The sequence below is a fragment of the Onychomys torridus genome, chromosome X (assembly GCF_903995425.1).
Source record: "Onychomys torridus chromosome X, mOncTor1.1, whole genome shotgun sequence".
Lineage (NCBI taxonomy): Eukaryota > Metazoa > Chordata > Mammalia > Rodentia > Cricetidae > Onychomys > Onychomys torridus.
The window spans coordinates 100,005,143-100,149,321 of record NC_050466.1 but is presented as its reverse complement, the minus strand read 5'-3'; the positions used below and the strand labels follow the sequence as shown (position 1 = coordinate 100,149,321).

The 144,179-nt window shown below is 38.3% G+C and overlaps 1 protein-coding gene across 2 annotated transcripts; it reads right to left on the bottom strand.

Moving 5' to 3' along the window:
- Window positions 1-54,960: 54,960 nt before the first annotated feature.
- Window positions 54,961-120,099, bottom strand: LOC118573724. 2 transcript variants are annotated; one of them, XM_036174054.1, is made up of 7 exons: window positions 120,027-120,099; window positions 116,547-116,652; window positions 104,342-104,533; window positions 101,765-101,886; window positions 58,574-58,658; window positions 55,846-55,981; window positions 54,961-55,083 (listed from the first exon to the last, which is right to left on the bottom strand). In XM_036174054.1, exons 1-7 carry the CDS (start codon window positions 120,097-120,099, stop codon window positions 54,961-54,963), a joined length of 837 nt encoding a protein of 278 aa, XP_036029947.1. The 2 variants fall into 2 exon arrangements, with proteins under 2 accessions (XP_036029947.1, XP_036029948.1); XM_036174055.1 differs by having other exon boundaries at window positions 58,574-58,656; window positions 101,793-101,886.
- Between the last annotated feature and the right edge of the window lie 24,080 nt (window positions 120,100-144,179).

The window sequence follows — 144,179 nt, the reverse complement described above, 5'->3', positions numbered from 1 at the left end:
TCTTAGAAGCCCAACATTCTCTCGGGAACAAATTGGTGCTGCCAGGAGCAATTGTGTCTCATGTCAACAGAATTCTAAGTTATTTAAATGCCATGTTCTCTAGGTCCATGAAGTGTTTGAAGATTACCTGTCCATCTGACCTATGTATTTATTAATCTGGATGACCTAACTAACATAATTATAGAGATGACAAGCATAGGTGACAATAACTATGTAAGTCTTGTCTACCTAAACAACCTAAGGACTAAGCTTCCTATAAATAAGGCAAACAGTCTGTAAGCAAATGCACAGTAAAAGGACAATGACTTTAAATTGTGACAATACACAAAATATCTTTAACAGAGGTAGGAATGTATAGTGCAATATGCAATATGATAATAATCCTAAATATATATCAGTATACAGAATATCTTAAACAGAAGTAGAACATACATACAGTATGACAGATATAAATTCACATTTGTATCAATATACAAATATTTCACATAAGAGTAAAAATATATGTACAATATAACAAACATCGTTCTGTATTTGTATCAATATACAAATTATCTTAAATAGGAATGTAAAAAGTTTATATTTGTATCAACATATAAGAATTCATAACAGTGCAAAGGCTGGTATATTACTAAATTTGTTTACTAATGTATATGACAGTCTACCATAATATCTTATACCTATCCATTCCATTTCTTCTTTTCCCTTTTTTTTTTTTGAGACATATTTTCTTTCCTTAAGGAGAGTACTGAGTTTAACAGTTTCTTCCACCCCCAACCCTAGAACCATTATCCATAACCCTGAGAAATATGAAACCTTAGGGAGAAGGGGCGTCGTTTTCTTAGAATTGCTTCCTGCTGTTTAGGAAGCAATGGTATCTCTGTTGGGTATTATGAGAAAGCTCAGATAGTTAAATCTCAGTTAGACTAACTGTAGATTCTGCAGCAACTCTCAGAGTAATGGGTAAGATTGTCTGAAATTTTGGCAAGAAGTGTAATATGATGATGATTACCATGGCATCATTCTGGATTGGGTAGAGTTGTTGTTGTTGGGGCCCCATCTTCCTTCTGGAGACTTCAGAGATTGCTATTGGAAAAAACTTATTTTTTTATCAGAATGGAAGGTTTGGATTTAAAGATGTCATGACATGTAAGAAAGGATTCCAAGAATCAAGAGTAAGCATGGAGAGAATTAGAATCTTGAAGATAATGGTCCCTTATAATTGGTTTCCTTCTGTCTCACACCAGAGGGCTCTTCTAATATGGGACTGAAGAATCTCTCAACCTTTTCTTTTATCAATATGCTTGGGTTTAGAGAAGGAGTGAGCCAGTTCCATCTCCAAATCCAGCTTGGTTTATAATTAAATTGGAACCACAACTATTCTAGATTGATAGAGATATAGATGTTAGACAGTGATATCTTACCCTGTGTAGATTGGTACCAATAGATTCTTTCTTTCTGCTGTAAACATCTGGATATCCAAGGCCTTATGATTTCTGGAAGATGGGTATTTCCATTATCCTGGAAAGACAAAAACAGAACCCTACCCCAACCTTTGATTGTTAAATTTTTCTTACAACCTGAAGAGATGTCACATTGGTGGATGATCTTTTACTTCTCCTCATCAAGGGGTTTCTCCTGTTTGAATCGACTTTTTATTAATTTTGTTGGTATCCATAGCTTTTCTTCTCCTGTGGAAACAAAAGCAAAACCCCTTCCCCAACGTAGGACATATCCAGGTTTCCATTCTGAGGTCAACACATCTTTGAAATAAACCGGTTGGTTTAGCTCAGGAGTTTTGTCTGTCGTCCAATGTCTCTCCGCAGCTGTTGTTCCTTTCTCATCAGCATTGAGAAAATTCAAGGTTAATAAAGCACTATGCAATCTATTTCTAGGAGTCATTGTTACCTGTTGCTGTTTATTTAGCATATCCTTTAAAGTTCTATTGGATCTTTCTATGACTGCTTGGCCTGTGGGATTGTGTGGTATACCTGTAACATGCTTTATATTGTAATAAGGAAAGAACTGTCTCATTTTATTGGAGACATATGCTGGGGCATTGTCTGTCTTAATTTGTACAGGTATTCCCATGATGGCCATAACTTCTAATAGGTGTGTAATCACAGAATCAGCCTTTTCAGAACTCATAGGAGTTGCCCACTGAAATCCTGAATAGGTGTCAATGGTATGGTGTACATACTTTAATCTTCCAAATTCTGCAAAATGAAACACATCCATCTGCCAAATTTCATTTCTTTGTATACCCTTTGGATTGCTTCCTGCAGGTAATGGAGTTTGGTTATAGAAGGAACAAGTAGGACATTTTTTCACAATATCCTTAGCTTGTTGCCAAGTAATGGAGAAATCCTTCTTCAAACCTTTGCTATTTACATGGTGTTTCTTATGAAATTCTGAGGCTTCTAGCACATTACCTATTAGTAACTGATCAATCTCATCATTACCTTGTGCTAGAGGTCCTGGCAGACCTGTATGGGATCTGATATGTGTTATATATATAGGATGTTCCCTTTTTCTGATGATTTCCTGCAATTGTCTGAATAATGAAGTTAATTCTGTATTATCAGGAATAAATTCAGCAGTTTCAATGTGTAAAACAACTCTCTCTGCATATTGAGAGTCAGTGACTATATTGAGGGGTTCTGTGAAGTCCATCAGTACCATAAGAACGGCATACAGTTCTGCCTTTTGTACAGAGCTGTATGGACTTTGTACTACTTTACTTAAGTCTCCTGATTTGTATCCTGCTTTCCCTGATTTATTTGCATCTGTATAGAATGTGAGGACTCCAGAAATTGGCTTGTGTTGTACAATGTGAGGAAGGAACCATTCAGTCTTCTTTATGAATTCTATTCTCTTGATTTTGGGATAATGGTTGTTAATCTCTCCCAAAAAGTTACTGCAGGCTCTCTGCCAGTATTCATTATCTTTCCATAGTGACGAAATTTCCTCATTAGTTAAAGGTACTACAATTTCTGCTGGGTCCATTCCTGTCAACTGATGAAGTCTTAATTTACCTTTCTGAATCAATTCAGAGATCTTTTCTATATAAGTCTTTAATTTCTTATTTGGTTTACGTGGTAGGAATATCCATTCCAATATAATATCTTCCCTCTGCATCAAAATACCTGTGGGGGAATGTCTGGAGGGGAATATGACAAGAATACATTTAAGTTGTGGATCCACACGATCCACATGTGCTTCTCGAATTGTCTTTTCTACTAGAGCCAATTCCTTCTCAGCTTCGGCTGATAATTCTCTTGGACTATTTAATTCTTTGTCCCCTTCTAGAGTATTAGCCAAATTTTGTAGTCCATCTTTGGGTATTCCCATGATACCCAATAAGTTGGAAATGCTTCCTAACAACTTTTGAAAATCATTAAGAGTCTTTAATCGATCTCTCCTCAGTTGTACCTTTTGGGGTCTAATTTTTTGTAACTCTATCTTATATCCTAAGTAATTAATAGAATCTCCTCTTTGTATTTTTTCAGGAGCAATTTGCAGTCCCCAGCGAGGCAAATCTTTTTTTACTTCTTCAAACATGCTTTCTAATGTGTCTAACTTTGGATCTGCTAATAGGATATCATCCATATAGTGATAAATTATGGATTGTGGAAACTCTACACGAATTAACTCCAATGGTTTTTGCACAAAGTATTGGCATAAGGTAGGGCTATTTAACATTCCCTGTGGGAGGACCTTCCATTGATATCTCTTGACTGGCTGAGAATTGTTATAATTAGGAACTGTGAAGGCAAATTTTTCTCTATCATTTTCTTGTAAGGGTATGGTAAAGAAACAGTCTTTTAAGTCAATAACTATTATAGGCCATTCTTTGGGTAGCAGAGAGGGCAAGGGCATCCCAGTCTGTAGGGAGCCCATTGGCTGAATTACTTTATTAATAGCTCTCAGATCTGTCAGCATTCTCCAATTACCAGACTTTTTTTTAATAACAAATACAGGAGAATTCCAAGGGCTGGTAGATTCTTCAATGTGTTGAGCATTTAACTGCTCTTGAACCAGCTGTTCTAAAGCTTGTAGCTTCTCTTTTGTCAAAGGCCACTGTCCAACCCAGACAGGTTTATTAGTTAGCCATTTTAAAGGTAAGGCAGTTGGTACTTCTGAGAGTTCAACAGCAGTTGTGCTCTGTTTGTGTACAGCCTGAATGGTTGGTGACTGTTTTTTATAGCATTTTATGAGATTATTCCTAGAAACATGCATTGGCCTGTATTCCTTTTCTGAGAGTGTAGGAATTTTAATCTGGGTATTCCACTGTTGTAACAGATCTCGGCCCCATAGATTTACTGCTACATTTGCTACATATGGCTTCAGCCTTCCTCTCTGTCCTTCTGGCCCTATGCATTCAACCCATCTCGAACTCTGTTTTATCTGAGATAGGGTGCCAATTCCTAAAAGTTGGACATCTACCTCTTGAAGAGGCCAATTTGGATGCCATGATTTTGGTGTAATTACAGTCACATCCGCACCTGTGTCTACCAGGCCCTCCAGAACCAAGCCATTAATTCGAATTCTAAGCTTTGGCCTTTGTTCATTTATGGAAGTCTGCCAAAATATTTGTTTTATTGTGTTCTTTGTAAACTGTGATTCATCTATCAGAGCTGTTTTATCATCCATTGCAGTATCAGTTTTTACATTAGACATTGGTTTATTCAGTTGTCCTGGAGAGGAATGTCTTCCACAGTGGCTGGGAATGTTCTTACCACATTTGATTTGGGGGCCTGCAAGAGGCCCCCTGAGGCGTTTCCCGCTACTAAAGGGTTGCCTCGTATATCTATTTTTGATCTGCACTCACTGGTCCAATGTCGGCCTTTGCCACATCTTCTACATAATCCAGGAGGTGGTTGGGGTCTTCTGTTTAGGCTATTCCTAGAAGGAGTATTACTTCTAGGATTACCCCATGTACAGTTTTTACTTATATGACCTGGTGTACCACATTTAAAACATTTGGTACCACGGGGCCTTCTTACACCTCTGGGATTTGTCTCTCCTATCCAAGCCTCATTACTGTAGTTAAGAGATTCAACACTATTAGTATACTGAATCCATTCTTCCAAAGGAGCTGATCTGATCTTTAATGGTGTAAGTATTCTTTTGCATTCTGCATTAGCATTGTCGAATGCCAAGGACTCAGTTAATACTTTTCTTAATTCTTTATCTGATACAGCTTTTGTTATAGCTGTGTTCAGCCTTTGTAAAAAATCAGTGAAGGGTTCATGTGGTCCCTGAAATATCTTTGTGTATACCTCAGTTGCTTTTCCAGGTTCTGGAATTTTTTCCCAAGCATTTAGAGCTGCTGTACGGCATAGGGATATTGTATGCTCATCATAAATGGCTTGTACATTCCTGTCAGCGAAACATCCCTCACCAAGTATTTGATCTTGGGAGATCTCAAAACCTCTGAGTTTACCTTGTTGTTCTAAATTTCTTGCCTCTTCTCTCAACCAGCTTTTCCACTGTAACTGCTGGCTATATTCTAGAACAGCTGAAATTAACTGATGCCAGTCATCTGGAATGATTCTATGTGAGGTAGACCACGAATTTAACATCTGTTTTACATATGTGGAGTGTATCCCATATGTAACTACTGCTTCCTTTATATTTTTAAAGTCCCTTGTTGAAATTGGTTGTAATGTATATGTCGTTTATGGCTCGGGGTGTGTGTCATCTGCTGGCTTCTCATGGATGATAACAGGATAAGCCATTGTATGAGAGCCATTTGGAGATGTTACAACCTGTATGGTCTTGCCCTTCTGCTTATTAGGTCCCTTGTCATGTTTATTTAGAGTTTCCTCCAGGGCTTGTAAACGAGCACCTAGGGTCTGTTCCAGGGAGTAAACCTCTTCTCTTGTAAGGGATTCCAGATTTTTCATAGAATCATGGAAGTTTTTATGTTCTTCTGAAACACATGATTCCATGGACCTTATCTTATCAAGTAATGATAATTTTTCTTCCTTATATATTGTCTGAGTAGCTACAACTTCACTCTGGAGAGTTAGTGTTCTATCCATTAAATACTCATATTTATTATCAATAAAAGCAATTTTGGGTACAAGCTTGTTTTGTAAATTCTGGTTAGCAGATTCCAGAGAGAGAATCTTTTTATGTAAGTCCTGGCCAGCAGATTCCAGAGAAAGAATCTTTTTCTGTAATCCTTCATTGCTATCTTTTAAAACCTGTAATTCCTGGTTAGCAGATTCCAGAAAGAGAATCTTTTTATGTAAGTCCTGGTCAGCAGATTCCATAGACAGAATCTTTTTCTGTAAGCCTTCATTGCTAACTTTTAAAGCCTGTAAATCCTGGTTAGCAGATTCCAGAAAGAGAATCTTTTTCTGTAAGCCTTCATTGCTATCTTTTAAAACCTGTAATTCCTGGTTAGCAGATTCCAGAAAGAGAATCTTTTTATGTAAGTCCTGGTCAGCAGATTCCATAGACAGAATCTTTTTCTGTAAGCTTTCATTGCTAACTTTTAAAGCCTGTATCAGTCCCAATAATGACTCATCTTTGTTCTTATTATTAAACCAGTGTTTGAACACTGTGTGAATTATTACAATGAATGTCAAAATGGTACAGGCCAGATATGTCTTAGGGAGGTCGTATATTTCCAGGAAAATGTCATTCAGCATACAGGCAAAAAGGTTATTAAATTCTTGTGAGGTAATGTTGTCAGCCATATTACAAGAATTACTCAAAATTTGTTAGTCAGTTTTAAGGTGTAAAATTATCAAGTACTTTTACTTGAAAGAAGCTTACCTTTCCGTGGTTTTGGGGGGTGCAATAGCACTTTTCAGCCAGCAGGAGGTGTTGGTATAGCTCCAAAGCAGGGCCTGCTGGCAACCTTGGCTGGCGGCAGCTGAAGGCAGGAGCCAAGATGGCGGGGAAACGGCACTCGGAGGAGTGGGAAGATCTCACTCACAGCGGTTTTCGCTGGTCTGGGGGATAAGCTAGGGAACTGAGACTGGGCTAGCTGCTCCCTTTTTCGGGAATGGAACCATGTAGGTGTCCCCTGGTTAAATGGAACTTTGCAGGCGGTTTTAGGTACCCGCCAGCCGGGGAGGAGGCTGAGGGAGGGAGCCGCCTAGGCCTTTGGAATTTGCCCCACGTGAGCACCAAATATTGGTTAAATTATTAAGGCCACTCCACGTAGTTGAAAGGGAGGTTTATTTTGTGGGGTAACTTACAAATGAAGGGGTAGGTTACCGGGTTTGGCAAGGGTATAGCGCAGTCCGGCGGTGTTCTCTGGAGAACTCTGCTCGGTCTACCTCCAGCGTCCAGAGTCCAGGAACCAAGAGACAGAGCTCTTCCCGATCCTTTGTCTTCCGCTTCCTCCTCTGCCCCGCCTTGTGGGCGTGACCATTACCGAAGCCTCAGTGGGGGTTGGAACTTCCAGGCCAATGCTGGGATGGCTACCCACTACACCCCTCTTTTGAGGGATTCTCTGAGCTCCACCTAATGTTTGGCTGTGAGTCTCTGCATCTGCTCCCATCAGTTGCCAGAGGAAGCCTCTTTGAGGACAATTGGGCTAGGCACTGATCTATGAGTATAGTAGAATAATGTTAGGAATCATTTCATTGATTTTTTAAAAAAAAATATCTGGTCAATCTGGTCATGTTTGCTTCTACCCTTAGTCTCTGGGCTATACAATTTTCAGTTCCTGTCCATCCAGTAAGTGTTCAGCCTAGGCTACCTCTTGTGGCTTTAGCCTCAAGTTAAACCAGTCATTCACTGGTCACTTCCACAAGTTCTGAACCACTATCCCAGCACATCTTGTGGGTAGGACAGGTGTGGGTTGAAGGTTTGTGGTTGAGTTGATGCCCCAGCCCCACTGCTAGAAGCCTTTCCTGGTTACAGAAGATGGCTAGTTCAGGCTTTGTACCCCCATTACTAGGAGTCCTTACTGGGTCACCCCCATAGATTCCAGGAAATTTCCACTATACTAGGTTTCCATATCAACTACCAATTCGAGTCATCTTTTCCTCCCCATACTCTTTCCCTCCACCCCATACCTGATCATTACTGTTCCCATTTCCCTGACCATCACCCCAGTCCACTGGCAAAATCTGTTCTATTTTCCATTCCCAGGGAGATCCATGCATCATCCCTCCCCCCAGCCCTCCTTGTTCCTTAGCCTCTCTGAGTGTGTGGATTGTAGCATGATTATCATTTACTTAAAAGCTAATTTCCACTTATAAATGAGTACATCCCATATTTTTCTTTCTAGGTCTGAGTTACCTCATTCAGGATTATGTTTTCCTAGTTCCATCCATTTTCCTACACATTTCATGATGTCGATGCTTTTAGCAGCTGAGTGATACTCCATTGTGTAAATGTACCACATTTTGTTTATCCACTCTTTAGCTGAGGGACATCTAGGTTGTTTCCAGTTTCTGGCTACTATGCCACTACAAGCATAGTTGAGGAAGTGTCTTTGTGCTAGGATGGAGCAGCCTTTGGGTTTATGTCCAGGAATGGTAAAGCTGGGACTTGAAGTAGATCAATTCTCAATTTTCTGAGGAGCCACTATATTGATTTCTACAGTGTCTGTACAAGTTTGCATTCCCACCAGCAATGGAGGAGTGTTCCCCTTTCTCCACAACCTCACCAGCATGAGCTATTACTTGTATTATTGATCTTAGCCATTTTGACAGCTGTAAGATGGAATCTCAAAGTTGTTTTGATTTGTACAGCTAAGGATGTTGAACATTTCTTTAAGTGTTTCTCAACCATTTGGGACTCCTTTATTGAGAATTTTCTGCTTAGATCTGTACCTCATTTTTAATTGGAGTATTTGATTTATTGATGTCTAGTTTCTTGATTTCTTTATATAGTTTGGACAGTAGCCCTCTGTCAGATGTGGAGTTGATGAAAATCTTTTCCCATTCTGTAGGTTGCTGTTTTGTACTATTGATGGTCTCCTTTGCCTTACAGAACCTTTTCAATTTCATGAGATCAAATTAATTAATCTTTTATTTTAGTGCTTTCAATATAGGTGTTCTGTTTACCAAGTTGTCTCCTTTGCCAATGTATTCAAGGTTTTTCCTACATTCTCTCTTTGGTGGCTTTAATAGGTAAGGCCCCCATAGACTAGTGTTTGCAAGCCCGTAGGGAGAAGCACTATTAGGAGGTGTGGCCTTGTTAGAGGAATTGTGTCACTATTAGAGAAGGCTTTGAAGTCTGATATGCTCGAGTTATGCCTAATGTGGAACACACAGTTGCTTCTGCTGCTTGTGGATCAGGATATAGAATTCTTAGCTACTTCTTCAGCACCATGACAGCCTGCACACCATGTCCCACCATGAAAATAATGAACTAACCCTCTGAAACTGTAAACCAGCTCCCATTAAATGCTTTCCTTTATAAGAACGGCCATGGTCATGGTATCTCTTCACTACAATAGAAACCCTAACTAAGACTTTCTTCTATCAGGTTCAGTGTGTCTGGTTTTGTGTTGAGATCTTTGATCTACTTGGACTTGAGTTTTGTGCAGAGTGATAAATATGGATCTACATGCATTCTTCTACATGCAGATATCCAATTAGACCAGCACCACTTGTTAAAGATGATTTCTATTTTCCATTGTGTCTTTCTGCATTCCTTATCAAAAATCAGGTGCCCATAAGTGTGTGGATTTATGTCTAGGTCTTCAATACTTTTGACTCTTTGTTTTTCTATTTCTTTGCACATTCTGGATATTAAACCTCTATCAGAATTATAACTTGCAAAGATTCTCTCCCATTATGCAGGCTTCCTCTCTACCATGTTGATTGCTTCATTAGTTGTGCAGAAGCATTTTAGTTTTATAAAGTCCAATTGTAAGTTGTTGGCCTTAATTTGGGCAAATGGAGTCCTATTCAGGAAGTCATTTTCTATATCTATTCATGTTGGGTGCTGCCTATGTTTTCTTCTAACATTTCAGTGTTTCAGGTTTCACATTTAGGTATTTGACCCATTTGGAGTTAGTATTTGTGCAAGGTGATAGATAGGAGCCTAATTTCACTCTTTTGCATGTAGACATCCAATTTTCTTACCACCATTTGTTGATGGCAGCTTTCTTTTCTCCAGTGTATTTTTGTGGGATTTTTGTTTGTTTATCAAATATTAAATGACTACATGTCATTTTTGGATCTTCATTTTTATTCCATTGGTCTACATGTCTTTTTTGTGATTGTACCTTATTGTTTTGATGTCTATGATTCTATAATTTATCTTGTCATCTGGAATTGTAATTCCTCCATCACTGTTCTTTGTCCTCAAGATTGCTTTGGCTATCTGGGGTCTTTTGAGGTTCCATATTAATTTTAGGATTTTTTTCTATTTCTGTGGAGATTTATATTTTTATTTTATTGAATCTGCAAATTGCTTTTAGTCAAATGGTCATTTTCACTTTAGTTCTACAAATCCATGGGCATGAGATGTCTTTCCATTTTTACTGTTTATATTTTTATCTTTCTTCAGAAATTTATACTTTTCATTATATCCTTCCTAAGTTTTCTCACAGACCAAATAGCTGAAATGAAAAGTGGCTGCAAGAAGCAGGTGGGTAGTCCCCCCTTTAGTTTCACTAGAATTAACAAATGTTCTGAGCTCAATTGATGGCAGGTGAGAGAAAAGAAAGGAGTATTGTCATATATCTGAGACCTGTTCAGTTGTCCTTATCTCTAGTTCTCTAAACTCTGAAGATCCTAAGAGTCCCATTTCCAGCCCAAAGGGTCCAATAAATGATAATTCTTTATACTTAACCAGTAGTCAATATTCCTGTATTGTGTTTGAAAAATAAATGTTTAAATTGGGATCCAAAGTCCATATGTTGCAATTGCTTAATGTATTCCCTGAGTCACTTTTTTGTTTGTTCTTTGTTTTTGGAGATAGGATCTTACTACATAACTCTAGCTGGGCTGGAACATGTTAAGCTATCCAGGCTGACCTGGAATTTGTTGTGATTCCTATGCCTCTACATTCCAAGTTCTGGGATTACAGGCATGCACCACCTAACCTGACTTGGGTCACTTTTGATTCCATTTACTATTAGAACTTACTAATTGCATTTACTTTATACAACCTGTTGTTGAAAACAAACTAATTTTCCAGTACAGTGTCTCTCTTTCACATTTTCCTTGTCCAGATTGCATCTCTCTCTATCCCTTTGTCTCTCTGTCTCTCTCCCTCTGTGTGTGTGTGTGTGTGTGTGTGTGTGTGTGTGTGTGTGTGTGTGCATGTGCGTGCGTGCTGAGGATTGAAAACTACAGCCTCATAATGTTAGGCAAGTACTCTACCCTGGAGCTATATCCATAGTCTTGTTGATTGATCCTTCATGGTGACATTTATTTATTTAAGAAATTTTCTATTCACTTTAAATACCAACCACAGATCCCCCCCTCTGCCCACCTCCAAACCTCCACCCTCAACCCATCCCCCATCCCTACCTCCCCCAACTCAATGTCTCTGCATGGAGAGTCAGCAGAGCCGAGCACACCCAGCTGAGGCAGGTCCAACCCCTCCCCACTGAATTATGGTGACTTTTAAAGTGTTCTTTCCTCTGTTGTTCTTCATCAGATACTTGATGATATATAGTGCTATAATTGAGTTATACTCCCCAAATTTCATGTATTACATGTATTATATAAATAATTCCAAAGGCAACTGTATAGTGACTAGATTATGAAGCCTCTGTCCTTATTAGTGTATTAATGTCTTGAATGTGGGAGTGGATTAGTTATCATAGGAATATTGAGTTTGAGTTCATCTTGCTGGCTTGCTGTTTAAAGCTCTCACCCTTTTATGCATCTTTTAGAATTCCATACAACACATTTAGAGCATATTCATCCCCTTCCACCAGTTCTTGCCAGATCAACCACCCCTCCCCTACCTACTCAACTTTGTGTCTTGTATTTATAATCTTTCAAGACCAATTTGTGCTGCTCAAAAACCCATGGATATGTGGTCCTCTACTGAAGAGTGATCAACTTCCTGGGATCTACAGCATAGACTCTACACTCTCAGAGAAAACTGCCTCTTCCTTTCCCAGCAGCTACCCATCACCTCTTTAAAGCTCTTCTGCCATCTGTCTTAGTATATCCCAACAAGACTGCCTGATGCTAATATGTTGACAATGTGTTTCCAGCCTCTAGAACCTGAAATTTAAAATTTTACTTTTTATAAATTATGTAAGTGTATATGATGGTTAACTTTTACTTTAAATTTGACATAGTCTAAAATCATGTGTGAAGAGAGTACCAAAGAGGGATTGGTCTGTGGGCATATTTTCTGGGATAGTCTTGATTAATTGATGCCAAAACACCTGGACCATTATAAGCAACACCATTTTGTGTAGGGGATTTTAAACTATATAAGAGTGGAGAAATTGAGCTGAACAAGCAAGAAAGAATGTATGCATTCATTTCTCTCTACTCTTGACTGTGTGTGTAATGTGACTAGCTCTTTGACATTCCTGCTTTGACTTTCCCACAATGGTGAACCATAACCTGGAATTGTAAGTTGAAATTAACCCTTTCTCCTTTAAGTTGTTTTTTGCCAAAATATTTTTCAATAAAAGAAATAAAACTACATAACTTTGACCTTCTTTTATATAAAACAAAACAGATTAACATATCAGAATTCAAATTTTTGAATATAGTGTTATGTATTTCCATCAGGAGGCACACAATGCCTATTTTGGGGAGGCTATAGATACTGAGGATATTTCTTAGATCTATTAATTTGTTGGGGTTTCATAACTATGCATTACTATAGCAATAAAAGAGAACTATATAAGATTATAGTAGTGTACAACTTGAAGTTTTCTTTGTGTTTGTAAGTTAGGTAGTAAAATAATCAGCTGAAGTGATTGCAGAGAAGGTACAGTGGAGATATGAGGAAGAAAAGACATGAAATTTCTACCAAAGAGAATGGGAACATGACTGGACTAGAGAAACTTAGAGTGATTTTGGGATAAGAATAAAAGGACACAGATAAGATTCATGCCCAACAATTTATAATAAGGCCAATAAATGCAGTTATATAGTTTTCATGAACCATTTTAACTTCCTTTGATTTGGATAAATGGAGGTAAGGAATTGGATTTAACCTGAACTGCATTTTGATTGGTGAAATCAAGGAAGAAAGATGTAAGCATATTGAGAGCATATGTGAGAGAGTGATAATAATGATGTACCATGGTATTCACATTAAGAAAAAATAAATCGAAGACTTGAGAGTTATGAGGAAATGTTACAATTTGATGGCGTATAAAGAGTAATTGTCCTGTACAGTTTTAAAAAGACTAAAGGCCCAGGTGCTAAAAGGAGTAGATAGTAGTGTGTTTGGAATTGAGGATATGAAGAGAGTAATAAATAGGCCTACAGAATAACTGTGTGAATAAGTGCTGAGGAGAAATAGTGTATAGAATCTCTTGTTCTTGACAAAGATGTAACTACCCTGTAACATTTTTACTATCTTTTCTCATGCCCATCTCTTTTCCATTTACTTCAAAATTTGACACTTACTTTTGATCATAGAATTAAGCCTTCAGACATTTTGGAAACTATTTTGAGTGACCCCAAGCAGGAGGCATGTAGATATTGTTTGGCAAATGTCTTAACTTTTCTAGGTTTTGGTATTCTTATCACTGAACTAATGATAATATAAAACATCTACCATAGTGCCTGGACAGTTTGTTCTTAATAGCTGTGCTGGCTAGTTTTTATGTCAACTTGACACAGGCTAGAGTTATTTTGGAAGAGGAAACCTCAGTTGAGAAAACCTCCCCACCATATTGGGCTTTAGACAAATCTGTAGTACATTTTCTTTATTATTTATTGATGTGGGAAGGTCAAGCCCATTGGGAGTGGTGCCACCCTTGGAGTGGTGGTCCTTGATGCTACAAAAAACAGACTCAGAAAGCCAGGTAGAACAAGCCAGTAAGCAGCACTCCTCTATGGCCTTCTGTTTATGCCTTCATGTTCCTTCCCTCATTGAATTCCTGCCCTGATGCAGATCTGTAAAGTGAAATATACCCTTTACTCCCCAAGATGCTTTGGTCATGGTGTTTTATCACAGCATAGAAAGCTAACAAAGACAATAGGTTTAATATTCCTTGTTATTAAGGAAGGAAAAATTGCAAAAACAAAACACTTGTATGGGTATACAGTGGTACACAATCTCTTTCTCTCTCCTTCACCATGTTCCTTTTTTCCTTTTCTCCCTCCACCTCCCTCATCTTTTTCTATCTCCTAGTGTCATTCATTTATTAAAGAAGACTTTGTTTTTATATTTTTAGGTTGTGAGCCTTGCCTTTAATGACTGAGCTATCCCTTAGCCAGAAGTTGGAACAACCTAGGTGTCCCTCAACAGAAGAACAAATTAAGAGAATGTGGTTTATTTACACAATTTACTCAGCCATTTAAAAATGACATCATGAAATTTGCAGGCAAATGGATGGATGTAGCATGAATCTTAAAGAGTCTTATTAATAAAATCAAACCTGAGGCCAGTTATTGGGGTGCATGCTGGAAGATCAGAGAAGCAGAACAAGCCACAGCTACCTCACCTCGCTAGTTCCTCAGCTGATCCTGTTTCCTCAGACTGGAAGCCTCTGAGTCCTCATCCAGAATGAATCTCAGCTGAACTGTGCTCAAAAGCCTAAAAGCTTAACCAGCTAAATGCTTCTAGTTCCTGGTTTTCACGCCTTATATACCTTTCTGCTTTCTGACATCACTTCCTGGGATTAAAGGCATGAGTCACCATGCCTGGCTGTTTCCAATGTGTCCTTAAACTCACAGAGATCCAGAGGGATTTCTGCCTCTGGAATGCTAGGATTAAAGTTGTGAGTGCCACCATTTTCTGACCTCTATGTCTATGTAGTAGCTGTTCTGTCCTCTGACCCCAGATAAGTTTATTAGAGTGCACAATATTTTGGGGGAACACAATAACACCACAGATGGAACTAGAAAAATCATCCTGAGTGAGGTATGCCAGACCCTGAAAGACAAATGTGGTATGTATTCACTTATATGTGGATCTTAGCTATTAAAACAATGATAACCAAACTACAATCCATAGAACCACAGAGGTTAGGTACAGAGCAAGGGACTAGAGGCAACAGATAGATCTCATTTTGCTAGGAAAGGGAAATAGAATAGATAATTATGGATAGATGAAGGGACCTGGAACAGGAGGATCAAGTGGGGATGGGGAGGGGAGAGGGAATTGAGAAAAGGAATATGCAGAGACACAGCTAAAATTAAGAAGCATTTAAGGGCTAGTATAAAAATCTATAGTAGAAGCTTCCTAAAATATATACATACATTGAAGGTGCTCTAAATGAAATTGCCAAAAATGGGGGAGACAGAGTCCAAACTGGACATATCTTGTTACCAAATGCAGCTTCTAGTACCAGGATTGGGTTACATTTAATTGACTTGTTGGCCAAAGGTGTCACATGGGAATGCCCAAACAACTCAGGCTGTTGCCAAGACTATAGATTGCCCATCACAAAGTGGTAGCAAGGCCCTATTGCTTAAGACAACACTTATACAGCTCATTGAACTTGGAGAAGTGGAGCTGGTGCCTACATAGAGCCTTTACCCTTACGTTATAGTATCTTTATTATAGTAATGAAGGTACTCTGCTTGCTACCAAAAGAGAAATGTAAACACCAAGCCAGTCACAAGCCCTTTGATCGACAATGTTGTCCTGCCTACAAGACTTGGTAGGGAATTGTGGCACAAAGCTTACGGCAGTAACCAACCAATATATTATTTGACTTAGGGACCACTCTATGAGATGAAACCTATACCTGACACTGCTTAGATGACCAAGAACCAGAGACTGTGTAGACCAGGGGCCTACAGTAAAACCAAATACTACTGATCAAAAATGAAACAAACAAAAAACGTGATGAAATAACACCTAACATTATTCTACTATATTCATAGATCAATGCCTTGCTCAGTCCTCATCAGTGAAGCTTCCTTTTGCAGCAGATGAGAACAAATACAGAGACTCACAACCAGACATTCATAGAATTACAGACTTTGGAACACTGAGCTCTAAATGGGATGTATCAACAAATCCCTGCCCTCAGGGCTCAGGGAACTCAGCTAAAGAGGAAGCCACTGAGGGAGGACACCAAGAAAACAAAGACTTCTAAATCAATGTGATCAAACACATGTGCACTCACGGGGACTGAAGCAGCATGCACAGAGCCTGCACGGATCTGCACCAGATCCTCTGTGGATACGTTATGACTCCCAGTTTAGTGTTTTGGATTCCTGAGTGTGCAAATGAGTGGGTTTGTGATTCTTCTGCCATCTCTTGGACCCTTTTCCTTCTATTGATTTGTTTTGTTCAACTCTGACATAATACTTTCTGTTTTATCTTATTGTATTTTATTTTGTTATATTTTATTAATATCACTTAGAAGTCTGTTCTTTCTAATGAAAGACAAAAAGCAAGTGGATCTAATTGGGAAGGGAGATGGGAAGGAACTTGGTGGAATAGAGGAAGGGGAAACCATAATCAGGATATATAATGTGGGAAAAGAGTCAATTTTCAATAAAAGGAGAAAAAAGTAGACTTCATTTTTATTTTATATGTGAAAGCAATAGGCAATATACACCCAACTATGACTTGTGCTGACTTGTATTGAACCTTTATTTCCATAGTTATAGTAAGTACACAAAGGCTTCTTCATTTCTGTATTTAAGAACATATTCTTTCCCTCTAAGTCTGAGTAGATGATTTCTTCAATATTTATGGGAAAAATATAATGTCAATGCAGTGATAAATCTAATTATAACTGTAAATATAACACTTTGGGCATTGAAATACTAGCTTGCTATAGTTATCAAGGGAATTCCTCAGTATCAATAATGAGTTCACCAATGAGTAGTGTTTCTCAAGGAGCCCCAGGACACAATAGTAATTTAATACATAGTAAAATACATTGTAATAATGAAGTTTTACAATGGTAATATGCATGAGTTACAGCTTATTATACACACAAACACACACAGGGGGAGGGGGAGAGGGGGAGAAAGAGGGGGGGCTCTTAAAGTATGGAATTCCAATGAGAAACCATAATGCATTTACCAGTTTTGTGTTTGAAAATTTATATGTTATTGTCAACTGTGACCTTTCAGAAATAGAAAACAATTTTGTAGAATGCAGGCTTCTGGCATAGAAGTCCGGTCTTTCATTTTGGAGACAAATGAACCTTTTTCTGTTTAGCCTAGTAAAATTATCAGGACTAAAGATTTTCAAGAACTTTTTGAAAAGATAAAACATTCTGATTTCATTACAAATGCTAAAAGTTGCACATTTTCTCAACTGCTTTCTGATTGGATTTGAAGGTTTGTTCCATTGGAGGGAATACATGCCTGGTACTGTAAACCTGTTCAAAAGCCAGTGGATGGGGAGGTCACACTCCCAGGTGGGGGCAAGCATCTAGTACTGTTCTTTAGTTGAATGGACATGTGATCAAACTGGCTTCTAAATATGTGGGTTTATACATACAAATTTGTACTGATCTCAGCATTGGTTAGAAAAACTTATTTGTAGAGAAGGACTGATGAGTATTTAACTATAAACTATACATCTATATAACGCCCCCACCTTAGAAGGGTAAAAGGAGCTGGGCAGTGGTGGCACACAACATTAATCCCAGCACTTGGGAGACAGAGCCAGGCAAATTTCTATGAGTTCAAGGCCAGCCTGATCTACAGAGCGAGTCCAGGACAGACACTAAAACTACATGGAGAAACCGTGTCTCAAAAAAAAAAAAAAAAAAAAAAAAACAAAAGGAGACTCAGAGACCAGCCCCCAGCACCCATCCACCCTGAAACTCCCACCTGGACCAGAGGTGAGTGCCTGGGGTTATAGTCAAAGAGGCAACCGCCCCTGGGTCCCACCCCTGGGCACCATACTGGGAGGACTTGCCCAACTTTGCCCCAGTTTCCAGCCAATCTTCAGGCCCTGGGGGAAGGCTCCCCTTTTCCAAGACTGCAGGCATACCCTGCATCTCCACACCCTGCCCCCACACCCATTTGCCCTAGACCCCAGCCACTTCCTGAGACTCAGAGACCAGCCCCCAGTTCCAATCCACCCTGGAACTCCCATCTGGAAAAGAGAGACCCTCCAGTGGACACTACAACTTCAATGCCTTGCCCCCACACTACTAGAGACCCCAGGCACATCCAGACACTTAGAAACCAGTGTCCAGCATTCCATCCCCAGAACTCCCATCTGGACCAGAGAGCCCCCAGCTCCCATCCACCCCTGAACTCCCATCTGGACCATAGCTTCCATCCTGTCCCTGAACTCCCATCTGGACAAGAGGAGCTCCCATCTGGACAAGATAAGGAGACCCCAGGGACTTTCTGAGACTCAAAGTCCAGCCCCCCAGCTTCTATCCAGCTAGCAATCACATCTGGACCAGAGCTCCCATCTGGCCCAGAGCGTCCATCTGGACCAGAGAGAGGCTCCCTAAATCTGTCAGCTCTGTCTGGACCAAGTGCACTGATAAGGCCAAGAACGAACCCACAAGGAGATGGACAGACATCAAAGCAGAAGTACATAAACAAAACAAAGATCAATACAGCATCACCAGAACCTAGCCCTTCTCCAACAGCTAGACGTGAAAATCACGGAATGGAAGAAGAAGAAGAAAACAACCTTATAAGTAACATCATGAAGAGGCTAGAGCCTTATATAGAAGAAATCAAAAATAAAGTGGAAGAACAGACAAACAAAAAATGGGAAGAATGCTATAAAAAAAATAAAGGAAAGGACAAATAAAGCAGAAGAAAACAATAAGTCCTTGAAAGAAAATCATGAAAAAGCAATGAAACAGATGAGGGAAACAGTCCAAGACCTGAAGAGGGAAGTAGAAAAAATGAAGAAGACATGAGCAGAAGGAATGCTGGAAATAGAAAATCTGAGTAAACAAACAGGAACTTCAGATGCAAGTATAACCAACAGAATGCAAGAGATAGAAGAGAGGATCTCTGGTGTTGAATACGGTAGAAGAAATAGATTCATCAGTCAAAGAAAACACTAAAACCAACAAAGTCATGACCCAAAATGTCCAAGAAATTTGGGACACCATGAAAAGACCAAACCTACGAATAATAGGGATAGAGGAAGGAGAAGAATACCAACTCAAAGGCACAGAAAATATATTTAACAAGATCATAGAAGAAAACTTTCCCAACTTAAAGAACGAAATGCCCATGAAGATACAAGAAGCCTATAGAACACCAAACAGACTAGACCCCCCAAAAAAGTCCACTTGCCACATAATAATTAAACAACTAAACGTACAGAATAAAGAAAGAATATTAAGGGCAGCAAAGAAAAAATGCCAAGTGACTTATAAAGGCAAACCCATCAGAATAACACCCAATTTCTCAATGGAGACTTTGAAAGCCAGAAGGACCTGGACAGATATAATGCAGACACTAAGAGACCATAGATGCCAGCCTAGACTAATGTACCCAGCAAAACGTTCAATCATCATAGATGGAGTGAACAAGACCTTCCAAGACAAAACCAGATTTAAACAATACTTATCCACAAACCCAGCCATACAGAAAGCACTAGAAGGAAAATTCCAACCTAAGGAAGTCAGATACACCCTCGAAAACACAGGCAATAGATAACACCACAGCAGTAAACCTCAAAGAAGAGAAGTACACACACACTACCACCAAAAAATAAAAATAATAACAGGAACGAAAAATCACTGGTCATTAATATCCCTTAATATCAATGGACTTAATTCACCTATAAAAAGATACAAACTAACAGAATGGATATAAAAAGAGGACCCATCTTTCTGCTGCATACAAGAAACACCCCTCAAATTCAAAGACAGACACCTCCTAAGAACAAAAAAGCTGGGAAAAGACATTCCAAGCAAATGGTCTTAAGAAGCAAGCTGGTGTAGCCAACCTAATATCCAGCAAAATAGACTTCAAACTAAAATGAATCAAAAGAGATGATGAAGGACATTACATACTCATCACAGGAAAGATCCACTAACATGAAGTCTCAATTCTGAACATTTATGCCCCAAACACAAGGGCACCCACATATGTAAAAGAAACATTACTAAAGCTTAAATCACATATAAAACTTCACACATTAATAGTGGGAGACTTCAACACCCCACTTTCACCTCTGGACAGATCGGCCAAATTGAAACTTAACAGAGACATAATGTTCTCAACTGATGTTATGACTCAAATGGACTTAATCGATATCTATAGAAAATTCCACCCAAACAAAAAAGAATATACCTTCTTCTCAGCACCCCATGGAACCTTCTCTAAAATCGACCACATACTTGGTCACAAAACAAATCTCAACAGATACAAAACAATTGGAATAACCTCCTGTGTTCTATCAGACCACCATGGTTTAAAGTTAGATTTCAACAACAGAAAAAACTACAGAATTCCGACAATCTCATGGAAACTTAATAATGCTCAACTGAATCACCAATGGGTTAAGGAAGAAATAAAAAAGAAATTAAAGACGTCCCAGAGATCAATGAAAATGAATACACCACATACCCAAACTTATGGGACACTATGAAAGCAGTGCTAAGAGGGAAATTCATAGCACTGAATGCCCACATAAAGAAGCTGGAGAAATCTCACGCTAGTGACTTGACAGCACACCTGACAGCCCTTGAACTGGAAGAGGCATTCTCCCAGGAGGAACAGACGCCAGGAAATTATCAAATTGAGAGCTGAAATCAATATGATAGAAACAGAGAAAACAATACAAAGGATTAATGAAACAAAGAATTGGTTCTTTGAGAAAATCAACAAGATAGACAAGCCCTTATCCAAAGTAACCAAAAGACACAGAGAGAGCATCCAAATTAACAAAATCAGAAATGAAAAGCGGGACATAACAACAGACAATGAGGAAATCCAGAGAATCATCAGGTCATACTTCAAAAACCTCTACTCCACAAAACTGGAAAATCTAAAAGAAATGGATAATTTTCTGGATAGGTACCACATACCTAAGTTAAATCAAGACCAGATAAACCATTTAAGTAGTCCAATAATGCCTAAGCAAATAGAATCAGTCATTAAAAGTCTCCCAACCAAAAAAAAGCCCAGGACCAGATGGTTTCACTGCAGAATTCTACCAGATCTTCAAAGAAGACTTAATATCAATACTTCTTAAATTTTTCCACACAATAGAAGCAGAAGGAATATTACCAAACTCCTTCTATGAGGCTACAATTACCCTGATTCCTAAACCAAACAAAGATGAAACAAAGAAAGAGAATTACAGACCGATCTCCCTCATGAACATTGATGCAAAAATACTCATTAAAATACTGACAAACAGACTCCAAGAACACATCAAAACAATTATCCACCATGATCAAGTAGGCTTCATCCCAGGGATGCAAGGGTGGTTTAACATACAAAAGCCTGTCAATATAATACAACATATAAACAAACTCAAAGAAAAAACCCACATGATCATCTCACTAGATGCATAAAAGGCATTTGACAAAATCCAACACCCCTTCATGATAAAGGTCTTGGAGTAATCAGGAATACAGGGAACATACCTATACATAATAAAGGCAATCTACAGCAAGCCAACGGCCAACATCAAATTAAATGGAGAGAAACTCAAAGCAATACCACTAAAATCAGGAACAAGGCAAGGCTGTCCCCTCTCCCCATACTTATTCAATATAGTACTTGAAGTTCTAGCCAGAGCTATAACACAACATAAGGAGATTAAGGGGATACAAATTGGAAAGGAAGAAGTCAAGCTTTCCCTATGTGCTGATGACATGATAGTATACATGAGTGACCCCAAAAATTCAACCAATGAACTGATACAGCTAATAAAAACCTTCTGCAACATAGCAGGATACAAGATCAACTAAAAAAAAAAAATCAGTAGCCCTCCTATATACAATAGACAAACAGGCTAAGAAGGAAATCAGAGATACATCATCCTTTACAATAGCCACAAATTATATAAAATACCTTGGGGTTACTCTAACTAAGCAAGTGAAGGACCTATATGACAAGAACTGTAAGTCCCTGAAAAAAGAAATTGAAGAAGATGTCAGAAAATGGAAAGACCTCCCATGTTCATGGATAGGCAGGATTAACATAGTAAAAATGTCAATCTTACCAAAAGCAATCTACAGATTCAATACAATCCCCATCAAATTACCAACACAATTCTTCACAGATCTGGAAAGAATAATATTCAACTTCATATGGAAAAACAAAAAACCCAGGATAGCCAAAAGAATCCTGTACAATAAAACAACCTTTGGAGGCATCACAATCCCCGACCTCAAGCTCTACTATACAGCTACTGTAATAAAAACAGCTTGGTACTGGCATAAAAACCAACATGTGGACCAATGGAATTGAATTGAAGACCCTGACATTAACCCGCACACCTATGAACATATACTTTTTGACAAAGATGCCAAAACTGTACAATGGAAAAAAGAAAGCATCTTCAACAAATGGTGCTGGCATAACTGGATGTCAATGAGTAGAAGGCTGCAAATAGATCCATATCTGTCACCATGCACAAAACTTAAGTCCAAGTGGATCAAAGGCCTCAACATAAATCCAGTTACTCTGAACCTGATAGAAGAGAAAGTAGGAAGTAGTCTTGAATGCATTGGTACTGGAGATCACTTTCTAAATATAACGCCAGTAGCACAGACACTGAGAGAAACAATCAATCAATGGAACCTGTTGAAACTGAGAAGCTTTTGTAGAGCAAAGGACAGGGTCAACAAGACAAAGTGACAGCCTACAGAATGGGAAAAGGTCTTCACCAACCCCACATCTGACAGAGGACTGATAACAAGACTATATAATGAACTCAAGAAATTAGACATCAAAATGCCCAACAGTCCAATTAAGAAATGGGCTATAGAACTAAACAGAGAATTCTCCACCAGGGAAGATTAAATGGCTGAAAGACTTTGAAGGAATTGCTCAACACCCCTAATTATCTGGGAAATGCAAATCAAAACAACTCTGAGATACCACCTTACACCTGTCAGAATGGCTAAGTTCAAAAACACAGAAGACAGCTTATGCTGAAGAGGATGTGGAGCAAGGGGAACTGTCCTCCACTGCTGGTGGGAATGCAAGCTTGTACAGCCACTTTGGAAATCAATATGGCGCTTCCTTAGAAAATTGGGAATCCAACTCCCCCAAGACCCAGCTGTAGCACTCTTGGGCATATACCCAAGGAATGCTCAATCATACCACAAGGGCATTTGCTCAGCTATGTTCATATCAGCATTGTTTGTAATAGCCAGAACCTGGAAACAACCTAGATGCCCTTCAACTGAAGAATGGATAAAGAAAATATGGTACATATACTCAATGGAGTACTACTCAGCAGAGAGAAACAATGACATCATGAGGTTTGCAGGCAAATGGATGGATCTAGAAAAAATCATCTTGAGTGAGGTAACCCAGACTCAGAAGGACAAACATGGTATGTACTCACTCACAGGAGGATACTAGATGTAAAACAAAGATGACTAGACTGCTACACAACTCCAGGGAAGCTACCTAGAAAACAGGACCCTAGGAAAAGACCCAGGGATCACCCAATGACTGAGAAATGAATGGGATCTACATGAACAACCTGGACAACAGTGTGAGTAATGAAGGGCAAGGTTTGAGGGAAAGAAAGCTTAGGGGAGCAGGAGATCCCAGCTGGATCAAGAACAGAAAGGGAGAACAAGGAATAACATACCATGGTAAATGAAGACCACATGAGAACAGGAATAGGCAGAGTGCTGGAGAGGTCCGCTGAAATCCACAGTGATACATCCTCTGTAGACTGCTGGCAATGGTCGAGAGAAAGCCTGATCTGACCTAGTCTGGTGATCAGATGGCCAAACACCCTAACTGTTGTGCTGGAACTCTCATCCAATAACTGATGGAAGTAGATGCAGAGATCCTCGACCAGGCCCCAGGTGGAGTTCCAGGTGTCCAGTTGTTGAGAAAGAGGAGGGACTGTAAGAGGGTGAATTGTTGAGCCCATGATTGGAAAAAGCACAGGGACAACTAGCCAAACGAATGGAAGCACATGAATTATGAACCAAAGGCTGTAGAGCCCCCAACTGGATCAGGTCCTCTGGATAAGTGAGACTATTGAATAGCTTGAACTCTTTGGGAGGCATCCAGGCTGTGGGACCAGGATCTGTCCTTAGTGCATGAGCTGGCTGTTTGAAACCTTGGGCTTACACAGGGACACTTTGCTCAGTCTGGAAGGAGGGGACTGGACCTGCCTGTACTGAATCCACCAGGTTTAAATGAATCCCCAGGGGTGTCTTGATCCTGGAGGACATGGAAATGGAGGGGAGGGGCTGGGGGGAAGGTGGGGGGGGGGGCGGGAGGGGGCAGGACAGGGGAACCCATGGCTGATGTATAAAATTTAAAACTCATAATAATAAAGAAAAAAATTTTAAAAAGCAATACAGAAATTGGTTAGATAAATATAAATGTTTATTCTAATATAATAAAAGGTAGGAACCTGATATTTCTTCATTTAACTAACTTCTAACATGTTAAAAGTAGAAAACTAAAATATATCCTGACCCCTCACAGTTTTTATTAGAGTAACTTTAATCATTTTCTTTGTATTGCTGTAAAAATGACCATAACAAAAACAATTCAAAGAAAGAATTTATTTGTCTTATATGTTCTTAATCACAGCTAGTCTTAGAGAGAATTCGGGGTAGAAGCAGAATCAGGAAACTAGAGGCAAATATAGATGCTGTATTCTGCTTACTGGAGGGGCTGGGGGGGAGGTGGGGGGGGGGGTTGGGGAGGACAGGGGAACCCATGGCTGATGTGTAAAATTAAAACACAAATACAATAATAAAAAAAAAAAAAACAAAAACAAGACAAAAAACACAAAAAGAGAAGAAGAGTGAAAGGAGTTCTGCAGATAAGGAGCAGAAAGAATATGAGTCTGCACTTATGTTGGAGAGGATGTGGAGCAAGGGGTTCATTCCTACATTGTTGGTGGGAATGCAAACTTGCCCAGCCACTTTGGAAATTAATATGGCGCTTCCTTAAAAAATTGGGAATCCATCTCCCTCAAGATCTAGCTATACCACTCTTGGGCATATACCCAAGGAATGATCAATCATACCACAAGGACACATGCTCAACTATGTACATAGCAGCATTATTACTAATAGCCAGAACATGAAAACAACCTAGATGCCCCTCAACTGAAGAATGGATAAAGAAAATATGGTACATATACACACAATGGAGTACTACTCAGCAGAGAAAAACAATGACAGCATGAGGTTTAGCAGGCAAATGGATGGAACTAGAAAATATCATCCTGAGTGAGGTAACCCAGACTCAGAAGGACAAACATGGTATGTACTCACTCATAAGTGGATACTAGATATAAAGCAAAGGATAACCAGACTACAACCCACAGCTCCAGGGAGGCTAGCTACTAAAGAGGACTCTAGGAAAGACACATGGATCACCCAGTGACAGAGAAATGAGATCTACATGAGTAAACTGAGTGTGAGGTGGGTAATGGAGGGCAAGGATCAGGGGAAAGGGAGCTTAGGGGAGCAGGAGATCGTAGCTGGATCAGGAACAAAGTGGGAGAATAAGGAAAGAGATACCATAATAAATGAAGACACCATGGGAATAGGAAGATCAGAGTGCTGGAGAGGTCTCCAGGAATCCACAAAGATGCCTCCACTATAGACTACTGGTAATAGTAGAGAGGGTGCCTGAGCTGACCTACTCTGGTGATCGGATGGCTGAACACCCTAACTGTCATGATAGAACCCTCATCCAGTGACTGATGGAAGCAGATGCAGAGATCCATGGCTAAGTCCCAGGCAGAGCTCCAGGAGTCCAATCTTCGAGAGAGTGGAGGGATTATATGAGCAAGAGATATCAAGAGCATGATTGGAAAAATAGTACAGAGACAACTAGCCAAACTAGTGGAAATGCATGAACTGTGAACCAATAGCTGAGGAGCCCCGTGGGACTGGAATAGGCCCTCTGGATAAGTGAGACAGTTGTTTAGCTTGAACTGTTTAGGGGCCCCCCTCAGGCAGTGAGACTGGGACCTGTCCCTAGTGCATGTGCCAGCTTTTTGTAACCTAGTGCCTAGGCTGAGACACTTTGCACAGCCTTGGTGCAGGGAGGAGGGGCTTGTACCTGCCTCAATGGAATGTACCAGGCTCTGCTGAATCCTTATGGGAGACCTTGCCTTGGAGGAGGTGGGAATGGGGGGGGGGTGGGGGGGAAGGCTGAGGATGGGTGGAAGGAGGACAGGGGAATCCGTGGTTGATATGTAAAATGAATAGAAAATCTCTTAATTAAAAAAAAGAAATACAACATAAAAAAGAATTTGAATCTGAAAATGAAGGGTGATATAAAATGCTATCCTTTGGATGTGATATGACTATTGTAGTCATGAACACAAAGTAGCTGTGGGTGTCTAACCAAGTCTTACACAAAAGTGGCTCCTCAACATCCCTTCATGGACATATGAGGGGCTCATGAGGCCTCAACTTACCTAAATATTTTTATAGTTAATAGCTGCTGGGAAGGGGGGAGTCATTTTTTTTATTTCATCATGTAGCCTGGTATGTTGCTCAAGATTTGGTAAACAAACTACCACCCATTCTCATGAGAGCAACTTTAATTAAACTCAGTGAGTCACATACAAAAAGAAGACATGAAACCAGGATGGGAGTTAGTTGGAGAAAGAAAAGGCATCAGAAGCAATGGGAAGAGGATTAAGAGAGAGCAATTGGGATCAAATATGATTACAAAAATAGTGTATACATGTATAAACTTGTCAAAAATTAAAAGTGAAAATGAGGGGAAAATCTAGACAACTGGAATACGGGGAATTTAGGGTACAATGTAGAAACGTAATGTATTGGGGACTCCAAGGAATCTCTGAAAGTGACACTAGTGAGGACTCCTAGTGATGGGGGATACAAAACCTGAACTGGCCATCTTCTGTTACCAGGAAAGGTTGCCAGTGATGGGACTAGAACACCAACCCAACCACAAAACCTTCAACCCACACCTGTCCTACCTGCAAGATGGGCTGTGGTAATGGTGCAAAACTTTTAGGAGTGACCAACCAATGACTGGTCTAACTCGAGGCCAAAATCACAAGAGTCAACCTAGGGTGAACAATGCCTGGATAGCCAGGAACTGAAAATGACATGGCCTAGAGACCTAGGGAAGAAGCAAGTATGACCAGAATTTAAAAAAAAATACAATGAAATGATTCCTAATAATGTTCTGCTACAGTCATAGATCAGTGCCTAGCACAATTGTCCTCAGAGAGGCTTCCTCTGGCAACTGATGGGAGCAGATGCAGAGACTTACAGCCAAAGATTAGGTGGAACTCAGGGAATGACTCAAAAGAAAAAAAGGGAGGATTGTAGGAGCCAGAGGGATCCAGGACACCAGAACATGGTCCACAGAATCAAATAATCAGGGCTCACAAGAGCTCACAGAAACTGAAGCAGCAATCATTGAGATGGCACGGGTCTGCATTAGGTTCTCTGTATAAATGTTGTGGGGGTTTTGTGGGACTCCTATCAGTTGGAGTGGGGTTGTCTCTGACTCTTTTGCCTGCTCTTGGGACCCTTTCCATCCTCCTGACCTGTCTCTTTCAGTGTTAATATGGGGGTTTGTGTCTAGTCTTATTGCATTCTTGTTATGTGTGTTCAGTTGACATCATTATAGGAATGCTCTCTTCTGAGGGGATATGGAGGAGCAGTGGATGGGTGAGTGTGGGTGGGGAACTGGGAGGAGATGAGGGAGGGAATGCTGTGGTTTGGATGTGTTGTATGGGAGAAGAGTAAATGAAAAGAAAAAAAGAAGAAAAGTCAAGGAAAAATTCTACTGTTCTTTATTAGTTCTCTGATAATTCCATACAATGTATTTTGATTATATTCTCCCTTGCCTCAATTCTCCCAAGGTACACTCCCATTTCCTTCTCACTCAACTTTGTTTCCTTTTTATCACCTGTCAAGTCCAAATTGTGCAGCCTATATATGCTTGGATGTGTGATCTTTCACTGCAGCATGGTAGACTTACTAGAGAAAATAGTCTTAACCTTCTCAACAGTTATTAAGGCCAATAGCTCCTTGGCTATGATCAGGGTTTCATGCCCACCTCCCATCTCCTTGCTGGAATTTGTTCTGGCTTGAGTTCACACAGGCCTTGTGCATGCTGTCATGATCTCTGGCACTTTATATGTACAGATGCCCTATTGTGTTTCCATTCTCTGGTTCTTATTGCTTTTCCACCTCTCTCTTCCAAAATGATCTCTGAGCCCTGAGAGGGAAAATGTGCAAGATATGTTCCCTTTAGGGATTTACATTTCGATCTCTTATTCTGTGAACCTACCTTGAAAGTTGTGGATTTCTATATTAATCACCATCTACTGATAAAAGAAACTTCTCTGATGATTACTGGGAGATGCATTAATATTAAGGTATAAAGACATGTCATTAGAAGTCATTTTATTGCTATGTTCAGGTAGCAGAATAACCGTAACTGGTATTTCCTAGGGTCCATGTCTTATCTAGTCTCAGGTTCTTGGTCTCATTAATAGTTTCAGATATGCATTCCAACTCATTAAGCAGACCTTAAGCCCAATTAAGAAATGGTTCTTTACTTCCATTAACATTTGTACTATTATTGCAGCAGCAGATACATCTTGCAGGCATGTTACTATATATTATTATGGTTAGCAGAGTTCGTAGCTGGGTGAGATTGATGATTACTTTTCTGTTCTTGCAATGTGTCGTATGGTATAGAAGAAGATCCAGCTATACAACTCTTTGGCATATATCCAAAGGACTCTACTTACTACTACAGAGACACTTGCTCATCCATGTTCATCACTGACTATACATAATTGCCAGAAATAGCTAGACATTCACCATTTAATGAATGGATAATGAAACTTCAGTACATTTACACAATGTAATACTATTCAGCTATTAAGAAAAATTGAAATTATAAAAATGATTGTAAATGAATGGAACAACAATCTTGGCTAAAGTAACCCAGACAAAAAGACAAACACCTCATATTTTTCCTCATATATAGATGTTAGCTTTAAGCTTTAGATATGTAAATTTCATTTAGAATACCCACAGAGGTTTGGTAACTAGTGAAATGCTGTGGAGAGGAGCAGATCTTTTGAGGAAGGGGAAATAGAATGTAGTCTTCTAAAGAGATAAAGCAGAAATAAGAATAGAAGGATTACATGGTGATGGGAATGGGAGGGCAGGGTAGAAGATGGAATATGGGTAGAGATAACTAACACAAAAAGTCTTTTGAAAGGCTACTTTAGTAGAAGATTTGTGTGTGTGTGTGTGTGTGTGTGTGTGTGTGTGTGTGTGTGTGAGAGAGAGAGAGAGAGAGAGAGAGAGAGAGAGAGAGAGAGAGAGAGAGAGAGAGAGAGAGAGAGAGGGAATAATTTAAATATAATTACCATATAATGGAGGAGACATTGCCCTAGACACCATATGCTATGAAATAAAACTCTCAGTACCAGGAATAGGTTACATCTTTTTGAGCTGTAGACCAAAACATTACAGGCTACTGCCAATGCTACTGTTGACCCTCCACAACCTGGTAACATCCTATTTTCAAAGACACCAATTATTTATGTCAGTGAACATAGAAAAATCAAGCTGTCATTCAACTAGAAGCTACATTCCTTCTGACTGCTTCTAAGTAAGTTTCCATATGATTTTTTTCAAAATGTCTTTAGTATTTCTTATCTCTCCCCATATTCCCTCATCTATATCTCTCCTATCCCTTACCCCAATTTAATACTTCCTGTTTTTAAATTATCTTTAAGCCTTCATACTACTGTTTTCTCACTCCCCTTCCTTGAAGGCTGTTCCTGCTATGGTCTTGAGCAAACTGGGGGTGAGGAGGGGCGAATGAGGGGAGGAGACAGGGAATGAGAACATAAGGGAACAGGATGGTTGAGCTGTGACAGGGACAGAGTGGGAGAGCAATGAAATAGATATCATGATAGATGGAGATATCATGGGGATATGGAGAAACCTGGTGCCAGGGAAGTTTCTAACTCTGGTAGCCATGACTCGTGATTCCTTCTCTCATGACTCTTCTGCCACCAGCCAAATCGCCGCTGCTGCAGTAACCAGTGCTAGCCAAATCATCACCACATACCCTTTCACACAGCTGAGCACTAAGCCGAGCTCCAGGAGTCCAGTCAAAGAAAAGGAAGAGTGATTTTATGGGCAAGGGGCATCAAGATCATGATGGGGAGACCTACAGAGACAACCGAACTAAGCTAGTGGGATCTGTGGTAGGTATGTAAAGTGAATAAAAGATTTCTTAATAAAGAAAAAAACAAAAAAAAATTCCTAACCTCTATGGGCATTCAAAATGAAACACATTTCTCTGAACATCCAAAGCTAAAATCCACAAATGAAAGAAAACTTGCCACCTTTGTCTTTCTGGATCTGTGTTACCTCACTCAGAATAGTCATTTCCAGCTTTATCTATTTACCTGCAAATTTGAGATCTCATTTTTTCTTAACAGTTGGATAATATTAGATAGTATAAATATACCACATTTTTCATTATCCATTTATCAACTGATGGTTATCTGTGTTGTTTCAATTTCCTAACTATTATGATTAGAGCAGCAATGCAATGAACATTGATAAGCGGGTACATGTCCAAGAGTGGCATAGGTGGACCATGTGGTATATATGTTTTTAGATTTTTGAAAAGATCTCACTGATTTTCATAGTACCTGTATCAGTCTGCATTCCTACTAGCAATGAATAAGTGTTCTCTCACACCACGCCAGCATTTGTCACCATTTTGTTTTAATATTAACATTTCTGTATGGGGTGAGATCAAAATCTCAAAGTAGTTTAGTTGCATTTCCTCTATGGCTAATAATCAATCCTGAACAATTTATCAACGTTTTGCAGACATTTATATTATATCTTTTGATAACTCTGCCCCATTTTTTATTGGATTGCTTGTTTCCTTGATGTTTAGGGTTTTTTTTCTTAATTTCTTAGTATATACTAGCCCTATGTCAGGTGTATAGTTGACAAAAACATTTTTCCCATTTTCTAGACTGCTTCTTCACTTGAATGATTGTGTCCTTTGCTGTACAGAAGCTTTTTTAGTTTCATGAGTTCTCATTTATTAATTGTTGGTCTTAATGCCTGAATTATTAGGGTCTTGTTCAGAAACTTCTGTGACAATGAGTTTAAGTGTTTTTCCAACTTGATTCTATCAGACTGGGAGAGTCAAGTCTTATGTTGAGGTCCTTCATACATTTGAAGTTGAGTTTTTTGCAGAGTAAAAGATAAGGATTGACAAATAGGATAGGAATAAGTAAAAACATCCTTATTTGCATATGATATGGTTCTATGTATAAAGTACCCTAAAGATACTACAGGAAAATATAACTGACAAATACATTCAACAAGGTAGCAGGATGCTGTGGGATGTTCAGTATGCTGAAAATGTATTGCTCTGATTGGATGATAAATAAAACGCTGATTGGCCAGTAGCCAGGCAGGAAGTACAGGCAGAATAAGCAGACAAGGAGAATTCTGGGAAGGAAAAACAGGCTGAGTCAGGAGATGCCAGCCTGCCGTCCAGGGAGCAGGCACACAGGTAAAGCAATGGAAAATATGGAGACATTTAGATTAGCAGAAATGGGCTGAGTTTAAGTGTAAGAGCTAGTCAGTAGTAAGCCTGAGGTAATGGTCAAATAGTTTTAATTAATATAAGCTTCTGTGTGTTTACTTGGGGGATGCAAATAGGAGACATTTGTCCTGACCACCGGCCAGCTGGAACACATGAAATGTTCCAGCTACAGCAGGATATAAAATGAACCAAAAGATCAGTAGCTTTTCTATATACAGATGACAAATATGTAGAGAAGGAAATCAGGGAAATAATACCACTCATGATAGCTTCAAAAGTATCAAGATCTTTATCTAACTAAGGAAATGAAAGATTTATGAAACTGTAAAGAGAAATTGAAGATGATATCAGAAGATGTAAAGATCTCCTATGCTTATGAATTGGTAGGATTAATATTGTGAAACTGGCCATCTTACCAAAAACAAATTCAATGTAATTGTCATGAAAATTACAGTATGAATCTTCATTGAAATTGAAAATAACAATCTTAAATTTCATATAGAAGCACTAGTGATCCAGACTAACCAAAATATTCTTGAACAATAAAAACAGTTTTGGAGGTATCACCATCCTAGATTTCAAGTTATGCTACAGAACTATATAATTAAAAAATAGGGCATAAAAACTCTAGATCATGGAATGGGATTGAAGAACTGAACATAAACCCAACTCGTACAGCCACCTAATTTTTAATAGAGAGGCTAACGACATACATTAGAGAAAAGACAGCATCTTCAACAAATGGTACTGAACAAACTAGATGCTAACATATTAAAAAATGAAGCTCACTCCTTCTCTTTCATCCAGCACACACACACACACACACACACACACACACACACACACACACACACTGACCCATCCTGTTCTCCCTCCAGTCTGCTGCTTACCCCCAGATACTATCTGAGTGGAATGAAAAAGCGAACCAAAACAACAGCATACATCCAGGTACCATTGGAAACATACAAACAGTAAGAAAAACCAATACAACACACACACACACACACACACACACACACACACACACACACACACACCAGCTCTACATTAAAGAACTCTTTTTTACAAATGACATACAGTTTTGTTAAAAGGACATGAAAATGCAGCATCTTTTAATATTTCAATAGCAGATCAATATTGCTAGATGTGGAAGTGTAAGCCTGTAATCCTCAAATGTTAAGACTGAGGAAGGAGAAACCTCATGATTTGAGGACAGCCTTAGCTAATTAGCAAGATTTTGTCCCAATAAACCAAAAAAAAAAAAATTAATGAAAAGGAATTTCCTTTCCAACTATGCTGGCTGGTTTTATGTCAACTTGACACAAGCTAGTGTCATCTGAGAGGAGAGAACCTCAATTGGAAGTTGCCTCTTTAAGATTGGGCTGTAGGCAAGCCTCTAGGGCATTTTCTTAATTAGTGATTGTTTGGGGAGAGCCCAGCCCATGCTGGGTGCTGCCATTCTTGGGCACTAGGTGGTCCCAGGTTCTATAAGAGAGCAAGTTGAGCAAAACCATAAAGAACAAGCCAGTAAGCAGCACCCCTCCATGGCTTCTGCATCATATCCTGCCTCAAGGTTTCTGCCTTCCTTGAGTTTCTGTCCTGGGTTCCCCCTGTGGTTGATTGTTACCTAGAAGTGTAATCAAGTTTTTCCCTCTCCAAGTTGCTTTTGGTAATAGTATTTCATCATACCTCCCTTTCACTGAGAGATTCCTCTAGCCACACTGCTTCTTCATGTAGCCCATCATGGACTAGGAAAGGCAAACCATACCCAGGTTCCAGTAATTTTTCCCTTTCCCTGGAGGCCTCCTACAGCCAAACTTCATCATTATATGAAACCAGGCCTGGTGAGTACCTAGAAAGGTGGTCCACCTTGGACCTCCTGGGATCTCTCCCTTGCTCCAGTGTCTTTCCCAGACGAATGGCCAAATATAGGCCTGGCACGGATCTATAAGGCAGCCCCATCCTCAAATTGGAGCTCTGTCTAACTCACTTACCACAAGCAGCCTGTTAAAGCAGCCCTTTGTCCCTGACCCACCCTGTTCTCCCTCCAATCTTCCTAAGCCTCCTAGTCTGCTGCTTACCCCCACATACTAGCCGAGTGGAATGAAAAAGCAAAACAAAAACAACAGCAGGCATCCAGGTGCCATTGGAAACACACAAACAGTAAGAAAAACCAAGACAACATGTCTGAAAACAAAAACAAAAACCAAACAACCCCATAGCAATGATCTCCAAGGAGAATAACTTAGGTGCATTCAAGACATGGAATTCAAAAACAATTATAAACATGTGCAAAGGTTTCAAAGAATTTGAAGGAGGAATTGTTGTGTAGCAGTTTCCTCTGAGATTAAAATCTTCCATCTTAGAGCCAAGTTCTTTGACACCCAAGATATGTACAGAAAGGTGAATACTCAGATGTTCTGAGGGAAGGTAAAACAGACCATAATGCGGGGAAGCTCCTTAAGATAGGCAGTTGAGAGGACTGGGTGGCCAAACCAGAGCCATAACAGGCGCCTCTGGGAGCCCTGACATGGACCAGGCCTTTGTTTAGGTTCACTAGAACGGGCTGGAGCTGAGCAAGCAATTCTCAGAAAAATGACAATTTAGGGGCAAGCAATCAACAGGTGCCCCCTAGCCTCATGCCAGCTCAGCAGGCACCCCAAAGCCCCTTCTGCTGGCTCAGCAGATGCCACTCCAGACTTCTGCTAGCTAAAGATAGACACTAGACCCCACCACCACCTATGGGCCCCTGACTACTACAGCCTCCCACAAATAAGCTCCTAGACTAATCTTTCATCTACCAATCAGCACCAGATTAATCCTTCCTCTCTGTAATTCCCCTAACTCTGCTTAAAAGGAGCTTGCAACCCTCCTTGGGGGTTGCTATTTGCCACCCTATCATGCTGGAAATAAATGCTCTTGCTAAATTGCATACGTGACTGATGGTCCTTCTTGGTGGCTTCTCTCGGACCCTAACAGAAGTAAAAGACTCAAAGTAGCTTCAGGAAATCCCTGAAAGTTACCAGATTTACTAGCTACTGTTCTGTCACCCCAAGAGTATACATATGCAGTAAAGACTGCTGAGAGTCACTCTCAGACAAGTTGAGCTTCATAGACAATGCAGAGATAGTCAAACAGTCTGAAAGTTGCAGAGACCAGTTGTGCAGCCTGAAACAAGTGGAGACCAGCCATGCAGCCTGAACAAGCAAAGAGCTTCTGAACTGCCTAGAAGATACAAAACCAAACCAAGCTGCCTAGAAGAAGCTCATATCAACTGAGCTACCGAGAAATGATACTCTCCAACCTGTTGAGTTGCCTTTTTTTTTCTTTTTTTTTCTTTTTTTTTTCCAGTGTGCTCCAGTTCTCCAGTTTTCATGAGCTGTCATCCTTTCTAGGATGGGCTTTGGTGATACAGCTGTCTTGGTGTTATTTCTGCTCCTGTAAGTAACCACGTACTCATAGTCTTATATGACTTATATGCAACTCTAATAAAACTCACTGGTTCACTAAGTTGAGCTCTGGTGGTATCCATACCCTAATCTTTCATCAGTTCCCTACCCAGAATGAGTAGACGTGTGCTCACATCTCTCCAGGAATAATTCCATACAATAGGCATTAATAAACATCTGGAAGAGCTGATAAAAGTCAAGAAGCCCAAGTTATTTGAAGCCCAAGAAAACACAAGAATAAATAAGACAATCTAGTATATGAAAATTGAATTCAATAACAAGAAATACTGAAAGAAACTCAAACTTCAAAGAAGCTAGAAATGAATCAAACAAGATGGTCATTGTAAGGCTTTTCCAACAGAATTTATCAAGTGTAAGACAAAACATAACGGATTGAAGACAGTGTGAAGGAATTGTATTATTCACTCAAGAAAAATTACACTAAAAACAATCACATGAACAGATCATGCAAGATCTTTGGGACACCCTGAAAAGAACCAACCCCATAAATTATGAGTATAGAATTCAAATAATTTCAAATTAAAAGCATAGACAATATTATATCATACTGTGAACACTGCAAACTTCAGCAATTACTGGTCTGATATGACATGTCCAGTGGGTGCAATAGTGGCATGAACATCATTTATTGGATATAAATCCTACTTCACAAAATGAAACCCATGTTTGGCACCATTACCTGGCAACTAGCCTATTGCATCACAGGCCTTGGAGAACTTAATACCATTATTCTACTAAATGGACATAGTATTAGACCAACCCATAGTAACTTATAGATAGTCCATCTCTCAATAGTCATCTGTAAAGCTTCTATTTATAGTAGATGATGATTAACACAGAGATCTGTTACTGGCCAAAGTGCAGAGATTTAGAGCATGAAGAATGCTTGTACCTTTAGGAAGCATATATACCATCCTCCAGGCTCAGAGAACATTGTGGAAGAAGGAGCAGAAAGCATTTAAGAGTGAGAAGTGGTAGATGAAAACCAACAAACATCTTTTTGACACAGCAAGGCAACTTCACATATGAATTCACTGTAGTTGTGACAGCATGCACAAGACCTGTTCAAGCCCAAGCCAGACAAAATTTCAGCATGGAGAGAAGAGATGGAGTTCTAGTTATGGTTACTATTGCTGGGAGGAAATACCATGACCAAAGCAACTTGAGGAGGAAAGGGTTTATTCAGCTTACACTTCTATATCACAGTTTATCATCAAAGGAAGTGAGAACAGGAACTCAAGCAGGGAAGGAACCTGGAGGTAGGAACTGATGCAGAGGCAATGGAGGCATGCTGCTGACCAGCTTGTTCCTCATAGCTTGCTCTTTCTTCTTTCTTATAGAATGCAGGAGTATCAGCCTAGGGGTGGTCTCATCCACAGTGGGCTGGGTCCTCCCCCATTATTCACTAATTTAGAAAATGTTGTAGAGGTTTGTCCATAGCTTGATCTTATAGAGATATTTTCTCAACTGAGGCATCCTTCTTTCTGATGACTCTAGCTTATGTCAAGTAGATACAAAACTAGCCAACACAGCCAAATAAATAATACCACCAGGGGTCATAGACTCTATGTCATAGAGGGATTGACAACTGTTAGGAGAGAAGGAAACAGTTTGTTTCTAAGAATGTGGCCCCTGGTAAATTGACCATATTCCAGTGGAAGATCACACATCCAAGAATATTTGGGCATCACAAACTGGTTTTGAAGGTTTAAAAGAAAGAAGACACAAAGTTGGGTGAGCAGGGAAGAGAAGGTGGATCTTGGAAGAGTTATGTGGAGGGGTGAATATAATCAAAACACATAAGAAACTTAAACCTCAAAGAATTAATAAAGTATTTTTAAATAGAAAAGACGTTCAATAAAAACATTAAGGAAAATTTCCCAAACTTTGGGAAAGAGTTGCTCATAGAGCAACAAGAGACCTACAGAACACAAAATGGACAGGACCAGAAAATAAACTCCCCATATTATATTTAAATATACTATATTTAACATAGTATTCTTAAAACACTAAAACCACGGACAAAAGAAAGAATATTGAAAACCTCAAGAGAAAGGAGTGAATTTACATATAAGCACAGCTATACTGGAATACCAGCTGATTACTTTGTAGAAAATTAACTTAGTTTTTATTTTACGAGTATGGAGATTTGTTGGTGTACCATATGTGGTTCCCCACCCTCCTCACCTGGGCCATAAGAGGTGATTAGATGTACTGGGACTGGAGTTATAGACAGTTGTGAGCCACCATGTGGGTGCTGAGAATTGAACTTTGATCTTCCAGATGAATAGCCTGGTAGAAACTTAAATCCACAAGATCGGAAAAATGTATTCCAAGTTCTGAAAGACTATAACTTCTTACTGAGGATACTATACACAACAAAACAATCTCTTAGAAATAAATGAAAAATTGAAAAAAAAAACTATTTTATGATAAAAAAAAACAACCTAAAGGAATTTATGATAACTAAACCAGCACTAGAGAGAATCCTGGAAGGTGTACTTCAGAAAAACAGGAGGATAACCAGACCCAAGAGGTCACAGGGAAAAGTACAAAATTCAAGCACAATTAGTAAAATTATGTGTGAGGAAATAAAAACAGAAAATCACCAAAATGACAGAAATTAATGCAACATTTTTCAAAAATAAATCTGTGTATTAATAGCCTTAACTTCCTTATAAAAAGACACAAACTGGAAGACTGGATTAGAAAATAGGACTCATCATTTTGTTACCTGCAAGAAATACACCTCAGCATCAAGGACAGGTTACACTTTAGGGTAAAGAATGAGGAATGATATTCTATGCAAATACAACTAAGAAACAAGCAAGTGTAGCTATTTGAAAAATATACTATAGATCAAAATGAGCCAGAAGCAGTATATTTCTACTTAATACTCATCAAAGGAAAAAAAAAATCTTCCAGTAGGAAAAGAGATTTGTAATGAAGCCTGTGCCGAAGTCCTACATGAAAGGGAAAAGAAATGTAGCATCTGGGGAGTAACCAGAAAGCATTATGTACATGTATGAAATGTGAAAGAACAAAACTTATTAATAAAAAGAAAGAATTATTTTCCTTTTGGAAATAAGACTAGATCATTTTGCAGTCCTTGCATCACCCAGAGCATAATTTTTTAGGTAATAGGTTTTCTTTTTCCAAACTCATCTTCATTCCTTGACAAAAATAAATGCCCTGATGATCATTATCTATAATTATCTTCATCCTTTAATCCATTTTCTTGTTGTTGTTGTTGTCGTTAATGTTGTTTATACAGAGTCTCTTTATGTAGCCCTGGCTTTCCTGGAACTCCTTTTGTAGAGCAAGCTGACATCTAACTCACAAGGATCTGACTGCCTCTGCCTTCCTGTTTTTGGGATTAAAGATGTGTGCACTATACCTAGTCACTTAATCTATTATTTTTAAGTCATTAATTTTTTATTATAGAGTCAAGCCTGCCAACAAATGGAAAATTGTTCTGTTTCTATTTTAAACTCTAGGTACTATACACGTAGGATATTTCTCCCCCAAATAATATTGGCCCAGGATCTAGTTAATTTCTTATTGCTGATGACCTGTGCTTGTAACTCTGGCCTGATAATTTGATAACAACCTTTTGCGACCTTGTTTTTCTCTTAGGGATTTTGTTCCCCAGTTCAGAAGCATGGGTTCTTCTAATTGTTCTTCTAGATATAAGCTACTTTCTAGACCATTGTCCAAAATATTTCATACACATTAACCTCATTTTTACAATATACTGTTTCACATATGTTTCGCTGCCTACTTTTTTTCTGGGTTGTTTTAAGTAATTTGCATGTCTTATCTCATTTAATCATCTTGACTACTGTATGAAATACATAGACTCCTTATCTTGGGTCATTCTTCAGGGTTTGGAAGATGCAAGCACCATATTATTTGTGATGAAACTAGAAGTTTAACACATTTATTTAATGGAGAAGGAAATTAAGAACTCGATGTCTTCTTCACTGGCCCTATGATATTTTTCTGAGACTCTTGATCTTATCTGAGATTTCTTATATTTTATTTACTGCCTCACTTGTAATACCCTTCTTCTAGTCTAAAAACATTTCCATCTAGGTACTTAATAAGTCCTCCCAATTTTTTAGATTATAAGTAACACACATTTTGTGAATATATGGATAAGGTATCTCAAACAAATGATATAAAAGCAAATACCTTAAACATTCAAAATACCTACTTAAAAGCATAACAGTAGAAAATGGAGGAACTCCTACAAAATTATTAAAAACTCCACATGGATAACTACCCCCTCAGAGATGGGCATGAACAATTTTGTATATAAAGTCGATACTTTTTAATGATACTGCTAAAAGAACTATTGTATTCTAACTTTAAATAATCTTAACTATAGAATTATGATTATAAAAGTAATGTAAAGTGGAGTATTCCATTCTCTTTTTTAATGTATATTTTATAATTTTTTTTATTTTATGATTAATTTAATTTTGCATATCGGGCACAGATTCCCCTGTCCTCCCTCCTCCCACTCCCCAGCCTTCTCCCCCAATCCACCCCCCATTCCCACCTCCTCCAAGACAAGGTCTCCCCTGGGGATTCAGACCAGCCTGGTAGATTTCATTCTTTAAGGATTCAGTAAGAGCTGCAACTGTGGCTTATAGGTAAAGTGCTTACCTGGCATATGTGGAATCTTAGGTTTCATCTGTTGCACAAAAATTTTTTTAAAAAATTCAGTGCAACTTCTGGTTTATTTTCTTAGAGTACTTACTCTATTAGCATATAGTTTTGTTTGACATATTTGGTCTCTCTCCTATATTCAGGAGGAACAAATGTCACAAAGACTTGTAATTGCACTTGATAGTATCAGAAAAGCAGACTAAACTCACTTCTCTATCCAACAACAAGCAGTTGAAAATTAAACCTTCTCACTATTGCATAGATGTAAGAATCAACAAACAAGCCTGATGTCATAACTACACAATCAAATTAGGCAGTCCAAGAGGCATATGTCAAAAGAATAATCATATTTGGAAAGCGGAGAGAGAGAGAGAGAGAGAGAGAGAGAGAGAGAGAGAGAGAGAGAGAAGTGGGTAGGGGGTATGGAAAAGTCAGGTGAGGTAGATATTTTTTTTTAAAAAATGGGATTTGTTTACATTAGCCCAAGTGCCATAATTGGCAGAGAAGAGAATAGCTATGATTAACTGACAATTTAGTATTTCCTGAACACTCTCTTAAATGTCTTTGTATGTTTTATCTTATTTCATACAAAAACCCTGGGAAATACAAAATTACTGTGATTGTTGTAATGGCATGAAATGGTAACATAATAGTTGTTAGTTTCCCAATATTGCACAGCTGAGTAAGTGTAAAAGGTAGGATTTTAATGCAACAGAACAACCACAGACTTGTGCAGTCTATTAATCATATTGCAAAATAACTTCTATATCTAGACTATGGCTTTGGTTATCCTGGGTCTATTCCCACATTGACGTGGGTACTCACAGGTGAAGACTCAGATAGTTCAAACAGATAGGGAACAACCACCCAGATTCTATTCTTAGGCCAGGCTTAGCAGTGACACCAATGCACTAAACATCCAAAGTATAATACTGCTTAGGCCTAAAGGTGCAACAAAGAGGCTGATTAAATACCTACAGATGTCATATTACCCAGGTCTGGTCCCACATATCTCTCAGAATGAATCACAGAAATTGTTAGCAATCAGTCTGTTCTTATTCTGGACCTCATGACTTTTACAGGAAACATTTCACCACCCAGTAGCCCTTTCAGGGCAGACCCAGTTTACATACATTCCTAAGATTGCCACATCTTCCACAGAAGAAATAACTGAATGTAAAATTTTTTTATCAACTTATCTAAAAAGCTATAATGTGTATGAAGACCCTCCACCACAAAAAGAAAATTTAAATACAGTAGGACTGGAGCAAGAAGTGTGAACAAGAGTGGTTTGTAAAGAAAATACACATTGCAATAGTTGCAGATGTTGGAGTCAGGGTAATTGTCGGAATAATTTTGGCTTTTACACTTTGTATAGTCTTGGGTAACTTATGAAATAATTTAAAAATGTCAGTTTCTCATTGGTATCTGGGGGAAATACTAGCACTCATACCACATAGGAGCTATAAGAATGTCATAAGTAAATTAATACAAAGCAATTTGCATTTTCTTGTGGGAAATATTCCATAAATGTTATTCTCTAATATGTATAAATACACATGGTAGATATCAGTGTAAACAGAGATGAGAAGAAGCAGAAAAATATAGACAGAGACTCATGCTTTGGAGTCTTAGAAGGTCTAACATTTAAAGGAAACTGAAGGTTTTACTCTAGAGTAAGTTGGAGATATTAAAGGATTTAAGGATAGATGTAATGAATTTAGATTTGTATGCTAAAACATTCTAAATGTAACATGGCAATGTGAATGCATGGAGACAAGTGTGGCTATGGGAAAACCAAATGGCATTCTGTTAAAATTGTCTAAGCAATAGAGGGTAGTGTGTAGTGTCTTAGACAAAAGTAGTGACAGAATGGAGAGTGATAAAGATGTAAAAGGGACATATTTGAGACATATTTGAGACATAGAAAGGGCCAATTATATCACAATTGAACTGGCAGCTGATTTTTCTATCTCATTTTCTATCTTCATCCTCCCAAGGGGGATGAAGGAAAGATTGAAGAATAACATCATGTTAGTTTAAGTATGTATGATACTTTGTAGTGCATCTTAGATCCTGGAGAAAGGTCCTATTCTTTTACTAGAATCTGGCTAATATGCCAGTATACCAGCTTTGTTGAAGAAATTTATTTTATTTTATATGCTTTAAGATAAAACTAGATCTAGACCCTGCAATCTCCACACCCTGCCCCCACCCATCTGCCTGAGACCCCAGCCACTTCCTGATACTCAGAGACCAGTCCCCAGCTCCCATCTGCCCTGAAACTCCCATCTGGACCATAGGTGAGTGCCTGGGGTCACACCCAGAGAGACCCACACCTAGGTCCCAGCCCTGGGCACCATCCATTCCAGAGAAGACCTGCTCAAATTGGCCCCAGGTTCTGGCCATAGGGCAGGACCCCCCAAACCCCACCGGGAAGGTTCCCCCTCTCCAAGACCCTACGGTGGAACCTAAAACCTCCATGCCCTACCACCACACCCATCTGCCCAGAGAACCCAGCCACTTCCTGAGACTTAGAAACCAGCCCCCAGCTTCCATCCTGCCCTGGAACTCCCATCTGGACCAGAGGTGAGTGCCTGGGGTTGTAGTCAGAGAGGCACTGGCCTCTAGGTCCCACCCCTAGGCACCAGCCATCCCGGGAAGACCTGACAAATTGGCCCCAGTTTCTGGCCATTCCAAGGGACCTGAGGGAGGGCTCCCCTTTTCTAAGACTGCAGGCAGACCCTGCCATCTCCACACCCTGCCCCCACACCCATCTGCCTGAGACCCCAGCCACTTCCTGAGACTCAGAGACCAGCACCCAGCTCCCATCCGCCCTGGAACTCCCATCTGGACAGGAGAGACCTCAGCCAATTCCTGAGAATCAGAGACCAGCCCCCAGCTTCCATCCTGCCCTGGAACAACAACCTGGACCAGAGGTGAGTGCCTGGGTTCACAACCAGAGAGGCCTGCACCTGGGTCACAGCCCAGAGCACCAGCCACTCCAGGGAAGACCTGCCCAATTGGGCCCAGGTTCTGGCCATATGGCTGGACCCCCCCCCATGCCCACCTGGAAGGTTCCCCCTCTCCAAGACCCTCTGGTGAACCCTACAACCTCCACGCCCTACCTCCACACCCATCTGCCCAAGACCCCAGCCACTTCCTGAGACTTCGAAACCAGCCCCCAGCTTCCATCCTGCCCGGGAACTCCCATCTGGACCAGAGATACCAGCTACCATCCGCCCCTGAACTCCCATCTGGACCAAAGCTTCCATCCTGTCCCAGAATTCGCATCTAGACAAGAGGATCTCCAATCGGGACAAGATAAGGAGACCCCAGGGACTTCCTGAGACTCAGAGTCCAGCCCCCAGCTCCCATCCTGCCAGCACTCTCATCTGGACCAGAGCTCCCATCCAGCCCAGAGCTTTCATCTGGACCACAGAGAGGCACCCTAAATCTGTCAGCTCTGTCTGGACCAAGTGCACTGATAAGACCAAGAACAAATCCACAAGGAGATGGACAGACGTCAAAGCAGAAGAACATAAACAAAACAAAGATCAATACAGCATCACTAGAACCTAGCCCTTCTCCAACAGCTAGATGTGAAAATCATGGAATGGAAGAAGCAGAAAAAAACAACCTTATAAGTAACATCATGAAAAGGCTAGAGCCTTATATAGAAGAAATCAAAAGTAAAGTAGAGGAACAGATAAACAAAAAATGGGAAGAACGCTATAAAAACTAGAGGAAAGGACAATTAAAGCAGAAGAAAACAATAAGTCCTTGAAAGAAAATCATGAAAAAGCAATGAAACAGATGAGGGAAACAGTCCGAGACCTGAAGAGGGAAATAGTAAAAAAAATGAAGAAGACATGAGCAGAAGGATGTTGGAAATAGAAAATCTGAGTAAACAAACAGGAACTTCAAATGCAAGTATAACCAACAGAATGCAAGAGATGGAAGAGAGGATCTCTGGTGTTGAATACGGTAGAAGAAATAGATTCATCAGTCAAAGAAAACACTAAAACCAACAAAGTCATGACCCAAAATATCTAAGAAATTTGGGACACCATGAAAAGACCAAACCTATGAATAATAGGGATAGAGGAAGGAGAAGAATACCAACTCAAAGGCACAGAAAATATATTTAACAAGATCATAGAGGAAAACTTTCCCAACTTAAAGAAGGAAATGCCTATGAAGATACAAGAAGCCTATATAACACCAAACAGACTACACCCCCCAAAAAAGTCCCCTCGCCACATAATTATTAAACAACTAAATGTACAGAATAAAGAAAGAATATTAAGGGCAGCAAAGGAAAAAGGCCAAGTGACTTAAAAAGGCAAACCCATCAGGATAACACCCGATTTCTCAATGGAGAATTTGAAAGCCAGAAGGACCTGAACAGATATAATGCCTAGACTAATATGCCCAGCAAAACTTTCAATCATCATAGATGGAGTGACCAAGACATTCCAAGACAAAGCCAGATTTAAACAATACTTATCCACAAACCCAGCCATACAGAAAGCACTAGAAGGAAAATTCCAACCTAAGGAAGTCAGATACACCCTCAAAAACACAGGCAATAGATAACACCACAGCAGTAAACCTCAAAGAAGAGAAATACACACACACTACCACCAAAAAATAAAAATAATAACAGGAACGAACAATCACTGGTCAATAATATCCTTTAATATCAATGGACTTAATTCACCTATAAACAGACATAGACTAACAGAATGGATATGAAAACAGGACCCATATTACTGCTGCATACAAGAAACACGCCTCAAATTCAAAGACAGACACCTCCAAGGAATAAAAGACTGGGAAAAGACTTTCCAATCAAATGGTCTTAAGAAGAAAGCTGGTGTAGCCAACCTAATATCCAGCAAAATAGACTTCAAACTAAAATCAATCAAAAGAGATGATGAAGGACATTACATACTCACCACAGGAAAGATCCACCAAGATGAAGTTTCAATTCTGAACATTTATGCCCCAAACACAAGGGCACCCACATATGTAAAAGAAACATTACTAAAGCTTAAATCACATATAAAACCTCACACATTAATAGTGGGAGACTTCAACACCCCACTTTCACCTCTGGACAGATTGGCGAAATTGAAACTTAACAGAGACATAATGGTCTTAACTGATGTTATGACTCAAATGGACTTAATTGATATCTATAGAACATACCACCTGAACAACAAAGAATATACCTTCTTCTCAGCACCCCATAGAACCCTCTCTAAAATCGACCACATACTTGGCCACAAAGCAAATCTCAACAGATACAAAACAATTGGAATAACCTCCTGTGTTCTATCAGACCACCATGGCTTAAAGTTAGATTTCAACAACAACAAAAACTACAGAAAACGTACAATCTCATAGAAACTGAATAATGCTTAACACCAATGGGTTAAGGAAGAAATAAAGAAAGAAACTAAAGACTTCCTAGAGATCAATGAAAATGAATACACCACATACCCAAACTTAAGGGACACTGTGAAAGCAGTGCTAAGAGGGAAATCATAGTACTAAATGCCCACAAAAAGAAGTTGGAGAAATCACACTAGTGACTTAACACCCCAATTGAAAGCTCTAGAACAAGAAGAAGCAAACTCAGCCAGGAGGAACAGACGCCAAGAAATTATCAAATTGAGAGCTGAAATCAATAAAATAGAAATAAAGAGAACAATACAAAGGACTAATGAAACAAAGAGTTGGTTCTTTGAGAAGATCAACAAAATAGACAAGACCTTATCCAAACTAACCAAAAGACACAGAGAGAGCATCCAAATTAACAAAATCAGAAATGAAAAGGGGGACATAACAACAGACAATGAGGAAATCCAGAGAATCATCAAGTCATACTCCAAAAAACTCTACTCCACTAAACTGGAAAATCTAAAAGAAATGGATAATTTTCTGGATAGGTACCACATACCTAAGTTAAATCAAGACCAGATAAACCATTTAAGTAGTCCAATAACGCCTAAGGAAATAGAATCAGTCATTAAAAGTCTCCCAACCAAAAAAAGCCCAGGATCAGGTGGTTTCACTGCAGAATTCTACCAGATCTTAAAAGAAGACTTTATACCAATACTCCTTAAATTTTTCCACACAATAGAAGCAGAAGGAAAATTACCAAACTCCTTCTATGAGGCTACAATTACCCTGATTCCTAAACCATACAAAGATGCAACAAAGAAAGAGAATTACAGACAGATCTCCCTCATGAACATTGATGCAAAAGTACTCAATAAAATACTGGCAAACAGACTCCAAAAACACATCAAAACAATTATGTACCATGATCAAGTAGGCTTCATCCCAGGGATGCAAGGGTGGTTTAACATACAAAAGTCTGTCAATATAATACACCATATAAACAAACTCAAAGAAAAAAACCCACATAATCATCTCACTAGATGCAGAAAAGGCATTTGACAAAACCCAACACCCCTTCATGATAAAGGTCTTGGAGTAATCAGGAATATAGGGAACATACCTAAACATAATAAATGCAATCTACAGCAAGCCAACGGCCAACATCAAATTAAATGAAGAGAAACTCAAAGCAATACCACTAAAATTAGGAACAAGGCAAGGCTGTCCCCTCTCCCCATACTTATTCAATATAGTACTTGAAGGTCTAGCCAGAGCTATAAGACAACATAAGGAGATTAAGGGGATACAAATTGGAAAGGAAGAAGTCAAGCTTTCCCTATTTGCAGATAACATGATAGTATACATGAGTGACCCCAAAAATTCAACCAATGAACTGATACAGCTAATAAAAACCTTCAGCAACATTACAGGATACAAGATCAACTCAAAAAAAATCAGTAGCCCTCCTATATACAATAGACAAACAGGCTGAGAAGGAAATCAGAGATACACCACCCTTTACAATAGCCACAAATGATATTAAATACCTTGGGGTATCTCTAACTAAGCAAGTGAAGGAACTATTATGACAAGAACTTTAAGTCCCTGGCAAAAAGAAATTGAAGATATCAGAAAATGGAAAGTTCTCCCATGTTCATGGATAGGCAGGATTAACATAGTAAAAATGGCAATCTTACCAAAAGCAGTCTACAGATTCAATGCAATCCCCATCAAATTACCAACACTATTCTTCACTGACCTGGAAAGAATAATACTCAACTTCATATGGAAAAACAAAAAACCCAGGATAGCTAAAAGTATCTTGTACAATAAAGCAACCTCTCAATTTTTGACAAAGAAGCCAAAACTGTACAATGGAAAAAAGAAATCATCTTCAACAAATGGTGCTGGCATAACTGGATGTCAATGTGTAGAAGGCTGCAAATAGATCCATATCTGTCACTGTGCACAAAACATAAGTCCAAGTGGATCAAAGACCTCAACATAAATCTAGTTACTCTGAACCTGATAGAGGAGAAAGTAGGAAGTAGTCTTGAATGCATTGGTACTGGAGGTTACTTTCTAAATATAATACCAGTAGCACAGACACTGAGAGAAACAATCAATCAATGGGACCTGTTGAAACTGAGAAGCTTTTGTAGAGCAAAGGACAGGGTCAACAAGACAAAGCAACAGCCTACAGAATGGGAAAAGGTCTTCACCAACCCCATATCTGACAGAGGGCTGATATCCAGAATATATGAAGAACTCAAGAAATTAGACATCAAAATGCCCAACAGTCCAATTAAGAAATGGGCTATAGAACTAAACAGAGAATTCTCAACAGAGGAAGCTCAAATGGCTGAAAGACATTTAAGGAATTGCTCAACACCCCTAATTATCTGGGAAATGCAAATCAAAACGACTCTGAGATAATACCTTACACCTGTCAGAATGGCTAAGATCAAAAACACAGAAGACAGCTTATGCTGCAGTGGATGTGGAGCAAGGGGAACTCTCCTCCACTGCCGGTGAGAATGCAAGCTTGTACAGTCACTTTGGAAATCAATATGACACTTCCTTAGAAAATTGTGAATCCATCTCCCCCAAGACCCAGCTGTAGCACTCTTGGGCATATACCCAAGGAATGCTCAATCATACCACAAGGGCATTTGCTCAGCTATGTTCATATCAGGATTGTTTGTAATAGCCAGAACCTGGAAACAACCTAGATGCCCTTCAACTGAAGAATGAATAAAGAAAATATGGTACATATACACAATGGAGTACTACTCAGCAGAGAGAAACAATGACATCATGAGGTTTGCAGGCAAATGGATAGATCTAGAAAAAAATCATCCTGAGTGAGGTAACCCAGACTCAGAAGGACAAACATGGTATGTACTCATTCATAATAGGATACTAGATATAAAACAAAGATGACTAGATTGCTACACAACTCCAGGGAGGCTACCTAGCAAACAGGACCCTTGGAAAGACACAGGGATCGCCCAGTGACAGAGAAATGGATGAGATCTACTCATCAACCTCAACAACAGTGTGAGTAATGAAGGGCAAGTTTTGAGGGAAAGAAAGCTTAGGGGAGCAGGAGATCCCAGATGGATCAAGAACAGAAAGGGAGAACAAGGAATAACAGACCATGGTAAATGAAGACCACATGAGAACAGGAAGAAGCAAAGTGCTAGAGAGGTCCCCAGAAATCCACAATGATACATCCTCTGTAGACTGCTGGCAATGGTCGAGAGAAAGCCTGATCTGACCTAGTCTGGAGATCAGAAAGTCAAACACCTTAATGGTCGTGCTGGAACTCTGATCCAATAACTGATGGAAGTGGATGCAGAGATCCTCAGCCAGGCCCCAGGTAGAGCTCCAGGAGTCCAATTGTTGAGAAAGAGGAGGGACTGTATGAGTGTGAATTGTTGAGACCAAGATTTGAAAAGCACAGGGACAAATACCCAAACCAGTGGAAACACATGAATTATGAACCAAAAGCTGTGGAGCCCCCAACAGGATCAGGCCTCTGGATAAATGAGACAATTGAATAGCTTGAACTGTTTGGGAGGCGCCCAGGCTGTGGGACCCAGACCTATCCTTAGTGCATGAGCTGGCTGTTTGGAACCTTGGGCTTACACAGGGACACATGCTCAGCCTGGAAGGAAGGGACTGGACCTGCCTGGACTGAATCCATCAGGTTTAAATGAATCCCCAGGGGTGTCTTGGCCCTGTAGGAGAAGGGAATGGAGGGGAGGGGCTGGGGGGAAGGTGGGCGCGGTTGCAGGAGGGGTAGAGGGAGGATAGAGGAACCCATGGCTGATGTGTAAAATTAAAACACAAATATAATAAATAAAAAAGGAGAAAAAAGAAGGAAAAACTATATTTATAGTATGCCATTAGAAAACCTCTAATTTTTCACTCTCTCTTGTACCCATTGTATCTGAAGAGATGCTACCTTCAAACAGTGAAGGTCATGAACTTTGAAAAACTGAACAGAGTCAAGATTTTGTCTCTCCTATATAGGTTCTCTTCTTGATATACAATGGTCTAGGAAGTTAGCTAGAAGTAGGGAGAGTAAAAAGAGAAAAGAGATGAAGCAATAGAAGAACATAAGGAGAGAAACTGATTAGGGAATAAGGGAGGTTCACAAATTTAAGAAATAGCTGCTATATGTTCCCCTCACCTCCAAAATGTAAGCAAAAATAAATGTTATGTGGGACAGAAATATTATGCTGAGTTCATTCTCCCTCAACTTTGAAATTAATATATTTGTTATTTTAATAAAGAATTGTTAAGGCCAGGTATGGCAGTACATACCTGTAACCATAGTATTGAGAAGGATGAGACAAGATGACTTTGAGTTTAAGGCCAGTCTGGACTACATAGTGAGATCTATTTCAATATATAGAGGAAGGGAGAAAGACAACCAACCCATTGTTGTAGGCTTTGAAGATGGAAGGAAGGACCAAAAGTCAAGGAATATAGGCAGCCGCTAATATCTGGAGAAACTTGGGAAAAGATTGCTTCACATGAAATATAGCCACGCCTATATCTAGTTTTTAGTTCAGTGAGACACATTATCAGATTTCTGATCTGTAGAATTGTAAGAGACTAAATCTGGAATGAAAACCAAATAAATTTATGATAATTTGTTATAATACCATAGGACACTGACACAAATAACTAGTTAATTAGAAGAACTCATTTTTTGGAATCATTGAACTTTAATACTTTTAGGTATCCCACATAGGTAAAGAAGATATGCAAAATGCAGATTTAAAACTGGGAGTTAGTAGTGATGACAAAAATGGAATTGGGCCTGGAGAGGCGGCTCAGCTGTTAAGAGCAGGTATTGCTCTTAGGAAAAAGACTGGAGTTCAGAGCTCAACACTCAGCAACCTGCGTAAGTACTCTACCAGGCAATCCACAGCCACCACATTCTCCTAAGATCCAAATAATGGAACACCTACCCAACATAAACAGTACCAGATATCAACACCTAGAATCACCTTAATTATCCTAATTCCAGATACCTAGACACCAACATAAAAACACAAATATTAGCAGCAAAGGCCTATGTCCCAAAGAATTCAGTAACCTTACTACAGTAGACCCTAAGAAATGTAATATGACTGAAGCACAAGACAGGAACTTCAAAATAGCAGTTATGAATATGTTCAAGGACAATAAAGAGGATATAAATTTAACCCTTAGTGAAGTGTATGAAAACACAAAGAAACAGTGGAAGAAATATTGAAAACAGTTCAAGACATGAGAGTAGAAATACAGTCACTAAAGAAAACTCAAACTGAGATAATATTGGAGATGAAAAAAAAAGCAATTCAAATGGGAACCTCCAAGGCAATCCTTCCCAACAGAATATAAAAGGTGAAAGAGAGAATTTCCAGAATTGAAGATAAAAAAGAAGAAATGGATACCTTGGACCAAAAGAAAAACAAACCTAAAAATCTACAAATACTAGTAATAAAGGAGGAAGAAATAACCTAGATCAAAGACACAGTAAGTATTTTCAACACAATCATAGTAGAAAATTTCCCTAACCTAAAGGACCAGAATGATTTAGCTTTATAAGATCTTCAGAGAAGAATTTATGTCAACTCCTCAAATTATTCTGCAGAATAGAAACTGAAGGAACATTGGCTAATTCTTTTTATAAAGCCACAATTACCCTGATACTTTAACCATACAAATCCCCAACAAAGATCAATTTTCCTTATGATCATAGATGCAAAAAATTCTTTTTATAGTATTTTTATAATTAACTTAATTTCACATACCAGCCATGGATTCCCCCATACTCCTTCCTCCCACTCCCCAGCCCTCTCCCCCAATCCACCTCCCACTCCCACCTCCTCCAAGGCAAGGTCTCCCCTCGGGAGTCAGCCCAGCCTGGCAGACTCAGCCAAGGCAGATCCAGTCCTCTCCTCCCTTCACCCAGGCTGAGCAAAGTGTTTCAGCTTAGGCCCCAGGCTCCAAACAGTGAGCCCATGTGCCAAGGACAGGTCCTGCCTCCACTGCCTGGAGGCCTCCGGAACAGTTCAAGCTAATCAACTGTCTCACTTATCCAGAGGGCCTGGTCCAGTTCCATGGGGGCTCCTCTGCCATTGGTTCACAGTTCATGCACTTCCACTAGTTTGGGTATTTGTCCCTGTGCTTCCTCCAACCATGGTTTCAACATCTCTCACTCATACAATCCCTCCTTTCTCTCGCCAATTGGACTCACAGAGCTCCACCTGGGGCTCCGCCATGAATCTCTGCATGCGCTTCCATCAGACACTGGATATACAGTACTTGCAAACTACTACCAAGAGCACATCTAAAAAGAGTATTCACCACAATCAAGTAGGCTTTATTCCAGAGATGTAGGGATGGCTCAATATACATAAATCAACAAATGCAATCCACCAAACAAACAAACTGAAAGGAAAAAAAAATCCATATGACCATCTCATTAGGTGTAGAAAAGGCTTTTGACAAAATCCAACATCCTTTCATGACAAAAGACTAGGGATATGAGGGACATACCTCAATATAATAAGGGCAATTTCCAGTAAGTCCACAGCCAACATCAACCTACATGAAGAGAGACTCAAAACATTTCCACTAAAATCATGATGCCCACTCTTCATATCTATGCAGTAGAGTACTCAAAATCTTAGCTAAGCTGGAGCAATAAGACAACTGAAGGAGATCAAGGGGACACAAATGAGAAAGGAAGACATAAACGCACTTTTATTTGCAGATAATATGATTTTACACATAAAAGATCCTAAAAACTCCACCAGGATACCTCTACAGCTGACAAACTTTTTCAGCCAATAGCAGTATACAAAATTAATACATAAAAAACAAAAGCCTACCTATACACAAATGACAGAAGGAGAAAGAAATCAGGGAAACAATACTCAAAAATACCTTGTGTTATTTCCAATCAAGCAAATGAAATATTTGTGTAATAAAACTTATTTGTAAAATAAAACTTGCATAAGGCACTGAAGAAAGAAATTGAAGACACCAGAATAAACTGTTTATCCCCGCAAGATATAAATACTAACACAAAAAACTAGTGTGAAGAGTGTAACAATCTCTGCTATAAACCTGACCATGTGTCTCTTAGGGCTTTAGGACTTGAGGGAGAAATATAGAAGTGATTGGAATGTTGTGCTACAAAAAAACCTTGAATGGTACAACCAGAGCTTAATGTACCATTCTAGCGAGAGCTTACAAAACAAGAAGCCAAGAGAAACTCAAACAATAGGATCCAGGGAACAAGAATTACCCCATCAGGATCTGGGCTAAGGGCCACTTATGTAATAGTCTGTCAAATAATCCAGCTATATTATATCCATGTTCTAAGGTCTCGAGTGAGATTGAATTTAAACTTTATGGACAAATCGGATTAGTGGAGAAAATTTGGAGACAAGGTACCTTTTAGAGAATGGCATGGCTAGTGTTTACTGCTATCACTCAGGTCAAGTGTGCATGTGAGCAAACCATAAGGCTGTAATATAGTGGAAATATAAATTTTGGTGAGGAAAAGAGTGTGAACAAATTCAACCATACAGACAAGGTAGGTTTGAAAGTTTCTGTAACTGCTAAGGAGATTAAAAGGAAAACCATTAAGGAAAAATTTGACATATTGTACTAAGAGGAAAAAGTGTCCTGAAGGCAATGCACCACCTATTAAAGGCTACACTCTGCAAAAAATGTTTGTTTATTTGAAAGGAAAATACTTAAGCTGAAATAAAAAATTCTACTGTAGGCAAATTCTTCTGGAAAGAACTTTCCTAACTAAACAAATGTTTCCCCATGGTCATCTCACAGAATCTGACACAACTGTGGACTAAAGGGAACAAGATCCATTGTGAGATGCCAGTAGAAGTTGGCAGCAGCATCCATGTGGTGCTACAGGAATTTAAAAAAAAAGCAAAATTGATGGTATAATGAAGTCACAAAACAGTTACAGAAAGACACTAAGGTCAGGCAGCATGCAGCAATATTGGATTCTCTAAGAGGAGTCCTTGGGAGACAAAGGCATGAACCTGTGAAGGTGATCTAAGTTGTACTGGAGACCTCGGGATGTTGGAGATGCCACAACCATGGGAGGTCCACAGAGAAATGCTAATGAAATAGAATAAAGCCAGGTAAAGAGAGAGTCCATGTGTGCTTTAGGAAGTAAAGCTGGAGGGACTGAACTACCTAAGCCCTTTGGAGCTCAGAAGATTCCATCAGGAGCCTGAGATGACATGGACATAGAGTTATAGGATTTAGCATTTTCTCTCATTTTCAATCTTGCTTTGCTCTGGCTTCATTCTTTTCTTTTGGAATAGCAATGGTTAGTTTGTACAATTGTGTGTTAGAAGTTTGTGGTGTTATAGGGCTGTCAGTTAGAAATCATGTTGAGTGTCAGATAGGAAATGGATTTTTAAAAACAATTAATTTTTTTAATTTTTTGAAATTATAATTACATCATTTCTCCCTTTCCTTTCCATCATCCAAATGTTCCCATATACACTCTTTGCTCTCTTTCAAGTCCATGGCCTCTTTCTCATTTTTTATATATGTATCACATGTATGTGTAAATGTGATCTATTTATAATTTAATCAATATATAAATATATTTAGGAATATAATATATTATATGTATCATATATAAGTGTATTATTATACATAATGTATTGTATCATATAATTATATGTTTAATACATATCATTAACATAATCTATATTACATATTATGTATAATACAATACAGTATTATATGTAATATATAGCACATTATATATAATATAGAGCTGTGCTCGATATTTTTATTATATATGTTATATATAACATCATATTATGTATCAGTCTGTATACTGTTACTTGTATAAGCCTTGATAATTTTAAATGTTGAATAGAAATGAAATTGTTAAAGACTATGAGAACAAGGGGTAGAAGTGGATGACTTTTAAAAGAAGTGATATGTTTAGCTGTCAAGTTGACAAGAGGTGGAATTTTAATGTTAAATCTTCACTGACATTGTGATTGGTTTTAAAGTCACCTAGGTGACACACCTGTCATTATTCTTGGGAGGGTATTTCTGGGAGAGTTAGCTGGGGGAAAAGGAAATATAGGAAAGAGGAACCCAGATTTGGGCATTCTTCTTTTGGACTACTAGGGTTACAGAAACCATATGGCAATTGTGAGTTTATTTTCAGAATTTAATTCATGCTAAAATTTTATACTTCAAATAGTTATTTAATTTAATATGATATTTCACTGCAACTTTTTTATCATATCACTATAAAATGCTCATTTTTTTAAAATTTGAGTAACTTATTAAATTTGTTTTGTGACCAAAAAATATATATATTATTCTTATTACTGCTGCACCCAACCTTCTCTAAACTTACCAAGTACATTTGCCATACCCTACTTCCTGCAGGTCCTTTTATCCCATTTATATCTTTTATTACACTCATTTTTATTTATTAGATATGCTATCTAACATTAGAATGCTATCAAAATGATCATGTAATCATACACACACAGATTTGCATAAACATTTATTTTTCCATTTGGAAATCAATAGTTGGAATTCATGTGAGCCCAAGCTATTTTGTAAGGCATTTCTTGTTTTTCATAAGCCGAATATTTCTTTTCTTTTGGAGTATAGGCTGGTCTTGGGGGCCCAGATGTGGAAAAATCCTGCAAGGAAGTTAAAAATATTAAAGTAATTGCATGACATTTCATAAAATATCTAAGCTTGCTTAGACATGCTAATGTATCAGAAAATTGAGCATATATTATGTGTCATTTTAGAAAACTGTTTAGTTGCTATTACAAGTTCACAATTATTTTAAAAATAAAATATTTATTTTAATTGATGTTAGCTTCTTTTAAATAGCCACTAAGTCCATGTACTGTCACTCTTCTGAGCTGGTTTAGCTACTGTGCAATCCAGAATCTCTTCACTACAATAAGAAACAAACATTGCTGGATGGTATGTATGTAAGAAAAACAAGTAGTTTTGTGATATTTTAGTCCCAAAATTCATTTTGTTACTGCATAAGATGGATGTTAGTACATCCCTGAGTAAGTCTCCTAGCATTTAATCAGTTCTCACTGGTTTCAAATCTCCTTTCTAATGATTGCAAATTTAAATATTATATATAAATTATAATATACAAATTAATAAAATTAATAAAAACTCATTACATTTATTTATATATACATGAGTACCTATTTTATTTTATGTATTCTATATCTTTGACTCTCATTTCCTAATCCCATTATACAAACTTAAGTAGTAGGTATATTGATTCATATAAAGTCAATTTTCCAAACCTATATCTGAACTAATTTTGTTTTATTATTTTAGCATAATGAATGCCAATGTTCACTATGTCATCTTCACTGGAATTATGATGATTATGACCATAAATAGAAATTGAAATGTTTTCTACATACGAAGATTGGTTTCATGTGTGTGGTTGACAAGTTGTTCCCATAGTTTACTGCAGGTTTAGTTGGTCCTGGAGAGTCATCCCAATTACGTGCTGGATGGTTGTAAAAAGTACCTTCTTTGAGTTCTTGAGCCATATAGCTATTTTAAGAATAAAAATTAGAATATTTCAAAATATAACATGTATATATTGCTAAAGAATTATAGTGCAAAGATTACTATGACTGTATTCTATATGAAATGAATGAAGTCATTAGATTGAAATAAGAGGCATAATGAAATAATGGTGTATTCATAAGATAGAAAGTACTAAACAATTTTTCTTTTAATTATATTGCAAAAACTAGAGGCTTGATATGGAATAGTACCGATGTTCTTTCTCAGAATTCCCACAAAATTGTGATACTTAGATAAATGGGAAACACAGAATTTAAAGTTCTACAGTTTAATTTTCCTTTGCTCTTTAGCATATTTCCCAAATAAAATATCATTATATAAATATCCACAGTTAGAAACAGTGTTATCTACACCACACACACACACCACACACACACACACATACCACACACACACACCACACACATACCACACACACACACACCACACACACACACCACACACACACACACCACACACACACCACTCACCACACACACACATCACACACACACAAACCACACACACACACACCACACATATACACCACACACACACACCACACACACACCACACACACACACACCACACACACACCGCACACACAAACACCACACACACACCACACACACACACACAAACCACACACTCACCACACACACACAAACCACACACACACACACACCACACACACACCACACACACACACACACAACACACACACACACCACACACACACCACACACACACACACACACCACACACACACACACCACACACACACACCACACACACACACCACACACACACCACACACACACCACACACACACAAACCACACACACACATACACACCACACACCACACACCACACAGACACACACCACACACACATACACACCACACACCACACACACACCACACACACACAAAAACACCACACATATACCACACACACCCACACACATCACACACACACACCACACACACACCACACACACACCACACACACACAAACCACACACACACATACACACCACACACCACACACCACACAGACACACACCACACACACATACACACCACACACCACACACACACCACACACACACAAAAACACCACACATATACCACACACACCCACACACATCACACAAACACAAAACACACACACACACCACACACATACCACACACCACACACACATACACACCACACACACACAAACCACACACACACCACACACACACCACACACACACCACACACACACACACACCACACACACACACCACACACACACAAACCACACACACACATACACACCACACACCACACACACACACACCATACACACATACACACCACACACACACAAACCACACACACACCACACACACACACCACACACACACCACACAAACACCACACACACACACCACACACACACCACACACACACACACCACACACACACACCACACAACACACCACACACACACCACACAACACATACACACACACCACACACACCACACACACACAAACACACCATACACACCACACACACACCACTCACCATACACACACACCACACACACACAAACCACACACACACACACCACACATACATACCACACACACACACCACACACACACACCACACACACACAACACACAACACACCACACACACACACACACACCACACACACACACCACACACATACAACACATACACACAAACACACCACACACCACACACACACACCACACACACACCACACAACACACCACACACACACACACCACACACACACACCACACACATACAACACATACACACACACAAACACACCACACACCACACACACACACACACCACGCACACATACACACCACACACACACCACACACACACACCACACACACACACCACACACACACCACACACCACACACACCACACACACACCACACACACACACACACACACACACACACACACACCACACACACACACACACCACACACACACACCACACACACACACACACACCACACACACACCACACACACACACCACACACACACACCACACAACACACCACACACACACACACCACACACATACAACACATACACACACACAAACACACCACACACACACAACACATACACACACCACACACACACCACACACACACACACCACACACACACCACACACACACACCACACACACACACACCACACACACACACACACCACACACACACACACCACACACACACACCACACACACACCACACACACACCACACACATACCACACACACACCACACACACACACACCACACACACACCACACACATACCACACACACACTACACACACACACACCATACACACACACACCACACACATACCATACACACACTACACACACTACACACACACACACACACACACACACACACAAGTTTAAACTGCTCAAAGCAATTATTTCCAAGTGAGATACTCTTTTCTTCTTTTTCAGTATTTGTACTTTCAACTTCCCTTTTATAGGATAGATAACTTACTTGGAATTTATTCTGGATAATGTTGATGATGGAGAAAAAGAATTTCCAGAAAAGGCTCCTTGGTGGGATAGGCTCCAGAGACTCTACACAGAGATTTTTATAAGAGGAAAAACAATGGTTAGTCATGATTTGAAGGAAATGTAAAATACAGTGTATAACTGCTCACACTGCATCTCCATGCTAATACATAAGTACTATGATAGTTCTAAGCCATTTCCTACAATATGACAAGTGAACAAAAGTAAGTAAAGACACTAGGAACTTTGCAAGCATCTATTAATCTAGCTACCTGCTATAATCTGCCTGTCACCCATCTAGTGACAGAGATAAGAAAGAGATTAAGTATCCACCTGAAAAGGCCTACTGACAAAGACTCATGAGACTGACCTTGTATTTTTCTTTTACTGCTTAAAATTGTCTCTTCTGTCTCTGGGCCTTTTCTTCTTCTTGGATTTGAAAAACCTCTTCAGGAGGAAATACAAAGCAATAATAAAACACAGTAGAAAAGCCATAAATCTAGGAAGACACCAGGTGAAGCTGGTTCAGGAAAGTGAGCTTGTATCTGTAACCTCCTCACTCAGTCTCTGACATCACAATGGGCTGAATCATGATGTCAGAGTATTACAGGTCTCAGGTCTTAAAGGGGCCACGTTTCTTTTCATGGTGGATGTAATTTCTTTGGTTGATGCCTTTTCCTCTCTCAGGCAAGAGGGAAGAGTGCATTTCTTGTGGTAAAAGTTTGGACTCGTGATTATGAATAAAGAATTTTTAGATTGAGTAACATGGATGCTTTGAGGGAAAGGATCCTCAAACAAACTGCAAAGATACCTAAAGATGTAGAATTTTGTACTCTTATACACTTTGACTTATCCATTTGGGGCCTATCTTTTATTCTTTAATATTTATGTGTATTAATGATTTTGCCTGTATGTAAGTCTGTGCACCACATGTGTGTAGAGTCTGTGAAGGACAGAAAGAGTATCAGACGCCCTGGAACTGGAGGTACAAATGGTTGTAAGCTGTCACATGGATACTGGAAGTGCAACCAGTGCTCTTAACCACTGAGTCATCACTCCAGCCATGAGCTGAATTTAAACTCATTAGTCTACACTTAGCCTTATTCCAAGTAAGCAGAGACAGCAAAGTACTTTAGACAAAACATGAAAGCATATAGAATAATTAAGGCCAGAGAGAAACTGAAATGGTGAGATTGCATTTTTTTAAAACTCAGATCATCAGCAAGTTAGTAAAGACACGTTTGTTTGTTTGTTTCAGAATTAGTAACTATCAGTCAGTACCAACTATTTCTAACCAAAAAACCTGTGGGAATGACAAAGCTATTAATAATTCTAGGAAAATAACAAGCAGACATAAGTAATGTAGTCATTCTGCTTTGAAGTCTAACAGTAGTTGAACCCAAAGCTGAACCTCTTCACATACTCCAGAAGCATGAAAAATGTGGGTTTTACTTTCTCCATGAAAAACATTTATTTTATATCATATTTCAGAAAAAAATTGAAACACCATAATCAGCATTAGGGATTGATTGTTTTCCATCCATGTTGATGCAGAGAGAGTAGGGGTTGGATTTGCCCAATACACCATGAAACAAGCCATGGCCTACCTCATCAATTTTAAATAAGAAAAAGCCATGTGGAGGAACCCATTAGGGTACAAGAGTACAGGAGTCACCAGATTAAACATTTAAATAAATAGTCAAAGAGTGTAAACACCATCTGTGTGTCACAAAAATGAAAGAAATTAAAAAGTGAAATTCATGGTAGTATTATGAAGAACTAAATAATCACGCACTTGAAGATGTGGAAGTACATCTAATCAAACTAGAACAGTCTGACTAGAAGCCTAGCTAGTGAAAATCACAGGCAAAGAAGCTGGCCTGTTTTTTCTCCTCTTCAATGTCAATGATGTTTTTACAAATTTTAAATAATACAGGCCATCTCTATGATAGTAATAGCTGGAACCAGAAGAACACTGTATCATGGAGAGGACAAGAGAAGTTCATCTTTTAAAATTCGTGATTTATGTATAGTGTTCTGCCTGCATGTACACCTGCACACCAGGCCCCAGGTGGAGCTCCAGGAGTCCAATTGGCGAGAAAGAGGAAGGATTGTATGAGTGAGAATTGTTGAGACCAAGATTGGAAAAAGCACAGGGACAAATAGCCAAACTAATGGAAACACATGAATTATGAACCAAAGGCTGTGGAGCCCCCAGCTGGATCAGGGCCTCTGGATAAGTGAGACAATTGAACTGTTTGGGGGGCACCCAGGCAGTGGGACTCGGACCTGCCCTTAGTGCATGAGCTGACTGCTTGGAACCTGGGGCTTATGCAGGGATACTTTGCTCAGCCTGGAAGGAAGGGACTGGTCCTGCCTGGACTGAATCTACCAGGTTAATCTGAATCCCCAAGGGAGTCTTTGCTCTGGAGGAGATAGGAATGGGGGGTGGGCTGGGGGGAAGGTTGAGGCAGGGCGGGAGGGGGAGAACAGGGGAACCCATGGCTGATATGTAAAATTAAAATTATATAATTATAAAATAAAAAATAAAATAAAATAAAATTCGTGATTTAAAAAAAATCTTCAGACGTCCTGAAGCAATATTCAGCCTATCCTACAATTGCCTTATTTTTTTATACTCTCCTCAAGTTTCCAAATCCTTCTCCATGATATTTACTCTCAACTGATAACCTTACTTCATAAAGAGCATATTGAGTGAGGTAACCCAGACTCAGGAAGATAAGCAACACGTATTCTGTGTTTACTGTTCCTAGTCCCACGTCTTCAGGTGTTGACTATATAACATGGATCAACCACAGAAACCACAAATGGAAATTTCGGAACCATGTGGGAATAAACAGGATGCAGGTGATAGAGAGTAGAAAATTGTGCTTGCTTCGGCAGCACATATACTAAAATTGGAATGACACAGAGAAAGTAGAAAATAAAAAATGGGGATGTAGCCTCCAAATGGGATGGGGAAGGGAGGTCAATACAGAAGGAGAAGGAGGGGAAGGAATAAATACCAAGGTTGTTTGAAAAAACTTCAAGAAATCATTATTTTATAGTTACCAAAAATTATACATATAAGTGTATGCATATATATGTATATATCTTAAAATATTTTAAGAGCTAGAGCTGTCAATGTCCCCCTCAAGAACTGTAGACTGACAGAAACTTCAGTACTAGGCACAAAAACAAATTCCTTTAAAATGATTGTTAAAGGTAATACATAGGTAGTACAAGACTCACTAAACAATACTGACTATGGTTGTTGCCTTTGGTTGCCTCTCAGATGTCGAAGAAAAGCTCCTATTGCTGAAGATAATTCATATTTAGCACACACAACCCAGATTATATGACCTGATTCTAATCTGAAAGCCTCCATTTTGTGGTCTAGCTTCCATAGTACCAGAAAATACTGTATAAGCTGCCAAGAAGGGAAGCAATTAATAGTCTTTCCTATCTAGCTGTGACACCTATAAACCACAACAATGACCAGCATGGCAAGATACCCATAAAGATGCAATAAGAAATAGTTGTTTATTTGAACTTATGGCCCACTCAACAAGAGGGAAATCATGGCTGGTATTAGAAACCTAACCTGGGACTAATGAAGTCCTGTATCTAAAAGAGATCTGCCACTTTTCTAGACCAAAATTAGTTCCTGTCTACAATCTGAATCTTGTCCTTTTACCCACAAATGGTGTGTAGATCACCTCTGATTAAAAAAAAAAAAAAAGCTTTTCTTTCCAGCAAATGGAGACCATCACAGAAAACCACAGCTGGAAACAAAACAGAAATCAACCAGGTCACAGGAGACCAACCACAGTGGATACATCTGCTGTGGATGATTGATTGATCAATAAAACTGTTGATTGGCTAGGAGCCTGGCAGGAAGTAGTTTTGAAAGCATTGTCATAGGAGACCACTTCCTAAATATAACACCAGTAGCACAGACACTGAGAGCAACAATTAATAAATGGACCTCTTGAAACTGACAAACTTTTGTAGGACAAAGGACAAGGTCAGTAAGACAAAACAGCAGCCCACAGAATGGGAAAAAATCTTCACCAACCCCACATCTGACAAAGGGCTGATCTCCAGAATATATAAAAAAAAAACCTCAAGAAACTAGACATCAAAATAAAAAATGGGCTACAGAGCTAAACAGATAATTCTCAACAGAAGAATCTCAAGTGGCCTAAAGACATTTAAGGAATTGCTCAACATCCTTAGTCATCAGGGAAATGTATGTCAAAATGACTCTGAGATACCATCTTATACCTGTCAGATTGGCTAAGATCAAAAACACTGAAGACAGCTTATATTGAAGAGGATATAGAGCAAGGGGAATACTCCTCCACTGTTGGTTGGAATGCAAACTTGTACAGCCACTTTGGAAATCAGTATGCCAATTTCTCAGAACATTGGGAATCAATCTTCCTCAAGACCCAGCTCTACTGCTCTTGGGCATGTACCGAAGGAATGCTTAATCATACCACAAGGGCACATGCTCAACTATGTTCATAGCAGCATTATTCATAATAGCCAGAACATGAAAACAACCTAGATGCCCCTCAACTGAAGAATGGATAAAGAAAATGTGGTACATATACACAATGGAATACTACTCAGCAGAGAAAAAACAATGACAGCATGAAATTTGCATGCAAATTGATGCAACTAGAAACTATCATCCTGAGCGAGGTAACCCAGACTTGGAAGGACAAACATGGTATATACTTACTCACAAGTACTCACAAGTAGATACTAGATATAAAGCAAAGGATAACCAGACTGCAACCCACAGCTCCAGGGAGGCTAGCTAGTAAGGAGGACCCTAGGAAGGGCACATGGATCGGCCAGTGATGGAGAAATGGATGAGATCTATGTAATTAAACTGGGGGTGAGGTCAGGTAATGGAGGGCAAGGGACGGGGGATGAGAGCTTTGAGGAGCGGGAGGTTCAAGCTGGAACGGGAACAGAATTGAAGAGTAAGGAAAGAGAAACCATGATAAATAAAGACATCATGGGAATAGGGAGAAGCAGAGTGCTAGGGAGGTTCCCAGGAATCAACAAGGATGACTCCATCATTGAGTACTGGCAATGGTCGAGAGGGTGCCTGAACTGGCCTTCTCTGGTGATCAGATGGCTTAATACCCTAACTGTCATCATAGAACCCTCATCTACTGACTGATGGAAGGAGACGCAGAGATCCATGGCCCGGTCCTAGGCAGAGCTCCAGCAGTCCAATCAATGAGAGAGAGGAGTGATTCCATGAGCGAGGGATGTTGAGTCCACGACTAGAAAAACTACAGAGACAACTAGCCAAACTAGTGGAAATGCATGAACTGTGGACCAATAGCTGTGGAGCCCCCACGGTATGAGCCTAGGCCCTCTGGATAAGTGAGACAGTTGTTGAGCTTGAACTGTATAAGGGGCCCCAGGCAGTGGGACTGGAACCTGTGCCTAGTGCATGAGCCAGCTTTTGGGAGCCTAGTGCCTATGGTGAGAGGCTTTGCACAGCCTAGTTCATGGAGGAGGTGCTTGGACCTGCCTCATCTGAATGTACCAGGCTCTGCTGACTCCCCATGGGAGACCTTGCCTTGGAGGAAGTGGGAATGGGTGGTAGGTTGGGGGGCAGAAGGCTGGGGGGCTGAAGGAGGGAGGACAGGGGCATTTGTGGTTGGTATGTAAAATGAATAGAAAATTTTTTAATAAAAAAGAAAAAATGGGATAGGACTTGCAATATAAAAGTAAAAGGTTCTTGGTCATTTAAAATAATTTTTCTAAAAATAGTTTTATTAAGATATTATTTATATAGTATAGAATACATCAGTTAAAGTAAACAATTCATTGTTTTCAATATAGCCATAGATTTGTCAGTATAATTTTCATCATCTCCAAAACAAAACAAAGCTCTGTACTCATAAGCCATCATCCATCATTCTTATCAGATCTTACTCCATTCCTTTCCCTAGAAAGCTAGCAATCTACTTTCTGACTATGTGAAACTTTTGGAAATTTTATATAAATGGAATCATGAAATATATAATCCTCTAAGACTTATTGGCATTTTCTCTCCCCACCCCGACCCCCGAAGCTGAGAACCGAACCCAGGGCCTCGCGCTTGCTATGCAAGCGCTCTACCACTGAGCTAACTCCCCAACCTGTTTTCTCATACTGAAATGATTTCAAGGTTCATCTACACTGTAACAAATATCAGGATTTCTACTTTTTATTACCAAATGATATTTCATTACACAGATATGCTATATTTTGTATTCATTGATAGATATTTTAGTTCTTTATTTTGTTTATCTTGAGTTTGCTATAAACATTCCTGAATAACATACTATTTGATTTTTTTTCCTATTCTCCTGGTTATATACCTAGAAATAGAATTGCAGGTCCTATGGTAACACTGTGTTTAACATTTTAAGCAAGTGCCAAACTGTTTTTCTAAAGTAGCTGTGTTATTGTACATTCCCAATAGCAGTGGAAAAAAATTCCAATTTGAGAATGTCCTCACTGAGCTGGTCACTGGGTGGTGCACACCTTTAGTCCCAGAACTGGGGAGGCAGAGACACGCTAATCTCTGTGAGTTCAAGGCCAGCCTGAGCTACAGAGAGGGTTTCAGGACAGGCTCCAAAGCTACACAGAGAAACTTTGTCTCAAAAAAACAAAAAAAATCAAAACAAACAAACAAAAAAGCAAACCCCGGGGCGGTGGTGGCACACGCCTTTAATCCCAGCACTTGGGAGGCAGAGGCAAGCAAATTTCTGTGAGTTAGAGGCCAGCCTGGTCTCCAAAGCGAGTTCCAGGAAAGGCGCAAAGCTACACAGAGAAACTCTGTCTCAAAAAACCAAAAAAAAAAAAAAAAAAGCAAACAAAAAGAATATCCTCACCAAACCTGTTCTTTTCTCTTTCATTTTATGTATCCTAGAGTGTATGACAGTTTCTTATTGTGAGTCCAGTTCTCAGACCTATGATAACTATTGATGTTGAGCATCTTTTCATGCATTTATTGTTCATTTGCATATATTGCTTAGTGAGAATTTTATTCAGAGACTTTGCCAAGTTTTAAATGTATTTTTTTTTCAGTTTGAGTTGCAATTCTATATACAAGTTCATCATCAAACAAATGATGTTTCTAAGTTTTCTGTCACTGGGCTATTTTCTTCCCGGTGTCCTTTCAAGCACAATGATTTACATTTTGTTTATTTCTTGTTTATCCATTTATTTGCTAGATTCATGCTTGATTTCACATCTAAGAAACCATTGTTTAAACACAAGCCATGAAAATGTATAACTGTAATCTACCAAAAATTGTATTTTAACTGTTATATTTAGATTTTTCACCAATTCTGAGTTAGTGTGTATATGATATATGGTATCAATTATAAATATGAAGTCTTGTTTTAGAACTACCAATTTTATTGTATTGACATCTGTGCCAATTGTTCATCATCCAAATCACAATAGCTATGTTCAGATTATTAATCCTCTAACTTTTAAATTTATCGTTTCATTGTACACATTTATGAGCTACAGTGTACAATGGACAATGCTTAAGTTGGGATCAATAAGGCTACCTTCTCTTTATTATTAATTTTTGTCTGCACCTTTCAGCTCTTATTTTTTAGATGTTCAAAAGATATGCAATAGGTTATCATGAAGTATATTTATCACACTGTGCTTTGAAACCTACAACATAGTTCTTCCATCTAACTGTGTTTTGATACCTGTTATTCAATCTCCTTCTATAATGCCTACATCTCCAACTTTCCAACCTCTTATAATTCACTAGTCTACTTGAGGTAGACTTTTCAGACCATCCACATATGAGACATGGTACTCCAACTTTCTACAACTGATGAATAGTCACTCATTCAATGATAAACATCTAAGTCAATTATGTATCTTAACCATTGTTAATAGGTACACAACAACTATGATTCACTGATACCTTCTAAATATACTGATATCCTTTTTTTGATAAATGCCCAGAAAAAAATACATATGTAGAGAGAGAGAGAGACATAGATAGATGCTCAAATAGTTGCATTATATAATCAATCTAATGTTTACAATTTTAGAAGCCTCCTGAAAGTACTCCATTGAGGCTGTATGAATATATAAAATTGGAGAGTTAAAAATCATCATATGAAAATAAGAAGCATTCTCATGTATCAGCGACATTTTTTGGAATAAATTTTAAAATTAATCCTAGTTATAGAAGGAACAGAAAAATTATTTTGAGAGAAATTTAACTAAAGAAGTGTGATATCTTTGTAGTAAATAATAAAAAATACCACAATGAAGGGACTCAATGAGGACACAGAAAGGAAGGGCCTTCCATGTTCAACCCACAGATTCAAGGTACTTTTCTTAAAAAGACCATTAGTACTCCTCATGTTTTTAAGAAATCCTGTAATTGTGTACTTCTTACAGGAACACACACACAAAAAAAAAACAACAAAAAAAACAACTCAAATAGCTTAAGCAATCTTAAGCAAGAATAAAACTGGAAGCACAACACTATTTAATTTTTTAAATATAATACCAAGTAGCTGATGAGATGGTGGCACTGATAAGCGCTCTTACTGCCAAGCCTGATGACCAGAGTTTGATCCCCAGAACCCACATGGTGGAAGGAGAGAATTGACTCCCTCAGGTTGCCCTCTGACCACATACTTGCTATGGAATGTGTGCACTTGAACATACACATGCTCATATGCAATAAATTAATTAAGTTTAAAAATTGAAAATATACTACAAAGCAGTAGTAATAGTATCATTGGTACTTGTACCAAAGCAGACACACTGAAGCATGAGTCAGAACTGAGGGCCCAGTAAGCTCTCTGAGCATTTATAACCAACTGATTTTTCAAGTTGTACTAGTGTGCATTTTTGATGACATATATAATATACTTTGAACATATTCACTCCCAGTCACCCTCTTATATACCCCACCCCTCACTTTGCTCATCCTCTATCTCTTCTCAAGTAGACTCCTCTCTATTTTCATGCCATATGTATGTGCATATTTTCTATTTTCATGCCATATGTATGTATATATAGAGAGAGTATATGTGTGTGTGTTTTTGATGTATCTGTATCAACTAGGTTCTACATATGATAAAATACATACAACATTTACATTCCTAGGTGTGACTTATTTAGCTTAGTATGATGATTTACATTTCCTCCCATTCTTGTACAAATGATATAATTTTGTTTTCTTTTATGGCTAAATAAATACCACCATGCATATGTATGCCACATTTTCTTTACCCATTCATTTATCCTTATACCTACAGTTAAGTGTAATCTTTACCCCTAATAAAGAAAACTTCCCTTTGCTACAGATAGAGACCACTACAGAAAACTACACCAATCAGAATGCAGAGTTGTGGATCCTGGTTCCAACTGATACATCTACAAGACCATGCCTGCACCTAAGGTTCAAGGAACAATGTGGAAGTGGAGGTGGAAAGATTTTTAAGAGCCAAGGGATGATGGAGTTCAAAAGGAGATTGCGTCTCTCAGGTATGTCAGAAATTAGACCCATAAAGTCTCACCAAACATGACTGCCTAAACATGAGCTGAACAAGGACAACAACAGTAGACATGCCAAAGTGGACAGAGGAAAGACCAGGAGGTCTCAAGCCTACACAGAAAACTGCAAGCAACCGAGAAATGCACAGAATGGGACAAATCGTCTTTTCCAGGAGAAGAGCAGACCTATTGGTTGTTCAATATCAAATGGTCAGTCCTGAAACCATACATAGAAATAATATTATACAAACTGAGCATTTATTTTAGGAATATGTGTATACACATATACACATATGTATGTAAGTAAGTAAGTATGTATGTATGTATGTATGCATCTAACAACAATTAATGCAAAAAGAGGCCATGAATTTGAAAGAGAGTAAGGAAGAATATATAGGAGGATTTGAAGGAAGGAAAAGAAAGGAAGAAATTATGTAATTACATTATACTCTTAAAAAGAAAGAAAACCAATTAGTTACAAAATATATAACCTAATTTAAGAACAAGAAAATTATATGAATATGTATTTTTCAAAAGAATAAATTTAAATTCCCAACAAACTTAAATAAATGTGATCAAAATCACTAGCAAGTCAAACCTGCAAGGAGGCACAGCATCTCACCCCACTAGAATGTCTTTTATATACAAAAAAGAAATAAATGTTGGCTGGGATGTGGAGAAAAGGGACTAGTACACACTGTTAATGTGCTTTCCAACTTCCTCTTCTACTAAATTGCTTTGGCTATCCTCGGTCTCTTCAAAAACATGTTTTAGGATAAAATAAGCTGTTACCATTTTAACATCATTAAGGTTTCTAACCCATGAACACATGATATATTTCATTATTAAGGTCTTGTTAACTTTCTTTCAATTCTTTTTGTTTTATGAACTTTATTCCTGAGCATTTTTATTCATTCTGGTTAAGTTGTAACTAGAATTATTTTGTTAATTTGAGAACAGATCCAAATAGATTTAAAAAATGTTTATTAAAATAGAACTTTTCTATTGAAACAAAGGATTCATGAGACACTTATTTTTTATCTAACATATAGACTAAACTATTTTAATCCTTCTCATAACAAAAGTATATGCAATAGGTTCATTAAAGTTTTGTTTTACCCATGTTTTAGAATAAGTTGTTTTAAAATAATTTTATTAGTATAAAATGTAGTAAATGTAAAATCTGAAACTAGACATTATAATTACTTACTTTAACTTCATAAAAAGATATGCCTGGGTATAAATAAATTAAAGGCTAAATTTCATTTGAAAAATAATTATTTTTTTATGAGTACAGGTGTTTTGCCTGCTTAAACGTGTGTATGTGCATCACCCATGTGCCTAGTAACCATGGAAGCCAGAATATCATGTGTCAGATCTCCTGGAACTGGAGTTATAGATGATTGTGAGCTGCCATGTGGGTGTTGAAAATTGAATCTGAGTCCTCTGGAATAACCAAGAGCTCTTAACCACTGAGCCCATCTCTTCATCCCCATTGCTTAATCAGGGTACCCATACCCATAAATTCACATACCTACAGACACCAGATTTTTTATAAAGAAGCCAGAAATACACAATGGAAAAAACAAAGCATCTTCAACAAATGGTGCTGGTTCAACTGGTTGTCAGGATGTAGAAAATGCAAATAGATCAATATCTATCATCCTGCACAAAACTCAATTCCAAATGGATCAAAGACCTCAACATAAATCCAGGTACAATGAGCCTGATAGAAGAAAAATTAGGAAATAATTTTGAATGCATTAGCACAAGAGACAACTTCCTGAATAGAACTCCAAAAGGGCAGATACTAAGATCAACAAATAATAAATTGGGATCTCATGAAACTGAAAAGGTTATATAAGACAAAGGATGCTATCAAAAGAACAAAATGGTAGCCTAAAAATGGGAAAAGATCTTCTTCACCAACCCCACATGTCACAGAAGGCTAATTTCCAAAATATATAAGAACTCATGAAACTAGACATCAACAAACCAAATAATCCAATTTATAAATGGGGTAGATCTAAACAGAGAATTCTGAACAGAGGCATCTCAAATGGCACTTATACCACTTATATAAATGTTCAACATCCTTAGCCATAATGGAAACACAAAAAACAACTCTAAGGTTCCATCTTACAACTATCAGAATGGCTAAGATAAAAAATACAAGTGACAACTTATGCTGCAGAGGATGTGGAGCAAGAGGAACACTCCTGCATTGCTGGTGGGAGTGCAAACATATACAGCCATTTTGAAAATCAATATGGTGGTTTTTCAGAAAATTGGAAATCAATCTACTTCAAGACCCAACTATATACCACTCTTGAGCATATATGCAAAGGATGTTCAAACATATCACAAGGAAACTTGCTCAACTATGTACATAGTAACTTTATTTGTAATATACAGAAACTGAAAACAACCTAGATGTACCTCAACTGAAGAATGGATAAAGAAAATGTGGTACATTTATACAATGGAGTATTACTCAGTTGTTAAAAACAATGAAATTTGATGGAAAATGGATAGAACTAGAAAAGATCATCCATCCTGAGTGAGGCAACCCAGACCCAGAAAGACAAACATGGTATGTACTCACTTATAAGTGTATATAAGCTGTAAAGGATTAGCATGCTACAATCCACAGACCCAAAGAAGCTAAGTAACAAGGAGGGCTCAAGGGGGAATGCATGAATCTAACTGAGAAGGGGAAATAGAATGGACATCACAGGTGGATGTAGGGTTGGGAGGAGAGGGGTCTGGATGGGAACATGGGAACAGGAGGGATCAGGTAGAGGAGGGAAGGAGTACTGGGAAAATCAATTGGAATCAAGGGCATCTCTGGGGTGAACTAGAAACTAGTGCAATGGAAACTCCCAGGAATCTGTGAGGGGGACTCCTAGCAATGGGAGATATGAAGTCTGAACTGGCCATCTCCTGTAATCAGGCAAAATTTCCAGTGGAAGGATTGGGATCCCAATCCAGCCACATAACCTGACCTACAATTCGCCCTGCCTACAGGATATGCTGTGTAAAGGTGGGAAAGAAATTATGGGAGTGGCCAACCAATGACTGGTTCAGCTTGAGATCCATACCATGAGAAGGAGTCCACCTCTGACACTGCCTTGGGGGCCAGGACCCAGAGGCTGGACAGCCCAGAGACCTAGGATAGAGCCAATTATGACTGGCAGAAAAATGTCAATGTAATGATGCCCTAACAACATTCTGCTATACATAGATTGATGACTACCCCAATAACTGATGCAGAGACCCACAGCCAAACATTAGGTGGACCTCCTGGAATCCTGTGGAAGAAGGGTAGGAAGGACTATAGAAGCCAGAGGGGCCAAGGCATCACAAGAAAACCCACAGAATCAACTAACCTGGGCTCATAGTAGTTCACAGAGACTGAACCAACAACTAGGGAGCTTACATGGGTCTGACCTAGGCCGTCTGCACATGTGTTACCATTGTGTAGCTTGTTCTCCTTGTGGGACTCCCAACAGTAGTAGCAGGGGCTGTCTCTGACCCTGTTACCTGATTTTAGGATCTTTTCTTCCTATTGGGTTGCCTTATCCAACCTTAATAGGAGAGAAGGTACCTAGTCTTAATGCAACCTGATATGCCATAAATGGCTGATACCCATGGGAGGCATGCCCTTTTCTGAAAAGAAAGGAGGAGTGTTTTAGGGGATGAAGAGAAGTTGGGGGGAGGGACTAGGAGAAGAGGAGGGAGGGAGGGGAAACTGAATGGGCTTGGAAAAATTAATTAAACAATTAACTAAAAATTAAAATTGTAATTCTGATAGAAAAATAATGAAAGTATAATTATCCAAATATTTTGCAATAACATTTGCAGTTTTTCATGTACAAACAGGTTTGAGAATTCTTTCTCTGAATATGTCATAGTTAATATATAAACAAAGACTTTCATCTAGGCATTTCCTTTCATACTTTACCATAACATCATAAAATACAGTTATACACACCTCTTCCTAACTGCCTTAGGTCATTATATTTCCCCATGCTTCACTTCACATTTATAAAGATCATTAAGACTATGGTATGTGGAAAATGTATCAGTTAATTATTTTTATGGAAAAATAAAAAAGCAAGAAAGCTATTTAACTATACCTTTGACATTTTGTGTTTGTATACTGTGGCTCAATACTCTTTTATGTTTGACATATTTTCCATGCAAGGAAGGTAAAATTTTACTTCCAAAGAGATTATGAATGATAGAGTGTGCTAAAAATGTTTCTGTGAACATTTACTAGATGATATCGTTATTTTGTAAGATAAGCAATTAATTACTGTAATTTTGGATAAATTGTTTCATGTTACAATAGAAGAGTTGAGAGATTAGTGGCTTCCAAAATTTTTTTTTTAAGATTTAGATTTTTTTTAAAACCATGTCTTATTTTAAGAGATAATGTTTTTATTCTACTTTTCAATATTTCAAGCAATTTTCAAATTCAAATATATTTTGATCATATTCTTCCCCTCATCTAAGTCTTTCCAGATCCTATCCCCTTCCCTACCCACCCAACTTTAAGTTCTTTCTCAAGAAACAAAAACTCAATAAAACAGCAAAACCCCCTAAAGCAAAGAAAAGAAAAGAAAACCACAGGCAAAAGGAAAAAAGAAACAAAGCACCAAACTAACCAAATAAAAGTGCACAAAAACTTTAAACAAACAAAAACAAAATCACAACAACCAAAAACCTGTGGAGTCCTTTCTATGTTGGTTAACTACTACTGAAATGAGGCCTGTCCTAGAGTGGTTGTTATGCCCAGTGTCACTCCATTGGAGCAAAGTGACAGTTCAGTTGTTAACCTTTACCATGGTAGCAAGGTTTTCATTAACTCATCCATTATTAATATATCAAAATAAAATATAAGACAAAACAAAAACTATCACATCAAAGTTAGGCAAGACAACCCAACAGTGTTTTTATGTGATTTCCAAGTGCAAATGAAGACATAGTTTCTAATGTAAAAATAATCCAGAAATATGTGTTCTATTTAATATTTAATGATTTAAAAAGCAACTTTTCTTCTATAACAAGAGTTTATATCATAATTTTGATAATTGAAGCACTTTACCTTTCCTTTCACAGTGACTACTCAAAGCACCCTTATGAAACTAAGATAGGTTTTCATGCTACATATCATAGATATGATATGATATCAATATATTGTATGTCAATAAATATCAACAAAGCTGAGTGGTGGTGGCGCACGCCTTTAATCCCAACACTCGGGAGGCAGAGGCAGGCGGATCTCTGTAAGTTCGAGGCCAGCCTGGGCTACCAAGTGAGTTCTAGGATTGGCGCAAAGCTACACAGAGAAACCCTGTCTCGAAAAAAACATAGATATATAGATGTCAACACAGACAAATTCATATCTCTATCATGAGCTTTTGAAATAATTTGAGTTTGACTTTGCAGATTTATATTCATTTTTCTCAATATTTGATTTTAGAAGAGTGTACATACACACATACTCACAGATTTTTCATGATATATCAGCTATTCTTTCAAAATAAATTTATAATTTTTCAATATTTAGTTTTTCAAGTTATCAATGAAAACTTTCTCTTTTAAGTAATTTTATGATCTTGTCTAATATAGATCTAATCTTTATACTTATAATTATCTCCTAGGACAAATAAGAGAAACTAAAATAGAATAGAGAACTTGTTCAGTAGATAAAATATCTACAATTATATTTTTAATATTATGTTAAAAATTCAAAATCTAAAGGGGAATATTTTTATAGATGTAACAAAGTCAAAAAACAAGTGATGAAACAGGATATGAAAACAGATCAAGGACTTATAAACTAGAAGCAGCCCTGGTAACAGTCATTTTGAATTGAATACTCTAAATCAATATGTACCTTCTACCTTGGCCCTGCCTACTCCACTATTATTAGATTACAAAATACAAATTGGTAAGAAATGAATATTAAATTTTACTCACTTGGCTTTCAGGCTAAATATCTTTTGATATATTCTCTGAATATGTGTACAGAAGGGCAAAGCTAACTGAGAAAAATGGAAGAGTAAAAAAAAATGTAAGCCAAGTGTAGGAGGCTCTCCTGTCATCCATGAGCTCAGGAAGCAGAAGCAGGTGGATTGTGAGTTGTTACCAAAACTGCAAAACATAGACTCTATCAAAAACAAACAAAACAAAGAAATAAAAGACGTTTGGTGGCAAGAACTTCATTGTATATATCTTTGAATTCTGCTTACTCTCTCTCAGCATAATATGGTGCTTTGCTTGGGATAGACACTCAAGTTATATTTTGAAAACTCAGTTTTAATAAATTCAATAAGTGAAAAGATCAAGACCAAAAATGCTTTTTAAAATTCTAATTATGTGCTTCCAAACACAATAATCCAAATAGGAAAATCAGGAAGAAGACACAACAATTACACTAAATATCTCTTTTAATATTACAAAACAAGCTATATAAATTATTTTCATTGGTTTTACTGAAAGAAATATTAAGACTAGTACTTGTCTCCAAAATTTGGCCAGAGTTATTGAGAAAATTATTTTAAATATGCAGAATGTCCTGAAGCTGTTTTCTTATGTTCACACATGTACTATGACATGAACACATGAATACATATACATATCACATAAAATAATAATAAATTTTTTGAAGATTTATTTATGATTATTTTCTTTACATGAGTGTTTTGCTTACATATATGTATTGTACCATGTGCAGGTATGATGCCCACAGTGGTCGGAAGAGGATGCTGAATGCCCTAGAACTATAGTTAAAGATGGTTGAGAGATGTCATGTGGGTGCTGGGAATCAAACTCAGGTCCTCTGGAATAGCAACCCTAATAAGTAATTTTTTTTAATGAAAGAAAAACATCCCTTACTCATAATAGCCACCTTTTAAGTCCAAATAACTGATACTGGTCTTAGAGAGATGGCTTTGTGATTAAAGGCACATTTTGATATATTGACTCCTAAAACCTGCCAATCTATAGAACAATAATGCATATTTGTCCACGGTGCATAGAATAGTATCAAATAAAATATGACCACAAGGCAAAGGCAATCATGATTTCTATAAACAAAAACTATTTTTTTAAAACTGTACCTAATCAAATCAATTAAGGCCTTCTGTGCACTTTTAGTAATGGTGTTCCAATATTTTAAATTTACTTACACTATGAGAAAGGTATCATGTTCAGGTCTTTGATTCATTTGAAGTTGAGTTTTGTGTAAGGTAAGAGAGGGGTCTAGCTTCATTCTTCTGTACTTTGATGCTCAGGTTTCCCAGCACCATTTGTAGAAGATGCTGGCCTTTATCCAATGTATATTTTTGGCATCTTGGTCAAAATATGTGAGTCCTAATATGTGAGTCCTAATATGTGAGTCCTCTATTAGATAAGCATATAAGTATAGATAGTGGTTGCTGTGGGATGTCCTATATGCTGTGAATATATGTTGTTATGATTGATGGATAAAATGCTGATTGACCAGTAGCCAGGCAGGAAGTATAGGCAGGACAAAGAGAGAGGGTAGTTTTCTGAATAGGACTCTAGAAACACAGGAAATAAGATGGCAATTGACAAATGGGATTTTATGAATTTTTTTAAAAAACTGTACAGCAAAGGAACCTGACAATCACATGAAAAGGCATCAGACAGAATGGGTGAAATTTTTTGCAAGCTACATTGGAAAGATTCAGTGCAGAGCATATACAAAGAGAAAAACCTCCAAGAGCAAACAATCCAATTAACAATGAACTACAGAATTAAGTAGGTCTCAAAAGAAGAAATGCACAGGCCAGCGAGCACTTTTAAAGTTCTCTGCATCCTTAGCCATCCAGAGAACACAAATTAAAATGCTTTAAGATTCTGTGTCACTCTAGTCAGAATGGCCCTCATCAAGAACACCAGGAACAACAAACACCAGTGTGAAAATGGGGAAAGTTTTGGTAGGAATGTAACCAGTGACGCTACTTTGGAAATCAGTCTGAAGGTTTCTCAGTAACTAAAACCCAAACTGCCTTCTAACTTAGCTATGCTACTTCTGGGCATCTACACAAAGGACTCTCTATTACACTACAGAGATACCTGTACATCCATGTTCATTGCTGCTCTATTTAAGATACATTAAAAACAGATGCATCCTAGGAGTCCATCAATTGATAATAGACAATAAAAACATGGTACACATTATGTAATGTAATTTTATTTGGTTGTAAGGAAAAATAAAATTATGACATTTGCTGGGAAATAGATGTACCTGGAAAATATTATACTGAGTGAGGTCACTGAGGCCCTGAAGAAAAAACACCACTTACTTGCTCATATATGGATTCTAGCTCTGACTCTTTTGTTCTGTTTGTTTAACATGGAGCACCTGTGGAAGCCAATAAAGTAGGAAGGAGACATGGGAAAAAGTAATCACTTTGGGTGGAAAGGATGAAGCAGAGAGGGAGTGCAGTGATAGAGAGGTGAAAGGTGGGGTTGTACCAAGGAGTAACCAGTATAAAGAGATTGAAAATCTACATGGAAACCTATGATCTTGTATCCTATATAAAAATATATGATAATTTTCCTTTCATGGATGAATGCCACTGCTCCTAGAAACAGTGAGTTACTGAACATTTTCCCAATTCCAAGTATGAGATATTGGAGGCCCCAGGAGCCCTCAGAACAATGCAGGCTCAATCAATCCTCTTTCTTGCATGCCAGAATTAGGGGATAAGGTCATATTGTTAATGATATCTCTCCTGGTTAGTTTTTTGTCTACTTGACATAATCCATTATTATCTTAGACAAGTGAAGCTCAATTGCGAAATGTTTCTATCAGATTGACATATTGGTGAGTCTATAGAGCATTTTTGACTGATGTGGGAAGACCCAGCCCACTGTATGTGGTGCTACCCCTTGGCCTTGGCTGTATGAGAAAGCTAACTGCATAGATGCTAGGGAATTGAGCCAGTAAGCAGCATTGCTTCATTTATTACTCTTCATTCCTGTACTACCTGAGTTCCTGCCTTGTCTTCCTTCGGTGATGAACTATGGTCCACACATGTAATCCAAATAAATTCCTTTGGTTATGGTTATTAGAAACCTAACTAGAATAATATCCCACACCTTGGTCATATGGAATATTGACAACAGCCCAACCAGAAATGGAAGGCCAATCTGCCAGGCATTGTATGCCCACCTGTGCAAGAGCAGCTTCACTGTTGTGGGTTAACTAATAGCTCTATGATTGGTTTTGAGGCCCTCTCAATTAAGGGGTCCTGTATCTTGTACTGTAAGAGTTGCTAACAGTCTATGTCTGGGGAGATCACAGGCCCTGGTGGAAACATGTTACTAGAGTGCAGCTAAATTGATATGGTACCAAATTGCCTTCTAAGAATCTATGCTTACGCTCAAAAGCAAATGTTGCTCCCAGCTTTGATCAGAAAAACCTCTCCTTGTAATGAATGGTAGAAATGTAGAGGCTCATGGCGTCCCAAGATACTGAAATCAAGTGAAAGTTCAGTTCATTGACTCAGTTCTAAATAAGTTTCATGAAACATTGCAGAGGGAACAGCGGGAAGTACTTAAGACCTATAATATAAAGATGAAGGGCCACAAAATGCAATTCTTTAGACTTAACACAACCACTGCAATCATTAACTGGCATCTGCAGTTACCCACCTGTACTGGTCTCATATAGGATTTGGCTATCAACAATTAGTCAAGGAAAGAGGAGGAACTAATGGGGTCCTATCATTTACTCCTGAACTATTGGCTATTGGTGGATTCTGGTTGGAGGTCACTGTCTTAATTTTGTACCCACTGCTGAGCCCAGCACCCAATGGCCCTTGTTTAACTCTATTTGTAATATAATAAAATGAAAAGATATGAACATTAGAGAGAGAGATTTATGGAGTTGGAGGAAGGTGGATGGGGTGGTATGGTGCTGGAAGAGAATAAGCTATGAGATTGGTCAGTATGCATTGTATACTTGTGTGAAATTGTCTAAGAACAATTTTGATAGTAAAAAATTAGTTAGACCTTCGAAAATGCATGTGAAGTTTCCAGAACAAAAGCTATTTAAATTTGGATCACCATAGGGCTAGAAAGAGGATCTGCTAAAGAAATGCCTAATTTTGTCCAGGCTACCATTTGATGATATTCTTCCTGGGAATGAACTTTTAAGTCAAGGATAATCTTCACAGAGATCAGTGAAGGCTAGTTGAATGGGGAGGGCTCAGCAGATAATCTTCAATAAACTAAGTGTTACTCATTAGTAAATGGGCTTCAAAGAGTAGCCTTGACATTTAACACACTGACAACACAGAGTTCAAGAAGGATGTTTTGAAATGCACAAGCCTAGTAAGTCAAACACTTTCTGTTGGAATGCCACATAGCCAATAATATATGGGTAGCATGAACTTCATGGGTTTTCTGAAAAAAAAGGAAAGAAAATGGGGGATGAATCTGGGAAAAACTGGGGAAGTGAATATGATTAAAACATGTACAAAAGTCTCTAATAAGTAATTTTAAAACTGTACATGTTTTAAATCCTTTTGATCCTTCACATGTGATGTTAAATCAAATTTAAAGCATGGCATGCAAAGAAAGTATACAGTTGCTTAGAGCTGACAATCAGGGAATCTTAACTGTCATTTAATCTGCTCCTTCACCTGAAGATTTCATTTGTATCAATTTTAGCCTCATTGGAATATTTATAGTTTTGTTGAAAGCAATACTCCCTCAGCGGAACAACCTGTTATTGATTGTTCCAGTTGTTAGAAACTAAATGTATTACATTGAGATGATGTTTGCCTTTGCTACTAGTTCTGATTCAGCCTTTAGGCTCTCTGCAAAAGTAATATAGGCCCTCTTCCACATGAAATATTCTATCTATGCTTTCAATCATGTCATATATAATATGTACAGAATGTTTCCTCTGATGCTGTTAAATGCAGAGTCTAGAGGCAAAGTAGGTGTTTAAAGGGATCATTTATATACTGATTACCATGACTACTGCTGAAATAAAGGTGGGAGTATATGTATTTCTTCATCATAGCAATTTCAATTATTTTGGCTAATTACAAGGAGGTAACAATTAAAATATTTGAGAACCTACATGGTGTTTTCCATAGTGGCAGCACTAATCTATGCTTATCCCAATAATTTTTGCCTTTTCTCCAAGTTCAAATATTTACTGTTTTAAAATTATATATAAAATAATATTATACAACCTTAATAATAAGATCCTATCATTTGGTACAACCTAGACAGAACTGTGGAACTTTATACTACGTGAAATAAATGAGGAACAAAAAAATGCACCCATTAATTTGAAATCTTGAAAAACATGGAAAAGGTAAAGTAACAGATAAAAATAAAAAGGACCTGTAGTCTTGGGCCTAAATATGATGTGGTTAATTTGTTTATGCCTGTAATTTATGTTTTCTTTTTTTAAAGGTAGTTGTAATCTTTCATCATCTCCATTTTCCTGGTTTTTCTTGATTAAGTCTTGTTTTAGAATACCTTTGATTGATGCAAATCAACCAAATTTTTATTAAAACAATAATAATATATTGACATTATATCCTCCAAATAATTTGGCTCAGAGACCTTTACCACACATTTCTTTTCTTGAAAGTGAAATAGTTTAACATAATTATTGAAAGCAGTATGTGTATGCCCATATGTGAATGAATAATAAAATCTTTAAAACCAAAGTTTAGGCAATTTGAAATAATTCGGCCAACAGAATTGTTTGTTGAGTGTAAGAATTGAATTTCGGTTAATAAGCTTTTAAAAATTAGAGTCCTCAGAGCTGGGGAGATGACCCAGTGGTCAAGAACACTTGCTGCCTTTGCAGAGGAACCAGGTTTAGTTCCCAGCACTCACATGGTGGCTCACAACCACCCCTAACTCCATATCTAGGGAATTCAACATCCTTTTCTGACTTCTGTTGTGGATAATCTTTTTACACTGTGAAAATGAGTCTTTGCTACAGCACCTTCTGATAGGTTTAATGAGGAGCTAAATGACCAATGACTGATAGGAAAGAATAAGTGGAAGAATCTTTGCACAAGAGAGACACCAGAGAAACATAGAGGGAGTCAGACATATAGAATTAAAGAGAGGGAAGAAGCCACTTGGCAAAACATAAATTAACAGAAGACAGATTGATTAAGTTATAAACTAGCCTAAGCTAAAGGCAAGATTTCATAATAAGTGTCCATGTCATTATTATATGGTGAGCTGGCCATCAGCAAGTATAAGTCCAACAAGAAAATCCTGCTACAGACCTCCATAGTTACCAGGCACACATATGATAAAGATACACATATTCAGGCAAAAACACTCATACATATAAATTAAAGCAATTAAAAATTACATTCCTGATCTCAGAAGATGTTATGTCAGTAAAGTGCTTGGCTGATACAGTAAAAAACCTGAATTTTGTCCCAAAGCCTGACATGGTGATGTACATGTCATCCTAGTCTGGGGAGGCAAAGGCAGGCTGATCTCAGAGGCTTGCTGACAAATGAGAGAACTCATCTTTAAAAAACAAAGTATATGATGCATAAGGAATGATAGCCAAATATTGTCCTCTGGCCTCCGCAGACACACACACACACACACACACACACACACACACACACACACACACACACACACATACACATACACACACACATGCACACACACACACACGCACACATACTTGCACACACCTGTACCAGCACACATGAATATCACATAGACACAAAATTCAGATTCCTTCTTTTGCAACTTTTAACATTTTTAAAACGTTTAAACAAAACATTGGGTAAGGTTTGGGTTTTTTTTGTTTATTTGGTTGGGTTTTTTTTTTTTCTGCCTCAAAAATACAAACTGTTTCCAGTATGCAGTCAAAAATGTTGGAACTGGAGCCCTAAATTTCTCAAGGTCCCCTCCCCACCACCACAGCCTCTGATTCAATCTGAAGACGCTGATTTTGTTAATGAAGAGAGGAGACAAGCTGTGTATATTGTACTGTCCTACACAAATCCCCAAAGCAGGTTTTTGAACTTTCCACATCATGCTTCTTGTTAGCCTGATTTCCTTCTATTAAGCCAACAGTTTATTGTCTGTTGAATTATTTAGTAATAGTCTGAGAAAGTTTTATGAATTTTAGAAAATTGTGATTATGAAAATATTTACTAATATTTACTAATAAGAAAGATTTTTATGTATTAAAACTACTTTACTTATTATGTGTGTGCACGTGCATGTGTGTGTGTGCGTGTGTGCGTGCGTGCGTGCGTGCGTGCGTGCGTGTGTGTGTGTGTGTGTGTGTGTGTGTGCTGATGAGGGATGTGTATGCCACGGCACAAGTGGAATTTAGAGGGAAAATCTCAGGAGTCAGTTCTCTCCTTCAGTGTGAGTCCCAGGATTCAAACTCAATTACTCAGGCTTGGCATCAAGTGCTTTTACTCAGTGGGCCATCTCACCCTTGCTGAAACTTCTTTAGAAGAATATTTACACAATTTAAGTTTCAAGTTATTACAAACACTATCTGTATCATTGGCAAACGCAAACAAGTTATCACACAGGCTTTTCCTCAAACCTGGGAGAAGGTAGATATATGAAGGTTAGTTTCTGCCATCTACTGGTCAAAGTAGAAAATTTCATCTAGTGAATGTAAGGTGTGTATTTAAGATGAAAACACACTTGAAAGCCTGAAGTTTTCTGAAGAAGAAACAGAGTGGGAGTGGATTTGGAGAAGAAGGGAGCTGGAGGAAGCTTGGAGTAGTGGATAGAGGGGAAATTGAGGTCATTATTTATTACATGAGAGAAGAATCTATTTTCAATATTTTTTTAATTTTAAGAATTAAAAAAGAACATAAGTTTGTAATATAAAAACACACACTTCATTAATTTTCTTTTAATTTTTGAGACTACAATTTTATTACAGCACTTCTATCTTCCCTTCCTCCTTCCAAATCATCCCACATGTCCCTCTCGACTCTCTTTAATACTCATGGTCTCTCTTTTCACTAATAATTGTTGCATGCATACATATAAAGACATAATAACAATTAGTGAAATTGAAAGGTTGGGAGATACACCCTGCTGCCCTTGAAGAGTAGGTTCTTAGGTTACTACATTTGTCTACCTGCTACAAAGTTGATAGGTGATTTTAAAATGATCGGACTGAAGAGACATGGCTCCTCCACGGTGGTTTTACTTGTCTACTATGAACATGGTGTGTAAGACTAGCCAGATTTAGCCAGGCATGGTGGCACACATGTTTAATTCCAGCACTCGGGTAGTGAAGGCAGGGAGATACCTGAGTTCAAGGCCAGCAAGCTCCAGGACAGCCAGGACTACACAGTGAAACCCTGTCTCAAAAATACAAAACAAAAACAACAAAAATGACTAGCCAGACTTGGGGTATTCTAGCTTATGATTTTTGGAAACAGCAGTATGCAATGACAAATCATTTCACAAGTCTTCTAAACTTCCTGAGTTATTGACAGAAAACACCTCTAACACAGTATGAAAAGTGCTTACTCAAATAATAAACATGGAGCTAGAGCTAGTGCACCAATTCAACTCCGCGGTCTCCTTTGGTCTTAGAGTCTCTGACCACAGGATGGACAACTAATTTGCTGTCTAACACTCTGGGCTTCCCTTGGATGATATTAGAATTTGATGTCCAAACATTCAGATACACTGCTCAAAGTTTTCTCAAAGCTGAACTACCTAGGGCCACCTGAGGCAAAGGTTTTGGGGGCCAAGTACATTGGTTAGGCCAGTATATTAATCAGGTAGATAAAAAGACCAACTTGTTAAGAAGGTTAATTAGTATCAGTCAATAATCACTGAGAAACAGTATTCATATCTCACAGGCTATAAAACAGCACAGCAAATTCAAATTAAGGAATATTTGAAAGGCTCTTTTACATGTGTTCCTATCATTGTTGGTTTCCCAAATTTCCAGCCCTATTAATATATATGATCAAAATGTAGGTCAGGATTCAGTCATAAATTATCAGTGAGCAAAGGAGGAAGACAAATGAGATAATGGTTTTTACTAGATTAGCTATATGGCTCCTATATAAAGTGTCATCATGTTTTCCCAAAGGCAGTTGCCAATTAGCAATTAATTTTAGTCCAGTTTAGGTCATATAAGACACAGGAGTTCCCAAGTCAATTGATTCTTGACAATGCTGCCTTCTATTACCAGGTCCATAGTAATGCATATCTAGAGAGAGATATCTGTCATTTTCATTCCATGGAGAAATGATACAGAGCATTAATCCCTTGCCCTTGTGTCTGAGAGAGACTGTATTGAAGTCCACCTGGTTATAAATCATACTGCATAAACATCTGAAAGGTAATTATATTTCTAAAAGTAGTATTAACATGTCACGGACTAGGCACCACACAGTGAACCACCTTGCTATCATGCAGTAGGCTGTGGTTGTTTTGTTATAGTTTTATGACATTATTGAGGGTTCCTATAAGGATAGGTGCAGAGATTTAGTTTTATATGTCCATGCTTATATCACAGAGATGGGTGAATTTCTTGAGGCAACAAGAAGTTACAGTAAAACACTAATTAAGCTATTATTTTGGAATACAGATGCAAGCTCTGACAAGCATACTATCATTGTGCTTTATCTCATCATAGACTTTCTGGAATTATGTCCACACCTCATGATTATTTTGGAATAATTTCCAAGATAGAGGATGAAATTTTTGACAGATAATTTATTACCTAATCCTTCCCATTCTTCCTTTGTCTGTGCATTGCATTTTAGTACAAAGGATATATTGGCAGCAGAAAGCTGCTGCTCAGAGCTCTTCCATTATTCTGTGTGTACTCAAAGCCTTCTGGAGTGCAAAGAGGATGCGACATACTAGTTTCTCCTGGTGGACAAGTTCTGCTTAATAGTTTTACTTGCTCACTATAACAGGTGCCATTTGTAGATTAATAACTATACTCCAGGCACCATTCCATTATTTCTTTTCACAACCTTATACCCAAAACGTATTTTCATGTGAATTTACAACTGAATAGTCTGAGTATCAGAAACTTTATTCAAAATTTGTTAAGTTCTATTCCTCTGCTTCAATAGCTCATATTCTTATACATTATCATTTCATTCCATGAAATACAAACTCTAGGTGTACCTGTCAAACTTCACCCTGACATTAACCATACAAGTCAGTGCTAGGCAGCCTAGAGCAACACCTAGCGGGAACCTCAGACACTTGAGGAGAGAGTAAGGGGGTGAGGGGTTTATAACTGCAGTGTCAGGTGCTCTAGCCTCCCCCCGAAGCTGTGACAAGCATTGTTACTATGACTAAGGCACGCTCATTATTTAGCATAATTGTTACTTGAAGATTGAGACTCATATTAGGAACATAAGCCAAACTGGTAAAGCAACAGAGAGATACGAGGAAATGAAAACTTTAAGAGACATGCTAAAGAGAATTCTAAAAGGTATTCACAACATAGCTAAATAAAATAGAGCAAGATATTATTGGGTTATAGAGAAAATAAAAAAGCCATGAAAATTGTGCTTTTTAAGATCAAATTTCAACTTACCCAATAAATTTGTGTGCTACCAAGTAAAGATTTTTTCTCTATTATTAACTTACAGAAAAAGAAACATTTGTTAAATACTAGGAAGGAGATGATAAAAGATAAATGAAATTATTGATGTGATTTTGGGGTCTTTCAGAGAGGGCCATTGGAGGGATATTCTGACAGCTACCCTCAGTGACCACATTTAGTGGGAAGAAGCCATATCAAATCATTGTGCCAATTCTATAGTGGCAGTTAGGGTTACCTCTTTAGAGTAAAGAGGATGATCAAACATCAGGAAAGGCCTGCTAGAGAAAACTCCTTGTGGTCAAGAAAATATAATCTCTGGGTAGGTAGGGTGAAAACCTCACATACCAGATGGGCTAGGTAAATCAATCAATCAAGGGACCATTCCTAGGAAGGTGGGTTCATAGCAATAATTTACTGTTACTAGAGACTTCAAACAGTCAACATGTGCTATTTAAATTTAAAGGAAAAATGTATAATATGCACCTGATGGACAGTGCACAGGACTTAAGGAGCAGATGTTTTATACTTCTTTAGAAATGAAAAAGTTCTTAGGTGTTTTCAGTGTTTGCAGGAATAGAGAATACTGGGAACAGCCTAAAGTCAAAACACACAGGTTTATCTTTATAATATATGAACTTCACAATATTTCAGATAATAAAATAATTTAAATCTAAAAAAATGTATAATATGAAGAGAACTGTAAGGAACATTTTTATTTCAAAGGTAGTTACCTCCACAAGGATCCATATTTCCTAAACTTCACACTCCCACCAATGGGACCTAGGGTAGGGATGACAAACAAGGGCCATCTGGACCGAACATATTCACTAGATCAGTTTGGGTTCTGGCACATTATTAACATCTTTTTGCAAAAATAAATTGCCTCGTTGGGGTTGAGAGGAAGAGTTGCTTGTTGATTTAGTGAAAAATTTGCAAAGAATTGTCTTAAGAGATAAACTCTCACTAGCAAGCTCAGATGTTTAAATAGCAACTGGGAAATAACTGGTGCTATTTTGAAGACAGATTGACTATGGAAAAATATTTAATTATCATGTGTGGTCTTAATATACCATTTTTAATTTTTAAGCTTTCATTATTAATTCATATAAGACAAATTTTATCATTGTCCTGGATGAATAGTAATATCTTTTCTAATAACCCCTTTGATTCAAGAATCTCTGACCATGGTAAAAGTTCCTGAATGACATACTATTTCTTTTCAGTCAAACTTAGGGCATTTACATTCTTACATGTATAGCCATCCCCCCACCCCCAACTATATTTTCTTGTTCTTTGAATAGAATCATTGAAAGGGGGAAATTTTATAAACAAGAAAATATTTGAGTGATGTTGCAGATCACAATTTTATACTCATTAACCACATTTTAATAACATTATTGAAAGTATGGGACTTAAAGAATGTGTTGATGCTACTATAATATGTTCATGATCAAGCTTTTATATTCTCCCTGGATTTAGTCTTATGAGATTACAAATGTAATCAACAAGAAAATGTTTATTTCTAACTAGACCACTAACAAGCCTTTAAGCAATGTTCTGTCTTTTCTCTTGTAATTACAACACAGTAACAGATTAATTTGTTCTAAGTCTCATGTTTGAACCTCTTGCTACTAGTGCACTGCATGTATTAATCAAAACAATGAGTGATTTGTATTTTTATTAGTATCTCTTAGTTTTAAATCCCCAACGATAGAAGATTTTTCTAATACAATAGTCCCTCTCTTTGGTGACCAAATCATCCATATACACTGAAAAATATATGATGCTATATATACAGCAATACAAAATGCATGGCGGATAATCATTCATTTATTATTGAATTCATCTATATACTTACGAATTTGCTTGGTTTTAGTGGTTATATCAGGTAATGCTAACAAAATTAAACACATTGAAATTATGAATAATCCTCTACCTTGACCTCTAACAAGAGATAAACTCTTTCACTTTATCTTAAATATTATTTGTTGATTAAACACATTTTTGAGACAGGTTCTCACTTATGTAGCCCTGGCTGTATTGTGACTCCCTAGGTAGACCATATAGATCGTAAAATCAAAGAGTGCCACTTGTCTGTGCCTCTCAAGTACTGGGGTAAAACGCATGCTCCTTCAAACAGCGATACCTTATTTTTAATGAATTTTTATCTTATAAATGTTTGCCTTTTGCAGGTTTTGCATTTTACAATAGAATCCCAAGACTATATTCTGTTAGAGACATATTTTGTGGTGCTTTTAATTTTTTTAATTAAATGCACCTGTTTTACTTGTGTGGAGGAGCATGCCACAAGAATGTTTGGAAGTCAAAAGCTGACTTGTTAGAGGCTTGGTTCTCTCATTCACCATAGGATGGTGCTAGTGTCTTTAACCACCTGTCTGCTGAATTCTTGACTTGTTGTTGCTTTTATGTGGAAATTCTCAATTTTCTTCAAGACACAAAGCCCAGCTTTGTAAAAAATAGTTTTAAACACAAGTGGATATAAAGATAATGTGCAATTTGGTTAATTGTTATTTTCTGCCATGAACTTAAGCTTAAGACTGTAAGGCAAACATTTTGCCTTTCACCAGAGCACAAGGTTGGTTTTGAAGTTTTAAACAATTTCACTAAGATTTTTTAAGTTTCCCTATTGACCTAAAAACCACAAGGGGGGAAGATCTGAAGAATAATATTCTCTTTTCAATTAAAAAGATTCTTCAGTGTTTCTAGAATGCCTTTTTAGAGTAAAATATTGAACCATTGTCTATTATCCCAACATTTGGGAGGCAGAGGCAGGACGATTGCCATAAACTTGAGGCCAATCAAGACTACCCATGAAACCCTGTCTGAAGAAAGGGAAAAAGACTAAGACATTATCATAGCAAAAGGACCATTTTCCCCTTGCTGATTTATATGGTGATATTTTGTTTGTGCTCTAACAAACAAAGCTCGTCTGGAGATCAGAGTGCAGAGCTAGCCATGAGAAGCCAGGCAGTGGTGGCACACTCTTTTAATCCCAGCACTTGGAAAGAGGAAACAGGAAGTGACATGGCTGCATAGAGAGAGGAAATGATAAGGCAAGTGGAGACAGGAGCTCGGCTCTTTCAGACTGAGGACTTGGTGTTGTAAGAGGTGGTAGCTGTGGTTTGCTCTTTTGTCTCTCTGATCTTTCAGCATTTACCCCTATATCTGACTCTGGGTTTTTATTATTAAGACCAATCAGGATTCATGCTAAGGATTTACATAATAGATTTTCTTTAGCAATTAATGAATTAGGAAAATGACAAAAGATAAAATTTTGGTTATTTATATATCAATGAAATAATTAGTAACCTATTTGATGTCAAATATATGCAGAGATGTTGCACATTAAACATGCAGTAGTGATCTTGAGTTCATCAAAATTTTCACAGAGCTGTTTATAATGGGGGGAGGTACTTAACTATTTGAAAAATGATATTAACTTCTAAGGAGAAAGTAAGTCATAATAATAGTGTCACATACATATGGAATACCTTAATTAATTAGATATTTTTATATATTATCTAGGATGAATGATTTCCTGTGCTTATCATCTCTTATTTTGAATATACTCAATTTGTAAATATAACAAAGTTGGCAACTGAGTATGTTTTGTGAGTATCCTTCCAAATTTGGAAAATCTAATTGTTAAAGTATTCTCTTTGGGGGGAGAACATTTCTCTTGAAGTGTTGCTACTATTTTATGGTTTTATTTTCCAGTTAGATCAGTATTTTTTCTGTGATCATCAAAATACATTCAATTTTTGAAATTCTAATAAATTCAAAATGCCCCAATATAGTTACTGTGTACTTTTATATATGAAAATGATTTGAGTATGTTTATCCTGTGGCGAAGACTCCAGCAAGTAAGCTTATTTTAGAAGGCAAATTAATTTTTAAAAATTATTTATAATCAGAAGAATAACAAAAATTACCAGCAAACTCAGTGGTGAATTCCCATGGGACTAAATTATACAGCATACACACTTTTGCTGTCAAAGGTTCAGAATATGTTGCACTTTCTAATTATATGCTCATGCTGCAATTATAACAGCTTTGAAAGCTACTTTGTGCTAAATCTAAAGGTGTGAATGGGGTTAGGTGAAGAAGAGCTAATAAATACAAAGTCTTACCACTACTCTCTTAAATCTAATTGTTAAGTCAATTAGAAAAAAATTAACATGGACAATTCAAGGATTAACTCAAACTCTTCTGTTTGTATATGTGTTCTCTAGCTGAATAAAGAAATTAGCAATGGAAAACCGTATTTAATTCAGTGGAAACAATTTGAGATTAAGCATCTGAAAAGCCAGTATTTATCAAAGGCAATATTTTAAATATATGCTTAGAGTATAGTGCATCTAGATATCTTTCTAAATAGCAAAAGTCTCCCAGTTCTTTATTAAGTAGCTAATTGATTTCTGTTCAATTCTATTTTATAAAGTCTCCAGACTAGAAAACAATTTCAAAAAGAAGAATGTGCTAGATTGGGACATGTTGGATCATTTGCAGCTTCCCCAGTCAAGGAAATGTTCACAGCACTTACAAATATAAATATTTAGATAGACATAATAACAATAGCAAGCATTTATCCACACAAAGATTGAGGAGGAACGGGAGAATAGAGTATAATGAATAGAGCCTAGCTGATAAGAATTTCATGTGCACATCCTCATGAGTTTTACTCACACTCAGAGTGTACCTGGCACTTTCTAAAAGATGAGAGGGAGTAGAGAAAATGAAGTCAACTTGGAGATTTGGAAACCGGATAGGTGACAGATATAACTATGGGAGCAAAGAAGCAGCAAATTGTTAGAAATGGAAAAGTGCATTCTGTATGCTAGATTTTATAATTCATTTTCTTCCTACAAAACAAATGCACACTTCAAGAGAAAAACAGCCAGCCTAAAACCATTTGATAGTTTTAGAGAACACCATTTTGGAGATATGAACAATATTTACATTAGGATATTCATCCAGAGTAGTTTAGTCTTTTTTGAAAGATGCTTTGGAACAGATCTTTAATGCTGGTATTTTAAATTTCAAATATTTAATTTATTTGATCTTAGGTAGAAAATAACTTGCCACAAATCTTTCATTACATAATCATTTCTGTTAACTTTTTAGTGTTCCAATGTTTAACTGGCCTTGATATTAAGACGGTACCAGTTTAGACACATATATAGAAGTATACTGAGCTTGGGATTATTTAATTTCAGGACAGTTCTTACATCTATGGAATACAGAGATTGCTATTGGCATATTTAAAGATAAATAAAAGACAACAAAAAAGATTTTGTGGCTGTCTTAGTTAGGGATTTTTGTTGCTATGAAGAGACCACTGTAACTCTTACAAAGAAAATATGTAATTGAGGTGGTGGCTTACAGTTTCAGAGGTTCAGTCCATTATCATCATGATGAGGAGCATGGTGGCATGCAGGCAGATGTGGTGCTGGCTACATCATGACCAGAGGCAGCAGCAAGTTGACTGACTGTCCCACTAAGTGAAGCTTTGAGAAAAGAGACCTCAAAGCCTGCCCCCACAGCAGCACACTTCCTCCAGGAAGACCACACCTACTCCAACAAGGCCACACTTTCTAATAGCCCCACTCCCTTTGGGGGCCATTTTCTTTCAAACCACCACATTCCACTCCCTGGCCCCCAAAGGCTTGTAGCCATATCACAATGCAAAAATGCATTCACTCCAACTTCAGAAGTCCCCATTGTCTATAACAATGTCTCACACTTGTTTCAAAGTTCAAAGTCCAAAGTCTCTTCTGAGACTCATGCATTCTCCTAACTGTAATTCTCTGTAAAATTAAAATCAAAAAGCAGACCACGTACTTCCAACATATAATGGCACAGGATATATATTAACATTCCAAAATGCAGGGAAAGGAACATAGAGAGGAAATACTGGATCAAAGCAAAACTGAAAAACCAGCAGGGCAAACTCCCAAATTCTGCATCTTCATGTCTGATGTTGAAACGCTCTTCATATCTCCAACTCCATTCAACTTTGTGGATTGCAACACACTTCTTTCCCTTGGGCTGGTTCCACTCCCTGTTAGTAGCTCTCCTGGGCAGGGATCCCATGACTCTGGCATATTTAACATCTTGGATTCTCCAAGGCAATCCAGGCTTCAACTTCACAGCTTCACACAATGGCCTTTCTAATAGTCATTCATTCAGGGACAGCCCTGGCACATGCCTGGCCTTAGTGCCTTTATTCCATAACTTCCTTCTTCTATCCTTAACTCTAAAGCCAGAACCACATGACCAAGGTTGCCAAGGTCTGCTGCTTTCTGGGTCTGGATCGTGGTCCCCTCATTCAATTACATCTTTTCCAGCTTCTTGTCTTTCACAGCAGAAACTTGACTATCCTGAAACTTGCTCTGTAGATCAGCCTGGCCTCAAACTCAGAGATCCACCAGCCTCTGCCTTTTCAGTGCTGGGATTAAAAATGTGCCCTACCACACCCAGTTTTAAGCTTTTCTTCAGTTCTTTTTTCACAAATTGAATACTTAGCTGGGTGGTATCTTGCCCTGAGGTCACCAACACCTTTATTCCCATTTCTTAATTACTTTATCTCTTTGAACATAAGATTTAGGTCTATTTCAGTTCCTGGCGAACCTTTTCTCAATCTGTGTACATTTTGTATTTTTATTTGTTCAGTTTGCTCTTTTTCATTATAAATCTTCATTAGAGTTACCACCAATAACCACATGACAGAGTCTACACTAGGCTGTTTTGGCAACAGAATTAATCCAAAACTCTTCAATTTAGCCACAGGCAGACTCTTTTGGATAAAGGTAAAAGACAGGCACTCTCTTTACCAAAATATATCACTGTGAGATCCAAAGTTAATTACTATGCCTAAGAAATCCATAAATCAAAAATGTCTCTGATCTGCAAGCCTGTTGCTCAAAGACAGATAGTTCCTGTAATGCTGGAGTCTATTTTTTTTTTATGGGAGATAACAAGACACATGTTTTTCGTTCCTCTAAGCAAGTTTCTTTGACCCATCTGCACAGATGTGCTTGATCACATGAGGGAGGGAAGTTCACAGGCTGGAGGTACATCAGGATGTATGCTTGGCCCAGATTGGAAATGATAGGAAATACAATAAATTATGGGTTTTCCTTCTTAAACTGCTGCAAACTGTGATTCTGGGTCATGTCCTGAAAACTGTTAGGATTCTGCCACTCTTCCAGCTGTATGGCTGTACATGTGCTATTCAGTAGTAACTAAGCAAGAGGTCTTACATCTTACAGCATTAGCTGTATGATTATGTAATACACATGGCATGGTCATACAATCTGCGCATGTGCAGGTGAATCCATAAAAGCCAGACACAGACTCCTCCCCTCTCTCTTCTGCTCTCTCCTCGCCTTCTCTCACTTCTCCACATTTGTCTCCACATTTGTCTCTGCCTCAGGCCTGGCCACACTTTCTTCTGCCCCCCACTTCCTCCTAATAAAGCTCTGATATTGGGTTTTGTCATGCCTCCTGCCTCATGACCCCTCTAGAATGGTAACCAGCACCACTTATTATTTTTTTTAAGATTTATTTATTCTTATTATGTATACAGTATTCTGCCTGCATGTGTCCCTGCAGGCCAGAAGAGGGTGCCAGATCTCATTACAAATGTTTGTTTGCCACCATGTGGGTGCTGGGAATTGAACTCAGGACCTCTGGAAGAGCAGTCAGTGCTCTTAACCACTGAGCCATCTCTCCAGCCCCACTTAATATTTTTTTAAAACCATCAGGAACCTGGGTTTGGACCTGGTCAGATCCCATCCACCTGGCTAGTATTTAATTAAAGCTTGTTTCAAATTTAGCTTTAAACTGTGGTAGTGGTCTTGTGGGGGGCGTAAAACAGCTTGACCACACAGCTACCATGACAGGCTTTGGGGCCTAGACACAGTTGCTATGACAGGCTTAGTGACAAGCAATACCTGGATCCAGGAAAAAACATAAGCTAACACCATCCAGGGATCCACCCAGGAATGGGCCAGCATCTAAGGGGAAGTAACTGACATCCCAAACATTCCAACCATTAAATAAGATTATCAGATGTCCCTAAATCTAGTGCACATCTATTTCCCTTTTGCAGATACCCTTAGACAATGTCAGCCAATCAGGGTCCCATACCCTAGAAATCCCCTCACCCCAACCACTGCTATAATAAAAACCCCAGGCTCCTGACTCTCTGATCTCACCAATGTGTCAGACAGGGTTGACATATGAGATTTCACATATGAGATTCAGTCTTTGTGGTGGTCTTTGTGGGGAGTGCCCAGGATCTGGGCATAACAGTCTTATTCTCAATCGGTGAGATTTACATTTTCTGGAGGCTCTAGTGAGATTCAGACCACCTACCCAACCCAAATTCTAAAGCTGGACCTTCACTCTGGATCTCTGGGGCTGAGGAGCTGCTTCAGGAGGCAAGTAATTTGAGACATTCCAAGGTTCCGAGGCTGCCATCAGTTTACAGACTATTGGAGTGAACTTTCATGCTAAGAAATTCAGCAACCATCTATGGAAGCCTCCTGGTGAGTTGTAGTCTGGTTCTATTCTGTAGGATCCTTATCTTGGACATGGAGGACGTTCCACAGGACTCCAATATTCTTCTGTCTGGGGCATATAGCAGCAAGAAGTTGCCTGCCCATCTGGTTCTGGCTCTGGTTGGAAAGCTTTTGTTTACTTACTGAGCAAAGTTTTGTTTGTCTTGTTCAAAGTTTTATTTGCCTATTTCTCCAGAAAGTTGTGTACGCTTGTTTTGTTGGAAAGTTTTGTCTCTCTGTATTTTCTGGTGTGCTCATGAAAGTTTTGTTTTTTTCTCAAGAGAGTTATGTCTCCCTGTTTTGTTGGAAAGTTTTGTCTATGTTTTTTTGGTGTGTTCAAAAGTTTTATTGCAATAATGGTGCTGAGTCAGAAAAGGGTCAAATAGTTTTGCTATCTCTGCTGCTGACAGCAACCAGTCACCATCACTGTCATGGCTGCATTTATGGCCGTGACCCAGAATTTATCCCTGAGCTCTTTGGTCACTGGATTCAGGTTAGCAGGAGTTCAAATATCTTTTGGGTGTGGATAACATTAAAGTTGTTTCATGTTGTTCTTCTTTATTGGAAAACTGGCTCTAGCGTTGGATTATTGGCCTCCCTTCTCAGACCCAGACATGCTTATTTCAAAGTGTCCTCTGTGTTTCCGTGTCAGTCTGAGCAGCCTGACAGTGATGGGAAAAGAAAGTAAAGCAGAACAGACAAAAAAACTAGACTTGGTTGATGTGAACATTCTGTACCTTGAGATTTATGTTTATTTTGTTGGATATGGTTAAAAGTCTATAAAAATCTGAAAAAAAACATCAAAACTAGTAGCACTAGGAGTTGATAATTAAAAATCTGTGCATGGGTAATTTTAAAGAACAAATCTATGCATAGGTAACTTTAAAGGAACCATGTGGCATTCTATTTTGGATTGCTACCATCTTTAGGCAGCCACATGGCTAGTTGCCATCTTTGCTAGGGTTGGAGAAGCCAGATGTCCCATGACTTCATCTTTTGGCAACAACATGTCTGGTAGCCATCTTTGCTAGGCTTGGAAAAGACAGATATCACGTGAGTTCACTAGCATCTTGATTAAAGGTCACATGGAGTGGGCTAACCAAGAAGGCAACGATAGGTATCCACAAGACTTTGGATTGGGGTAGATTTTTGTATGATAATTCCTGTTCTCTCTTGAAAACAAGGTTTATGAATGATAGGATTTAAAAACAATGCTTGCTTAATAAGGCATTAAAGCTTCACCTCTATGCTTTCATATGCAAGAATGTACCTTGCGCTGGCAGCTAAGCTTTGTAATTTAAGAGTCACCTAGTTGATACTGGTTTTAAAGACATGAGAAATCATGGAGAGGTTTGCAAATATGTGTCAGGGCTAGAGTTCCCAAAGCGGGCCTAGTTGTAATTGTGAACCTTAGAGGTTTTGGAAATGCGGGTGCTATATGATTGTCAATCAGAAGCAACAGCCACAATGAAATGGAGCAGACTGAGATCTAGAAAGCAAGCTATGTATATGGTGCTGAAGGTGGGGCCAAAGAGGTGATCCAGGCTCCTTGAGAAAAGCCTAAAGGTTGTTACTAAATCCCAGATATTGAGCTTAGGATTGTTTGCACTGTTGGAGCTTGGTTATAACTTAGGCAGATTGTGCTTATGCCCTATTTTCTCTCTCTTGAAGTGAAAAAGGGTACTTTTTTTTTTATATTGCAGGAACACACAGTTGAGAACTTTTAAACTTTTTAAGAGAAAATTTTGAAGTTTTACAGAAAAAAATTTAAAATAGGTATTGTTTTAAGGAAGAGTTTTTAAAATATTTAAATTTATAAGGCTGTGGAACATTTTAAATTTATAAAATGTTTCACATTTTTAATATTTGGACTTAGCTGGCTGTTTGGAACCTTGGGCTTACACAGGGACACATGCTCAGCCTGGAAGGAGGTGACTGGACCTGCCTGTACTGAATCCACCAGGTTTAAATGAATCCCCAGGGGAGTCTTGGCCCTGGAGGAGATGGGAATGGAGGGGAGGGGCTGGGGGGAAGGTGGGGGTGGGGGCGGGAGAGGGGAGGTCAGGGGAACCTATGGCTGATGTGTAAAATTAAAACACAAATATAATAATAATAATAATAAATTTTTAAAAAAATTAAAAAAATATTTGGACTTAAAAGGCTAAAAATTAAGGGCATAGATATAAGCAGCAAACACTAAACACCAGAAATTGGGATATTCCAATCTTATGACGCAGCAAAACAATGACCTAAGAGGTCTGGCAGAGGACTCTGAGCAGCTTCTCAACCTAACTTCTCAACCCTTTGGGGGTTGAAATGCCTTTTTACAGAGGTCTACCTGCATGTCAGATGTTTCCATTGAAATTTCTAACAATGGCAAAATTGCAGTTGTGAAATGGCAGCGGGAATGGTTTTGTATGTAGTTGGGGGTTCACTACAACATGGGGAACTCTATAGAAGGGTCGAAGCACTGGGAAGGTTGAGAACCCCTGGTTTAGAGACTATCTCCTTATTTAAGGTCTGTTCATGCTTGAGAATGTATTTCTAGCCTTCTTTGCTTACTTTGTTAAGCTTAAGTTATTTTGATAAACTGAGTCATAAGAAGCTGCTATATTCTGTAATGGTGTACTATAAAAGGATCAGGAAATTTCTCAGTCTTTTTGTGGACTGTGTTTTGAGTGAAAAGTTTTATTTTGATACTAAAAGGTGCTTCAGTTGAGAAATTTTTTTAAGGCTAAAACTTCCCAAGGTTTAGATAAAACTCCCATTCCTTCAAGCAGCTTGAAGAAAATTCCTGCTTACTAAAAAGGGAGTTATTCTCCTTATCTCTGGCAAAAAGAACTTGTGGTCCTTCCATTAACATATGGCTATGTTGCCCATTAACTTGTCAAAGACAATGCTACCCTCTAGGCTTTAGTCTCTGCTGGTAAGCCCTACCCCAGGAAGTCCTAGTCTTATGAAAGCTAATAAATTACTGTAAACTATTAAGGATAATTAAGAAAAATCTCACTAAAATTAAGTCTTTAAAGAAAGAATAAAGTAATATATAAAAGAAATAAGTCATGCAAGGATGGGAAGTACACAGGGCTCCTGGAGCCTGTATGTTGCTTTATTGACTTTTTAAAAAAAAAATACTGATGAGCAAACGGCAACTACTGAGATACATTGGATTATGGAAAGAAGTGCTGAATTTTAAACCAGCCTATATACTTTAGGGATGCATTGGCTTCAGAATAGATGTTGGGTAATGTGTTGCTTTGTGGGAGAGGTTAGGTGTTTGTTTCTACAAGATCCTCCTGAGGATCTTGGCTACAGATGGGAGGGAGAAATGCAGGAGTGACTATAGAACAGGTGATATATACGCTGATCCGTCTGCATGGGAACCGTTCTGAGACTGGACAACAGACGTTACAATTAGCTTTCCCAGGACTTAACCATTGTCTCGATCTTCTCAGATTCCCCTGGAGATTCCATCATATCCAGACAACAAGAAGCAGTCTAGAGAACACAGTACCCACATTCCCAAGAGTTAGGGTGGATGGTTTCTGGTCATTTGGTGGATGTTTGTCATTATTTAGGGGGGTTGGTTGCAAGTTGTTATTGGTCATGATCAGGAAAGAACGAAGGAGGTTAGATTTAAGGATCTTTTTCAAAAGAAAGGGGGGATATGGAAAAGGGTAGATTATTGGATCTACTTTTAAACTAAAAATAACCAACTACTAGTCTCAAATATTTCACATTGGCATGGATTTTTGTATATTGATACACATTTAAAGTTACTTTTGTTATACTGTGTGTGTTTCTACTATTATCTAAAATATTGTACCTATGTAGCTCAGTTAAAAATAAAATGTATAATTAAGAAATACAGATTATTAGTTAGTTGTCTATAATAATCAAACTTGTAGTCACATTATGTATGTTTTCATGGTTAAGCCTAGGTTCATTTAGCTCAGATATACTTAACTATATGATAATGGTCTTCAAACTTGTCAGAGATTTGATGAATATGGCATTTAAAATGTTTAATGGAAAAAGTATACTATGACAGAGATTCTAAGATCCTAGCAGTGACCTCACTGTCTCCACAGAAGATGATGGGGCAACACAATGACTCCATCTGTGTTTGGTAACACTAACCACTCAGTAAGACTGCCCCAATTCAGCACCTGCTACCAGGACCAGGCCAAAAATATGGAGAATCAGGACACTGAAGAGTTTATTGCCCTACTTTGGCTAGACAAAGTAAGATCAGTCTCTCCCATGTTCCTCTCCACATGAAAGTCTGGTTCTGGCAGACAAAGACTGATGCTCTTCTCATACCTCTGCTCCCAATGCCCTGTCATGGAGACCACAGGAACCTGGGATGACTATCTAGGTAATCGACTAGTCTCTGTCATGTTAATCGATATATAGGCCATTTGGATTATACTTTGTGCTATAATTTATTCTTCTCAGATCTGAAAGTGTTAACAGCTAGGCTAACTATAACTTTGTCAGCTTAGCAGCAACAGGCAACCAGGTTCTTCCCCAAGGCTACAGTCACCTCTTTAGCTTATTTAATATGTAAAAAAATAAATAAATCCTTACTTTTTCTAGAGCTACTAGATCTACTGTAGAGAAAAGCTAGACAGTATTGCCTTGCTAACAGGCTTCCTATGAAAAGATAAACAGGTTTCAGATGTAATCTTCCACTAAAGAGACATGATATAAAATGACTGTTCTCAGATATAATTGCTTATGTCTCTTGTAAATTATTAGATAGAAGAAAAAAGGGTTAAAGTCTATGCAAGTTTTCAAGGTCTAAAAATGTTTCAAGATATATAAAGGTCTGAGGATATGAAAGCCTATGCAAGTTTTGAGGGTCTAAGGAAACGTTCTCAAGTTTTGAAGGTCTAAGAATGTTTTAAGATATATAAAGGTATAAGGATATAAAAGCTTAAATAAGTTTTGAGAGTCTTAGAAAATTATTTAAGCTATAAATGAATGTTGTAAAAATATTAAAAATTTTAAAGTTTATGAAAATGGGAAAAGTTGCAGATTTCCTTCCCCTTCTATGCTATTGTTACACTAGGACTTCAAAAGTTCCATGTTTTGACATTGATCAATGGAGTTCAGTCACAAACTCGAGATTTTAGCTTTCCTTTGGTTGTCTTCTAAGTATGGAATTAAAGGTGTTTCTCACCAGGCTGAAGACATCTCTGTATGGTGGTATTGTGTTCCCCAAAATATTGTGCACTCTAATAAACTTATCTGGGGTCAGAGACAGAACAGCCACAATATTAAACATAGAGGTTAGGCAGTGGTAGCACACGCCTTTAATCCTAGCATTCCAGAACAGAAACCCTCGGGATCTCTGTGTGTTCCAGGCCACATTGGAAACAGCCAGGCATAGTGACACATGCCTTTAATCCCAAGAAGTGAGCCTTTAATCCCAGGGAGTGATGGCAAAAACAGAAAGATATATAAGGCGTGCAGACCAGAAACTAGCATCATTTGGCTGGTTAAGCTTTTAGGCTTCTAGCAGCAGTTCAACTGAGATGCATTCAGATATGAGGACTCAGAGGCTTCCAGTCTGAGGAAACAGGATCAGCTGAGGAATTGGCAAGGTGAGGAAGCTGTGGTTTGTTCTGCTTCTCTGATCTTCCAGCATTCACCCCAATACCTGGCTTACATTTGTTTTTATTAATAAGAACTTTTAAGATTCATGCTACATCTCTGTACAATCTATACCTAGCTCTCTGGACACAAAGAAAATGTACATGCTTTTTAACCCAAATCTATACCTTTTGCTGGGACTCAAAGTTGTGAGTCTACTCCGAATTTTTTATAGATACCTGTTACCTGCTTTTTCAACAATATGGATTTCAGTACAGATTGATAAAGCTAATATATCTAAAACTTTTATGTCTTTTTGTAAACTAAAAAATTCATGTAAGTTTCAGAGAATCTGGGGAGTCATGAGACTTGCAACTACTCCTCATAGATCAAAAGGACTCCAGATAAGAACAGCCTAAGTTTCCCCACCTGGCTATTCCTGAGGATGGTATTTCTCTCTCTCTCCTGGTCTTTGAGATTCCTCCATTTCCTCAATTACTAAGACTATGGGCCTAAAAGTTCCAAGTGTAAGATTTTCCTTTAAGCTCCTAAATTTTAACTTCTGATTTTAGTCTATATCTGACTCAAGGTTTCCACTTGGCTGACAGACACATCCAAGCATCAGCTGCTGACTACAACCTGCTCCAAATGCCTGTGAGCCCTAGACTTGCTGAAAGCTGATATAGACCAATTCAGCTGATATAAATGCGCCCTATTTTGCCAGCTGGGTCAGCGAATCAGATGCTTCTAATGAATACCCCATTGCCTCAATTCCCTTCTTGCCTTTGACTAGCATTCCAGCCTTCCTGGGCCCTAACAAAAAATATCCAAATTTCAGCAGGAAGTAATTACAGAAGAGAGTACATCACCCATTGTCCCCCAACAGGCTAGAATGTTAGATCAAAAGGAAACTCCCTGTCACTGGAGACCTGAGATGAAGTAAATAAGTGGTCCCCATTCTTATTTCTAGGTTCCTTCTACATAGTAACTCTGTCAGCCATCACAGGGCCTTTGGCTCTTCTGCTTCTGCTAACTGCTATTGGCTCTTGTGTCATTGATGTCTTCACTAAATGATAATTCCTGTCTGGGTACCATTAAGTTGATGGTTATTAGATCCCAATATAAACAGGTAACCATTACAGAGTCAAGGATTTGACTCAGGATACAACACAAGGAGGGAATGTGAGAGCCAAATTTACATCTTAAGTTTTAATTACTATGCCTAAGAGATTCATAAACAAAAATATCTCTGATCTGCAAACTCCTTACCCAAAGGCAAATAGTTCCTGAAATGTTGGAGGTGATTGTTTATGGGAGATATCTAGACATATGTTTTTCATTCCCCTGAACAAGTTTGACTCATCTATGCTAATGTGCTTGATCACATATGGTTGGGAGGTTCACAGGGTGGAGGTACATTAGGATGTATGCTTGCCCATGATCAGACCTGCTGGGAAATGCAATAAATTATGGGTTTTCCTTCTTAAACTGCTGCAAATTGTGATTCCAGGCCATTTGCTGGGAGCCTGGGTATGGACCTGGTCAGAGCCCATCCACTTAGCCAGTATTTAATTAAAGCTTGCTTCAAATTTGTTTTTAAACTGTGGTAGTTTTTATTATTATTATTATTATTATTATTATTATTATTATTATTATTCTCTATTAGTGGAATTAACAATCACAAAAATGATATAGGCAACATACTAAAATTCTTCTCTGAAACGTCTTGAGCCAGCTCCTGACATCTCAAATCATTATCAGCACATTTGTCTTCTATGATCTTACTAGTATGGCCCATTAAGCAGTGCTTAAAGCATTTCAGTGCTTTCCTAAACCAATGTACTAAAGTCTATACTACTCCAAACAAAAGTATTGTTCAGGCCTAGCATCATAGCAATACTCCAGTCCCTGATATCAACTTCTGTCTTAGGGTTTTTTATTGCTGAGAACAGACAGCGTGACCACTGCAACTCTTACAAATAAAACATTTAACTGAGGTGGTGACTTACAGTTTTAGAGGTTCAGTCCATTATCATCATGCCAAGGAGCATGGTGTCATGCAGGCAAACATGGTGCTGGCTACATCTTGACCAGAAGACAGCAGCAAGTTGACCTACTGTCACACTGAGTGAAGCTTGAGAAAAGAGACCTCAAAGCCTGCCCCCATAGTGACACACTTTCTCCAATAATACCACACCTACTCCAGCAAGGCCACACCTCCAAATAGTGCCATTCCCTTTGGGGGGGGGGGACATTTTCTTTCAAACCACAACAGTGGCACTTTTGATTTGTTTGAACAACAGTATTTCTGATACCTTTTATACTTTTGGTCTAATGTGATAGCAAAGTCCCTTTTATTTTTTTTATTCAGAATGACTCCTTAAATACATTAATTCTCCAAGATCTCCACATAACTTCTTTTAAATGAGCTGTGCACTTGAAAATATACTGTTAGTTATAAGATTTTAATGTCGAGAGCAAATTCTTTTTACTCATATCTTCCTTGTCCTCCTCTGGCAACTTTTGTTTTCTTTTTATTATGTATTTTAGTTTTCTCCAAGCCTGTCTTTGATAACTGTTTTAACTTGATTCTACCTGGAAGAAAATGATGGGAAGAAGAGGTAGAGAGCATTTGCAGTGTCACTGCTGCAGGCCTGGCCTGTACTCTGTTGGTACTTGGTATCTAACCTGGCACCAAAAATCCCATAGTTTTACAATTTTATCTTTTGATAACATTTACTTTTAACATTTGTATGCTCTGCTTTCATTCTCTATAGCATTTCTCTCTTTGATGTCTTCTGTAAACTTAGTTTATTTGACAAATGAGTTTCAGTGTTTACCTGGCCTTGATTAGGTTGAGGAAGATTCCTATCAGTATCAAAACCATATGTAGAATTATGGTGAGGTCGAAGTTCTGGCATATTCCTCTCCATTCTGGCACATAAAAGTAAAAACACAATTCAGTTATGGTAAAACATTTGCATAACTTGTTATACCAATGTCTTAATAATTTTTTTAATAATACACTATGAATGTTCCCATTTTAAGACTGTATCAAGAAAAAGAATTGATAAAAGCTACAGTATATTAAATCTATTTCATGATCAAGGTGCTTTACTTCATCTGATTTTATACATTGCAAAAACTTTTAAGCATACAGCAAATTCAAAAGGAATTTCAGCAAATATCCATACATCTCCCAAATTGATTCAACCACTACCATTTTATTGCATTTATTAACATATACATATTTATATATTCATTTTCCTATCCAACCATTAATCTATGTTATTTATTATATATATATACAAAGAATTGCACTGTCTCATTAGAATATTATAGAAAACCTGCTAGTTATGTGTTTTAAATTCAATTTACAGATAAGAAACTTAAGGCTAAGACAATTTAAGGAAACTCTCCTCATAGTGATTTTTTTTTACATTCTCCACTAAGCTAAAGAATTTCACAGAGTAGATTCCGAGTTATCTCATCAGTTCACCATGCAGATAATAAAAGAGCTATAAAAAGGAACTCAACTAAAAATCATGTTAAGTGAAAGAAAACAGAACATCTTAAGAACACAGAAAGCTCAGAAATGAGCTCAAATCCTATGAAGGCTACTACCACCTTGATTCTGTCATTCTCAGCCCTATTAGTTATTTAATTTAAATCACAGACTAATGAAGAAGTGAGATATCTACTCCTCTTTCTATAAATGAGGAAACAGTGAACTTTTGTTTACTCAAAGTCACAGAGTCACAGAAGAAAAAGAATTGGAATATATGTCCATTGATTAAGAACTTTGGAATAGAGGACTTGAATTAAGTGCTCAGTGGTTAAAAGTACTTGCTGCTCTTCTGAAGGACCCAAAGTCCGTTCCCCACACCCATGTTTGGCAGTTCACAACTGTCTATAACTTTACCTACAGGGTATCAGATGCCCTCTTCTAGTGTCTATGGACATTCCCCCTCACATTGTATACACAGACACACATTCACATATATAAAGATGATAAATCTAACAAAGAACTTTGGGATAGAAAAATTAAAGAGACTATTTTTAAAGTGACCTATGTGTTACTTATAATGATTCTTTAGTGTCCAGGGTGGGTTACAGCTTATATCAACTGATAATATGAAATTCTTCATATTAATTTGAATTTACATTAATGTTGATTAACATTTATTAATATACCTATACATACACATATGAATACACATATGTATACACATACACTACATGGCACTTAAAAGAATATGAAATAATGACACAGAGATTGGAAATTTAAAATGATAAAATGATTGGTGAGTTTAATCTTATGCTTTCAACAGACAAATACCTATGACAGTTCAAATTGCTGACTTTGTTGCAAATCAATATGAGGCAAATAGTACCAGTTAGTTCCCGTTTTGAAATAATATTTCAAAGCATCCCTGTGATGCTTAGAAGATAACATTATCTTGTCACAGAGGAATGATAAAGTAAAGCGGATGGTGATTTTAATTGATAGAAAGTTCATGAGATTATACATTGGTATTTAAACCACATATTTCCAAAGTTCAGAAGCACTGAAAACTATAAAGGATGGAGTTTGTTTTACATAAAGAAATAAAGGTGATGCAGCAAGGCATACCAGCTTTAATATTGTTTTAGTTTATCAGATTCCATTAGCACAGCATGGAATTTGTGCCTAGTAACCAGACTTAGCACCACAACTTTGACGAAGTTATTTGATCTTTCTATGCCTCGGTAGTCTCATCAGTATTTTATAGGCTTGTTGAGACTATCAAATGAATTAATAGTTATGATACATTTGTAACTTTTCTTGCCATGCATAATAAACAGCCGATACCTGATTGCTGCTTTTTAGTATCATCCTCACCATCGCTGAAGTGAGTAGGTATGATTATAAACATCTCAATTTTGTAGATGAGGAAATTAAAGCTCAAGGAGGTGCAATTAGTTAAATAAGACAGAAGCTCATCGAAGTCAAAGCTATTAGATTCATCTTTTGGTATCCTGGATACTGCTGCTGGTATAAAGGAGTTGTCTGAACGGGCACAGCAGTATCTGGTCATTTGTTCCCACACCACCAGGGTGGAATGCATGGTGCACACAAGCATTGCCTTACTGGAAAGAAAACACTAAAATGATACATTTTGTCAATTGCATTTGGTTTTTATCTGGAGAAGGGCCTTTTAGACTTTTCCCTACTGAGATCCTAAACTAAATATGTATACTTTGGCAGTGTTCATTTGATTTTGAATTATAATATTAATGAATAGGAAAGAAAACAAACAGTAGTAAATGGCATTCATTATATCTTGATTCATTTGCTGGTCACATGAAAGACTATCTACTTTCTTTGAAGTACTTAGAAATCTTTTACCTGTGATGATCTCCCTTCTTCTTTGACTTCCCTTTACAGTAGTGGATAATCTGGATTGCCACACCAACAATTAAAGCTAGTGCTATTCCAGGCAATGTTGCTACTAAAATCAGGTCCACAGTGTTCCAGAGTTGTTCGCATTTGTCCCCCATGTACCAATAGTCTCCCAACTGGCCTCTGAAATTTTGACATCTAGGTAGAGATAAAATAAATATCTCTCACAATAGGGGAATACAAGTTATCTCATATGAGTGAATCAAACATTTTATTGTTGCTCAACCACAAAATTTCTCATTAAGTTCCTTCTTAAGAGATTGACTTCATCCCATTTTTCCATTTGAGTGTTCTAAACCTACAGGTTTGAACACATTAAGTCATAATACCAAAGCTGTAAGATTTCAGGATTTCCTAACCGTCAGCTAATGGAGATGGCACTTAACACTTGGGAACAGGGAGAAAAGCAAGGTGTCATAAGAATGCTTTCAAAACTATCCACATTTTGCTCACTGCTTGTACCACATTTTGCCCTGCTTTGGCCCCTCTAGCTCTCTGGCTTCTTCTACTCAGTGTAAGCCTCCAGTTTTTAAGGGCCAACTGTGTTCCTCCATCCCACATTTACTTCTTTAATACAAGTTAACAGACTGGTTCTACCACACCACAACAAATGCAAGAAGAAACATGAAAAGAGAATAGACTGCGCTCGCTCTCTCTCTCTCTCTCTCTCTCTCTCTCTCTCTCTCTCTCTCTCTCAGAAAGAAGTGACTCATTTATGAACTACATGTGTTTTTATAAGTTTTGGGAAGCGGCCAAATAAGGTGAATATGGTTCTCTGGTGCATAGACTAGAAACTGGCATGGCATATACCCACCTAGAAATGTCTACAAGTTTGTGAAGACAGGAGAATGTTTTTTTTTTTTTTCTCCTTGTTTTTATTTATTATATTTGTGTTTTAATTTTATACATCAGCCATGGGTTCCCCTGTCCTCCCCCCTCCCGCCCCTGCCCCCACCTTCTCCCCAGCCCCTCCCCTCCATTCCCATCTCCTCCAGGGACAAGACTCCCCTGGGGATTCATTTAAACCTGGTGGATTCAGTACAGACAGGTCCAGTCACCTCCTTCCAGGCTGAGCATGTGTCCCTGTGTAAGCCCAAGGTTCCAAACAGCCAGCTCATGCACTAAGGACAGGTCTGGGTCCCACTGCCTGGATGCCTCCCAAACAGTTCAAGCTATTCAATTGTCTCACTTATCCAGAAGGCCTGATCCAGCTGGGGGCTCCACAGCCTTTGGTTCATAATTCATGTGCTTCCATTAGTTTGGCTATTTCTCCCTGTGCTTTTCCAATCTTGGTCTCAACAATTCACACACTTACAGTCCCTCCTCTTTCTTAACAATTGGACTCCTGGAGCTCCACCTGGGTGTGGCCGAGGATCTCTGCATCCACTTCCATCAGTTATTGGATGAGAGTTCCAGCACGACTGTTAAGGTGTTTGGCCATCTGATCACCAGACTAGGTCAGATCAGGCTTTCTCTCGACCATTGCCAGCAGTCTACAGTGGATGTATCATTGTGGATTTCTGGGGAACCTCTCTAGCACTTTGCTTCTTTCTGTGGAGAATGGGTTTTATCATGCCTCTCTGGGAGTGACTAAAGGAAGAGTTTGCTAACTTTAGAGATTTCATCACTGTCTCCTAAAGGACTGATAGGAGATTACCCATTGTTAAATAAAGGTGGTTAATAAGTAAGCTACTTGTGGCCTTTTGTGTTGTTCCAATACATTAAATATTACTGCATGGTTGACATGAAGGAATTTATTAGATGGTTATTATAATCTTTTATAGCACTGATGATCTATGATTCTTTAAGAAAATGTATTTGCCAGTTTCAAATTAATAGTCATCTACTTATAAGGTGTGCCTTTTAATATGTAATATACTTTCATCCATTTAAGAAAGTCAAAGTTTCCATATATCATATCCATCTGCATATGTTTCTTTCTGGAAAAAGACTTTGGTGAGAATATATTTCTCTTTAGCCTAGCAATAAATAACAAATGTATTGTTTATTTTATAATAATATTTCCCTCATTCAACACATATCTACTATGTCCTACATATTATTCCAGATATTTGAAAATATCTGAATATTTGATATTCTCAATATTTGAGAATATACTGAGTAAAACAAAATGATAAATGTGCTCAATTAACTTACAATATAGCAGAAAGAAGTAGAAAAAAGTAAGCAAAATTAGTAATTTATCTACCATGCTTAAATTTGAGAAGTGCTATGAGGTTAAGTGAAGTGGGATGGGTTAAGGGGATTGATACCATTAATATATTCTCCAACTAATGCAGATATTTCTTATACAGCTTCTAGTGAATGAGATAAAAAATGTGGATTACATTGAGAAGTTGTTGGTCAAAATATAGAATTATTATTAAATAAGAAACATTGATTTTACAGCATGATTAATGTATTTAATCATTGTATATTATCATCTTGAAAAATTCTAAGAGAGTGGCTATTATGTTCTCACCAAAAATGGTCATGCATGTGATAATTAACTAGATTTAACCATATTGCAGTGTATTTTTTTTAAATTTTATATTGGTATAGATTTTTTTATATTTTTTATTGATACAAATTTAAAGTTATTTCTGTTCTACTGTATATATATTTCTACTCTTATTTGGTATATTGTGTTTATTTTATGTAGCTCATTTAAAAATGCAATGTATAATTAAAATACAGATTAATAGTCATCTATAATAGTCAAATTTACATTCATGTTAGGTATGTTTTCAAGGTCAACACAAATACATTTAGATGCATATATGATCTTCAAACACTTTAAAGACCTTTAGAATATGGCATTTAGTATGTTTAATAACATAAGTCTTTTTATGACAGTGAGACACATCTGTTCCTGGAAACACCAATTTACTTCAAAGGAAGATGATGGGCATCAAAGAACCTCTGTATGGAGTTTGCTTCCTTTATGGCAAAAGCTAGCCATTTGGACACAAAACTGCTCTTGCCTCAATTGTTGTTGTTGGCAATATACTGTCCAAACTGGACCAGCAGGTTGCAAGAAAGGTAACTGCCAAACTTTGCTAAGACAAGGTAGGACAGTCCTTCAGAATTTCTTACTTACAGGAAAGTCTGTCAGATATGCCAGGTCTATAGGCCAGAATTGGATGTTTCAACATTGCAGAGGAACTTTGGGTGACTGTCCAGTCAGCTAAACTTATAGTTATAAAAAAAATTAGGTATAAAACTTTGGACTCACAAAGATAGGATAGATAAATATTTTCTCTGAGTTTTCAAAATACAAATGGATTGGATGTTGAGACAGTGATTCTGTTTTTCTTTTATTTATTTATTTTTTCATTTTTTTATTAAGAAAATTTCTACTCACTCCAATGCTATCCATAGACCCCCCTTCTCTCTCTTCCCATCCCCAGCCCTCTTTCCCAAGCCACCCCACATCCCCACATCCCCCAAATCGAGGTCTCTCATGGGGAATCAGCAGAGCCCAGCACACTGAGCCTAGGCAGGTCCAAGCCCCTTCCAACTGCGCCAAGGCTGTGCAAGGTGTCACACCACAGGCACCGGATTCCAGAAGCCTGCCCATAGACCAGGGACAGATCCCGATCCCGCTGCCTGGGTGCCCCTCAAACGGTTCCAGCCAAACAAACATCTTCCGTATCCAGAGGGCCTAGTCCAGTCCCATGGGGGCTCCACAGCCACCAGTCCACAGTTCATGGCCTTCCACTAGTGTGGCCAGTTATTTCTGCACATTCTCCCATCATGATCTCAACATCCTTCGCCTACAGTATCTCTCCTCTCTCTCATCAATTGGATTCCCAAAGCTCAGCCTGGTGCCTGGCTATGGGTTTCTGTATCTGCCTCCATCTATCACTGGACAAAGGCTCTATGATGACAGCTAGGTTATTTTCTAGGCTGGTCACCAGAGTAGACTGGTCCAATGAATGTGGGGTTTTTTTTGTTTTTTGTTTTTTTTTTTGGTTTTTCAAGAGAGGGTTTCTCTGTGTAGCTTTGCATCTTTCCTGGAACTCACTCTGTAGTCCAGGCTGGCCTCAAACTCACAAAAATCCACCTGGTTCTGCCCCCAAGTGCTGGGATTAAAGGTGTGTGCCACCACGGCCCGGCTTGTATGTGTTTTTAAAATACCACACTTTACATGATAAATACAGAGATTCATGTGTCAAATAAATAAATTAATATTTATATAAAGATTTTATTCCATAATGACAATATGAACCAAATAATTTTATATACTACTCAAGACTAATGTGAGAATTCAATACAAATAAATATTTCAAATATTTAGAATAATAACTGTTTCTGACTATGTTCTGAAATAATATTTCATTCTTTTTCAAAATTTATTTATTTTTACATCCTGAGTGCAATTTCCCCTTCCTCCTCTCCTCCTAGTCACTCTTCCACACCTCCCTTCTGCCTCCCAATCCCCAACCACTACTCCTCCTTCTCTGTTCAGGAAAGGACAAGTATCCCATGAATATCAAAGGCATATCAAGTTGTAGTAAGACTAAGCAACTCTCCATGTGTTAAGGCTGGGCAAGGCAATGCAGTATGAGGACTAGCATCCCAAAAGGCAGCAAAAGAGTCAGTGACAGCCCCTGTTCCCACTGTAAGGAGTCCCATGAAAAGACCAAGCTATACAACTGTCACATATATGCAGAGGGCCTAGTTCAGTGTCATGCAGGCTCCCTGGTTGCTGGTTCATTCTCTGAGTTCCCATCATCCCAGATTAGTTGATTCTGTGGGATTTCTTGTGATGTCCTTGAACCCTCTGACTCCTACTATCCTTCCTCCCTCTCTTCAGCAGGATTCTCCAAGCTCTGCCTAATGTTTGATGGCTGTCCTTTGAATCTATTTCCAGCAGTTGCTGGATGAAGCCTCTCTGATGACTATTAAGCTAGGCAATAATACGCAGAGCACCTGGGTTGGTCCCATGCATGTTCCCTAGCTGTCAGTCTAGAGTCTGTGAGCTCCCATGAGCTTGGGTCAGCTATCTCTGTGGGTTTCCCCATCATGATATTGACCCCCCCCTGCTCATATTATCCCTCCTCTCTCTCTTCAACTGGACTCCTTGAGCTCATTCATTTCTTATCCCTAGCCACATGGTGCTAAAGCTAATTTAAGCACTCACTTTGCTTAACCTATCAGCAACATTTAACATAGCTGATCACTCTCCCTTCATTGAATTTTCACTTAACTTCCAGAACATTATTTTATTTATGCATTTTTTCTATCTCATTGTTTATCTCTAAATATCTTTCTTAGTTTCTTGTCTTCATCCCACCTACTTAAAGTTGGAGTGTTTCATGGATTGCCATCAAATTTTTAGATCTGTATGCCTACCTTGGAGGGCTTGTAGAATCTAGGAAACCAGAAAAAGACCATGGGGAGGAAAAAGAAATATCTTAAGATAATGGCATAGTAGAACACTGGTTATATGAAATGGGGGATAAGGGTAATGGAGGTTTAGTTGGAGAAATGGATGGGGGAATAGGGCAGAGGAGAGGGTAAGAGATGGACTAACAAATATTAAGAATGTTTGGAGAGCCAGACATGGTGGTACATGCCTTTAATTCTGCACTTGAGAGGCAGAAGCAGGCTGCTCTCTGAATTTGCAGCCAACCTTGTCTACATAGGGAGTTTGACACCAATCAGAACTACATAGTGAGACCCTGAATTAAAAAAAAAGCCAGAATGTTTGAAAAGCTATATAATAAGCTATATTTATACTTACACACACACACACACACACACACACACACACACACACAGAGAGAGAGAGAGAGAGAGAGAGAGAGAGAGAGAGAGAGAGAGAGAATGAATTACACTCTTTCTAAAAGCCAAAGGTTGCCAAATTAAAAGCCCAATGCCAAGTGTGGGATATTTCCCCTCAGGTTGTTTGTCAGAGGTGACCAAAAAAATCCCAAAACAATACAGGCTATTAATATTTCACTTTGGTGACAACCAGAACTTGGTGGTCAGACTTTATTATTGAAGAAACTACATACTTTCATTATAGGATATAGAAAAATCATGTTGATGATGATTGGAAACTTCTTTCTTGAATGGCTAGGTTTCATGGTACCAGAAGGTACTGTGTAATCTGCTGTGGGGGAAAAAATCATGACCAGTTTTACCTAGTTGTAAACTATAGCAATGACAGGTGTGACAAGATATGCCAATGGGTGTAATAGCGGCACAAATGTTATGGAGTTAACACCACTTTCAATTGTATTTAAAGCCCACCCCACATTTGGAGACACATTCCTAACACTATAAATCTGGTTGAAGAGTGGGAAGCCAAACATCTGGACTAACACTATAGTACAACTCACTATTGATGCTACCCATTTTAAGAGTAAAATAAAAAAGCAGACCAGCTAATGGTCAGAGTTGTATGGGCAGGGTAGTATGTCTGGTAGTATCACAAGGGCCTGGGCTTGGAGCACTAGTTATTTGTAATAGCTGTTGGCAGTAGTTGGTTTATTTATAATAGCAGTTGTACTGAGGTGTCACATCTTGGATGGCACAATGGCATATAAAACAGTGTAATGACACTTCCAGGTTCAGAGGTATTTAAAATATAAGTGTGTCACATTGGTACCTGTACCAAGTCAACAGTGGCCTGGGCATTCATTCTGCAGGGCATCATGACCAATATTGTGCCAGGGAACTTTTATCTACTATATATCTCTCATGAACCAGAGCTAGAATAAATAAAAAACAAAACAAAACAGGTTCATTAACCAAAAACATACGGAGCTGGAGAGATGACTTAGCAATTAAGAGCACTTGCTTTTCTTGAGGAACTAGGGTTCTAAAAGGGGAGGGGATTGATAGATGGCTCAGTAGTTAAGAGTACTGGCTGCTCTTCCAGAAGACCCAGATTAAATTCCCAGCACCCACAAGGCAACTCACAACTGTCTGTAACTCCAGTTCCAGGGTTTCTGGCACCCTCATACAGACATCCATGTAGGTGAAACACAATGCACATAAAAATAAATACATCTTTTAAAAAAAAAGATTATGACTGGGATTCAGTTCCTAGTACTTATGTGGAAGCTCACATCTGTCTGTCACTCCAGTTCCTAGAAATCCAATTTCCTCATTTGGCTTCTGTGGGCACTACACAGGTTTGATATGCATACATGCAGGCAAAACACTCATATACATGAAATAAAAATTAAGTCTTAAAAAAACAAATACCTGGATCTCTGCATCTGCTTCCATAAGTTACTGGAGAAAGGCTCCATGATGACAGGGCATTTAACAATCTGATTAATGGGATACGCCAGTCCAGTTGTGGAAAGAGAGAGGAGAGATTCTATGAGCAAGAGGCATCAAGATCATGATGCGGAGGCCTGCCAAGATGGCTAGACCAAACTAGTGGGAACTCATGAACTTTAGACCAACACCTGTGGAGCCTCCACAGGACTGGATGGGCCCTCTGCATAAGCAAGGCAGTTGTGTGGCTTGATCTGCTTGGGGGGGCCCTGGCAGTAGGATTGGGATCCATCCCAGGTGCATGAGCCAGCCTTTTGGAGTCCATTACCTATGGTGGGTCACCTTGCACAGCCTTGAGGTAGGGGGAGGGGCTTAGACCTGCCTCAACTGAACGTTCCAGGCTCTGTTGACTCTCCATAGGAGGCCTCACCTTCTTGTAGGAGGAAATGGGGGGTGGGTTAGGGGGGAGGCTGGAGGGGCAGGAGGAAGGAGGAAGGTCATCTGTGATTGGTATGTAAAATGAATTAAAATTTTTCTTAAAAAAAAAACCAAATAAATAAGTTCCATTGGACAAATTCATCTTGTTTAGCTGGACTGAATTCCTTGAAGAACCACTAACAAACTGAAACCCTTGTGTAGCCACTAGGCCTGCCTCTTATGCTTGGTTTTGTGTTTTGGCTTTTGATCCAAAGAACTATGTCCAAACTTTAGTTGTAGATGATACAAATCAGAGTTAACAAATAGGTAAAATGTGTCTGTTGTGAACACAAAAAGCAATATATTCAGTAAAACAATAATTCAGTGAGATTATGCATAGCATCATCTCCTTGTAATCATCAGCTAATTTTTGCCACTGTGTGAAAAATCTCTAGCTTACATACTGAGTGAGTCAAAGAAAATACATTTGAGAAATTTTCTGAAAATACTACAGCTGCCTTCCTAACCTAGTATGGCACTTCATATTTAGTTTTAGGCACTACTCACAGGCTCCATCATGTGGGCCAACATGTGCTATATGCTCCACTACACCTGCCAGCATATTGTCTAACAGGAATTATTGCACAGCATTGTTTAAATGTATATGGATGGCACACTGTTACCTTTACAATTTGCTACTGAACATTTACTGTTCCATCCATAACTAAAACCTTGCTGTTTTTATTGTTAATGCTGTAGTCTATAGAATCTCAATACTTTATTAGGTATTATCTTGAGTGACAGCCTTCTGATCCAAGGAACTGCATGTTCATCCAAATCCCATTACAAAAGATTATTCCAGCTGGGCTTGTTGACTGTTGATATCCCTTCATAGAGGAACAGAGAGTGTCACAGGACCCTCACCCAAATGTCTAACTAATCCCTACCACCTGTTGTACATAATTCTGCCTTAATTGTACATGGCCTCATGGAGAGCTAGAGTATAAAAGCCCAGGAGGAGCAGGGGAAAAGGACACCAGCTATGAGGCTACAGGGAAGCTTTCTTCCCTATTGGATAAAGGCTTTCCAAGTACATCCTCTTGAAGAGGAGCATCCACACTCTGTAAGTAACCCCTCACCTATGGTCTGTAAGTAATTCCAATAAACTCATTGTTTCCTCAAAGTGAACTCTGGTGAATTCTGCTTTGTCATCTGGACCTTTGGCGTAGGGATATAATTTCTCTCCCTGAGAGGAATATTATCAACAAATGTTTATCTTATAGAAAAAGTGATAAGACAATGATTTGGCTCCTGTAGCTTTTAATGGGGGAAAATGATTATTTTTATTATCAGAATTGCCCAGTCTTTTCTGTGTATATGAATCTAATGTTACTGTAAATTCTACTTACAAGTTTGACAAATGGCTACACTATATTACCTGTGCAGTACATCTTGAATGATCAGGGCACATTAAGGAAAGAGGTGGCATGTGAGAATATAAAAGATGATAATGAGGAGTGGCAAGCATGAACTGAGCTTAACATTATTATAATCATTTTGATTCTTAACTACCACAATTATTCCAGAGTATCATAACTCAGTTTTGTCTGCATAGCTTCCCAACAAACTATAATTGGGAAAAAATACAGTCTAGAGATATGGTGAGTATTACAAATTATCCTGGCCACAGAAATGACTTAACTCAATGTTAGCTTATTATAGATCAAGTCAATTCTACATTTGATCAAGTCATTTTTGCCTCTACCCATATTTTCTCCCCTCCTGAACCAAATTGTGAAGATCCAACCAGTCTTACTGTTACCTAAGTGGCACGCTGCCATGAACAAATCTCTAGTAACTAGACCTCTATGCAATCATATTACTTTCTGCCTCTCTTTCTTTGGTATCATTGCACCTTGGTCAGTCCTCATATGTAAAGACCAAGTAGTTCCAAAATGTGGGCAATGAAAGAAAGTGAAAGGTCTATTTGTGTTGGGAAACCCAAAACCCAGTGCTATTATGGTCCAAGATGAGATCCAATAGGAAAATAAATTGATGTAATTCTTATCAACTTAGTGCTGAAAACCTTCAAATATGTATAACCTTAATATGATGTGACAAATAAAAAGTTTAAACTCTTTTTTAGGACAAATGAGGTGGGGTAACTATAATAAAGATTAGGGAGAAAGAGTATGGTTAGCTATCAGTCAAAATGTTGAATAATTTCCTCCATAATCCTACAATCAATTTAAAATATCTTATTAAAATTATAAAATTGCTAATGTATAGTCCTTTGTTAATTATTACATTTACTTCTTACTCCCTGGTATAATTTTACAATATGCTGTTTATTACCACTTTATTCTTAAAAGAATATTTGAGAGGTAATAATAATAAGGAAGAAGAGGTCAAGAATTTAAAATGGTAGAGAAAGGGATGGAAGGGGTTGGGAGAAGGAATTGGGAGAAATGATGCCATTATATTTTAATTTTTTTAACAAAGGTTATCATTCCCTCCTTCCCCCTTGACCCTAACACCTCCAGCTGGCAGGGAAGTTGACCTTTTTACCAGCTGGAATACTCAGGCTAGTGGGACCTGTACTCATCAGGGCAGCACAGCAGAGCTGATCCTGTTGATCTGGACACAGGTGAGATGACCCAAGAAAGTGAGCATGGGAGACCTGGCCCGCCCCTCATCAGGATATGGTGGCATGGGTGGCAGAGAGAAGTCTCCCCTCCCAATCAACACCTAAGGCAGGTGAGAGAGCTGGCCTTGAGGTCAAAAGGATGCTAGAGCTACCCCTGCCCACCACCAGCTACAACACTCAGGAGAGCAGATTCTGCACCTCACATGAGCAACATAATAGAGCCAACCCCAACAGTCATTTTCAAAGAGGCTTCCTCCTGAAACAGAAAGGAACAAATATAAAAATCACAGCCAGACAGTACACAGAGAGGCTTTTGAACACATAGCTCTAAATGGGATATCTCCATCAAATCCCTCTCCTTGAATCTCAGGGAATCCCAAAGAAGAGGACATGGGAAGAGTTTAAGAGACAGAGGGGATTGAGGACAACAGGAGAATAAGACTCTCTGAATCAACTAAGTAAGGCTCATATGAACTCATAGAGACTGAAGTAGCAAGCACAGACCCTTCATGGGTCTGTACCAGGTCATCTGAATATATATTATTGCTTTTAGCTTAGCATTTTTATGGGACTCCTGTGAGAATGATGGGTAGGTCTCTGATTCTTGTGCTTGCCCTTGGGACTCTTTTCTTCCTGTTAGGTTGCCATGTTCAACTTCAAAATGATAGTTTTTCCTTCATCGTGTTACATTTTATTTTACCATGTTTTGTTGTATACTCTCAGAAGCCCTTTCTTTTCTGAGAGACAGAAAGGAGGTGGATCCAGAGGGGATTGGAGGCAGGGAGGAACTGGGAGGAATAGAGGGAGGAGAAACGGTAATCAAGATATATTGTATGAGAAAGTAGTCTATGTTCAATGAAAGCAGAAAAAAGGCAAGGTTTTCATTTTGTTGTTACTGTTTTTGAGATATGGCTCTTGCTACTTTGCAGCAAGAGTACCTTGAAACCCATGAGAATAAGTGGTCACTCTGCCCCCAACTTCAGAATTGCTGAGAATACATGTACATGCCACCAGGGTCAACTTCAATGCCTTACTGTTTAAAATCATTTTTCATTGTTTTCAGTGATTCCAGTATTTTGTATTACTAGGCAAACACTTCTACTCAATGATTGATTCATTGAATACATCTGTATAAAGAAGAGAGATAATATAGTACATATATGGAAATGAAAGAATAGTCATTTGTAATGTCTACAGCATAGTCTATCTGCATTTCTCCAACTGTAAAATTTTTTAAACCTCAGAGCCTTTGTCTATTCATGGTGATGTTATTATTCATTTTCATTATTGGTCCTCCCTGGCTATCTATCCTCTTTTTTAGTCAATGAGGCAAGCTTTCTTATTCATATACTATCTTTTCTTCCAACCACTCTTATTTGTATGGTTAGAAAAAATAGAAAATCTGTTTGAATTTTAAAATAAAAATTTATGACTCAACATACATTTATGCTTTAAAAACTTGAAAAATGAAAGCCTGTCACATGTCATAGTATGTCTAAATCATATCTAGATTTACAAACAAAAGACCTTTATTCATTACTGAATAAAATGATACATACCTAATTTTTCCTTGTTTGTTAGAATTATAAAATAGTTTAATAAGAATATATATAATCTAGCTGCAAAATGACTATCTGTGGAAAGCAAGTCTAAATGGTATTAATCTCATAAATTCAAAAGAAAGCATCTAGGAAGACCACAACCATTGTTCCATGTGCATGGGAGCTGTTTCTGATTACTTTATTATTTTCAAGTGTTACATCATTGTATATACCAAACAAATAAAAACAGAAAAAATTATTTACAATATACTATGTTTCCTTCTTCTACAGCATAAATACTACTTACTTGCAGAAAGGCTTTTCATCTTTACATGCACAGACAATATCCTTTGGGCAGAAATCTGTTGTGTTTCCTAGACAATCATCAAAGTCTCTCACAGATGTACAGTTGGCTGTAAACAGTAAAATTTAAAACCATCTCAACCACAGGAAAAAATGTTTCAACTATACATACTACACATGTCCAAAGTTCTGAATGGGAAGAAAATTGCGCATGTGGGAAGGAGCAGACATGGGAGGGAAAATAATGAAACTATATTTTCATTAAAGAAAAAAACAGAATTTTAAAACACAAAAATGAAAATAAGTTTATGCTACTTTAAGATTTCCAAACATGAGCCAGGTGGTGGTGGCGCACACCTTTAATCCCAGCACTCGGGAGGCAGAGGCAGGCAGATCTCTGTGAGTTCAAGGCCATCCTGGGCTACAAAGCAAGTTCCAGGAAAGGCACAAAGCTACAGAGAGAGACCCTGTCTCAAAAAACAACAACAACAACAAAAAAAAAACCGAAAACAAAAAACAAACAAACAAAAAAATTCCAAACATTATCTTGATAAGGATTAGGCCCAAATATCTTTTCTTTATACATTTTATACTGCTTATTTTGAAAATATGGCTTTATAAAGTTGACCCATAGAATTATGGGCAAAAGGTTATATAATGTATATAATGTTTTTCCTTCCTTCCTTCCTTTCTTTCTTCTATTTATTTTTTATTTTTTTATTCTTTTTTTTTTTTTTGCTTCAGCTGCTATTTACTGACATCCAAGTGGCCACGATAGATAGCAATTGGTCCCGTGATGCTTCAGCATCAGCAAGGAAGGTAGAGAGTGGAGTGAGTGTTTGCAGTGACAGCTGAGGAGGGCACAAGGAAGAGCAGGAGAGGCCAAATCTGTCAGGAAAACAAGTCAGGGCCAGGGCCAAAGGTTAACTACAAAGGAACCTTGGACCCAAGCCCTAAGCTCCTACCTCTTGCTGTCTCCTGACTCCAGGCCAGGCTAGTGTTTTTTCATACAAAATTTGAGTATACTCTTCTGGTTAAGAAACAAAAGCATCCTACCTAAAGGCAGAGGCAGTATACAACTGGCATTCTTAACCTCAATTTATTCTTATTATCCTGGAAAAACAACTGCATCCCCTTCCCTGTAAAACAACACTGATATACACAGGTAGATTAAAGAAGCCATTGGATTTATCTCTCACTCTTTTTCCTGCCCTTGGGACTCTGTTCCTCCTGTTGATGTGCCTTGTCCAGCCTCAGTGTGAGGGCTTTTGCCCTGTCTCAGTGTGTGTTTTGTTGTGTTTGGCTGTTGTCTCTTGGAAGCCTGCTCTTTTCTGATGGGAAACAGAGGAGGAGTGGATAGGGGGCAGAAGGGAGGAGACAGGGAGCTTGGAGAAGTGGAGAGAGGGGAAACTGTGATCAGGATGTATTGTATGAGAGAAGAATCTATTTTCAAAAATAATGTTTTAAAAAGTACCCCAACTACTAAGCCACTGAGAGTAACAGGCACGTCAGCCCCAATATATAATGATTTTTTTCAAGGCCTCCAATAGACTTATTCTTATGGCTGCAGTAACTCATTCCCACTGAGAACTGAGGAAAAGGTTAGAGTCTGAAAACAAGTGAAGAAAGCTTGTTACAAATCATAGGACCCATAAAGCACAAAAATCTTAATTCCCCCACCAAATGGTGAGTTATTTTGATCCTCCACCAGCACAGACACAAAAACAAAGTATTTATAGAGTGAGATCTCACAATTGTCTGAATCTGTTTGCCCTAGGAGATGGTAGATAATGAAGATCAGACTTGTAGAACCCAGAAGTTCTTGTAGGCTGCAAAAATATATCATAGAGATTCAGCTGTGTATTAAAGCTGAACTTTGACTAGCCAAGGTTCTGTAAAAAGGCAAAGCCATTTATTATGAATATTTGGTGTTACCCAGCTTTTAATATTCTAGCTGTCTTCTGATTTTTACCAATTGGTAAACAGTTCAGCTCTCCAGACCTGCTGAACACACTAAATTACTAATAGCCCTGCTGAGGTTAGGAGACAAGCTGGCAGAGACACCTAGCTTTGTTTCTTGTGCTAATGAAGCTCTGACCATCCCTTCCCCTTGAGGAGGCCTGGTGGTTCTCCAGAGCATTTTGACTGAGAACAAAAGAGGTTTTTGCATATCAAAGTGAGAAGTAAGACAACATTCTTGAGGAGGCAGGGAACTGTGTGCCCAGGGAAAGGGCAGGCATCTTCTGTAGACAGGGACAGAACAGCATGGCCAGAGAGAAAAGAGGATGACAGTGGTTTTGTAGAGGGTTAGCAGATCTTGAGTAGAGTTTTCTGAGTGCCAAGAGTAGAGAAGAGAAGAGATGGAGAAAGAGGATACAGAGGACGAAGATGAGGCTGGAAGCATAAGAGTTTAGTCGATAGCTGGACTATGAGCTAGGGAGCAGGATGGAACTGCAGTTATGGAGACAGGATTTCATCCCAGAGAAATAAAGTAAATGGATATAGAGCTTGGTATGTCTAGAGTTATTCCTGCCTTGAATGCCTTGGTGGAGGTGTAGCTGAATTGATATAATTTTGTCTTAGAGGAATAAAGTTAACAGACATAAAAACATGGTGTATGTAGACCTTTTCCCTCAGATATCCCACGCAGGACATATATAGCTAGGCCCCTGGACCCTGGGTATTCCATAAGAAGGAAACCAAACATTTCCTGATTTTGCTATTCAAATATATTACTCAAAGGAACAAAAGAGAAACATCACAAAACATAATGGAATTTGTAAGCAAAACCAAAAATAAGTAGAGTATACTGAAAATTTGATTCTCATTTTTTAAATATGAAAGCAATTTTAGTTAACCTAAATGTACCCTTTAACTGCACATTACAGAAATCCCCACCACAATTACTGAACCAAATATTGCTGTTTAGGGGAAATTTAAGCCCTATCTGTTTTTACCAGGCAATGTTCAGATAAATAAATGTAGTTCTTGGTTTGGCAACAATTTTAGACTATTTTATAGACACATATGATTACATCCTCTATTTCTTTAACCATCACTTTATAGCAATCTATATGATTTTATTAAAACAAATAAGTATATAACTTAATATATTGCACTTTGAAAGTTTTCTGAAAAACAAATTACAGCATTTACACATTGTGAAAAACAAATTGTTAAATATAAGTAGCCTAAATCTATTTCCAGCATCCACTCAACTAAAATTTTAACTTATTTTCCTACAAAATTTTTCATATTTCATGTTTATCTAGAGCATCAGAAAGAAACCCATTAGCTTCAGAAGAAAAACATCCTTTCAGAAAGTAAACATCTCAAATAAAAGAGGTATATCCAGAAATTGCAAATTTTTAATAGCAAAACTTTTGATTAGAATGCTGGTTAATTCCTTAGGCTTGGACATTTAAACCTAATTAATTCATTATGTCTTCAACCTATAGAAATAAAGCAAGTAAAAATTTCTTACGTTGTGTGCAGTGTACCATCAAAAAACAGCCGATGAACAGAAACTGAGTCAGCATGAATGTGCAATCCGCCATTGTGAGACAAATGCAGAACCCTTAGCAGTCTTAACAACTGAACTTAGATCTCCTGCTGTTATGATATCCAGCTGGCAAACAGAGATTGTGAGTGGCTTATATAGGAGATACATGAAGATGGATTTTGAACTTTTTCGTTTCAGACTGTGTAAATTACTAATTAACTTTTCATTGTAGACTTACTGGTTCCTGGGACCTGCTTGTTCCTGCTTCTAAGATTTTTGTATGAATTGTATACTGTTTGTGTTTATCCTCAAACTCTGTATTATTACCTAAAACTATCTGTTTATCTTTATACTAGGTCTCATAATGTTTTACTATTGCCAAAGTAGAAACTTTACTTGGAACATCTTTCTATGAATACAATTTTCAACACTGCTTAGAATCAGAGATCTCTGACCTCATAGCTACTCGGATTGCTAAGCAAGAATCAGAAGACACAATTGTGTGTAGCAGTGCCAATAAGAAAAAGAGAAGTTAGAAAATGTAATAAAGACAGAAACAGGTAAGGAGAGCTGAGAGGAAGAGAAAATAAAGGGATGAAGAGGGAAGTATTAGTCAGGACAGCAAATGTAAATTAAATCATTTGGGACACTGAATTTTTCACTCTAACAGACAATGTTTAGAAAAAGAAATATAGTTTCTGGCTTAGAAAAAATTTAAGGTTCATTTTATAGACTGATATAATTACATTGTTTATTTTTTCAACCATCACTTTATAGAAATTTGTGTGATTTTATTATATGAAGTAAATGTACAATTGACAGTATTAATTTCTTAAGCTTGGACATTTCCACAGTATTTCTTTCTCACTAAAACCTAATCTCTCTCTCTCTCTCTCTCTCTCTCTCTCTCTCTCTCTCTCTCTCTCTTTCTCTCTCTTTGGCCCTCTCTTTTATACATAGACACACAGAAACACACACCACACACACACACACACACACACACACACACACACACACACACACACAGATTTAGGTTTGCATAATCAGGATGACAGTTCACACTATAGTGTCTAGATCTGCTATATATCTTCTACCAAGTGAAACTGTAGTTCACCTTGTATCACCCTTTTATATCTCAAAAATCCATTATTTCTTCTGCTTACTGGCAAATATATTTTATGTACTATTTCCTGTTTGGAATTTATCCATTCTTTTATTTTATATCCTGCTCCTGCTTCCTGGCTATTAATAAAATGACGATACTATGAGCTCAAGGAGTAAACTTCCTGTTACCATGAATAAAAATATTTTACCTACTTTGCTCACCCTGATTCTGTATAATTTATTTATTATGAAAAATTTTTATTGATTAGTTTAATAGTAAGCTGTTTATTTTATAATACCATGGCAGTTAGATACATACTTTATGATATTAGTATATTAGTATGAAAATATAAATACTCATTTTGAGTATAAGCAATTTTATTTGTTTGATTCTATTATGGTGAAAGCAAAGTTCTTGTATATAGCAAAAATAGACATAAAATTCTGTTATTTGTAACAAAATTTACAAATAATAACATTTTTCATTATTCACTGCAATTTTCTTTTGAGACAGAGACTCACTATATGTCTCCAGTTGGCCCCAAACTCAATAGTGAACGTAGTTTACCAAGTGTTAGGATTAGAGTTATGTGCCATCACAATTATTTTCTAATGGACTTTAAGACAAATCCCAGCCTTCCTTGATTCAGAACTTACAAATTACTGTTGTTATTCAAGAATTCTACTTATATAGTCTAGTGACAGGTCCCTGGGGCCTTCTACAAGCAGTTTTCTACAACTTCTTTCTGCAATGGGTAGTGGTTAATTTAGTGACCCGTAACTGTTCAAAGTGCCAGGTATTAGGAACTCTGAGTGCTGCTAAACTTAGATGGGTCATCTGTATAAACCTCCCACTACTCAAGACTCAGGGACTATCAGAGAAAGAGAACAAAAAGAAAGTAAGCTAGCAGATGAGTAGGAGAGCTATGAAATACAGACTTCTGTACATGATGTGGCTATTGCATGCATCAACTAACAGAAGCTGTGGTGACCTACACAAGACCTGTACAAGATCAAGACTGCTGAAAATTGAGCATGGATGGGGGAGGGAATGATGAGCTCTCACCCCTAACTGAAGAACTATTGGCAGTTGATGGCTATGGGAAAGGGAATATAACTTTGGGGGATGTGGCCACTGATAGATTGCTCATGTCACAGTGGATGGCCACCTATTGGTATGTATAGTTATAGCACTAATTGGACCCACAGAGTTATTGATAACAAATAAAATAAAATAAAATGAAATGAGAACATGAAACTGGTAAGGTGATGGGGGTGGGGGAACTAAGGGGAGTTGGAGAAAGGTGGCAATAGATGGATATGATCAATATACACTGTATAAATGTATGGAACTTTCAAAGAATAAAAATTATTATTAGGAAGTAAAATAAAAGTGGAACTTACAGTAACTATTTCATAAGTTGTTGAGATATTTAAACAAGTGACACTGCACTTATGGGAATCATACTAAGTGCTCATTGCGTGTGGCTACTGCTATTATTATTATTTTTTATTTCATGGAATAAATTTAATAAAATTCAGAGCAAAAGTTTGTCATTGGAATAAACATATGATATATTTTTTGCCTTGATCCTTAAATGAACTAAATACATCAAAAACAGTCAATAAATATCTAGATCGAGGATGAGAACAGAGAAAATTTAAAGTAGAGCAAATATAAGTTAAAAATTATATATATCAATGCTGATAGCCATTAGAGGGGTAGCCACTAAAAACTGGCAAGGAACAAGGAGGTAGTAATAATATTTCTTGATTGGGTTTCCACCTGTGGAAATACATTGAAATGTGAAGTTACAATTTGTTGATGGAAAACTTAAATTGAAATTAATTTTTAAAATGGGGCTTGGAGTTCCTCATAGAAATAGTATCCATTTAATGTAGACTAAAATCCAATATTTTACTTTGAAAATATATTACACCTTTACTTTTTTTTACTGGTTCTTTGAGAGTTCCATGCATCCTATTTTGATTGTATTCATCTCCCTTCCCAAACTCTTCCCAAATCCATCCTCCCTTTTTTTATCCACACATCTTTGCATCTTATATCTTTAAATCCTTCAAGACAAATGTGTACTTCCCAAACATTATTGGGTGTGTGGTCATTTATTGGATCATGGTCAAATTACCAGGGGTTACACTTTTAGAGAAAACTGTCTTTCTCTTTCCCCACAACCAACAATTGGCAATGTCTCCAGGGATGGGGTGTGATTGTAATCCCAGCTCCTCCTCTACACTGAGATTTTATTTTATGGGGCTTGATTTTGCAGAGCTTTTGGGCATACACTTGCAACCACTGGGAATTCATGTGTACAGCTGTCCTGCCATGTCCAAAAGATATTTCCATGTAGTCATCTACCTCTTCTACCTCTTCTACTCTTTCTTCCGCCTTTTCCAAGAGGATCCACAAGGCTTTAGATGGGAGGGTTGGTATATACCTTTCATTTGAGGCTGGGCATTCTGTAATCTCTTATACTCTGAATCTTGGTCAGTTGTGGGTCACTATGTTAATCACCATCTACTGCAAATAGAAGCTTTTCAGAGGGTATTTAGAGATGCAATGATCTATGGATATAATGATAAGTCATAATGTAGTATGAATCTTAAAGGTACTTTTAATAAAATCAAACCCGAGGCAGGTTATTGGGGTGAATGCTGGAAGATCAGAGAAGCAGAACAAGCCATGGCTATCTCACCTTGCTAGTTCCTCAGGTGATCTGTTTCCTCAGACTGGAAGCTTCTGAGTCCTCATCCCAAAGGCTCTCAGCTGAACTGTGTTGCCCCAAAGCCTGAACGCTAAACCAACCCAATGCTTAACTAACTGTATGCTTTTTCTCTTCCGGTGCCTGGTTTTTTCGTCTTATATACCTTTCTCTTTCTGCCCCCACTCCCTGGGATAAAGGATTGGGTTTCTGGGATTAAAGGTGTGGTCACCATACTTAGCTGTTTCTAAAGTGGCCTTGAACTCAGAGATCCAGCTAGCTCTATCTCCCAAGTGCTGGGATTAAAGGTGTGTACCACCACCGCCCAACTTCCTCTTTAGCTTGCTCTAACCCATTTTCTAGCCACCATTTCTGGCTCTGTTCTAGTGGCTGTCTGTTCTCTGACCCCAGATATGTTTATTTCAGGGAACACAATACCCACCACATCATAACAAGTTGGTTTAATACTATGTCCATTTAGCAGAATAACAGTGGTAGTCCTGTCTAGCCACAGATTCCTGGCCCCAAACTGATCACAGGTATGTATTTCACCTTGTAGAGTGGAATTTAAATCCAAACAGAATGTTGTAGTTTACTCCCTTGACATTTGTTCTGCTATTGCACCAATGGACATGTCTTTCCAGGCCAGTCATTATTATGACTGGTTCATAGCTGAGTATGTCTGGTAACTGCTATTTTCCTCTGGTAGCTTTAATCTCAGCTTCCAACACTATGAAAGCTAGCTAGCCAATAGGGATGAAGCTACCAGGTATGTACCATCTTGATTTTGCCATGTTCTATGAATCAAGTATATGATTTCTTCAGCAATGGAGTTTTATCATCAAGTTCTGGAAGGTAACCAATGAGCAGTGGCAACAGACAGTAATGTTTGAGAGTCTATGGATTATCACTGGACAACTCTAAAAGAAATAAACAATTCCTGGCAATGGGATTTTTGTTTGTTAGCCTCTGGTGTCTAGTAAATGTATTACTGACCCTTATATGGTAGCTCTAATTTGACTCTTTTTACACACACACACACACACACACACACACACACACACACACACACAGGCTTTGCAATAGGAGGTTTCTATATGTTTTTTAAAAGTCCTTAGTGTTGCTTACCCTTCCTTATACTCTGTCTTCTACCCTATGCTCTGCTCCCCAACCCAGTTAAAAGCTTTCTATTCCCATGTTGCTTTATATCCTTTATACCAGTGTTTTCTATCTCCCCTCCATCAAAAGTCCCTCTCAATGGCCACTTGGTAATTTCCTGACTCTATGAGAATTCCAAATGAAACACACATATCTGATGATTCAAAGTTAACATCCACAGATGAGAAAAAAAAAAAAACATGTTATGTTTGTCTCTCTGGGTCTGGGTTCCCTTACTCAGAATGATTGCTTCTAGAGTCATCCATTTACATGCAAATTTCATTGTTCTAAACAACTATACAACATTTTTAATAGATACTCATTCAGTTAATGGAACACTAGGCTATTTCCATTTCCTGGATATTGTGAGTAGAAAAGAAATGAACAGAGATGAGCAGGTAGCTCTAGAGTATGATATGGAATCCTTTGAGTCTATACTCAAAGATGGTATTGCTAGACCATTTATTTTTAGCATTTTGAGGAACCTCCACTCAATTTACATAGTTGATACACCAATTTATACTCCCACCATCCATGAATAAGTGATTCCTTCCCTCTCATCCGTATCTGCATTTTGTCATCACTTCTTGTAACTTAACCATTTTGAATAAGAGTGAGATGAAATCTCAAAGTTTCAATTTGCATTTCCCTAAACCCTAAGGACATTGAAAATATTTTTAAATTTTTCTCAACCATTTATATTTCACCTCTAGAGAATCCTCTATTTAGTCTAATGACCCATTTTTGATGGTTTGATGCTTTATGCCTACATTGATTTAGAAGTGGGAATGAAAAGGGATCATTGTTTTTAAGCTCACACACTTGAGCTCAAGTCCTGACCCTGTCTTCAACTTCTTGTCAGCTCTTGAGAAGTCATTTAACATCATTGTTTCTTTTTTTCTAATATTTAAATAATATGACTCTTTATTCTATTTACCAAATGCATATGTAGCTAGCATAAAATAAGTATATTTAACTTATCATCTGTATTGTCCTACAAGTGTAAGTTAGTGAGTTGATATGATAAAGAAGTGAAAAACGTAATCAATCATGTTGGTGTTTTCCTCACTAAAAATAACAAACACTTTCATTGAAGAAGAGAGCTTGTGTCTATTTCTGTAATCCTTGAATACCTTTAGCACATTACCCACATTACTCTAATCTTTGAACAGTTCCTTTCTTTTTACATTTTACTACAGCATCATGGTGCTTTGGAATTTGATTTGTATTTTTCTTTGTCCCTAGAAAGGAGATAAGATATCATAGACACTATCTGCAAAAAACAGATGGGAATGTGGACAGGAATGCTGAATCATAAAGTTGGAAACTTCAGATTTATTTATGTGGATATTATCTCAGAAGAGAAAGTAGCTCCTAAGAAAATCATTGAAAGAGAGAGAACTCCAAGACTCTGCAGGATTTCTTAGAGAGGATTCACCTCCAGGTTAGTAAACCTTTGGTCTGTTTAGTTTTTCTGGAAAATGGGTGGAATAGAATAGTTGAGGAGAGTGGATCAGTATTTACACAGGGTTGTTAAAAATATAAGATTTACAGCAAAGGAAAATCTGTTTTCCCAGAACAGCTTCTCCGTTATGATGCAAGTAGAGGTCTTGATGCAACACCCTTTGGACTAATCCCTAATGGTGCTTAGCAGCCAGTGACAGTAGAGATTAATGTAGAGAATGGCAATGAGATATGAAAAAATACATCTAGGAGAACAGGAGATCATGGAAAAATGTTCAAATGATAATGAAAAAGAGAGTGTGAAGAATATAGTGAAATTTGAGGGACTGAGAAGAAAAATGAAAGGAAGCTTGCATTTTTACAGTAGAGAGATCAAAATGAAGTACAAAGAGAATAACTAAAAATAATCATCTCAGAACCAATTTAACAAACAATGGTCATTAGTGTTCTAATGATTATTTCAAGGGGAAAATTGTTTTATAAATACTTCACTTGAACCCATCCCACCACTGGTACTCCAATCATCTGTTTTTTATAACCCTATTTTTCTTTTATTATTACATTTCAAATGAAATGAGTCTTGTTAAATGGTACAGTTTATACAGTCTACACTAAGTAGTCTCACTCCACTTAAATTTTGCATTCCATTTGTAAAATTAACTCTTCAGGACTTTGATAATGTAAGTAGTTCATTAAGACAAAAGCAATTATATTTTATTTTTTAATTGAAAATAGATTCTTCTCTCATACAATATATCCCAACCACAGTTTCCCCTCCTTCCACTCTTCCTAGCCCCCCTCCACATGGCCCCTTCCCCAGATTTACTCTCCATTCTTTTTCCTTCAGAAAAAAGCAGGCCTCTAAGAGACAACAATCAAACACGAAAAACTAAAATACAATAAGACAAGACAAAAGCCCTCACACAGAGACTGGACAAGGCAACCCAATAGGATGAAAAGGGTCTCAAGAACAGGCAAACAAGTCAAAGACACACCTGCTCCCACAGTTAGGAGTCCCACCAAAACACCAAGCTAACAGCCACAACATATATGCAGAGGACCTGGTGCAGACCCGTGCAGGCTTCACACTTACTGCTTTAGTCTCTGTGAACCAATATGAGCCCTGCTTAGTTGACTCAGCCTAGGAATCCTCCAACCCCTCTGACTCCTACAATCTTTCTGCCCCCTCTTTTGTGAGATCCCCAATCTCCAAGGGAAGGGACTTAATGGCGATGTCCAATTTAGACTCTCTCTCCATATGATGACTGGTTGTGAGTCTCTGGATCTGCTCTCATGTACTGATGGAGGATGCTCTCTGTTAAACAAAAAAAAAGGACAGGGTACCAGTCTATGAGTATAGTAGAGTATCATTAGGAATCATTTCACTGATTTTTTTTTTGAGGGGGGGCACATTCATGTTTGGTTCTACCCTAGGTCTCTGGGCTATCTAGTCTCCAGTTCCTGGCCATCCAAGCAGTATTGGGCATGGACTCACTCTAGTAAAGCAGGCCTCAAACTAAATCAGACATTGGTTTGCCAATCCCATAAGTACTGTGCCACCATTGCTCCAGCTTATTTTGCAGTCAGGACAGATTGTATAGGTCAAAAGTTATGTGGCTAATTTGGTGTCCATATTTCCTATTTAATAGCCTACAGAGTACCTTCTCACACCAAAGAGATTAGAACACAGGGGTGAAGGCTCCATGTAGGCACCAGCTTGATCTCTGCACTCAATGATCTGTGTGCATGTTGTCCTTGGCAAAGAGGCTCTGCTCTAAGCTCTCAGTTTCCAGAGAGCAACCCTCTGTCCGATCATCAGCCTGGGTTGTTTGGGGATCTCTACATGACTGCTTTGGTCATCAACTCAAGCAAATTCACCTAGTCCTGCCACTGGGAGCCTGGCCTGGCTACAAGAGATGGCCAGTTCAGACTCTGTATCCTCCATTACTAGTAGTCCTCAGTAGGGTCACCCTCATAGATTCCAGGAAGTTTCCACTGCACTAGGTTTTCACATCACCTCCAAAATGCCCCCTGTCCCAGCCATCTCTCCCTGCATTCTCTCCCTCCATCCCATACCCCAACCTGATCCCTCCCACTCCTGTCCTCACCTGCTCCCAATCTACCTGCAAAATCTATTCTATTTCCTCTTCCCTGGGAGATCCTTGCATCCATCCTAGAGTCCACCCCCACCCCTTTATCTAACCTCTCTGCACCAACAGACTGTAGCTTGGTAATCATTACTTAATGACTAATATCTACTTATAAGTGAATACGTATCCTACTTGTCTTTCTGGGTCTGTGTTAACTCACTTGGGATGATTCTTTTCTAGTTTCATCCATTTTCTGCAAATTTCATGTTGTCCTTTTTAACAGCTAAGCAATACTCGATTGTGTAAATGTACCACATTTTCTTGTTTTCTTTTATACTTCTTTCATATATTACGTCCTGACTGCAGTTTCCCCTCCCTCCTCTCCCCCTAGTACCCCCTTACTCCCTCTCTCTTCTAGATCCACTACTCCTCTGCCTCCCCTCAGAAAAGAGCAGGCCTTCAAGAGACATCAACCAAATATGACATAACAAGCTACAATAAGACCAGGCACATACCATCAACATCAAGGCTGAATGAGGCTATCCAATAGGAAAAAAAGTGTCCCACAAACAGGCAAAAGAGTCAGAGACAGCCCCATTTCTACTGTTAGGAATTCCACACCAAGCTACACAGCTGAAACATACATGTAGAGGACCTGTATGTACAAGCTCCCTAATCTCTTAGAACACCCATGACTCCCTGTCAGTTGATTCTGGTACCACATTTTCTTTATCCATTCTTCAGTTGAGGGAAATCTAGATTTGTTGGAAGACATTGCTGGCTGGAAGAGGTTGCAATCTGCCCATGGCCTGGCAGCTTATCTCAATAGCTTGGCGATATGGGGCTCCCTATCTCCAACAGAATTTCTTGCCTCTACCTGCCCTTATCTGGAGAATGTGCCTGGGCCTGGAGGACTGACCTTATCTGAAAGCTATCTCTAAACCAGATGCCTGTCTCTAAACCAGATGACTGACTTATCTTTAGCTTGGATCCTGGCATGGAACCCTGCTAGAAGATGCCCTTGCTGCACATACGATAAGTAAAATTTGTGCTTAGGAGCCTTATGATAGGAGCATGGTACTTAATGCAAATGAAGGTTTATCCCTAAGCTCCCCAAGCCTATATGTTTCTTATACTCTGGGATAAAGTTGACTTGATTCACTGAAGTCTATCTCTGCACGTGCTCATGGGCCACATACAAAGCTTTCTGTTGGGGGTGGGGAGGCTGGAGGGGCGGGAGGAGGGAAGAGGGGGATCTGTGATTGGTATGTCAAATGAATAAAAAAGATTCTTAAAGAAGAAAAAAAGCTTTCTGTCGCTGCTATTGCCTCTTTCTCTCTCCTCCTGGTGGCTGACAGGCTGAGAGGGAAAGAGGACCTCCACATAGACTGTTTCAAGATTCTGGTTATTATGAATAAAGTAAAAATGAACATAGTTAAGCCAGTGTCCTTGTGGCAGGATGAAGTGTCCTTTGAGTATTTTCCAAAGAGTGGTATAGCTGGATCTTGAGGTAGATTGTTTCCCAACTTTCTGAGGAACCACCATATTGATTCCCACAGTGGCTGTGCAAATTTGCACTCTCAACAGCAATGGAGGAGTGTTCCCATTGTTCCACATCCTCACCAGCATGAGTTGTCACGTGTGTTATTGATCTTAGTCATTCTGACAGGTGCTAGATGATTTGATTTGCACTTCCCTGGTGAGAATGCTGAACATTTCTTGAAGTGTTTCTCAGCTGTTTGAGTTCTCTCTATTGAGAATTCTCTGTTTAGATCTCTATCTAATTAGATTATTCTGAGTTTTTTGATATGTAGTTTCCTGAATTCTTTATATAGTTTGGATATTAGTCCTCTATTAGATGTAGAGATGGTAAAAAAAAAAATTTCCAATTCTGTAGACTGCTGCTTTGTCCTATTGATGATGTTCTTAGCCTTACAGAATCTTTGCAATTTCATGAGGTCCATTAATGAATTGTTGATCTTAGTGCCTGTGCTATTGGTGTTCTGTACAGAAAGCCACCTCTTATGCAAATATGTTCAAGGCTATTACCCACTTTCTCTTTAATCAGGTTCAGTGTCTAGTTTTATGTGCAGTCTTGGATCCACTTGCACTTGAGTTTTGTACATGGTAATAAGAATGGATGTATTTGAATTCTTCTACATGCAGCTATGCAGTTTCACAGGAACCATTTGTTGAAGATGCTGTCTTTTTCCATTGTTTATTTCTAGATGTTTTTTATAAAAAAATCAGTTGACCATAGCTGTGTGGATTTATATATGGGTGTTCAATTAGATTCTACTGACCAATATGTCTGTTTTTATGCCTAAACCGTGTGTGTGTCTGTGCCTGTGAATGTGTGTTTATTTTTTCACTATACCTCTGTAGTGTAACTTGAAATCAAGGATGGTGATACCTACAACAGCTATTTTGTTGTTCAGGATTGTTTTCCCTATCCTGGGATTTTTGTTTTTCCATATGAAGTTGAAAATTGTCCTTCTAAAGTCTGAAAATAGTTGTGTTGGAATTTTGATGGGCATTTTATTTTGGTAGGATAGCCATTTTTACTATGTTAACCTTAGCAACCCATGATCATAGGAGATCTTTCTGTCTTTTGATATCTTCTTCAATAGTTTCTCTCAAAGACATGATGATTTCATCATACAAGTCTTTCACTTGCTTGGTTAGAGTTACTCCAAGTTATTTTATATTATTTGATGCTATCATAGAAAGTGTTGTTTCCTTGATTTCTTTCTCAGTGTTTGTTATTTGCATGTAAGAGAGCTACTTTTTTTTTTTAGTTAATCTTGCCTCCAGCCACTTGACTGAAAGTGTTTATTCTCTGGTGGAATTTTTTGGATCACTTATATATTCTATCATATAATCTGCAAATAATGATACTTCAAATTCTTTCTTTACAATTTGTATCCCCTTAATCTCCTTCAGTTGTCTTACTGCTCTAGCTAAAAACTTAAGTACTGTGTTTATGAGATATGAAGAAAGTGGACAACCTAGTCTTGTTCCTGATTCTAGTGGAACTACTCTAAGTTTTTCTGCATTTAATTTGATATTACAGGCTTCTATAAATTGTCTTTATTATGTTTATATATGTCCCTTGTATCCCTAATCTCTCCAGGCCTTTTATCATGAAAGGGTGTTGAATTTTGTCATAGGCTTTTCCAGCATCTATTGAGAAGATCATATTTTTTCTTTCAGTTTGTTTATTGGTGGTTTGCATTTATTGATTTTTATATGTGCACCATCTGTGTATCTCTGATATGAAGCCTTTTTGATACATGGTGGATGATCTTTTTCATGTGTTCTTGGATTTGGTTTACGAGCATTTTATTGAATATTTTTGCATCTATGTCTCTAGGGGAAACTTGTTTTCTTTCTTGTATATATGTGATTTAGGTATCAGGGCAATTGTGGACTCATAAAATAAATTTAGCAATGTTCCTTCTGTTTCTATTTTGTGGAATAATTTAAGGAGTATTGGCATTAACTCTTCTGTGAAAGTCTAGTAGAATTCTGTGCTAAAAACAAGCTGACGCTGAGCATTTTGTTGTTGTTTGGAGAGTTTCAGTTGCTGCTTCTACTTCACTAGGGGTTATAGGTCTATTTAAATCACAGATTGGTTCTTGTTTTAACTTTGGTAAGTGATATCTATACAGAAAGATATCCATTTCTTTTAGATTTTCTAATTTTGTGGAGTACAGGGTTTTAAAGTATTACCTAATGCTTCTTTAGATTTCCTCAGTGTCTGTTATTATGTCCTCATCATTGTTTCTGATAAACCTTTTACCCTGAAGTAATGTATATACTTGATATTGAGGTATGTTTCTTGTATGCAGCAGAAGAATGGATCCTGTTTTCACATCCATTCTGTTTGTGTCTTTTTATTGTGGAATTGAGACCATTGCTATTGAGAAATATCAATGACTAATGATTATTGATTCCTGTTATTTTGTTGATGGTGGTGGTTGTGGTTGTGTGTGTGTGTGTGTGTGTGTGTGTGTGTGTTTCCCTTCTTTTGATTTTGCTGTTGTGAAATTATTTATTTCCTGTGTTTTCATGGGTGTATTTAATCTCCTTGATTTGGAGTTTTCCTTTTAGCACTTTCTATAGGGCTGTATATCTGGATAGATATTGTTTAAATTTGATTTTTATCATTGGCTTTCTTGTTTCTCAATCTATGGTAACTGAAAATCTTACCTAGTATAGTAGTCTGGGCTGGCATCAGTGGTCTTTTAGAGTCTGCATCACATTTGTTCAGACCCTTCTGGCTTTTCAAGTCTCCACTGAGAATTCAAGTATAATTATAATAGGTCTACTTTTATATGTTACTTGTTCTTTTTCCCTTTCTGCTTTTAATATTCTTTCTTTGTACTATATGTTTAGTGTTTTGATTATTATGTGTTGAGGGGCTTTCTTTTTTGCTCAAATCTGTTTTGTTGTCTCTATTGTTGGTTAAAGGCGGTGCTGTTCATGGCTGGCCGACGGAGGAGTGTGCTGGTTGGCGGAAGAATCATGAGCCATAGTTACCTGTCTAGAGCTTTATTGGGAGAGAGGGGGAGATAGAGACAGAGACAGAGAGACAGAGAGACCACGTGGAGGGAAGAGACCGGAAAAAGAAAAGGGAGGGACACAGAGGGCCCGCCTGCTTTTTAGGCTGGGCCATGTCCTAGGTTGATCACGTAATTAATGACAGAACCCTTACATCTATACTTCTTGTAATTTATAGGCATTTCCTTCTTTAGGTTAAGAAATATTTCTTCTATGATTTTGTTGAAAATATTTTCTGGGCCTTTAAGATGGAATTCTTCTCCTTCCTCTATTCTTCTTACTCTTAAGTTTGGGCTTTTCATAGATTCTAGATTTCCTCGATGCATTGTGTCAGGAATTTTTTAGACTTAACATTTTCTTTGACCAATGTACCCATTTCTTCTATCATATCATCAATGTCTCACTTCTCTTTCATTTCTTGTATTCTGTTGGTGAAACATGCCTCTGTAGTTACTGGTCAAATTCCTAATTTTTTTCATTTCCAGAATTCCCACAGTTTGTGTTTTCTTTATTCCTTCTATTTCCATTTTCAGGTCTTTAAAAGTTGTATTCATTTCCTTCAGTTATTTATTTTTTCTTGGCTTTCTTTGAGATATTTATTAATTTCATCCCGTTTGTGTTTTCCTAGATTTTGTCAAGGATGTTTATTTATTTCTTCTTTAAGAACCTCTATCATCTTTATAAGTTGATTTTAGGTCTTTTTCTTGTGTTTTAGCTGTGTTAGAATATTCAGGGTATACTGTGCTATAGGATAGCTGAGCTCTAGTGGAAACATATTGTCCCAGCTGTTATTGATTGTGTTTTTATGCTGGCATCTAAGCATCTGGGTTAGGGGTGATTATATGTCTAGGTGCTGATTTCTGGGAGGTCAGGATGAGATAGTCTGTGGGATCCACAGGAGGGAGGGAGAGGGGGAAGAGAGGCTGCAGCTGGTGTTCTGAAGTACTTGGGATGAGCCTGAAGGATTGGGTTTTCTGGGGTAAAACAGAGAGCAAAGAAGGTCTGCAGGCAGGGTACCTGGTCTTCTCAGTTATATTTATCTTAATTGGTATGTCTGAGTTACAAAGTTACTCTCTTGTCTGTCAACATACTGTTTAAGATTCCTTATAGTATGATTTGTACAGTGTGATACTCCTGGGAGAAAACACAGTTTGAATCCTGCCTCCGTGACCCAAGGATGTTAAATATTGTACCCAGGAAGTCATAGTTAGAATATTCTTTAATAATAGGAACTTGGATATTGTGTGTTCTGCTAAAATACACTTTTTAAAATAATGATGATTCCTCTTCACCTTTTTTTGTTTAAAATTTGGTTTGTAATAATGCTTTCCTTGTTACTTAAACCTTTTGGAATAATATTTGATTTCAGTAAATAAAATAAAGATATTAAAACTATGTTCAAGTAAAATGGGAGAAATTTTTGAGGAAGCTGGAAAAACCATTTAACTTCACTTTGCATATTCAGTCTGTCAGAGCAGTGGTTATAGAAATATCACAGATGCTTTATGATTCAGAAGGCTGCATTTAAAACTATAACGTGTTGATGCAAATGATAGACAACATATCCAAAGGAAATAATTCTTTCTTCAACTATGAGATTTTCAGGTGTAATAAAGCCTTTTAAAGAATTAAATAGCAAGTCTGTGATACATTAGATATATAGTATCTTTCATTCAGTCAAAATGCTAACCTCACTTTGTATACAGAAATGTGTGTTTCAAATTTATTTTTACTCTTTACATTTTTTATTTATTACTTAATGTGGGGTGCTGTGGTGTGTGTGTGTGTGTGTGTGTGTGTGTGTGTGTGTGTGTGTGTGTTGTGCATGCCTAAGTTGTGAATGTGGACATCAAAGGAACAATTTGCAAGAGTCAATCTCTTCTTCTACCATATGTGTTCTGGAACCCAATTTATGTCATCTAGTCAGCAAGCAGTTGACCTACTTATTCATTTCACTGGAACTCAAGTTCATTTCCCCCTTTTATAAAAATAGAGTCTTTTCTCATACAACATATTCTTATTACAATTTCTTCTCCCTTTGCTCCTCCCAGTTCCTCTCCACTTCCTCTTCCATGTGTATGCATTCCCTTTCTGTCTTTCATTAGAAAAAAACCCAGGCTTCTAAGAGATAACAACAAAATATAACAAAATGGAATATCATAAGACAAAACAAAAACACCTAATTGAAGTTGGACAAGGCAAACCAACAGAAGGAAAGAGATCCAAGACAAAACATTAGAATCAGGGACCCACTGATTCACACAACCAGGGGGGTCACATAAAAATACTCAACTGAAAGCTATAATACATACACAGAGCATCTGGTGCAGACCCATGTGGGCCATATGCTTGCTGCTTCAGTCTCTGTGAGTTCATATGCACCTTGTTTAGTTGATTTAGAGGCCCTCTTTCTCCTGTTGTATTCCATCTCCTCTGGCTCTTACACTCTTTCTGAGTTCTAAGGTCTTTCTCTCTCTTTCTGCCTAATGTCTGGCTGACTGACCCATATATTTTTATATTTTGATTCTTATTTTCCCTTCCCATAACTTCTCTTAGATCCAACCTACCTCCCTACTGTTGGTTAGGGCGGTGCTGGTGGCTGGGCAGCCATGCCAAGGGAGGAGAGTGCTGGACGGAAGAGTCAGTGTACCATAGTTACCTTTTAGAGCTTTATTGGGAGAGAAAGGGAGAAAGAGAGAGAGTGTTACAGTTTCTTACTTGATGATCTTTGGACTCTGGTTCTGTGGTGGTCCTGTATCATTGGCTGAACAGTGAGTTAGAACAGGGAACTGGGAAGAGAAAAGCTTATGGTACATGAGAATTTATTTTTTTTGGAATTAAGGACAAGGCAAAGATCAGGGCCCTGACTGTATGCACATGAGAAACACAGGCAATAACTCTGAAGTGAGACAATGAGCTCTTATCTTAGTTGGAAATCTTTTTTCATTAAGTAACTCTGAAAGTGCAATTAAATCTGGTGAGGTAAGGCTGTCCTCTGTACCCGACAATAGAAAGGAGAAGTGACATCCTAAAACTCCCAGGACCAAGTCAGCAGCTCTGGTGTCCAGAAGGAAAGAAACGGATCGCTTCTCTGCTACATTCTGGGTTCCCTGCTATGTCTGTAGCCAAGCCTAGGTTTGCTGGAGGTCTTAGCTTGGTGTACCCATGAGGCTTAGCGCCTGGGGGCAGTCAGCTGACTGGTTGTCTTTCTAGATGGCACTTTTAACAAAGCTGTTGATGGCCTGGCAGGGCATTTGCTAGCCTGTGGCCTTTTTTCACTTAAAACAGGGACCCAACAGCTTTTGGGAGTCAGCGAGTGCCAGTACTTGGCAATTTTGTTTTCGGGCTTTTATCTCTTCCCTAGTACACCTTAAATGCCACATATGACTCTTTTGCCTGTGGGGTCAGGAGCCTTGCTTTCCAGACACTTAAGTTTTAGTAGGGAGGGTGTGCGGAACAAGAGACGGATTTTATTCCATGTCTTAAAGTTTTTTTTTTTTTCTTGATGATTGATGGCTTAAGGACAGCTTTTGGAAGACCTGCCAGGAGGCAGACTATAAACCAATCCTTTTGGAAGACTTGTCTGAGGCTATAAGCTGATTTTTTGGCTTAGGAACCATCCTGACTACTGTAAACTTATTTGTTTGGATCCTAGCCACTACCAGACCTATCTGTGCTTCTCAAGGCATTTGAGAATGAGTGGGTGAAGTTAAGGTGAGTTAAGGCTAGAGTCAGTAGAAGTGGCCTAAGCCCGCTCATTTGAGCCCATCCACTGCTGGCAGAAGTCAGACAGAAAAGGTTGCACTTGGCAGATGCAGAAATGGGGAGGGAGAAGAGTTTAGAGTTTTAGCAGAAAGTTTGGGGATAAAGTAACTCTTTTATTTGCCTGTTTGCTGGCAGAAGTTCCCGTGATGCTGTTATGTGGCTAGGTTTACCAGTACTCGCCCCTATCCACCAATGTAGGTGGTAAATGTATTTGCCCCTTTGTCCCATGGATGTAGCCAAGAGAAAAAAAAATTAAAATAACAAACCGGGATCAGACTTCAAGCTTGGGCATCCCTAAGAGTGGAGAGAGATCTATGAATCAGCTCAAGTCACGGATCTTCATTGTCAAGAGATCGAGGGACCCTAGACAGCATTGACCCCCTAGTCAGGAGGGGAAATGTGCTTCCCATTGCCAGCAGAGCCCAAGGACAACCCCCAGGGTGTCTGTCACAAAGAATATAGCTCAGACTACAGCTGCGAGAACTGCTGACTCACTCACTGTAAAGTTGTGTAGCGGTCCAGCAGAGGCACGTGCGCACTCATGGTCTCGCAGTCTCACTTCATGGGGGAGGAGGCGGCTAGTGGCAGTGGTCACAGCAGGTCTCGGTGGTGTATCCAAGTCTGAATGGCACCAATGTTGGTTAATACTGCAGTGCTCGTGGCTGGCTAGTGCTCGTGGCTGCCATGCCAATGGAGGCCATGGCGATGGAGGAGAGTGCTGGACAGAAGAGTCAGTGCACTATAGTTACCTTTTAGAGCTTTATTGGGAGAGAGAGAGAGAGAGAGAGAGAGAGAGAGAGAGAGAGAGAGAGAGAGAGAGAGAGAGAGAGAGACCACACAGAGGGAAAAGAGAGTGCAGAAAAGGGAAAGGGACACACAGAGGCCCTCCCACTTTTTAGGCTGGGATGCTGTCGCAGGCTGATGATGTAATTAAGGACAGAACCCTTACACCTACCAACCCCTTGTTTTCTTGTTTAAATTTGTGAGTTCTTCATATATTCTAGATACTAAACTTCTCTTAAGTGCATAGCTGGTAAAATTTTTATTCATATTTTGTAGGCTGCCTTATTACTGGAGCAATGCTGTCCTTTGCTGTACAGAAATGTTCTTTTGATTCACATTACTTAATTGTTAGTTTTAAGGTCTGCACTATTGCAATCATTTTCAGAAAATCTTTTCCTGTTCCAATAATATAAAGTATATTATCTACTTTGTTCTCAATTTAGAGTCAGAGTATTCAGTCTTATATTGAAGTCTTTGATCCATTTGGACTTCAGTTTTGGGCAGGGTAAGAGAACCCAATTTCATTCTTCTATATGTAGTCATAATTTGATGATCATTTGTCAAATATGCAACTTTTTCCGATGTGTATTTTTTTAACAAAATCAGGTGGCTATAAAATTATTAGCTTTTTAGGTGGGTAATCAATTCTATTGATCATTGGGTTTGATTTTCATGCCAGCACCATATTTTCATTACTAAATCTATGTAGTTTATTTTGCGATTGGGAACGGCAATGCCCTTAGATGTTCTTTTATTATTCAGGATTGTTTTATTTAATCGTTTGTTTGTTTGTTTGTTTGTTTGTTTGTTTGTTTGGTGTGTGTGTGTGTGTGTGTGTGTGTTTCCATATGAAGCTGAAATTGTTCTTTTAATTTCTGGGAAATATTGTGTTAGAATTTTTATGGAATTGAATGTATTGAATCTGTAGATGGCTTTTGGTAGGCTAGTGGTTTAAATGATAATGGCACCCATAAGCTCATAGAGGGTGACACTATTAGGAGGTATGGCTTTGTTGTAATGAGTGGCCCTGTTGGAGGAAGCCTGTGACTGGGGGACTTTGGGGTTCAAAAGCCCAAGTCAGGTTCACTGTCTCTCTTTCTTCCTGCTGCCTGCCAAGATGTAGATTTCTGCCAGCACCATGTCTGCCTGCAGGCTTCCATGCTTCCCAACGTGGTGATAATGAACTAAACCTCTGAACTGTATGCCAGCCCCAATTACATGCTTTCCTTTATGAGTTGCCATAGTCACAATTTCTCATCACAGCAACAGAAACCCTAAGGTAGGATGATCATTCTCACAATATTAATCCTATTGATCTATGAACATAGGAGATCTTTCCAACTTCTAGTGTCTTCTTCAATTCTTTCTTCAATGTCTTTATGTTTTATTATATAACTCCTTCACTTGGTTTGCTAGACTTATCTCAAGATATTTTATTTGAGGCTATTGTGAAAGGCACTGTTTCCCTGACTTCTTTCTCAATCCGTTGGTCATTTTTACATAGAAAAGTTCTTGATTTTTCTGTGTTAATTTTTTATCATGCTACTTCTCTGAAAGTGTTTATCAGCTGTAGAAATTTATTGGTAGCCTTTTAAGGGTTTTTTATGTATACTATCATTATCATCTGCAAATAGTGATACATTGACCTCTTCCTTTTGATTTGTATCCCCTTGATCTCCTTTGGTTGTCTTATTGCTGTAGCCAAAACTTCAAGTACTATATTAAACAAGCATGAAGAGAGTGGACATCCTTTTCTTGTTCCTGATTTTAGTGGAAATACTTTGAGATTTTCTGTGTTTAGTTTGATGCTGAATGTGGGCTTGCTGTAATTTGCCTTTAGCATGTTGATGTATACCCCTTTTATGCTCAGTCTTTCCAGGATTTTACCATGAAAGGAAGTTGGATTATGTCAAAGGCCTTTCTTCTTTCTAGTGAGATGATCATTTTTTGTCATTCAGACTGTGGGTGCCTGTTTTCAGGTTCTTAGTGGCTTTACCCAGCAGGTCCACATAGAGAGGACAATTCAGACCACTGGCCCAAGTGCAGGTGTCTGAGATGGTCTGCACTTGGCTGTGCTGGGGGGAGGTCTTTTGCTCCACCCCTTGGCATCTCTATAAATACCCTGGGGCAGAGACAGTCAGGGCTCATTGGAATAGGTTCCAGGCCCTCTTGAAGCTATCCTGTATTTTCTATCTGTTTATTTCCACACTATAAATCCTTCTATCTAATATTTCCTGCTGCTCACATTCAAGAAAACTCTGGGGAACTGTGGGGTTGGTGGGTAAACACCCCACAGAATGGTGCCATGAACAGAGACTAAAGACAAATGAACAGGGACTAGAGACAAAGAAATAGGGACTATAGAAAAAAATAGGGACTACAGACTAAGGAAAATAATAGTTTTATACAGAGTTTTGTCAAAAGTGTTGAGTCAGTTACTAACAATGGAAAAAGGGGTATATTCAGTGTTTTATCCTCAAGAGAAAAGGAAAAAACAGATTGGAAGGATGTCCGTCACTGCAGCGAAAAATCTCTATCAAGAATTCTATCTTCTATCTCTTATTTTCTCTGTGAAAAATAAGTATAATGTATAGTGTAGTAATATAGTGTAGGAAAACATAGAAGTGTAAGATTGGGCAGAGAAAATTTATTTAAGATAAGTAAGGCAACTAGACAGAAAAACTTCAATTTTCTAACTTTGGGGTTTATGAACGCAAACTGGGGAAAAAAACTGAGCTTCATGGATAGTAAAAAAGCTCTTCTTTGAGCTTATCAAGCAGAAAAAAGTTTCCTATGGAAGCTTTTGGCTTGTGAACAACTAAAACGCAAAGTCCAAGTGGCAGGAGAAAGTTATTTCTCCCTGAGGCAAAAATGCGGGTGTATAAAGCCAAAAAAATTAAAGTTCAGAAATTTGGGGGAAACTTTGGTTTGGTTGGTTTTTCTCTCTCTTGGAAAAAAAAAATCTTAAACTAAAAAGCTTTTCTTGAAAAATTTGGGAAAAATCTCTCTAAAAAGCCTTTATCTCTCTCAAACGAAAAGCTCTCTTAAAAAACTTAAAAACTAAAGCCGTTAACTTTCTCTCTCAGAAGGACAAGAATTAGAATCACCTGTGATTAGCTCCAAGGGAAAACAACAAACCTCCTAAGACAGCAAAACCTCTCAGGTTTTTTCTTTCAAGCTTTAAAAATCCTCGCTGCAATGCAGGAGGCAGGGATCAGTTCCTAAAAACCTCTCTTCTTACCTCTGTCTCTTCAAACTAGAAAAAGAATACCCTGAGGAAACACTTGGGAGAGTGTGGGTAAAGAGCCACAAAGAGCCCAATAGGCCAGGAAACTGTTTACATGAGAAAACAGGCAAGCTTTTCAGTTACAGCTGGACTGAGGCACCAAGGGTTTTGTTTGAGTGAGCACTTGTTGAAATGAAAGGGTGTCACAACCAGTAAGGAAGACGCAACACCGAGCTCTTCTTTCAGCAGTTTACTAAGGAACCTTGAACAATCTTCTGACCCTGGGGAAAGCCCGCCCACGACCTAAATAGCCCCTGGGTGGCCAACCACAGCCTGCCACATGGGCACTGCGGATAGGTCCAGGTTCATGGAAGCAAGCCAGATCCTAGGACTAAGCCAAATATGGAGTTGTTTACTCCCGAGAGCACTCACCTTTGGGAAGGTGGGGGCGGAAGCCAGCGCCATCTTATGGGTGTGGCTGTGCGCAGCTCTCTACAAAAGGGTGCTTCTAATTGACCTTACACAAAGATCCCCTGGAGCAATGCAAACTCTGTTAAGCATTGAATCCTAGCTTCTAACCAACAACTGAGAAACAACTAGTCAGTACCTCCTAGTTTGAGTGCATTCCGGGGATGCTAGAGTTCCTGCAGTTGTGAACAACTTTCTGGACCACAGAGCTGAGGCAGGAAGGTGCAGGACCCAAGGGAAAACTGCTAATGAACAAAAAAGCCAAGGCCAGCAGGAACAGTACAGTTGCTCACTTTCCTGCAAACCCCGGATTATTGGGTGGGGCTACGCAGTGTCCACAGCTGCAAAAATTAATCTGAGAATAGCTTTCCTTTCAGAGAAAGGACTTTTTTGGGAAAGCAATAAAGGTGAACTGTGTCTGAAGAAGTTGTGCTGCCAAGCCAGAAATGCTCTCTGGGGCAAGAGCCCAGCCAGGGCAGAAAGAATGGAGAAGTAAAAAGGAGCAAAGTTCTTTTCTATCAGAGGAAGCCTATTTCTGAATAAAGCTTTGTTTCAACTGACTCCCAGTGAGATGAGGGGTGATTGCCTCTGGCATAAGCTCTGTCTGTGAGCACCAGGACAAACAAATGCAACTCACTGGGGGACTGGGTCAAGTGAAAAGCCTGATGAGGGAAGTACACCTGTCCTAATGTGAGCATAGAGATGGTAACAAATCCTTCTTAAAAAAGGAAAAGCTTGATTTTCAGTCTGTACGCAAACCACACAGACCCGGAAAATACAGACGGACTAAAGCCCCTACCTTCAGTAGCAGGAAAAGCCACCACTTTAGTGTCCGAAAATGTTTCTGGGGCAGAGGGGATAAACTGAGACCACACCGGGAACTGTCAGGGAGAAAGACTCTGAAGAAATGGAGAAGGGACAGATTCCTCCCCAGGAAATGAAAGCTGCTAAGAGTTTGAGGCAGATTCTGGAGGTGAAAAAGCCCCTACCTCTAGAGGCAGCTAGCAGAGGATCAGAGCTGCAGCCTGAGATATCTGAAGCTCTGCATCTGGGGGTGAGGAACAAGCAAAGTGAGATAAAGATCTATCAGTGGGAGAAAAATCTCTCTGAAGGAGCTATGAAAAGCTCAGTTGTATGTCTTTGTTTTTTTCACTGATTGGCTAAGGCAAACACAAGTCCCGAGAGCGAAGTTGCTATCAGAAATGCCCACCTCAATGAATGCTAACAAGGCAGATGTGGTTCTGATCCAGGGCCAGTGTCTGATGAAGGAGAGACACCTGTTAAAGCCAGATGAGGAGAGAACAGAAATCTCCCCATGTCCCGTAATTGAAAACGCAAAAAGTTTGGTTCAAACCTCCCAGGCAGAAAACTTTGAATGTAAGCCCGGTAAAAGAGAACTAGAAGTTGACTTTCAGACCCCCCAAAAAACTATGGGAAATGAAGTCCATAAGGTAACTAGCAACAAAAGACTGATATAAGAGAAAAGCATTCTGAGAAAGGTAGTTTTTCCGATAAAGATGGCGAAATTGCCTGAAAGACTTTTGTCAGCTCGAAAATACATTCATAGTAAACTTAAAATACAGCTTTTAAAAGAATAAGAAGGAGGAAAATCATCTAGAGTTTCTGGAATGTTAGTTCCAAGGAAAGACTGTAAGAATACAAAACTCAGAGCTATGCCACTTTTTGGCTTTACCAGATCCTTGAGAAAATGCCTTATTTACCCTAATAGCTGTGCAAAGTTTTTACGGTAATTGAATGACAAAAAGCTGCTTATAATAGCAAACAAGCTGCTTTAAAATCCTTAAGAAAGCAGTTTATACACTGACCAATGTTTTAGATATAAAGAAACGTATATGAAAATAAAAAAAAGTTCTTTGCCTTTTGAACAAACAACCTGCAATGAATGATTCCTCTGCAAATCTAATAAAGAAACAAAGAAACAGGCATTCAAAAATAAATGAATTCTTTATGGATGGGAAACAAACTTCAGAAAATCTAGCTGTCTTACAAAAAAGAGTTGCTACACCTGAAAGTTCCTTGTAAGAAATCAATGCTAAATATCACAGCTGCTAACAATATCAGAAGTTAAATCTAATGAAGTAAAAATACTAAATTATGAAAATGCTTTTTCTCAGAGTAAGCTAATGAAGGGTATGTTTCATGAAAGAACATCTATGTTCTTGAATCATTCTAAGACATATTGGGCTAATATAAATCTAACAGAAACAGCATTGTTAAAGAAATCATGGCAAATATAGCTTTAAAAAATTTAAGAAGGGGAAAATTGTATCAGAGTTTGCTGATGAGTGTAAAAAGTGGCTAAAACAAAGCTCTTAATATTAAGGGTTCCATCTTGCAGTCTGGGGATAATAGGAGTAGAAGGAGGCCTCCAGACTGCTGAGGAGTTTGAGATAACTGTAACTAAGTTTCAGCAATGTTTCAGACCTGCTGAAAGCTGCAGGTCTGGAAGCCAACTAAAATTTAGACAACTATCTTCTCCTGTTGGGAAATTGACTGTTGAGTTGCCAGCTAAGCAATTCAGAAACAGAATATTTCTTACAAGGTTTTTCTTCTCTTCACTTTTCTTTCTTTTTGGGTTTGCTGTAAAGTGACATAGCTCTTAACAAAGTTGTTATAAAACATCTGAAATGCATAGCAACAGAAGTCACTAAATCCGAGAGTTGAGACAGCCATTAAAGAATTAAACTCTTGTTTCTCAAGAACTTTCAGAATTATAAGCTCTGAACTTTAGAAATGATTTGCATACTTCCTGTCTAGTTAAGAGAATCTTTCT

Coding starts and splice junctions, on each gene's coding strand:
- LOC118573724 (XM_036174054.1), bottom strand. CDS start 120,099: ATGGCGGATTGCACATTCATGCTGACTCAGTTTCTGTTCATCGGCTGT. Junction 104,534..116,546: donor GATGAAAAGCCTTTCTGCAA/GTAAGTAGTATT, acceptor ATCTCTACCTAG/ATGTCAAAATTTCAGAGGCC. Junction 55,982..58,573: donor TTATCCAGAATAAATTCCAA/GTAAGTTATCTA, acceptor TTCTTAAAATAG/CTATATGGCTCAAGAACTCA.